General features: G+C 41.3%; 8 protein-coding genes and 1 long non-coding RNA gene across 18 annotated transcripts; 4 read left to right on the top strand and 5 right to left on the bottom strand.

Moving 5' to 3' along the window:
- The first annotated feature begins 6,228 nt into the window (after positions 1–6,228).
- On the top strand, positions 6,229–13,710 carry LOC146683737 (sclerostin domain-containing protein 1-like). Its single transcript, XM_085446632.1, has 2 exons — positions 6,229–6,431; positions 9,563–13,710. Exons 1-2 carry the CDS (start codon positions 6,239–6,241, stop codon positions 9,985–9,987), a joined length of 618 nt encoding a protein of 205 aa, XP_085302758.1. The 5' UTR covers positions 6,229–6,238; the 3' UTR covers positions 9,988–13,710.
- Positions 13,711–22,885: 9,175 nt separating this feature from the next.
- On the top strand, positions 22,886–33,842 carry tspan13b (tetraspanin 13b). Of its 2 annotated transcripts, none has more exons than XM_085446012.1 (7): positions 22,886–22,947; positions 24,186–24,385; positions 26,102–26,269; positions 28,544–28,624; positions 29,556–29,669; positions 30,697–30,807; positions 33,127–33,842. In XM_085446012.1, the coding sequence occupies exons 2-7, from the start codon at positions 24,323–24,325 to the stop codon at positions 33,199–33,201; spliced, it is 612 nt and encodes a 203-aa protein (XP_085302138.1). In that variant the 5' UTR covers positions 22,886–22,947; positions 24,186–24,322; the 3' UTR covers positions 33,202–33,842. The 2 variants fall into 2 exon arrangements, with proteins under 2 accessions (XP_085302138.1, XP_085302139.1); XM_085446013.1 differs by lacking the exon at positions 22,886–22,947 and adding an exon at positions 23,020–23,043.
- A 2,104-nt stretch (positions 33,843–35,946) lies between these two features.
- On the bottom strand, positions 35,947–37,973 carry agr2 (anterior gradient 2). Its single transcript, XM_085446523.1, has 8 exons — positions 37,890–37,973; positions 37,487–37,611; positions 37,335–37,398; positions 37,195–37,247; positions 36,941–37,017; positions 36,722–36,785; positions 36,301–36,384; positions 35,947–36,190 (listed from the first exon to the last, which is right to left on the bottom strand). The coding sequence occupies exons 2-8, from the start codon at positions 37,596–37,598 to the stop codon at positions 36,141–36,143; spliced, it is 504 nt and encodes a 167-aa protein (XP_085302649.1). The 5' UTR covers positions 37,599–37,611; positions 37,890–37,973; the 3' UTR covers positions 35,947–36,140.
- A 4,364-nt stretch (positions 37,974–42,337) lies between these two features.
- ppp1r10 (protein phosphatase 1, regulatory subunit 10) lies at positions 42,338–52,187 on the bottom strand. 2 transcript variants are annotated; one of them, XM_085446773.1, is made up of 18 exons: positions 52,156–52,187; positions 48,478–48,587; positions 48,284–48,370; positions 47,699–47,834; positions 47,569–47,620; positions 47,393–47,482; positions 47,188–47,313; positions 46,737–46,845; positions 46,498–46,601; positions 46,275–46,402; positions 45,820–45,976; positions 45,553–45,696; positions 45,198–45,444; positions 44,764–44,839; positions 44,449–44,655; positions 44,183–44,312; positions 43,704–44,066; positions 42,338–43,514 (listed from the first exon to the last, which is right to left on the bottom strand). In XM_085446773.1, exons 2-18 carry the CDS (start codon positions 48,582–48,584, stop codon positions 43,354–43,356), a joined length of 2,424 nt encoding a protein of 807 aa, XP_085302899.1. In that variant the 5' UTR covers positions 48,585–48,587; positions 52,156–52,187; the 3' UTR covers positions 42,338–43,353. The 2 variants fall into 2 exon arrangements, with proteins under 2 accessions (XP_085302899.1, XP_085302898.1); XM_085446772.1 differs by lacking the exon at positions 52,156–52,187 and adding an exon at positions 51,702–51,911.
- A 79-nt stretch (positions 52,188–52,266) lies between these two features.
- mrps18b (mitochondrial ribosomal protein S18B) lies at positions 52,267–55,457 on the top strand. 2 transcript variants are annotated; one of them, XM_085446776.1, is made up of 7 exons: positions 52,267–52,796; positions 53,275–53,443; positions 53,526–53,623; positions 53,712–53,780; positions 54,307–54,373; positions 54,459–54,518; positions 55,154–55,457. In XM_085446776.1, the coding sequence occupies exons 1-7, from the start codon at positions 52,716–52,718 to the stop codon at positions 55,348–55,350; spliced, it is 741 nt and encodes a 246-aa protein (XP_085302902.1). In that variant the 5' UTR covers positions 52,267–52,715; the 3' UTR covers positions 55,351–55,457. The 2 variants fall into 2 exon arrangements, with proteins under 2 accessions (XP_085302902.1, XP_085302901.1); XM_085446775.1 differs by lacking the exon at positions 52,267–52,796 and adding an exon at positions 52,819–52,970.
- Positions 55,448–74,594, bottom strand: abcf1 (ATP-binding cassette, sub-family F (GCN20), member 1). Of its 2 annotated transcripts, XM_085446770.1 has the most exons (26): positions 74,197–74,594; positions 72,092–72,163; positions 71,705–71,751; positions 71,562–71,627; positions 71,105–71,216; positions 70,991–71,022; positions 70,811–70,900; positions 69,599–69,670; positions 69,273–69,353; positions 69,098–69,193; positions 68,410–68,532; positions 65,021–65,121; positions 62,563–62,648; positions 62,330–62,469; positions 61,766–61,914; positions 61,607–61,690; positions 61,023–61,147; positions 60,787–60,899; positions 60,315–60,489; positions 58,617–58,691; positions 58,189–58,259; positions 58,072–58,104; positions 56,695–56,863; positions 56,539–56,603; positions 56,384–56,456; positions 55,448–55,806 (listed from the first exon to the last, which is right to left on the bottom strand). In XM_085446770.1, exons 1-26 carry the CDS (start codon positions 74,255–74,257, stop codon positions 55,640–55,642), a joined length of 2,478 nt encoding a protein of 825 aa, XP_085302896.1. In that variant the 5' UTR covers positions 74,258–74,594; the 3' UTR covers positions 55,448–55,639. The 2 variants fall into 2 exon arrangements, with proteins under 2 accessions (XP_085302896.1, XP_085302897.1); XM_085446771.1 differs by lacking the exon at positions 72,092–72,163 and having other exon boundaries at positions 74,197–74,525.
- Positions 74,595–84,325: 9,731 nt separating this feature from the next.
- Positions 84,326–94,005, top strand: lg22h6orf136 (linkage group 22 C6orf136 homolog). Of its 2 annotated transcripts, none has more exons than XM_085446955.1 (7): positions 84,326–84,424; positions 85,953–86,169; positions 89,173–89,817; positions 92,478–92,566; positions 92,667–92,867; positions 93,244–93,313; positions 93,709–94,005. In XM_085446955.1, the coding sequence occupies exons 2-7, from the start codon at positions 86,071–86,073 to the stop codon at positions 93,850–93,852; spliced, it is 1,248 nt and encodes a 415-aa protein (XP_085303081.1). In that variant the 5' UTR covers positions 84,326–84,424; positions 85,953–86,070; the 3' UTR covers positions 93,853–94,005. The 2 variants fall into 2 exon arrangements, with proteins under 2 accessions (XP_085303081.1, XP_085303082.1); XM_085446956.1 differs by having other exon boundaries at positions 85,950–86,169.
- Positions 94,006–95,379: 1,374 nt separating this feature from the next.
- On the bottom strand, positions 95,380–115,978 carry bag6l (BCL2 associated athanogene 6, like). 5 transcript variants are annotated; one of them, XM_085446949.1, is made up of 25 exons: positions 115,755–115,977; positions 115,448–115,638; positions 115,228–115,345; positions 114,564–114,787; positions 114,170–114,229; positions 113,945–114,067; positions 112,660–112,838; positions 110,959–111,088; positions 110,551–110,739; positions 109,049–109,265; positions 108,563–108,625; positions 106,712–107,007; positions 106,419–106,497; positions 105,545–105,843; positions 105,190–105,439; positions 104,940–105,109; positions 104,538–104,591; positions 104,340–104,442; positions 103,875–103,999; positions 103,646–103,780; positions 103,295–103,357; positions 101,127–101,312; positions 97,916–98,023; positions 97,573–97,719; positions 96,494–96,871 (listed from the first exon to the last, which is right to left on the bottom strand). In XM_085446949.1, exons 2-25 carry the CDS (start codon positions 115,526–115,528, stop codon positions 96,767–96,769), a joined length of 3,504 nt encoding a protein of 1,167 aa, XP_085303075.1. In that variant the 5' UTR covers positions 115,529–115,638; positions 115,755–115,977; the 3' UTR covers positions 96,494–96,766. The 5 variants fall into 5 exon arrangements, with proteins under 5 accessions (XP_085303076.1, XP_085303075.1, XP_085303078.1 ...); XM_085446950.1 differs by lacking the exon at positions 96,494–96,871 and adding an exon at positions 95,380–96,487 and having other exon boundaries at positions 115,448–115,976; XM_085446952.1 differs by having other exon boundaries at positions 109,049–109,190; positions 115,448–115,977.
- Positions 115,979–117,560: 1,582 nt separating this feature from the next.
- LOC146683729 (uncharacterized) lies at positions 117,561–118,155 on the bottom strand. The gene is made up of 2 exons (XR_014917752.1): positions 118,036–118,155; positions 117,561–117,624 (listed from the first exon to the last, which is right to left on the bottom strand). It is a non-coding gene; the product is annotated as an uncharacterized LOC146683729 (long non-coding RNA).
- Positions 118,156–127,049: the final 8,894 nt, after the last annotated feature.

Here is a 127,049-nt window from a genome sequence, read left to right as displayed (position 1 = left end):
CGTATTAGTCATTTACAGGTATTTTTCTGTATTTCTCAATTACTGCAATGCATTGTGGGAAAAAGAACCTGAAAAGGAGGGAAAAGTAAGCGCAAGAGCAGCCATTAGGCTTCTTTCAGGCTTCATCTGGATTTTGGACTCTGAAGTTGGAGAAACTGCCTTCAAATTTCTGTGGTAAGTATTAAAACTCATGTTTCCTTTTATTAAAATATTTTTTTATTCAGAAAGAATTGTTAATTCTTTCTAAATTGTTAATTAATGCCACGATCGCAATTCTTTTGCGATCGTGGCTCAAGAGTTGGGTGTTCGTCTTGTAATCGGAAGGTTGCTGGTTCGAGCCCCGGCTCGGACAGTCTCGGTCGTTGTGTTCTTGGGCAAGACGCTTCACCTACCGCCTACTGGTGATGGCCAGAGGGGCCGATGGCGCAATATGGCAGCCTCGCTTCTGTCAGTCTGCCCCGGGGCAGCTGTGGCTGCAACTGTAGCTGCCTCCACCAGTGTGTGAACGTGAGAGTGAATGAATAGTGGTATTGTAAAGCGCTTTGAGGGGTCCCGAAAAGCGCTATATAAATGCAATCCATTATTATTATTAATTTATTTGTTAACTGGTTTCGGCTGTCTCCAGACAAGTCAGGAATATTTTGCTGACTCAGTTTTTAAAATAATTGTTATTTAGGTTTAACAAAAGAAGCTTCCCATTTTAGTTAATGTTAAAATAATCTTTACTGTGATACCACCAGTTTTGCCCTTCAGTGGCTGAACCAGTTTTCATAAATATTATAGTTAGCTGTCTGTGTCTCTCTGGGTATTACACAGCTGTGATGTGGATAACTGGATAACTGGGAAAAGTGAGAACTTCATGGTCCTAGAAATTATTCTAGGACTCTAATAAGTACTGTTTCAATACCTGTGTTTTACAGTTGGCTCTACTGTACACTTTAAAGGGTTTCAGGAAAAGTTACACTAACCCTAGTTTAAGCCTCAGACCTTCCTGGCTGACGCTAGCAAATGCTAATGTTAGCCTCTGATTTGGGCTGCTAAAGTAAAGACTTTTAGCTAGCTGACCAGCATAGATTATTTCGGTGGTTAACAGACTGTAGTGGTAATATTATTGAAAGTATCGTTTCACCTCAGCACATTTATGTCTATTTTGTAGCACATAGAAATGTTTAGTTAATATTTACAGACAGACACATTTTCCCTGTAACTGTGTTTCTACTCGAACATTTGTTGAAAATGTATTTTATGAAATGCCGAGCAGCATTTCTAGTATGTGGAATATTTTTGTCACCCCACTGTGCTAATGTGACTAAATACTAATAATGATTACTAAAAAATTTCAATAATAAATCAATAATAACTATTTCTTGATTGAACTATAATGTAAGCGCAGTGCTGGTGTGCAGGGGCTTTATATGCCTTGTCTATATCAAGCTTTTAGCCAAATATAAGTAATTTATTAGACGGCGTGCTGCAAGGAAAAGCCTGTTCTAACGTTTGAGCCTAAGGATTATTTTGAGCACCTGACGACTCTTTTTTGCTTTTCATTCGTAAACTCTCTCGAAACTCTTTCATGTGATTCTTGTGTAGGTGGTTAAAGAGGTTTGTCGTGTTTGAGTGGTGGTGGGGACCAGTTTGTGGCATAATTTGCATAGTACAGTTTTCTGGGGCGTGTCAGACTTTTCATAACCAAACCATGTCCATGCTACAGAGGTAGCCCCTCGTTTAACAATAAGGTCCTCGATTTCTTTTGACTGGTCCTTCTGTTTGGAGCTAGCTGGTTCTGCCTCATCCTTGCTGGCCATGCTGGTATTCTCTGTGCCTTCATCTGCGTGGTGACTGTAAGCGCCATTTATAGTTACTTGATGTTTTTATTTGAGGTCATTTGTTTGATGCATATTCTGAAATTGTATGTTTGAGAATAATGTATATCATTTCAGTTTATTTTGAAAAGTCTCAACAGACACTTGAGCTTTATTGTGAAAGGTTTATATGGAAAATAAACAAGCGGACGGCGGAGCCACACGATGGTTTTATCCTCATTGTTGGTAACGAAAGTACGCGTAAAAACAGTCACTTGTCCGTCCATAGTGTGGTTATTGTAAGTATAAGAGAAAGAGAGAACTGTAAGAAATAATATAGCCACTACAGTGACCATCAAAATCATGACAAAAATATTGCCGTAAACAGTTTATTTTGCAACACCACAAAACAAAGAATAGTGTATAATATGAAACGATAGACATTTTTATATCGTCATCTGATATATATCGTCATATCGCACAGCCCTAATCCTTTTTTTGTTTATGTTGTTTATGTTCTAGGTAAAAAAAAATTATAAAAATACAAACTTTTTAAAAATGTCTTGTTGTTTCTCTTTTTTTCCTCAGAATAAATTGCGACTAGTCTCAGTGGCTGAGATGGAGGAGCAACACAGCGACACGTTAACTCCGACTGCTGCAGTTCCTGTATGAACTGAGCAACTCTGAAAATCCAAGGAAAAGCTGAGTGTAGTTTATTTAAAGCTCAGATGGACCTTGATGTACTAACATGCAGGCTGCATTCAGGACTTTGTCACACTGGTATATGAAGAGCGGTAACAAGACTTTGTAGTAATTTGTCTTACTATTGTCTTATTTGTTGTGATTTAGGGTCTGTGCGCACAAGCAGAGGTTTTTGTTTGTAACCATAACCTCGTTTTCAGAGCCTTGTCTAACATTTAATGGTCATGAAATATGTCAGACTTTTTCCTCTACTTAACCAGCTTAGAGAATTTGAACACCGTGGAGAAAAAGGTGTGCATTAAGGATTTTGAACTATGATGTTTAAGTGTTGTCACTGCTGAGGATTCGTGGACACAGATCCTTATTCACTACGCTGCTGTTTACAGTTTAACTTTTTATCAGAACAAGCACTTCTAATTGTACTTTGCTCCTCACTGACAAAACAAGTCCAGTAAATACACTTTTATCTTTAAGTTTGGGACAGTAATCTGTCTTCATTTATTTTGTGTTTTAGTTATCATATGGGGAAAAGTCCTGTGGTTATCCATCTGTCCTGTTCGAATAAACCCAAAGTTCAGGAACATCTTCTTTAGATCTGTTCAGATTTATTCATGTAGCACCACTTAAACAATCAACAAATTTTGACCCAAGTATGTTATATTGTAAGGTAAAGAGCCCAAAGAGTTAATCTCAGACAAATGTTCACACAAATGTGAATTACATTCACTTCATTAATGAAGTGAATGTAATGTAATGTAATTCAGTAATCAAAGGTGTTTGGCTATAACTGACTACATGTGTATACTGTATCATAAGTGGACAGACATGGATGTAAACCACACCTTAACCATTTGGCTGAGGCAAAACTACCACAAGGCAGTGATTCTAACTAAAAGGTACTCTGGATATTATTAAATGTGAACATGTCGTTAAATATGACATTTTTTGTTTGTCAGGTGTCCTGTTTGAAGAAAACACTTGGTAGCCACTTGAATGAATGTAAATAAACACATTTACATGACGGCAACCTGATTTCAAGGAAATAAAAATGCTCAAATTTGAAAGCTTGTGAGTTATTTTGTTCATGTATCAGCTGTTTAGTAGTTTTATGACAAGATGGATGCTGTCATTATATTTTAGTATAGTTTTAGAGTTGAGGAGAATAAAAGAATATTTAACATTAACTGTACCAATGTTGTTGTGTATAAAGCACAAATTAATTTAAGTTTTAATTTATGAATTTTTGAGCACATGGTGTACTAGGTTGTAATTGCATAGAAATGTACGTTTAAGGATATAAAGAACTATATTTAATGAGTTACAGTGAAAAGAAGTGCTTGGAAATAGTAATATAAACAGAAATTTGAATTTTTCTATTAACGGAAAATATCAGTTAATGATACAGAAAATATACTATGAATAAACGGAATTTTCCGTTTTATAGCTGAAGGAAATGTCCATAAATAGTACAGAGAGTATACTGTAAATCTACAGAATTTTCCGTTTTATCATTTACAGAAAAGTCCGTCAAACTTCCGTAAAAAAACAGAAAATATACTGGCAGAAAATTACCAGGACATTTTCCGTTTTTCTACGGAATATTTTTTTACAGTGTAAGTGTACACACATTACAAATTTTCCATTACGTAAGAATACAGAAATTTGAAATACGCAAAATTTCTCTGTTTTATGCAAGAATAAAATAAAATACAGTTGTTTTAGTTTTAAATTAAAATGAAATCATGTATATTTTATCAGATTTTGTATGTATGTAGTTTACAAAAAAAACAACAAAATGTAGTTCCATGTGAAAAAAAAATATGGACAAACACAAGGCCTACTATGGAAAAAATGATATTGGGCTTTATCATGTGAGTTTATTTGAAAACTCTTGTAATTTTACTCCATAATTAATGTAATAATGTTTTCTCATCCATTCAACAAAAGTCAAAATACTTTTATTAAACTAGTAACTGGGTTTAAAAATACATTTTTTGATACACCAAGTGAATAATCGGTTTTTACATTAAATTAATGGATTAACCCTTTTAAGGATATCCATAAAATGTTATTGTAATTACAATATACTGATAATTGCAGAATTACAGATCAATAGAGAACTTTGCTGTCAGACTGCAGGCTTTCTTGTGTTCAGAGAGAGAGTGAGTGAGTGTTCAGCTTTCAGGACCCTCTTCTATGGAACCAGCTCCCAGCTCGGATTCCGAAGACAGACATGTTTGGTACTTAAGATTAAGATTAGGCCTAAAACCTTCTTCTTTTTTTGCTTAAATATATAGTTATGCTGTAGTAGACTTAGGCTGCATTTCTCCTTTTCTCACTTCTTTCTCTCACCATGTGTTTACAGACCACTCTAGATTTAATCATGAGTTATTAATAATCCCTGGCTGTCTTCCCCAGCATGTCTTTTGTCCTGTCTCCCTCCCTTCACCCCCAACAAATTGCGCCTCCTTGTGCCTGGTTCTGCTGTCGCAACCTACTTTAGAGGTGACTGTTGTTTGTGATTTGGCACTGTTTAAATAAATTTGAAATGATCTTATCAAGTACCTGCTGATGGATATGAATAATTAAAGAGTTGAGCTTAATAAAACACTAGCTTTACTTTATATAATAATTTCATAATGCAGGTGCAAAACAACATTAATACAGCTCACTTTGCTGTATATGTCCTTAATTTTTTTTAAAGTTAACAAAAAAAAAAGTCTAATGCTGCTGTAAGAGCGCTTTCCCACTTTATATAAATGTGCTACTTAAACTACACTGTGGTTGAATGACATAAATGAGGGAATAATACGATTTAGTTTTACACTAACAAGTCTGAAACACTTACTTCCTGTTTCAGTACTGAGTACACAGATCACATTTATAGGTCGGATAGACAGGAAAAAGCAACACGAGCAGCTTCATTCACCCTTGTTTTTGATCTCATGAAGATGTACAACTTTATTTTGGCATTTATTCCAAGTATAACGAACTAAGGAGAAAGCACACCCACCATATAAAGGTGATCACTCACAACAAATATACTGACATTCCGTAACTGCTCATTGAACCCAAACCATGGCAGTAAATTGCCAGTAGCATAACAAAGTGATCTGATCCACTCGTGGTTGAGGTGAGGGTTCGGGTTTTTTGTCACATCTTTGAAAATTTGCATGAAACCTAATTTTAACTCACCACTAGGTGGAGATAAATGTCTTTGTCGCCAGTGGGATGGCTCTGTAGTCCAGATCAAATGAGCTGAGACAGATCTGTGCATTTAGTTTATCATAAAACATGTAGATTAGGCTACATTCAATTTCAAAATAAATTTCACAGAATGAACCACGTGGCATACATAGTCCTTTGGACACATAATTACCAGAACTGCCTCACTCGCTCCAGAATATTTCAACCCATTAACCTGAAAAGCTCTATGCTTGTTTTGGCCATGTTGTGGATTTTTGTTCTGCTGAATAATGAAACGTTGTCCGGTAAGTTCCGATGTCACAGTACACCTCTGCAATCCTGGTGTTTCCAACACCTGTGTGATCATGAATAAATGCGCCAATTCAGTTTGCAAAAATACATGTGGTTTCTGGCTCTCGACCTGCATTTTTCTTTTCTTGCTGTGCAAGTAGGTGTGTCCAGCTCATTCATAAAATGTCGCTGCCAGTGAGGATATATAAAGCACAGCCCTGCAGGTTACTTATCCATCAGGTGCGTCAGGTGCAGTCATGCTTCGTTCTGTCAGCGCGCTCCGGCTCCTTGCGCTCCTGTTGCTGCTGAGCATGAGTTCAGCTGTTGAAAATAACGCCACAGAGTCCGTAAGTCCTCAGCTGGTCCCTGAAACTCAGCACCCGCCGACCGATGAAGACACAAACCAGGCGAGGAATAGAGGGAGACGGCCTTCTGACTCTCTGCGTGATGGTGAGTCCAAATGGCTAAAATTAAATAATGTGATAGAAAACATCATAAAGTATTATGTGACAGTAATACAACTAAAATTGAAAAGAAAAAATCCTAGTTTGGAATAATAATATTTATTTATTTATGTATTTATTTATTTGTATTATGATGATGCAATCAGTTTAAACCTAGGTAAAAAGTAATCTTACAAAACAAAAAACTACAAGATATCCATGTCTGGAATGCAGGATTTATTAAAAAACTGTAATTAAAATACATGCAGTGCCGTGCACGATCCACAGTGAAGCCCAAAGCCCGTTGTCAATACAGACATTTATAGTTGAACCAACAAAGAAATCCTTGCTGCTGGTGTTGAGATTTTTGCAGGTGCATGCTGTAAATGTCTGTCTGTCTGTTGTAGATTATATAACACCTGACAGAACACCTTTGGGATGAATTAGAATGGAGACTGTGAGCCAGGTCTTCTCTCTCAACATGAATCTGATCTGACAAATTAGCTTCTGGAAAAATGGTCAAAAACTTCCATAAGCACATAAACATAAACTGTTATAGCTGCAAAGGGTGAGCCAGCATCGTTTCAAACCCTGTGGATCAAGAGAAGGATATCACTCAAGTTCATATGCATGTGGAGGCAGACAAAGGAATACTTTCAGCAGTATAGTGTAGGCTCGATTGTCACATGCTTATTACTCTCACATTAGAGGGCACTGTGGAATTCTGTCGATATCCCACATCTGACCTGATGATGGGAGGAGACATTTTGTCATTTTCACTGGTGACAGTAAATTTTAATGTTGTTGTTGTGGTTTTTGTATTATAAGACCACACCAATATTAATCATTTAAAAAGTGGACTATTATTAAAAAGCTGAAAGTAATACCTTCGGGTTCAATCGGTTTTTCACTAGGTAGCTAAAGCCATGTGATAGCTAGGTTAAAATGTTTATAAAGTTCGGGTTGGTTCTCGTACATGTAACAACCAACATAGCCATAGTTATCTGTTGGAAAACACTGAACAAAATGACTGTCTTTTAAAAAAATATAAGGAACCTTTGAGCTTTTTTAATGATATCAATGATACATCAGTTCAAAATATAGTCGTGGAATGTAGAATTAATTCTCACTTGTTTTTGTGGCTTTAATAAAGGCTACATTACTAAAGCTGTAAATTCCACAAGTTCACGGCTCATAAATCACAATACAAATGGTTTAGAATCCTGCAGCAAACACTTCTCCTCAGAAGTTTCATAATACTAAAGCTAAGTAGACAGAGTGAGGAAGACAGAGTAAAGTCACTTAGTGCAGCAAATAAATATTTTGAAGTTGGAACTTATAACTGAAAAAAAAAGCCTGTTTTATTTCTCTGTGAAAGAAGTCAGGCTCTATTTATATAGTTTAATGAATTTATAGCACAGTGCTGCTCCCTGCCCTGATATAAGAGAGTTCACCCATCAGTCTCTTCTCACTCTCCCTCTTGTTAATAATCACAACAGAATAACATGACATTTATTTAATTCAACTCTGGATTCCTGTGTTTAAGTGGATGGATAGCATATATAAGGCTTCACAATCTATAACAAAAATAATACTGAGACTGGATATTTTCTTCTATACATGCACATATGCCCACTTACAATAAGTGGAAGAAGAAGTATTATAAACATGACTTTTATAATTCAAGGCAACACAAATTATGGCTAATTTGTGTTTCCTTTTCTCCAAGGACTAAGAGTCATCTTTGAATCTTGTCTTGTACCTCATATAATAGTTAAAGCAGCAGCTGTGTCAAGTATGGCTGTGGCCCAACTGCAGGACTCAGGGACAAACATGACACACAAGATAGGACAGTGGGGAGAAACAGACATGGAAACATGATAACAAAACATAGGCAAGACAGACTGGACATGAACGGGGCACTCCCATTATGAAAATAAGAACTATAAACAGCAGTCTCAGAGGCTCTAGAAGGACAACATATTCATAATTAATTATATTTACAAAGGAATGAATAAGTCCAGAAAAAGACTCAGGACCACGACAACCTCATGGGAAAAGGAGAATGCAATTGCCATTTTACATGTTGGAAAAAACTGTTTTCCTAATTTCGATGTTTGAATCTATTTACTTATTTGTTTGCCATTTAAATTTAGAATTTTTTATAAATCTTTTTTTTTTTAATTGAGAGCTGAGTGTCTTTTTCTGTAAATGCCTTTTTCCATTTAGAAACATTCATTTCAAAGTTCTCTTTTATTAACAGTTAAATTATGAAATAACTATTGATTTATAATTATTAATGTCTAAATAAAGAAAAGAAATTCAGCAGCAGTTTGTAAATACAGAAATGCACAATACATTATTAAATCACAAAATGCTTTTCATGTGCATGACTCTTGGTCCAGATATGAAACTACTGATTTAAAAAAGACAAACTGTGTCATGAAGTGCAGAAATGTGGAAATATCAGACTAACATGAACACGTCATAAACTGGTATCATGGGACAGTTAGTGGTGTGAATTATAAATCATGTTAAATTCTTTTACAACAGAAATATCAGTAGCTGTTTTCCTTTAACTGGGTTTAAACCAATTCTTCACCTTCAGTTTAATGACAAATCATCACCGTTGTAAATATTTCAGTTGTCATTTTACAAATTCATATTCAGCTCTGATGCTATTTTTAGCTTCCTGAAAGTACCAGCAGGACCCCTGACTCTGATTTCACTGATTTCACCATGGACCTCAAATGTGCAGATCGACTCAAACTGACCCAAATTTAATATTGAGGATGTGTGTGTGTGCATATATATGTTCATTTTGAATGCTACATTAACTGTATGTGCAGCGGACACAGCGAGGGTGCAATTATGTGTGTGCAAACTCAGAAATGTAGACAGTCGTAAACTGAGGTAGCCCAAGGAAATCCACTCCTGCCGGGTGTTTAGAAGTCTAATGGCATTGGAGAAGAAAGAGTTCTTTAATCTACACTTCACACTTCTATACCACCACCACCACTACCCACTTAAAACAAAACAAAAAACAATAATATATATATATACACACACACATACTTTGGAATAACAAGAAGACTGATCTAAGCTACACATATATGTAACTCACTTTTCATGTCTTAGGGCCAGACCAGAGCCAGGTGGGCTGCAGGGAGTTGAGGTCCACGAAGTACATCTCTGATGGCCAGTGCACCAGTGTCAACCCTATCAAGGAGCTGGTGTGTGCTGGGGAGTGTCTGCCAGCTCAGCTGCTGCCCAACTGGATTGGTAGAACTCACACTGGGAGGTACTGGAGCCGCCGCGATGCTCAGGAGTGGCGCTGTGTTATCGATCGAACCAGGACCCAGCGGATCCAGCTGCAGTGCCACGATGGGAGCACGAGGACCTACAAGATAACTGTGGTGACCTCCTGCAAATGCAAGCGCTACACCAGACAGCAGAACGATTCACGACACAAGGACACATCTGGAAATACTGGTAAACAGAGGAAGAATCAGGGGAGGCCTGGACTGCTGGAGATGAATGCTGGGAGCGAGTCTGCTAACTGAAACCTGATTTCACAGCTACAAAGAAAAAACCTTCATATTGTCACTATAAATGTTTTTGTATGAACTATAAGTGTGCAGAATAGATATAAACAAAGGTGAATAGTATAGTGTTATCTCCATATTTAGTTTAATACAGTGATTAGTCTGTAGACCAAAATATAGCTCATTTGTTCCCATGAAATATGTTTGTCATCTGCAACAAAGAACTCGGCTGCAACTATTCAGAAAGCAGTCTAACACCTGAGCTACAGCTGGTGACATTTGTCTAATCTTTCTGGAGTGTTGTCTTATTTTTTCCGTACATTTTTTGAACAGCAGTGATTTTGTCACACTGACAGTATTCTCATTATTCGTATAGTGTGAATATGAGTACATGTTATATATTTTAGCTAGATGTAGAGATTTCGATTTGCTGTCCTTCTTTGGTTTTGCCTCATTGTAGCATTTAGTGTTATCTTAGCAGGAGAGCCTCTCCTAGGAAGGGTCGTTCTACAGAAAGTTGTAGAATTTTGACCATACAGCCCAAAACTTGTCCAGTTTATTTCTTAATGTATAAGTTATTTTCTCTATAGATCGTATAGATGTCAGTCCACATATCTTTTGATTTTTCCAGCACATAGCAATACAGCGCTTGGTTTCCAAAACTCCAGTCGTTAACAGAGCTCTATTGTTTGCAGCAGGTACAAAATTATTCGGGTATATATTTAAAATACATACTTTAGGATGAAGTGGAATCAACAGACTCAACAGAGTTATTACCTTTTCCCAAAAGATTTTCACATGTGGACATTCCCATATACAGTGAAATAAAGTGACCCTGTCCACTCCACACTTAATACAGGTCTTGTTAACCATTTATATTGAAGTAGCCGAGATTGTCTGACTCTGGGCCAAGGAGCATGATTTATAGCACTCATCATCAGATATATCCATTTGCAAATCCTTCCTCCAAGCCTCTAAAATAGACTGTGTTGATTCTTTGGAATTTTCCATAAATAATTTATACAATGCAGAAACTTGGCCTCTCCCATTTACATGCTTTATAACTGTGCTCTCTAGAAAGGAGTAGGTGGGGATTTGTAAGCTGTTACCTTGTGTGGTTAAGATAAAATTTCTTAATTGAAGAAATTTAAAAAAATGTTTGACAGGAATAGAAAAAGTACTTCTAAGTTGTTCAAAAGACATAAGAGTATTATTCCTAAATATATCAGACACTTTCTCATACCTTCATCGATTCAAAATTTAAAACCTGCATCCACCCTACCAGGAGGAAAGCTGTCATTTCCAAATATCGGAGTAAACCGAGACAGTTGGATCATTTCTCCCAAGTAGTTATGTATTTCAAACCAGATCATTATAGGGTTTTTTAGAAAGGGGTTCTTAGTTTGCTTATTTAGTGTCTTCCTGTCGGCTGAGTAAAGATATAAGGTAGGAGGAATTTTGATTTCTGTAGACTCCGTAGAAACCAACACTGGAATTTGCGCATTAACAAAATAAAATATTGCCGCTCTGATTTGAGCAGCCCAGAAGTACCACTTTAAATTTGGAAGTTGTAAACCCCTCTTTCATAAGGAAGGTATAATAATGAGATTCTGAGTCTTGGTCTTCTGTTATTCCAAATAAAGTTTCGGAATAGTTTTTGCAAATCTAAGAAGAAAGAGTTTGGTGGAGAGAGAGGTATTGATTGAAAAAGGTAAAGATATTTTGGCAAAATTGACATTTTTAGTATATTAATACGACCAATTAAAGATATAGGTAGTTTCATCCATCTGTTTAGAAGTGTAATAACTGAAGTCGTTAAGGAATTATAATTGGATGCAAGAATATTTTCAATTGAGTGAGTTAATTTCACACCCAGATAAGTAAACCCATGTTCAGATAACAGAAAAGGAGTATTGATTGGAGGAGTTTGTCGTTCATTTTTATTCAAAAATAATATTTATCTGAATTTATTTTATAACCCGAAAATGTACTAAATGTATTAATGAGACTTAATATGGATGGTATTGATTTGTTTAAATTAGTGCAGAACAGGATCATATCATCTGCATATGGGGCGATACGGTGGTCAGCATTACTTTAATTCCTGATATGTTTTTATGATTCTGAATTGTCATTGCAAGAGGCTCAGTTGCCAAGGTGAACAAGAGAGGTGACAAGGGGCACCCTTGTCTAGTTCCACGATATAATCTGAATGGTGCGGAAAAAAGACCATTAGTTAAAATCTCTGCTTGAGGGTTGAAGTACACCAACTGACTCCATTTAAAAAATCTGTTTCCAATACCAAACTTTTTCAAAACTTCAAATAAGAACGGCCATTTGATCCTGTCGAAGGCTTTTTCCTCATCCATTGAGATTAACGCATTGTCTCTTTTTTCTCATAAATGATATTCATGACCCTCCATATAGTGTGAAACCCCTGCCTCCCCTGGATAAAGCCGTTCTGGTCTGAATGAATCATTTTAGGCAAGAGTTTCTCTAATCTCATAGCTAATAGTTTGCAAAGTATCTTGCAATCATAATTCAACAGTGAGATTGGTCTATAAGAACTACAATGTGTTGCTGGCTTATTAGGTTTCAGTAACAAAGTAATTGTTGCAACATTAAGTGAAGGGGGGAGAGACCCCGATTCAAATGATTCCTGATACATATCCAATAAAGGCTGGATTCATTTATCTTTAAATATTTTAAATATTTCTATTGGTATTGCGTCAGGTCCAGGAGTTTTGCCCCCTTTCATGTTCCTTATAGCATTAGTAATTTCTTCTACTGTTATATTAAGCTCTAGTTCATCCATATTGTTTTCTGGTAGTCTAGGAAAATGCAGCTGATCCAAAAAAACTATTTGTTTTGATGAAAATTACTTTAAATGCTCAGTTGTGTATAGCTGTTTATAAAAAGTAGAAAAAGAGTCATTAATATGTTTAGGATCAGCTGTGATCTGTCCTTCATCTGTTCTTTCAGCCTGAGCCTGTTTAATACACCAAGCCAGTATTTTACTTGCTTTTTCACCCTGTTCATAATATGACTGTTTCAGTCTTAGTAAACTTTTAGTAGCTTTATTTAATGACAAAATATTAAATTTAGCTCTGAGTTTATTTAACTCTAGAATTAGAGCATTAGATTTGGATATAAATATCTCTTCCTCAATATCTTTCATCTTTTTCTCCAAATGGACCAGTTCCATCCTGGATGCTTTATGTTTAAAGCTTGTAAAACTGATCATTTGCCCTCTCAGGAAAGCTTTAAAGGCCTCCCATTTTATAGTCAGGTTTACTGCAAACAGGAACTCCCTAACAACAGAGGCATTAGTCAGTGATGAATATCTATTTTAAACAGCAGCCTTTACTTTGCTTTATTGTGTAGGGGATACCTTCCCCTCCAGGCTAGTGGAGGTTCTTACAGCTGTAGCAAACATTTTTATTGGTGTTTTATTGTCTCATCTATCCATTCATTTTCCCCCTATAAGAACTGTAGCCAAAGAAAGACAGTTAAAAGAATCACCTGCACTAGACAACAACAGGATGTTTCATTTGTGTTTTCCCCACAGGGATAAGGATTGATGCCCCTTTGTCTGTTATATCCTGTAGGTAGACTTTTAAACCAGATCACGTCTGGAATGTTGTTCAGCAGCTCGGCGGAAAACAACTTTTTTCAGGTGATCTTTTAACAGAATTAGAATATTTAGTAGCAGAAACTAACTGTTGTGGAGAAAATAAATACATTTACTCAAATACTGTGGCGTTTATACTTTTCTTGTTTTTAATTTGTTTTTTAAATTGTTTCAAATTTGAAATGGAAGCATCTGGATGACCTGTGATTGATAGAACCATAAATTCTGCTCCCTGCTAAATTCGAACCATTAGCCCGTCCACTGCTGCTTAATCGCACTTAGGTTATGTAGTAGGACAATGATCCAAAAAACAGCAGCTACCTCAGAATAGCTCAAAGAAGAAGAAGAAAAAGGTTGTTCATGACTATGACTGATTTAAAATAATTCTGTCTTTCAAAATTGACCCTGAGCGTAATAGCGATTGCCAGTTTCTGCAAACTGATTGGTTGATTGCAGTTCTTTCAAGGTTTAAGGTTATCAGGTTAAGGGGGCAATTACTTTTTTCACAGGCAGCCTGGTGGTTAGCACTGTTGCCTCACAGCAAGAAGGTGCTGAGCTTGACTCCAACATCTGGCCGGTGCCTTTCGGTGTGGACTTTTCATGTCCTCCCCAGTTTGCGTGGGTTCTCTCAAGCTTTGCCAAAGTCCAAAGAAATGCAATTAGCGTGGTTAACTGATGCTTCGAAATTGCCCATAGTTGTGAATGTGAGTGTCTGTCCTTTTGGTTTCACTGGAAGACCTGACTCCCTCTCATTTACGTTTATACAGATGTATAAATAAAAGTCAGTATGTTCTACTGACTTTTATTCCTTTTCCCTCCAAAGCATATCTCCTCCTCTCCAGGGTCTCTTCCATCTGCCTCCAACCCGCACTACAGATCACAATATCATCTGCAAATATGATAGTCCACTCCTGCCTGACTTCATCTGTCAGCTTGTCCATCATCATCTCAAGCAAGAAGGAGCTCAAAGCTAATCTCGTGCAATATTCAAGACGTTGCAGTACCAGAGTCCCTCTCTTTGCATCCTATCATATGCTTTCGCTGGATCCACAAACACAAAGTGCAAGTCCTTCTCCATCTTCCCCAGCATACAGCCTTACTGCTGTTCACAGACTCTCACCTTAACGTAAATTCATCTCAGCATCCTGCAATTGTTACCCCAGCTCTACACATTACCTTGTTTTTGAACACCGCAAACGTCATACTTATCCATTCCTCAGGCGTCTTCTCACTGTTTAACACACAAAAATGTGCATAAACATGCTTATTGATTCCCAATATTGTCGCAGTTACTTATTGTATATATTAGACATGCAAACTTCCTGTCGCTACGTCTGACAATCAGCCAGCTAAACAAAAAACTACCAGTACATAAGCTAACATTAGGCCAGCAAATGCTAGGATAGTGTCCTACAAAGTACACTTTCCCACTGACAAAAGGTTTGATTACATTTTCACATCACATGAGTTCACTGAACAAGTGTTCACATTCAACAATGTTCGATTAAGTCAGTTCATTTTGGTGTTGGCTCTTGATGTGGTATTGTATAACTTCCTGTTCCTGTTACAACACACATTGGTGTTTTGTGTAGCTTATCTACATGTATTATTGTAAGGTCTTGTCAGATGTTTAGCTACTCCTCAGCCTCCTTTAGTAATACCGATGATTGTAAGAAGTGTAGCCTAACTGCAGCTCTGGAGGCCAGGCTCAATGAATTGGAGACCTGTCTCCATAGCCTGGAAAATCCTTCAGTTGGCCAGGTGGTGTAGGCAAAGGTTGCTTAGTCAATATTGGGTCACCCCCAGCAGATTGTCCCGAACAGCTAGGAAACCAGTGGGGCTGGGTGATGGTGAGAAGGACGCGTAGTCCTAAAAGGAAGCCCCAGTACACCACCAAACCAACTACATTTCAAATCGTTTTGATTTCAGGTCGTAGTGATAGATGAGCTATATCAAGTGATAGCAACACCAGGAAGAAGTACTTGCTAAAATTTGGTATATATATCCAAAAACGCTTGAGCAGTGTAGCAGAGCTCGTCATCCGATGTTGTTCAGGGAGTAAGGAAACTGTGGGCAAAGTAGAACAGATGAGTGACACTCTGTACCTGTAAACAAGGCACTTTGCTATGTGACCCAGGTCACTCGAGGCGCTACAAACAAATGTTCCTGTTAGTTCAAACAGTGCAGCGAAACATGCCCTGAAGCTACAATTACATGGCTATTGATCCATGTCTTAACCACAGGATTTTAACACTTTATTTGAACAGATTCCACATCCTGCCAAACCCCTTTACCTAGGTGTCAGGAAGCTGTGTCCAAACAATCTAGAACAAGCAGCAATTAATCAAAAGAAAACATTGTCTCATGATCAGTTTGGTCTTAGCGACACTATTGCTTACTAAGCCCCCACTAACATAAAAGTTAATCTTCTTCTTTCCTATATTATTACATTTCAGAGGCATTTTTATATATTCTATACATCAAAGAGAGGGTGAGAACCACATCAAAGCTGCAGAAATTCATCTTCTGCAAACAAGCAAAGTAAAAAGACCAAAATAGAATCATACAAAGGTCTGTTTCATTGAGCGTCCTGAAGCCTGAAGCTGTGAAAGGTACCTGCTGCTGAAAGTCTGCGTGTTCTGCACTCAATAGCCTCGAATAGTCAAAGAGAGGTTAATCTCTCTACTGCAGACACACCTGTTTTCCATTCAGCCAGAATGTTATCTAAGCATTCCTTCATAGCCACAACACTCAGAAAACCCTGGCCAGACAAAGATGTCTGTGTTTGACATGCCTTCTCTCTCTGGTAGACCCAATAATAATAATACGTATAGACAGACAGACAGACAGAGAGAGAGAGAGAGAGAGAGATAGATAGATAGATAGATAGATAGATAGATAGATAGATAGATAGATAGATAGATAGATAGATAGATAGATAGATAGATAGATAGATAGATAGATAGATATGATTCAAGAATGGACATGATTGCATTCCTATCTCACTTTCACACAGACTGTTTATCTGTTGGCAGCTTTTCACTAAAAATAACAAAATGATTGTGATGTTTCTATATGTTCTGCAAAAAAATTATTCATGTATGTGGGGTTAACGTGTCCTGGAAGTGACTATTTCACAACTTCCATAAGGGCAGTTGTGAGCTCTATCTTACATGTTGCATCACAGATCTTATTAATGACTTGCACAGTGATGCAGTAGTTATCACTGTCGCTTCAGAGCAAGAACTATGTAGGCAACACTGAATTAGATTAGGAGTAGATGGACAGATAAACGATAAGATGGCCTATTATGAATACACATTAAGAATACAGAGTTTCCTATACACAAAGCTGTCTTATTGTAACACACGCACAACCCCTGCAGTCAGAAGAACATAAAAGCTGTGCTGTTGTTCTTTTTCAGGTATTAGGTGACTCCACAGAATGCTCAAGGAGGATTTGATAGCCTTGTTTCTATCTTGATGATCTCACCCCCTCTAAAAACTACTTTAGAATTAACATGCTGCTAAACTACAGCTCAAGACACTGTTACCTGAACGATCTGTTCATCTGAGATAACCACCAGAAAAGCTTCAGAACTTAAAACAGTTTAAGACGCTAGAACTGAGAACATTTGACTTTCCTCCAATGTATACCTGAACTGTCTTGCTTTAATTATTGAGAACTGACTGATATCTTGGGCTGTTTAAACAAAGACATGCTTTGAGTCTGATGAGGTGAATGCAACAATGCATAAAAACAACAGAGAAAAAGTTTTATTTCATCACAGATTAAAGACAAGCGCCAAAGGATCTAAATATGTAACCGAGGATGCGGTTTGTCATTTCATTCAAACTGGCAGTACACAAAATGTACACATAGGAGATGAATCTTAAAACTTTTCTTGATTTTATCACTAATTTAAAACACTTACAGTATGAAGGCAGGTTATACTTTAAAGACTAAACAACATTATAAAAAGAAGAAAGAAAAGAAAGCGCCAGCAGTCCAATATATGACTTGACCCAAGGAGAATTTTACATTGGATACGAGACTTCCATTGAAAAGCATCAGAAAGTTTACTTTTAAAGTGTGACCGGTTACAGTGTGTACCAAGTCAGAAACACAGTAGATGGGAACAAATCACCAAATCATTCTCCCTCTGACACCATCGCATGCAAATCTGTCCCTGCAGCTTTGCCAACATGCATTTTTTAATAGGATAGAAAATGTCATCTCCAGCATTTTAATTACTGTGATTAATAATATGTATTTTCAGTAACTTTAAATTGTTGCATTTAACTAATATAAAATACCCGTACCTGTTCAATAAATAAAAATGTTCAAAATGAGCATTTAATTAATTAATACTCAAAATTGTGGAACAAGAAAAATGAAGTAAAACAAAACAATCTAAATTTGTATACCTGCAAAAGCTGGGACAGAAAAGTGAGACCAAAGCTTTTTCAGGCTAAAAACATGTTTGTTTGTAATGATTGTGTTTGTCATGTTTAATTTACACGTTTTCACTGGGTTTCATGCAGCCAGAGCTGTGTAGGTGAGCTCACCATCATGACACATGTGTATATCCATTATCACCACACAAAGCCTCTCCACCTTCATCCTGATGAAATTTTGCCTTGAAGAATCAAGGTGTCTGCTTACAAGCCTTTCCCAGGGATCTGTGACAGTGCCTTTACTCCAGCTTTTTTTTGTACCTCTTTGATACCACTGAAAAGAAAAATCCACTCCATAACTGTCCTGTTCATGCCATTACTGAAGTAGGTTTTTTTTTCCATCCATTTTGCACTAAAAATGATCTCCAATTACTCCAAAACGTCGTGTTGGTAATATCACATCGTCGGCTAAACAGAAGACCCTGGAGGGCTTAAAGGAAGCCCATTTGCTAAATTTTGCATCTCAGAAACTAGAAATTTGAGATTGATCTTTTATACTTTTCTTCAGCCCAGAGTAAGTGTGAAATCCAAGAGAGGGTAGTGGGGTCCTTGACAGCAGCCATGCTTGCTGCTTGTGTCTATGAGAACTGTGACAGGGGTTAGTGTATTCCCATGGGAGCAGAGGCATGGAAAATGAAGACAATGCAGCAGGGAATACAGAGCTCTAAAGAAACTGAGTAAACTGAACAGGCATGAGAAAGTGGGGTCTCTTCTTAGTCCAAGTAACACTTTGACACAGTGTTTTTTTAAATAGTCTAGAGCATCATTTACATTTAGCTAATGGACTGCAAGTACAGCACCACAGACGTTTGGTAAAACTGTCCTCAGTCATTTTCTATCAAGAACCAAAAACCCATTGAAATCAAGTACAACAGGATTTAACAACAAAATGAACTAAGTGAGACATTAATGAAGCACCTCTCTCATCCTGGGAAAAGGACTTTGGATATTTGTCAACCAGTGAGGACCAGTCTTGATGCTACTGAACAGTCCGCTATTACTTTAGAACAGAGGTGGGCAATTCCGGTGTCCCTGCAGGTTTTAGATGCGTCCTTGAACCAACACAGCTGATTTAAATGGCTAAATTAGCTCCTGCAGTTCTCCAGAGGGCTGGTAACGAACTAATCATGTGATTCAGGTGTGTTGACCCAAGGTGAGATCTAAAACCTGCAGGACACCGGCCCTCGGGGCCTGGAATTGCCCACCCCTTCTTTAGGACATGAAGAAATATGCAGGAAATCCAAATATAAAATCTACAAATAAGTAGTTGTGTACCATAAGTTGGAATGGTGCCATATTTCCGCTGTAGCCAGCAGGCACAAAATAGACACAGAGTTGCTGCTAAAGGGAGATAATCAGCAACGGTAAGAAGAAGACTTTAACGTGAGTTTCAAACTCCTACATTTTTCGCCCCCGTGTCACAAGAGCACTACAGAGTTCTTTATTTCTTTGCTTTGGACTTTGAATACATCATTCTAACACATGAATATGCTTTAATCTAAACAATTCCAGTGTAGTTGTGACTGTATGTTTAGGGTCAGTGTCCTGCTGGAAGGTCAACCTCTAGTGTCTCTTTAGTGTCTTTTCTCACTGCCCCTCTTCCCCTCTGTTTTTCTTGAACTTCTCCTGTCTTACTTTCTTATCCCCCAGTCATGTATGTTGTGTTTGTAATAACTTCAAACTTAATAAAATAAAATAAATAAATAATGATAATAATTTTTTTTTTAAAGAAGGTGAACCTCTACTCCAGCCTCAAGTCACAGTATCTAACACGTTTATTGTAGTTAGCTCCACATGACTTTCTGTGTTGCTTGCTGCGCACACTGCAGTTATAGAAATGTTAAATATAAATGTAGAGCCGTTACACGTCAGATTAGTTCACACAATGTTGATTTAGCCTATCAGCACCAGATAAATCTGTCTGTAGTTCACATAAGGAGATTTTAAATCCTGAGAGTGCTTTTTCACTTTGAGACACTAACATTTGATTAGAACCAGCATCGACATGGTTAGGCAAGATTGTAACATCATAACATTACATTTCAGTACAGAATTTTGATTGTTGCACAAATGGCTTCTAAAATGATATTTAGGAGTGGTGCTCAAGAAAAAAGGAAATCGGACATAGAAAAAATAAGACGGGACAAAGGTATGTAATACTTACTGACTCTTATTCATTTGACAGTTGAATTTCTGACACCAGAGCTTAGTTTGTAAATGTAATATTTACCTTTAATCTAACCTACTGGCTAAACATAATAGATTTAGATGATGACTCTGAAGGCATTTCTCAGAGCATGCTTCATTTTGTCAGCTACCCAAAGAGTGATTGTAAACAGAATTAACAACCAAATAACCTATTTAACTGTATCCTTTTAAATCGTGTGTGTGTGTGTGTGTGTGTGTGTGTGTGTGTGTGTGTGTGTGTGTGTGTGTGTGTGTGTGTGTGTAAGAATCATGCCTTTGTCGTGGGTTCAACTTCCGACCGCGTCATGAACACTGACCTTAACTGAGGCAGATGAGGCCTGCAGTTCTGGATGTTGTTCTGGGGTCTTTGATGAGTCGTCGCTGCACTCTTGGGGTAATTTTGGTCAGCCGGTTACTCCTGGGAATGTTCACCACTGTTCCTTGTTTTCACTATTTGTGGATAATGGCCTTCTAACCTTTTCCAGACTGAGCGATCTCAATTACTTTGTTTCTCATTTGTTCCTGATGTTCCTTGGATCACGATGTGATGTCTGGCTTTAGAGGATATTTTGGTCTATTCCACTTTGTCAGGCAAGACACAAGTTTTCCAGCAATGAGTAGTTTGGATTTGGAGCACATGTGCAATGGCAGAAAACCAATCTCAGTGTGCTAACTAAACGGAAGCTCATACAGAAGCCAGAGGGAAACATTTGCGGTACAATAAATTAGGGTTCTTTAACCCTAGAACTAACTTGCTTCAGCACTGGACAGCTATGCCTAGTGTGAGTAGGTAGAGTGGGCTCCCACTCTTGACATTTTTGGCAAAATGTCTCTTTTTATGTAAGAGACACTATCAAAGGGGATTTTCAGGGTTTTTTGGAAAGATGTCTTATCCTACATCAGGATAACAACATAAACTCTTCTATATTTGTAATTAATTGAATTCTTTTATGGGCCAAATGTCATATTCACAAATGTTCTGAACAGAAAACCGCACTTCCTTACTTTCATGATGGAATTCCATAACTATCACTTATGACATTATCAGACTTTCCTCTAATCATAAAGCAGTTAGAACATTATTGTTATTCTCTCAATAAAATATTCAAAACTGCTTAAAACAAAAGGAAGAAGAAGAAGAAAATAAATTGTGGTTGCTTTTTTAATTTTCTTTCTTGCCTCCCTGACACATCTAGATTTCCTTCTTCTGTTCTCAAGTTCTGAAACGATTTTCTACAGTATATGTTTTATGTCATCTTTGTTCTGCTAAGGTAGCTACCGCTCTTGTACTTTGTTCTTTTGTTAAAGTTTTAAAAAAAGAAGAAGGATGCAGCCCCTGGACACAGCTAATAACACCACTCTGTGTTGTAACAGAAACAGCAAGTGATACCAGAAAAAGCCAACATCAAGTGAGAGCGCCACCCAAAGGAGTGTTTAGGAATGTTATCATGACCTCTGTACATATGACATATTTCAGGACATTTAGTAGCAAGTGAGCATAACTGTCTTTGGTTTTTGGCAATGCACTCCGTCCTGCGTGTATACTGCTTTCCCTCTACACATTGTAACTGCAATCCTTTAAGAGTGGATTTAACAGAGACATTTTCACTTGTCACCACCATTCTGTAAGAATTTATTTAATATCATGCTTCTTAAGGATGATTTTATCTTAAAAACATAAAACAAAGAGGGAAACAAAAGGATTTCTGGGCTTAAAGGCCAACATTTGAAAGGTGGGGGAAAAGAAAAACTAAGAGAAATAGACAGTAGAACAATGTTGCTGGTTCTGCTGCACTATTTGGATGGTTGGGTCAGAATTTGGCATTAAACAATATGAAAGTAGAGGATACATCCTCCCTTTAATCAATGGTTCACGCTTGTGTTGGTGGTGTAATGGTGTGGGTGGCCCTTAGTACAAACTAGGCATTGTTTAAATGCCACAGTATATTTGAGTATTATTGTTGACTGTGTCTGTCCCTTTACACCCACTGTGTACCCACGGGGTGGCTCAGGAGGTAGTGCAGGCATAGTCATCTGCTAATCTGTGGTTTAATCGCTGACTGCCTCAGATACTGAACCCCAAATAGACTTTGGTCAACAGGCTTTACAAAGGGGTTACATATAAAATGTTAAAATTACATCTTTTTCAACTATCTTTACAACTCTGCCTTATTGTACTTACATTACAACCAAATCCATCCTTTTTGTCCACTTAAAACATGTTTACAGAACTATTGTTAGATTTCTTGCAATATTTGCTGTCTTCTTGGCCAGATTACTCTAAAAAACACATTTTTAATGTCATCAAGCTTTTTTAACTGCATAAATAGAGGACATATAAAAGTCACTCCCCAAAACCGACGGCTTCTACGCTGTTACAGGGATGTTGTTTGTGGCTCACGATGACTTTTTCATTCACGAGGGACACATTTGACATATGTTTCACATATTATAGACCAACAAGTTATGTATAGCAGTTTAAATCCGAGCAGACGATCACTTTTTGGCACGACACCGGCGCTATCACGATGTACTTGCCCGGTGAGGTTTTCAGCGAGTCGTTTGAGTTTGACTGGTCCTGCAGCGCCATCTGATGGTCATATAAGTTTATGATCGCTGAGTGGCTGCTCGGGCCACCTGCGCAGAAGAAGTGCGGAACGACTAGAACCACGTATCATGTGTCTGCGAGTGTTACATTCTGAGGTGATGAGATCTGACTTTAGTCTTATAATATCTAATAGGACAGTTTGTCAGCTGCTGCTCGCCGGTCAGCAGATGATCTTGTTACTGGCATTACTCGTATGTATTTTCACTTTCTCCCGTTGTTGTCCTGCCGGAACGCTGTGTGTGTTTGGCGTGCGTGCATTTGACGGCTCAGTGTGACCCAGCAACGCTTGTGCTGTTTTCAAGCGAAGCGTCGTTGGTGAATTATGAAGCTAAATGGCTCCTGACAACAATCTTTCTGGAATATTTTGAGAGGAAATTGCAGGACTTCTCTTTAGCCAATCGGTGGATCGGATATCCTGCCCCCCGTCCCTTACTGAGTCACATGTGGACTAGGAGTCAAGTTTAAAAAAAAAAACCATAAGACTACACGCAAACTGGAATTTTAATCCTTCATAATAAAAGCATGGCATTTCAGCCTGGAATTAACAGACCACGTGCATCCTTATTATACGATTAACACACAACTGATTGTAACTAGAGACGTTGTTACATGATGTTTATACCCCAGATGAAGACACTTCAGGCGTCCATCAAAGGTTTACAGTGTTTTGTAGGTGAGGCTGGACACTGAGAAAAGAGATAAGGATTTGGCTCCCCATTGGTTAGGGAGAGAGCTCGAGTTGTAAAGGATGCAGCAGGTTAAGACAGATTGAACTGTACCAACTGTGAAGTGAAGACTGTGTTGAGAAGATGGAAGGAGTACTTTAAGGACCTGATGAATGTGCACTGAAGAAAATCAGAATCAGAGAATCAAAGAGACTTTATTAATACCAGAGCATGCATACAACAAACGTGTTGAAACAGAGGCATAGATAGATAAATATTAAGATAAATATAGGTATAGATACATATAGAGATACAGGTATAAATATAATACAAAAGGACACAAATATGTGTGCAAATATATGTCATGGTGTAACACTGAAGGCAGGAGGCAAAGAGGAGAACCACAGAGATGATTGGTGGATGTAGTGAAGGAGAAGATGCAGAGGGTTGGTGTGACGGAGGAGGATGCTGGGGACATTTTCAGATGAAGGTAGATGATCCGCTGTGGTGAAGAAGAAGTTAGATTGTAGGCTGCATCCCAATTTCCCTCAAAATACCGACGTCTATCTATCTCACGGTCGGTGTTTATGTGACTTTATTTTGAAGGGTCGATATGTGACTTCCTCTGCACTCAGGTGTTGGTTGTAAGCCTCTTTTTTTCCTCGCAGGTTGGACCGATCATCTATTGCTGCGGACTAGCGGAATAAGTAGCTCAGTGGGTCTTTGTCCGGGTTTTATTTCTTGTGTCGAGATATTTATGTAAACATCAGTTTCAAGGATTTATTGTGTTTATTTGCTGGTGAACATGGGCTGCGCTGGATTTACCTGCTCCAAGCACTCCCTGTGTGCGCTCAACATCCTCTATGTTGTGAGTATCCACATCACAGCTTACCATATGGATAATTAAAGTGCCGTGTTCATCAATACAGATAGCATTTTATCACCCTCAGAGTGTGTAAATGGAGTGTAGGACACGTCCACTTTTACAAAATCCACTGATGAGGTCAGACGCTGCTCTAATCAATTATTCACTGTGGTAGGTAGGATCAGGTGGCCGCTCCATCCATCGGATGAACCGAATAAGAGACGAGGAGTTTAGAAAAGCGCCCGATTTTCTTTTTAAAATGGGAGGATCTACAGTTTCCACCTCTAACTGTGCGCTTGTTTTTTGGGGCGGGGGGTTGTCACTTTAGAGGTCGCCCTTACTGTGGAAGCCTTTCCTGCAGGCTTTGATAGCTCTTATCATGTCTGCTTTGGATTAAGGTGTGTATCTGACGCTTAGCTACACACTGGACCTGGAGCCTTGCAGTCCTTTAAAGAAGGCGCTCCATAGCACCCTTGGTTCTGTAAGGGTGCAGGAGGTACTAATGATTTCACAGTGAGGTAATCTGCCGTATCTGACACTGCAACTTTCGTATTATATCATCGTATCAGTCTGACATGTTGGCCTTTGCTTCTTGTTTAATCTCTCTTTATGTAAGTGTAGTACAAAATTGTTGCTTATCATGTAAAAGTCGAGAGGATAAGATATGCACATGCAGTTCAGCTCACATTTAAAAAAGAAGACGAAAATGCTCTTATTATCACTCTTTTTTTAAAGTAATAAAGAAGCAACATGTATCCATTCCCACAACTAGTGCTTAAAGCCATCCAGCAGCGCAAAATTTGTGAATGTTTTTTGTGACAAAGAAGTATCTGTTCCAATCACTCTATCAGAGAAAAATCAGTTTTATAATTTTATAATAATATGCTGATTCTAGCCCCCTAACTTCTTGTACGATGACAAGTCAAGTCATCCCAGCAAAATGTCCCTAAAACATAACAATGCTACTGGATTTGCTCACACAATCACATCAAGGATTGATATTTTTCCTCATCCACATAAATCGTTCTATGCTACTGACTGAATATTTTTACTTTTTAAAATTAGTTACCATGTGCATGTGATGAAGGAAGACGCACATTTAAACTATTCTGAACTTGATTTATGCTACACTGCTGACACCGTGTGTCACCACTTCAGACAAAGATTCCTTGGCTGCTGGTTCATGAGCCACTCAGATTGTTTGTGGTCAAAGTCAATGCAGACAGCACATGCTGGACAATACAATAAAGTTCTCTTATAACCTAAAGCAGAATTTCAATAATTAACCCACGTGTGATAGTGTGGATACTTATATGGCTGATTTTTGTTTTTTAAGCTGCCTGCTGCAGTTGATTTCACATGTTCAATTTAGCAGATGTGGAAGTAGCTATATTCAATCCACTTATCCAAATAAGACCTATCACAGCTGCCATAGTGCAGGGTGCACCCAGTCTGCAGATTGCCAGTCTGTAGCAGAGCTAACACCATTCAACCTCACATTCACATCTATGGGCAATTTAGAATCAGCAATTAACCAAACCTGTGTAACTGCATGTTTTTGGACTGTGGGAGGAAGCATGTAAAGAAACCATGTAGACATGGGGAGAACATGCAAACTCCTTACAGAACAGCCCTGGCCAGCTGATAGAATAAAAAATGATGTTTAACTTTTTGCACAAAGTGTCATTTCCACACTCAGCCAGTATGTCTGTCCTGCAGATGGTCAGTCTCCTGATGATTGGCATCGCAGCATGGGGAAAGTGGTTTGGTCTGGTCTCCAGTTTCCAGGTGGTGGGAGGCATCATTGGTGTGGGTGTCTTTCTCTTCTTTGTGGCTCTGGCTGGCCTCATTGGGGCAATGAAGCATCACCAAGTCCTGCTCTTCTTTGTATCCTTCACAAACTCATCCTATGACTGTTCTTTCTGTACTTTCATTCACAACTTATATAAAATGTCATTCAGTAATACAAATTCAATCCTTTTTCTACATATATAGTTCCAGTAGTGCCAGTTCACGGCAACAGTCATCTCAAGATGCTTGAAGATAATGTAAGGTAAAGACTAGAGCAGGGCGATATGGCCAAAAATATTTATCACGATATATATTTGAAAATTTGTGATAACGATATAACCGACGATATAATTGATGCGAGACAAAATACAACTCCACAACATTACTAGCGCAAAAAGACAACCTTCCATTTATTTTCACTTAAACAAGAAGCTGGTTTTTATGTACATTAAAGCTTTATAAAAATGTAACAGTGCAAATGCAAATTCCTTGCTGAAAGTTTAACCAAAAGGCATTTCCAGTAAAAATGGGCTGACATATCCTGAGCATAACCATGTATAATATCCACTGAAGTTAAAAAGAGGTGCTTTGCAACATTAAACTGCAGTGTGCAGGACGCATTTTTCGGACCATAAGGTGCACGGGATTATAAGGCACATTAAGCGAAACAAAGCAGTCAGATAAATCAAACTTTATTAAACTCATTCTTCTTGCTTCCTCCACTTCTGTACCATTGATTCATTAATGTTGAATTCTCTGGCAGCGGCTCTATTCCCATGTTGTTGCAGTCTATTAATGACTAACCTCGTATTGTGGATGGATTATCTCAGTTGTTCTCCTGACTGAAGTTTGGTCCGTTTACAGCATCCTGCCATGCGATTGCATTTGTCTCTAACCATGAAGAACCTTCACGTTAACTTTTATAAGTGGAAAAGTGTTAGTGTTCGTCCTCCAGCTTCACTGTTTATGTTATGCTAACATAGCTGTGTCGCTAGCGATCACGTAGCACATCATTATATACCAGCTAGCCCAACTTCAGTAACCCTACAAACGTCACTGCTGTTTAGTTTCCTGTCTTCATTTATGTTGGAAGTGATAGCAGAGCTGTACGTTTGAATTTTTTCAGAAATCTCTCAGTCAGAACATGCTATATCATGCTTAGGTAACTAGCGAAACTAGCGAGCTAACTTCCGCTAGCTTCCTGCTAACGTCTAACTCCGTTAAATGTAATAACTTTTGTTTTCATGGATGCCTGGAAGTTAAACTTCATAGTTACACCTGGTAAAGCAGCAATGCTGATCGTTTTATTAAAGATGAAAGAATTTAGACAGTTTTTAACTCTAAGTGATGCTGCAGTGTTGTTTGACCTGAAGCATACGGAGTTTAGGACCCAGATTACTCCCAGATTTAAGAGCATCTTAGTCCGACAAATACGACAATAACAACGGCCGCTTGCATGTTCTGCAAAAAAAATGTGCTTTGTTGTGTATCTGACGGACAAACACCAAACCAGTTCCACATCACTGAAGTTGCACCATTTTTACAAACCAATTCTGGTTCATCTGTTTCACTCAACAATCGGCCATGTGCGTATGAAAACAAAGGCACTGCGCATGCGCGTTTTACTCCCATTCTATCGCGATATTTCATTTTCCTATCGTTGCCTAACATTATACCGGTATTACTGTGAACGGTATAATATGGCCCAGCCCTTTTAAAGACCTACAATAAAGGGAGGACCCCAACAATCAAACAATCCCGTTTAACCAAGCTCTTGGTGACAGGAGACCTCCAGCAGAACCTGGTCGGGGGCATGTTGGTGGGGTGCATAAAGAAACAACGACAAAATAGAAACTGTGTATAATAATATTGTTGGTTTGTCTTCTGTGGTCGTTGTTTTGTGGTATCATTGAATTTGTGCTAATTTAAAAAATCTAAAAATAATTCTGTAATATTTAGATTCAGATGTTTAATTAGTTGCTAAGTGACCAGAACTTCCCAGAATAAAAGAAAAGAACATTTACAGTTAAAATGTTTAGAGCTGTCTTTGTTGGTGCCGAGCATCTTTGTCCTGTTTCTGACCAGCACACTGTTGTTTATCTCCTACAGTATGCTGTCTTAACATTACTGTTTTGGAAAATTCATTACATATTAATGTATTTATGTGGAAGAAGATACCGAGCTGGACTGTATTTCACAGACAACCTTGCACACAGACTCTATTTTCTTACTATTAGCAGATATGTTTCTATAAATGAGCTCTTCCAACTGCTTATGTAGTGCTTCAGTAACACTGACTATCAGCAGTATTATGCATGTCCAATGTCTGCAATGTGTCCACTGTTGTTGTTCTTTGACAGTGAAGCTCAGTACATGATCATCCTGTTCATGGTATTTATTGTACAGTTTTCTGTTTCCAGCGCTTGTCTGGCTGTCAACAGAGAGCAACAGGTACGAGCTTTGGTTTCTCCACAGAGTGCCGAGCAGCACAAATGATAACTATGCAGCTTGCTCTCTGTTGCACATTAATTTGTTATTACTTGACTTTATATCCAGTACACTTAGACAACTCACATTTTAAAAAGTTTCATCAGAGCTGTTGAGCAAACATCCATACAGGTGGATGCAGGGAAGGTGGAGGCCTTGAACAAGCAGGCAGCAGTGTCAGACAGTACCGTCTCGTTCTTCCACCTGATAGTTTGAGACAAAACTCTCCTTGCAGCTTTGTGAAAACCCCACATATGATATATCGTTTTGTGCAGCTTGTTTGGGAATAGAGTGCTGTGACGTTTGGTAGCAATTTGTTGCACAGTTTTTGCAAAATTCCTAAAAAACCTACAGAATTTTCGCCTATTCGTTTGAATGGGAACGCGTCCAAAAAAGAAAGAAAGTGTGTGTAATAGGAGGAAGAAATCAAATTATATTTTATAAAAGAAATTTAAATAAGTGTAAATTGTGGTCAGTAAACACTAATAATATTACTTCAATGGGAATCATATTTTATAGATATTATCAGTAAATAACACATAAAAAGTGAAAGTAGATTTTACCTAAAACCTGCCTCTCCAAAAGTAGCTAACGCACAGCTTAAATGAAGGTCGTATCTTTTTTCTCTGGAAGTTTTGTTTCAGCATGACATTTTTTGGCCACTACATTTTAATATAAGTGGAGATACTATAAGGATTATTACTGATAAATAAAAAAAATAAAAGCTTAAATATAAAAGTGAACCAGTGTGGCTTCTGTGATTAAAACTCTAAGCTTGTCAGGCTGCACAGACTATGTGCTCATTAAGTCATTTAAGCAGAACCTCTTAATGTGAAAATACTGACAGATGATGACAGATGTAATGCTTCATGTTCCTTCTAACACTGTGCTCAAGGATCACCTGCTGGAGGTGGGCTGGAACAACTCTGAGAGCACCCAGAGAGATGTGGAGAAGAGCCTCAACTGCTGTGGCTTCAAACATGTCGACCCTAACAGCATGTGTGATGCTGTGAGTTTGGATCCAGTCTTTTCCAAGTGTTTCCTGTTCCCCGTTACATGTCACATATCTCAGTATGTGCGAAGAGGCTGATGATGGTTCTGTTTTTTTAATGTACAATAAAATTGAACACACCACAAATTTTCAAGTAAATATATTTCTAAAGTTTAGGTTGAAAGAAATTCTCACCATGTGTTGATAACAACCCACCCACTTCACACATGCAATGAAATCAAACCATAGACACATAAATTGTGTGATTACATTATGTGTGATAATAAAAAACTTTGTTGAAAAAATGAAGAAAGGGAGGTGCAAATAGGGTTCAGGCCCAGCTGATGGTCGATTTAAAGGGGTCTCAAAAAACATGATGGGTAAAACCAGTGAGCTCTCACAAGACCCTTGGAACTTTATTGTTGCAAAAATGTTGCTGGCACTGGCGGCTCAGAGGAATATTACTGAAGATCCCAGTGAGCACCATTGGGACCATAATCCAGAAGTGGAAAGAACATCGTTTTATGATAAACTGACAACGACCACAACCTTGCTCCTTGCAAGGTTTCAGACAGAGGAGTGAAAAGAATTATCAAAGTTGTCCAAGAGCCAAGGAACAGTTGTGGATAATGCGATTGTTTTGCCCCATTAGCTCCAGGTGTTGTACCGTCCACGGGAGCGCGTAGCTGCTTAAAGCTGTAGCGCCCAGATTACTTACAGCTACTTCCGTGCAAGCGGTAACCTGAACACAGCTTCAATCATCTGTTTGTTGAAAAATGGTAACGCGAGCGCACCACATTTTCTTGTTAGTAACGGTAACGGCGTTGTAATGATAGGAATAGTAATTAGTTAGATTACTCATTACTGAAAAAAGTAACGCCGTTAGCAACGCCGTTACTTGTAACGCCGTTATTCCCATCACTGGTTGAGAGTGAGCTCCCTTGGTCTTGTTTGAAAAGTAACAGCAGTAAAGTTAATTTGAAATAATGACTCTACTGTCAGAAGCATTGGTGCGATTTTTAAACATGTGCTGTGTCTCTTGCAGGCTTGTTTCCCCAACAGCTTCTGTTCGCCTTGTGCAGACCAGATTAAGGAACATGCTGGAGATATTCTCCGATTTGTAGGAGGAATTGGCCTCTTTTTCAGCTTCACTGAGGTGAGCCATTACAGCCCAGACATGCCCTGTGTTTCAGTAACATACCGACGATTTGTCACGTCCCAAGATGAAAGGTACCATTCCGCGTCCTTATGAGACGCTTCGGAATCTCAATTGAATCCAATAGAATGCCGGTCGTGGCAATAACACACGCTCAGAGCAGAAGCTCCGGCCGTCCATTCCAACCCTAACCTTAACCATTACCTTAACCCTAACCTTAACCATTACCTTAACCATTACCTTAACCATAACGTTGGCCCTATCAGATGGTGTTTTCCAAAGTGATTCATGATCAGAACATAAAACACATTTATATGTATAGATTCATTCCAAACGGCTCTCATACCTCCCAACGCGTAACATACCGCCGATTTGTCACATGGCGTCGGTATGTTGGTATGAGAGCGTGCTGATATTTCAGACCGGTAACAGTGCCTACAGCAGGCTGCCTACATGTGCCCCATGGTACCACCACCAACTTGTATGGAATACAAACCAGAAACTCAAATTATATTAAAAGTTAGTCTGTTGTAGAAAATGTCATTTGGGCTTCCACTTCTGGACTTTCTCTAGTATATCAATAAGATCCTGTTTTAGTTACATTTTACTAAGTGTTTCAGTCTGTCATTTTCTTTCAGCTTCATATTTCATTTTCTGTGATTGAATCTTTTCCACAATAGTCATATTTTTCTGTATGGTGATTCCTATCTTTAAGGTTGGGCGACTGGACGAATATATCGACTATCGACGTAGGCTGAGCCTTTCACCAATCGTTTTTACAAGAGCGATTTATTCATTTATTTGCCCACGAGTAAGTTTGCTAATAATGTTGACTGAAGCTAAGAGAAGCAGCCAATGGAAAAATAATTGGGCTGTTTTGACGGCACCGTCTTCCAGCTGTGAGCAAATGCACCGACCTCAGAGTGCGCCCAAATGTAGCGATTCATTTATTCAAACTCATAACAGAAAGCAAGGCAGAAGCCCATGTTCAGAAAAAATAAAAACATTTGATTTAAATGGGAAACAAAGAGAAAGTGGCTTCTTTTTCCACTATAACCGTGTTTACAAGCTGTTCCAGTGTTTATCCGTCGCACACACTCACCCAAACAATAAATGCAAGCTCAAACAAAAACTACGTTAAAAATCAAAATGTCTCTTCCAGCGAACATTAAAAAAATCTCCATCGTAAAGTTAAGTGTTCTTTGTAATTTAGCGCATCTCAAATAAATACATTTGAAAAAAATCCAAAAGTAGCTACTGAAACAAACAAGAAAAGAAGGTAAAATATTCCCTCAAACAAAACTTATAAATTCTAAATGTGCAAATCAGTCCGTGCATGATTGCATTGCTCCACCCATCAGAAATTCTGCACCTGCGCAAAGATATCGTCGGTTATTGGACTGATGATTATCGGTTGGAAGATTTTTACGTATCGCCCAACCTCACTGCGTACAACTCGTTAGTGTAAAACTCTCAAACCCAGACCTTAAAGCAGATGACTCGTAAGCTGGAGAGGAAATGGCGTGTCGCTACTTTAGAAGATCATCATTTAGCCTCGAGAAATAGTTTGTTGCTCTATTTTAAAAGAGCTCTCTATAAAGCTTATTTTCTTCAATCAGTGATTAAAGGAAATAAGAACAACCCCAGGTTTCTGTTCACTGTAGCCAGGCTGACAAACAGTCAGCTCTGTTAACTACTAATGAGTCATTAGACAGAAAAGGGAATTCAGAAGGATTTGTTTGTAAAAGAGGAACATGGAGGAGGCTTTTTCGCAGGTGATATCATTACATAGCAAACGTTTAATATGGGCTTCACTGTTTCCCTTGTTTGGACCAACAAAGACAGAGGATTCATTTTCAGCATGGAAGGGAAAACAGCTGTTTGTACATTAGTGACGGGAAGTATTTAAAACATTTGAACAAATAAGAAAATAATTGAAATGACAAAATAATGACTTGGTTAATGTTTTTTCTAAGATGAAGAACGGTGTTGAAGTAGAGTACAAAAAATGTACAGAATATAAAATAATAATAAAATATAATAATAAAGATTAGGCTAACAATACTGTGTAATCAGCATTCACGCTAATAATTAATGAATAAGGTCACATGGATGGAAGCCTGACAGCATTTCGATTGTCAGACCAACTTTGACTCAGACCTCCTTCAGTGAGTTTGTCCAGAAAACATGGCAACATTTCTACATAAATAATTGTGGATTTAAAATAATTCTCATGACGTAGTGTGTTTGAAACAATTCATTACATAGTATTGACTGACATAAGGAAACTTTTAACTTAGTGCTGTGTGTTTGTGTCAGATCTTGGGAGTGTGGCTCACATATTGCTACAGGAACCAGAAGGACCCACGAGCCAACCCTAGTGCTTTCCTGTGAGACAGCCAAAGCTCCACTGACCAACATCCAATCACCTCATCCCCAAACGACCTCTATGGACGTTCTGACTTGTGCATTTTGACTGATCACTGCAGTAAACCTGATGTGTTTCGTTTTCAAGAGCTAAGTTATGTGTGAGGAGCGGCGAACATGCTGCCTTCAGCATGACATTCCTGCAAAATACAGATACAGTTAGTACACTGTGAAATAAAAAGAAGGAATGCTGATCTGCTATATAATCCAGAAGTATTTACACACCCTGGCTGAGAGTTAACTCTGAACACTTTTTTGTCATTTTGTTTCTTTTATAAAAACAGTCGATTCCACTGGAAGCAATAATATCACCCACTTCTCTGCACACTGACATTACAGATTCTGATGTTTTACCATGTGTAGAAATGTGAATGTGTGACGAGCGGCTTTGTTTGTAACCTGCAGATGTTTTGCATATTTGAAAGTAAGTGTGTGCCTATGAGTTTTTCTCTGTTTGCTGTGGATTTGCCCTTTTGCATGACTCTGTCCATTAAAATGTGGGCTACTGTATAAAAAACTGCAACTATCTGTAAGCAGTTCCTCTGAGCCTTTGTACTGGAAACCACACTATGATACTAATCTAATAAAAAGAATCAGTGTCTTCATCACATGCTTTCTGTGTCTGATACATAAAATGTATGAAATGTAGACATTAGAAAAGATATTTTCATTTAACATATTGATTAAACTTGTCTTTTGATTTACTATTAGCAAAAAATGGAAAAGCTCTGTTATAGCACTGAAGACCTTCTCTAAGCTCTTCTCTTACCCTTTCTTGTTGTGATGACAAGAGAAACCCGGGGGGGGGCTTCAATCTCTCTCCACCCACCTTTTCCGCCCACATCAGATGATGAACTGATGAAGCTGCATTTGACAGTATGTGCAGTCCAAACTAGGACAATCACAGGGAATCATGGCTAACTCTAACTTTCATTTTACAGGGACAATTATTTTACATTTATTCATGTTGTAGGCATTATAAACATGATTTTTAAATTGTCATAAATATAGTCTGTTTCAGCACTTACATTCAAACTAATAGATTCTTTTCATATTTGAATACATACCTCACATCTGCCTGCTAGGAGACATATTTATCTCCTTTATAGTCTGTAACTCTACAACAAACTCACCTGGTCAAACAAACGTACAAACATAGCTTCATAGCAATTGTTTTGCTTCTTTCATTCATTCATTGACTGACATATTAATTCTTTGTCCGAGCACCAACCACAACCTGATCAGAATATTAAATGACTCTAATTCCTCCTTTGCCTGTCTGGGTCTAGTTAAATTAGGAGTGGCATGGTTTGCTCCTTCAACTTAACCAAGCCCACGAGTCATTAAATCCCTAAAAAAAGTGGCACCTCCTCAGGGCCTGGGAGTGTTTTTTGTTTGTTTTTTGTTATGGGGGGGTAACCCTCTGAGTCAGCTTCCTCCTATAAGAGGTCAGGAAGGAACAAAATCAGACTTAACAAAAAACATGATAAGCCTGATTGACTCTGTTGAGCCGTACGCAGCGCACACACATACACACACTTACTTTCAAATATGCAAAACATCTGCAGGTTCCTAACATAGCCGGTTCTTTGTAATTGAAAAGACTTGAGACTGGGTTACCCAGCAACACAAAAAAGCTTTCAGTGCTGGCAGTGTGGACCCGCCCACCCAGAATTCAACTTTACTGCATACACAGTCTTCTTGAGTCGATTCCTTACCTGAAACTGTCTGACTGACAGACATCGTGCTGACAGATTGCAGATCAGGCGTCATTATATGATTATTTCTTGTTATCAAACAGAGTAGGCAAATCATGCCAGTCTCTGCATGCTGATTGTCACCAGCACATCACTGAATCAGAGTTGTGACAGAAACATTAACTGACCCCAAATCCACTGATTGAAAGCACCAGCACTTTCCAGTTCACAAGTGCTTAACCTAACACTCACAGACTCCAACTGATGCATTTAGCTTCAGTATCCTGCCAGAGGAAAGTTTGATATGCAGGTTGGAGGAGGCGGGGTTTATACTACCAAGCTTGTGGTTAGCAGACGTGCTCTGCCTCCTTGGCCACGGCTGCCTCTGTGCTGGGTGTTATGGTCAGATATTACCACTTTGGTCTGATTCAACAATCTTATCAGTTGTTCATAAGTGAACTTTGCGTGTTCTTTTCAGAGACACGAGTCTGTCTCCTGACACGTCTCTAGAAGTACATATTTGTATTTTGTGTTTTTCTGATTGCACTGTCATAAACTTGAACACGCTAAACTCTGGTTAGTGTGCAAACTAAATGCTGGGAAAATTGTGGGCAAAAATGTCTGTAACTATTAAACTTTTAATGCCACGCTTTTATTGATCTACTATAATTAAAGGTGAAAGTCTGCACTTCCATCACATTGTAAAAAACCTCCTATAGTGGTGTAAGAGAAAAATGACCGCACAAATAAACACCTTTTGGCCTTTTGAGATAGATACATATAACAAAGTGGTCATTATGGTCAATACAGGCCGAATGCAGTAAAAACTGCTTTTTTCTAGCCCTCCCACACAGCCTTTAAAAGTTAAACATTTAACAGCTGGATGAGTGGAGACCTGATGCAGGCACTGAAGTTAACAGTCATTTCATTATTTTGTTGTTAGTATGATTATTATCATTGATTAAACATAAAGATTTGATTCCACACAGTCTGGCAAATAAGAAGGCAGAGTATCTGTCAGTGAGAACAGCTTCATTTATTTACTCAATATTCCTGTCGTACAGTAATAATAACAAGCATTAGGAAGGAAATCAGGGAGAAAACATTTCAAGTGAAGGTGAAAAGAAGAATTTTTCCAGTGCGTTGTTTCTCATATGTAAACTGTGGAGAAAGCAGCTGTGGATCAGCATCAGTGTGTCTTCCTGGTGCTCACAGCTCAGACTTCAGAAGCTTCTTAGCTTTCTGCATGTTGCCAACCACTGAGGAAGAGACAGGAAATGTTTAATTACACAGTGTAAATGGATGCAAGCAGACAAAAACTGCATCGTGAGGAGTACGCGTCACAGCAAGTATGGGCTGCAGCACTTACAGAGTTTGATGTCACTTGGTTCATAGGCATACATGCGGTTGGCGTAGCGACCAGTGATGTCAGCCCTCACTGTCATTGAGGGGTCTGTGGAGAAATTGGTGCTGGGTAAGTGAAAAAACGCCAGTTGTGTGCATCAAACTATAATTTCATAACATTTCACTATAAAATATCAGATTTTTAACATTTGATTTGTTGTCTCTGAAGTATATTCATTTACACAACAGGTTAGGATGGGCGAGGATTTTCCACAGCACCAATATTTTGGAGACATGGTTGTAACTGAAGATACAATACAGCTAATTATAGTTAATGTCATTTCCTTGAGAAACATTAAAAGGATTCAGTGCAATAAAACACACTGATAGATGTAATAGTAGTTACCAGTCTATATAAAAGATATGTCCTAATCTCAAGCTCTTACCAACAAAAAGGAGCCTGGGAACATACTGGCCATCAGGGGACAGATGTTTGTCTGTGGTTTCATACTGTAGGAGAAGCAAAAGAACAGTTTTTTTACAGGCACCGTAAACCTACGCGCCAGTGCTGAACCACAAAATGTAATAATGTTAAGTGTGCCTTAAAATGTAATAGAGACTGAAAGACTTTAAAATACTTCATTTTGTCAGGTGTTATAACCTACCACCAGATTAAGGACGATGAAGTCCTCATCAAGGACTTTTTGGACCTCGTTATCCTCGGAGATGACTTTCTTCAGCGCTGTGGGAGAAATTTGACTTTAAGTTTTATAACTCGGGTGTGTAGAGAAGAGCACCAGGATGACCAAGGTGACATCACATATGAACAAACACACACTCAGTCTTCAAACAGAACAGACTTCTCGCTCGAACAAACACAGTGAGTAACTTAATAAGTGAAACACGAGCAGCTACTCACCCTGGCTGTGTGGGCAGTCTTCAAGGTGAAAGATGACCAACAGGGGCTTGTTCCTAAAATACCAACCAGCCCATCATAAGCTTCAGCAAATTTTAGAGTTAAGTCAAAGTTTGGACTTTTATTTTGAAACTATGTCTTACTTTGACCTGGACCAGTAAAGACCCTCCTCATAAGTCTGAGCCCATATCAGCTGATCGCCCCATCCTGCACAGACAAAGACACCATTAGAGATAAGTGCGTCCTTTACCTCAGTAATACTGGGCTTGATGCGTGAATGAAATGACTCAAATACCTCTGGACAGAGTCTGTGGGACCCTCTTCCCACTCTTGGGGATATATTTTGCAGCAAAGGTAGAGGAAATGGCTACCAGGACCAAGAGCACAGACAGTGCTGATTTAACCATCTTTAGAGTTTTCCTGAAACAGCAAACACAAACCAGCTAGAAATGCATACCAGTTTTAGACTTGAAGCATCAGCCTGTTTGCTAAAGTAACTGCATTCACACTTCGATCAGCACATGAGCTGTTAAAACTTGCAGTAACAGAAAGGGAAGCAAAACTGAAGAGACACTTTTATAGAGAAGACTATTTTAACAGAAATCCAGATACTTTTGTATGACATGCAATTATTTGACATAGTAGAGTATTCACACACAAAAAGGTACAAAGCTATGGCGACAAGTTCTTTAGCTTACCTGTTCCCGAATAGTCAGGTAGAAAATGTGGGCAGATCGTGGACTTGCACTGTCTCTAGCTTCACCTGTCCTGTATTTAAGTACCTGTTGGCTGAGAGCCCACCTTCTTCCCTCCCCCACTTCTCTGTGCAGGAATGCCAGAGTGACGCAAAAGTTTGTTTGCCAACCAACTGCATAGTGAAAGTGGATAATTTGCATTTTCCGTGTGTATGAACAAAGACATCCTGTTGCAAGATCATGATTTAAACATTTTATGCTGGGACTCAACACACCCTTGTCAACCAGAAGAGAACTTGATGGAGCAGCACCTTTTTAAATAATATTAAATCATAATTTGGAAAGGAATAAGAGATTTACAAATTAAGATTAAAAAAGATATTCATGTAGCCATATTTGTCAGTAAGCAATATCTGAATTTTCTAGACGATATAAGTATTCAGTTATTGTCAAATCACGGTTTGTGTTATCGTTGTGGGGTCTTTACCTTACAATATAAAGGCGTAATTTGGTGCATTTAAATAAAAACTGAATTGAGTGTTTCCTACAGCAATAATTAGTGTGATGCACATTTTGCACAGGTGTGATCAGGATGAGTTGGGCTGTTTGGCTTCGATCCATGGCCAAGTCAGCATTAAACGTAGGAAAGCGATCAGAGACTGAATGATGATTGGTCTGCATGTGATTGGTTCAGAGCACAAAGCAGCAACTTGATATCCTCTTTGCTGCAAAGTACACTGCTGTTATAGTCATGCAGAGCATGAATGATGCTTTGCATGAACAAAATGATGACCTGAGCCTTTAGTTTTTCAAAACTAGGACTTGTTAGCAGACGAGAACTAATTCACGATGCACAGAGGTTTGTATCCTGCCTGGTTTTCATCTCAGCCGTCGCCTGTGCACTGCAGCGGGGGTCTCATGGTCACCTAGCTGCTGTCAATAGCAGCTTTGTTCAGGCTCCAGCCATTCTACCTCTCTGATTGAATCAGCCCTTTCACCACAGATCTGCCTGCAGTTTCTAACAGTCCACACACACTTGCTCTCCTCTGCTCAGTTCCAGGAAGTAGAGTAATACATTCATTTGAGTTGAGCAACATTTTTCTTTATGGGCACTAACATATCATAATATGATATGAGATAATATGAGAACATTTGAATTTGCATTTGTATATTCCAGTAACAGACATATTTGGTTTTTTGTCAAAATACTGAATACTAAAACTTTTCCACTCACAGGAACTTTTTATCCAAGCAGCTTTTGTGTAGCTTAAAACAAATGGTTTCTATCTAAGCTAATGACATTCATAAGTCATTAATAGACACAGTTCACGGGTTTCCAGGTTTGTGAAGATCCTCTTCTACCAGGATGTGCTCTTTATTCAATCAGGACCCCCTGACCCGCTGCACTGACAATTGTAATCATTGCACGATAACATGTACACGTACACACTTAGTTATTTATTTGTTTTGTAATGGGGTAAAACAACAGATGACGCAGGAACTGACCAAACAGATTTTATTAGTAACGTACATCAACTTTTGGTGTGATTAAGAAAAGGAAATTGACGTTTTCCCTGTTTTCCCTGGTGTCTCTTGTTGCTGGTGCACTTTGTGTCAGTCTTTGTTGTGTGTGTTCTTCTGTCTGGGTGTGGTGCTCCTTTTCTGCTCCTTCAGCCAACTCACCTGTACACCTGAGACCCATCAGCTAACCGTGACCTGCAGCATCTGTCTCAGCTTAGCTCTCCAGTTCCATTGTCCAGTTCACCCATTGAACTAACACAATGGCTCATTCTGGCCGCTCTGAGGGTCTTCGTGTTATTCGACCTTTTCCCGTAACTCCTTGTTTCCCTGTGCCTCAGGTCCATGACCTGAACCGGCAACGTGAGAAAGACCAGTGACCAGTTGAACCTCATAATCATCATCATGGCCTTTTTGCCATAGTATCTAAAAACTCCAGATCCTCAGTTTGCCATTTAAACCACCATGAACATATCATCATATCTGTTGTATTGAAATGGATGCTAGTTTAGAGCTTTCCAGTTGCATCAACTCACCAAAGACAGATGTAATGCCAGAAGTGAACAGGGCCTATTTCCACAGAATACATTCCACATATTCAGTTCATAAAATTCAATTCATTTTTATTAATATAGTACTGACATCAAGGGGCTTTTATATTGTAGGTTAAATAACCTACAATGTTAGAATTCCACATCTTAGATCCCAACACAAATACTGAAGACATATAAATTCCTTCCACATATTAAACGCCAGATATTTTAAGGCCTTGGTGGCTACTCAACCCTTTGTTCTGGTTTTATCCATTTGATTTCTCTGTCCACGTCTTCTACAGTTTATTTTATTTTTTTTCCCTTTTGGTCATTTTTAACATTTTCTTGTTTTTTGTTTATTTTGTTTTTGAAAATGACAACAAGAAAAACAAAGAACTGAATTAAAAGGGGATAAAACACATATCAGTGACTGAAAAGGTCCAAACGACTATCCTTTGAACATACAATAACAATCTAACAAGATTGCACTAAAACAAAGACCAAAGAAAATTATTAATTAAGAATAAATATTAAATAGAGAGAAGAACTGAAATATATGAGAAAATACCTCCATTTTGTATTGATTTGCCTCAAAAATTGACAATCATTTTTTAACTTTTACACACATTGTCGTCACTATTCCAGATGTTTCCCTCATTTAGAAGATTCCCTCTTTTTTAAATATCCTTTTCTTTTCTTATGTCTATTGAATTTCAAACAACCTCTGAATACATTTTGGGGAGAGATTATCTTGCGCTTTGTATATTATCATAGCAATGATCAGCTAAATCATACAATTTTAAGGCATGCAGTTAAATGAATAATCCATTGGTTGGTTCATAATAATCTTGCTGTGGCTGCAAAGTAAGTACAACGTAAACTGTTGGAGTTGTATGTAGTGATGGGAAAGTAATATTGCAAAACAGGGATGAAATTACAAAAGGAATGTCAACTTCAGCTATGCTTTGGCTTCACTGATGTGACCTGTGACACCCAATCCAGAAGCAAACAAGCTTATGTTCTCAGCCTCTGGTGGTAGTTCAGATCATCTACTGATCAGAAGGTTGGCGGTTCGATCCCTGGCTGCTCCAGTCTGCATGCCAAATACGGGCATGATACTAACCCCAAGTTGTTCTCTGGTGCATCCATCAGAGTATGAAGGTTAGACAGAAAGCGCAGAAAAGAAAATCTGTAAATGACACATGGTGTAGAAAGTGCTTTGACAAGGCAGATGGCCTGAACTAAGCCACATGGGCTCTGCACAGGGTGGTGAAGAGAACCAGTTGTTGAAAGGGTGAGAAAAGTGAGGATGCTGGAGGCAGAGTAGAATTGGAGCTGGGTGAGGTTGGTGGCAAGTTAAAAACAGGTCAAGGACCTCAGGCACAGGTAAGCAGGGTAAATGGCCTTTACACATCCAGTCATCCACACATTCACACACACATTCACACACTGGTGATGGCAGCTACATTGTAGCCACAGCCACCCTGGTCACATAACACAAAAAGAGGGCTTGATTAAAGTATACATGGAAGTGAGTTTAGTGAAAGAAGGGAAGTAGAGCCCACAGACCACATTTCCAAATATAGACCCAACATACAGATCTGTAGATACTTCAGAAAGTGCAACGTTGCATTAGTGTTTAGAAAATAAACACTAATGCAAATCCAAATTCACCAACTGTCTTTAATTATGATAGCTCCCACATACTCATAAGTTGTACATTCCTGAGAACTGTGACCTCGTTTCCCTCAGTTTTGTCTCAAACATCTTTTCTAGGATTATCAGCTAAAGCTGTCCTCAAAAGCATTGCTCTTATGATTTAGTGTCACTCAGCTTTTGATTCACCTTTACTGCTTTGCAGCTTTGTTTCATGTGACACTCCACTTGCATGAGAGGTCGTCATTCATTTAGTGTTCTTCTTTGCTTTTACCCTGACTGCAATTTCCTGTTGAAATCTTCTGTTCCTCGACACAGCACTAAATAAATGTTTCTGTGTTTCTTGCAACAGGATGTGGAAGCAGCTTAGTGATGAGGTGTCCTTACTTCAGCTCCCTCTAATGCCTTTCACTCCTATGAGTTTCTATCTTTGTGTGGTCTATACACCACGGTCAATATTTGCACTAAAGGGCAGGGTTAAAGGCCACTCCTCGTAACACTTCACTCACCAGATGCACTCAGCCCTGCCCTGATAACACGGATCTGACGTCAGCTGTCTCCACACGCACAGAGGATAGACCTGCCTGAACAGGATGTGTTTTCCTGATTTAAAATGAAACACCTGAACTGACAAATATTCCCAAGGTGTTGTTCATCAGTCTGTGCAGTACAGACGCACATTTCACTCAAACTGCTTGTTGCTCACATCAGTCACACTTCAAGGGAAAACACAGCAACACTTGCTCAGTATTTAAACATTTATTTAATACACTGTGTACAAAAGAATTCAACTGAAAATGAACTGTATGAATTTATTCATACAGTTCATACCTTCACAAAAAAAAAAATGACAACAAAACCAAAAAAAATCCTGAAGCACACTGTCAAATTTATATAAAAAAAAAAATGTAGAGGGTGAAAAGTTAAAAAACAAAAACAAACCAAAAAAAACCTCTTACAGTCCCACAAGAGACACAAATGACTGTTTTCACAGAAAACACATAATATAGGCGACCCACAGAGGGACTCATCGTTCCCATCTTTAACACTGACAACACAAACCCCTCCTGGATTTAGACGAGTACAGAGGTGACAGGCAGCGGCTCTTCTGACAATAGCATAGCATGTTGTGATTGCCCCACCACGCGCTTACATATGACACACTGCTCTCGGAGAAAAGCAAAAGCAAAGCAAAGGATCTACTCAGATCAGCAGAGTTCATAGCAGCAGTTTTCTCAGGGGTAGGCAAACTCAGGCGGTTTAAGTGTTATGTTTCTTTACAGGCCCAGGAAGGGAAAACATTTCCAATTCTTCTGTACAAATCTTACTGATGGTGCAACAAAACTAGAGAGCAACACTATAAGGAGGAAACGAAGTGGTGTGCTGAGTTGGACGTTTTCATTTGGCCAACTCTGTTAATGATTTGGAAAGTGACAAAGCAGACAGGCACCAAGCTGCAGCAATTCAGACGTAGTGGGGACACATGGTAGCCCAATCTCACTGTTAAAAATGAACACGATAAAAACAAAGTCACATCAGTGATCATCTCACAGCCTTCCAGTCATTCATTTACAATCTCTTGTCTTCTCTCTTCTTGTTCTGTCACAGACTCTTCAGTTACCAGCAGCAAGCTTACTGTTCAGGACAGATCATCCTGGTCTTTCCATAATTGTCTAAAGACAGACGTCTGCATTAATTGGATCGCCGTTAACGGCTACTCTAGTGTCTTTCAGTTATTCCCGGGCTGATGGCAACATCAGCTAGTGGCCATGCTGTGGGTGCTGATTATGTTGGTTGTTAGCGGGGTATTTGGGGGGCAGTGGTGGTCCATTAACACCAGGGTGGTAGAAAGCACAGCTGCCCTCATACCTGCAGCTTCCTTTCATCATGAAGTGACGACAAACAGGCCTCTTGGACATGTCTGCCAGGAGAAAACAGCATTATAGATTTAAGGGTGAAGTATGTGAAACAAAGAAGGTGAGAGCAGCAAATTGGTTACTACTATATGACACTTGTATTCAGTACATTTGAGTGAAACATACTCTAAATGCTTCTGCACAGTCTGCAAACTTTGCAAACACATTTAAAATAAGACTTGAAAATAAGGTACCATTCATATTGTTGTGTCCTCCTCCTCTGGGACCTCCTCGCCCTCTGCCTCTAAATCCTGGGTCTCCACCTCCCCGACCACGGCCTCCTCGGTGAAAGTGCCCCCCTCTGTGGGGCCCTCCTCTCATCGAGTCATCTCCCCAGTAGTTGCCGTCTCCTCTCCCCTGACCTGGCGGTGGTCCCATCATGCGTGGGCCTCCACCGCCACTGAAAGGTGGTCCGTGGTTGTGAGGGGGCGGGGGGTGGTTAAACCGAGGACCACCGGGTGAACTGTTGGGCGGGTAGCCACCATTCATGGGCATCTGCATGTGCATGGTGTTCATGCTGTTCATGCCTGGACCATGTCCCAGCAGACCCTGGTTGACTGCAGAGGAAGAAAAAGAAGAAGTAAGAAACAGACGGACACGACCCTACGGTAACATATTTAATATAACAATTTAATTTAACAGTTAAAGATGAAAATGAATTCAGTTAATTCACCTGGTGGAGGTCCACTCTGGTTCTGGTTCTGATTCTGAGTCTGCTGGAGGGAGCCCAGCAGCTGTTTAATTTTATCTGAGAAGTCTGGTTGCTTTATCAACTCTTCAGTAGACTGGTTACCAGAGGGCCCCTGATGATAGACAGTTGTCATTAGTTACACTGGCCAGTAACAACAAAAAGAAAACTTAAACCAAGTGCAGAGATATTTTACAAAAACTTCCATAATTAGAAAAGATGCTACTTTGTGATGATTGTCCTGTATTTACCATTATGGATGTCAGCAGCTCCTGTATATTGACAGAGGGAGGCACAGTGCTGCTGACAATGTTGGAGGCTGGTGGGCTGCGGGAACTGTTGTTCAGGTTACCAATGAGATTGGCCAAGACAGGCGGCAGCTTGGCGCTCTCGCCAGAGCCTGGTTGTGACGTCGTGTCCATAGGTTCTACGTAGCCGTCATCCTGCATTGACGAGTCCTGGATTGGAAATCAGACTGAGAGCTTAGTAGGCTGGTGGTACACATGTAGAATATGTAAATGACAAGAAATAGAATTGTAGAGAGTGTGTGTGTTTAGTGAGCCAACCTCATCGAGTGGGATGAGACGGGGGGGCATGGGTTCATACGGCTCTGGATCTGGTTCGTGTGGACTGTCAGGCACACTGATGATGAGAAAGGAAAGAACACTGTAAACACCAAATTCTGGTTTTAATAACAGGACAATTTAACTTTTTGGTATGAACATGGTAAGACTCGTTTCTTAGAGTGGCCTAAAGTGGCTTTTCCTCATTTTCTCTCAGACCACAACAATGGCGGATGCCCATACAAAGCAAGACCAAAGCTACTAATATGAAGAAATGTATGTAAATGATGCTTGAAATTGTAATCTCAGGCACACAACTGAGGGCGTAGCAGCACACATACTGTTGAAATGTCTTCTTCTACATTTTGGCATCTGTAATGCACAGCTTGATCCTGGAAAAATGCACTTACTAACCACCACGGATACATATGCCCTACCTCTCTTTGCTGAGAAAGATCTCTTGCAGGATGCCCATTTCACGGTCTCTTTGGGTGAGTTTCTCTGTGCTGTTTGCACCTGAAGTAACAAGACTGCCAGCCAGCGTCAGGGGTCTTGGGGGTGTCCAGGGGACTCTTTCTTCCATGGTATCATGGGAAAGCCGACGAGCCATTTCAAATGTCTGCCGGTCCATCATTAGCTCTCGTTTTGCCGCCTCACCGAAGTCCTTAATTTTGTTGACATTGACTGTGAATTAAGTATAACAGCATTAATAGTTGTTGTTTTTTGATGATTTACAGACCAACTGTAAAAAGTCAACTCAAACACTTTGGTATTTGAACCCTCCAGCTTTACCTCTTTCTGTCTCGTCCAGATCAAAGTAAAAATAGTGTTTGAGCTGCTCCTCTTCAGCCCAGTGAACTGTCTTCTTCTTCTTGCCTTTCTTGGTCAAGCTTTCTTCTTCTCCACGTGGCTCTGCCAGTGCATTTGGTTTCTCGCCTGTAAACAAGACCCAACAAGGAAAACATTTTATGCTCGTTTCCAACAAAACAAGAAAACACCCTGGAGGCAACATGTGCTCATTACAAATCATCATCCTCATCATCATCTTCAAGAACTAACCATTGTCAGAGGGCTCTGGGTCCTCAGAGGGAACAGGGGTCCCAGGCTGCTCAGGTTCCTGGTTTTCATCTGCAAGAGTGCTGGAAGCAACACTTTCTGGAGATGCTGGTTTTGTAGAAGATGCAGAATATACAGGTTTGCTGTCGAATGGGCTTGCCTAAAGGAGACAAGGCAACAGTGGTGAGTATCTGGTGAGAAAAACCAACGATTCTGTGCAGTTTCTGTGTCTCACACAACAACAGACTAAAGAATTCTATACAAATTAACAGAAATACAGCAAAACAATGTCTATAATTTTCTGTCAAGCAAAAAGATTAATTCTGGGAATATTTACATAAAACACAACAATAATTTTAAAAATGACAAAATTACTAAATTAATTAAGAACAACAACAACAAGGAAACAAAATCTTAAATAAAATCTGAGGTCAGACTGTCCTGAGATCCATCACTACCTTGTTAGTTGTGGGGGAGACCACCTTGGTACTAGCTGTAGCGTTAGCACTGGGTTTCTTTTTCTTGATCTTGATCCCGGGAACTGGGGCAGAGTTCAGAGCATCTAGGAAGCCAGTGCACTCCATTGCTGCAGGAAGAAAAGAAAACAAGATTACTGATACGTCACCATCATGTCCTTGTATTTAAGAGCAAAAGTTCTTCGGTGGGTATATGTGAACTCACGTTGTGCGGGAATGATTTTGACTTTGATCTCCTTGGCGGAATTGGAGGGTGTATTTAGAGGTTTATACTTTTTCTCCTGAGGTGGAGCATCTCCTGAGCCAGAGCTGTAGATGAAAAAAATGAACACAAGAAGAAAAATGTCAGTACTGCAGTGTTAGTACCACCTGAGGGCACCTGTGAGAAAGCTACAAGACTATGATGCTTTGCTCACAGAACAGGCTGTTGTGGAGGTGCAATACCTGTGTCGTTTGAGGACTGGAGGCTTGATGTTGTACTTGCTACCCAGCTGTGGGGCAGCTGGCGTCTTCTTAGGAGGGGCTGGGTTGGGAGGGTCTCCGATTTCCAGTCCTAAGTAACATAAAACACTGATGCTCACAAAGAACTTAAACAATTCCATTTTATTTATTTACTACAACTTCAGAACAACAGTCCCCTTAAGGTGCTTTATATTGTAAGGAAACCCAGTTTTAGAAAGAACCCCAACAATAACACAGACATTTATGAGCAATCATTTGGCAACAGTGGTAAGAATAAACTCCCTTTTAACAGGAAGTTTCCCTTAGGCGAGCCAGGCTCAAGGAGGGGCAAAGTTGGTGAGGGAAACGACAACAGCAGAGGGAGGCAAAGAAAGACAAAGAGACAGACAAGACACACTATTGGAGAAAGAGCCAAACAGCTCTCCACCTTTACCTATGGAGCGAATCTTAGTGTGGCTGGGTGCATGAGCTTTGGGTTTGTCCTTCTTCTCCTCATCTCCACCTTTTTCCTTCAAGTCACGCACAGGCACCTTAGTCTCCTCTTTCTTCTTTTTCTTATCTATAAAAGACATATAGAAAGTCTTTAAATCTGATGCCTACAGGATACTTTGATGCCAAAAAGAAAAGTAGATCTGTACCTGCAGGAGAGGTGGTACTGGCTGAGACACTTTGGGAGCGGATTGTAGCCATCCAGCCATCCACAAGCACAGCAGCCAATTTCCTCAATTCTACAAACAAAAGACAACACAATAAATTGAAAATACACTGCTGCCTATATTTAAGAGGTTTCATTTCTAATGTAAAACTAACTCACCCTCAGTCTCCGCACTCTTGCTCAGCTGCTTCACCAACTTGGCAGTATTGTTCTGGGACAGATTAAAAGCAGGTTAGATGTTATTGTTTCTCTATAGATTACAACTATAAACACAACAATAAAAAAATACCTGTTTTAGGTGATCGACTTTAAGGGGCAACTTCTGCAGTGTTAGCAGGATAAGTTGAAGTAGAGGAGAGTTGTTGGTGGTTTTGGAGTAGGTGAGCCAGGCATTAAGCAGCTTGTAGCCACCAACTCTGATAAACCTAAGTGAAAGAGCGAACAACAAATTATAGAGAAGGCATGCAAGGATAGACAGAAATTGAATAACCAGCAGGTTTTGCCACAACACTATTTTACTGGGACAAATAATTAAAAACAACAGTTGGGTAAATTACACAAACACACAATTGTTCTATAAACCTCCCACCCCAATTTTAAACCTACACTCCAGAAAGTACTAAAACAACTTCACACAGCTCTAGTCATGCTACAAACAGGGATGTGTATGCTGACACAGTACATATGCAAACATCGACAGCGTGGTGGCGCCTCGGGGCAGGGTGCTTGGATGTGTTTGGATGAAAAATATAAGAAGTCAAAAAAAAAAAGTGTGACTTGAACTGAAAGTTAACAGCTGTCATGCTTTTATCAAGTCCAGTGAATGGGAGTAACAGAATAGAAACGTGACCACAGGATGTGATTTCCAGCATACCTGTTAAGAACATCGTGGGATTTCGTCTGCAGCAGGATGTTCAGGTACATACATCTACTGACCATCTTAGTTGAAGCTTTCATCAGGCTGCATTGGGAAAAGGTGTTTAGAAATCATTGAGTTAAAGTCCTGAACTAAAGGTGTTGTTCACAGTGAGTGCATATTCACATTTCAATTTCATGTCAGTTCTTTACCTAAACACTTTTGGGACTCCTTCCAGACTGCGGAGCTCTCCATCCTTGCCCAGCAGAGCCTCCACACCTTTCAAAATCTCTCTTGGGTCTACTGGTCGCCCTGCCATACCCTAAAACACAATACTATATTAAATACACTCATCTACATCACACAGCTGTATTACATTTGTGTTATATGGAGATGTTTTGTCTGTCGTAATAAGTATCACATCAAGTGTGGGCTATTTGTCTGCCAGATAGAAAAACAGGGCACCGTCCAACAGAATTCCAACCAGACTGTCTTTTAGACTTTTGACTAAGACTACAACCACCCACCCCACACACACACGCGCTTCTCAGGGACACACATTGACAACTGTATTAATCAGATCCCTTAAAATGTGTCAGAACAACAAAGTTACAGCAGAGTCAGCCAACAACCACTAACACATTCAGATTCCACTTTGAAACCGGTCCTACAGCAGCTCAGAGGATGACAGCACCAACCTGTTCAAGGACATTCCACCAAGAACACACGTGCCACCATACGCCAACAAGGCCCTATTATATCCACTGTACTGCACCAAAGGAGGCCTCTATGACCAACTATCTAAGAAATCATTTAAATGTGTGTGTATATGCGTGTGTGTGTGTGTAGAAACACAATCTGAAACACAAATCACCAAGTACAGACAGTCAGTAGCATTTTCTTGCAGCCATATAGCCATAAAGGTTATATGTGCTGTGCTGTCTTGTACTTGAGGTGTTTGGAGTACCAGCTGCAGTAAAGTAGTGACCAGGCCGGGTCACTGCTACTTGCTCTTCAGTACCACAGGGGGTCTGCTCTCTGGGACTTTCACTTGCAGGACAGCACATTGCCATAATGCTTTCATTTTGTGTGCGAGGAAACCCTGTTTATTCCATTTCAAGCTACAATTAAAGAAGCAGGAGCAACGCAGACAACTATGCACATTTATAAAGTTCATGTACAAAGCTTCACACCTGCCATTAATCGTTTTTATTTATTTCAATATTTCACTACTAAAATAAAAAAGAATATTGAAAATCTATTTACCTTGGATTTCATATGCTTATTTCATCATACATTTCCACTTATGTATCACAGCTATATAAAATAGTTCAAAATATCCAAAGAGAATACTTTTAAGTAATGCTGAATATGACTTATCAGTGTTTGTTTTTAATAACATACATCTATCACAGTCATATTCATTTGTGCAAAAAATATAACTTTGTAAGAAAAAGAGAAAACAAACAAATACTTTATACAAACAAAATCTACTGTCATTAATTAATTATGACATCTAATGAAAAGGTGAATGGTACAAAGATTATATGCAATGAAAAAATAAAATATGATTAAAAAGAACTGTATGAAGAATGAAATGCTTGGAAACTGTGACATTAGTTTGTTAATCTTCACCTGTGGTCATGTGATCATAGTGTCAGTTTCTCTGTACTGGATTATTCTGTTTTAATGAGATAACTGACAGTTATCCCAGCCAGAAGGCACAAGTCTAGCCACTTACTGCCACCTATAGGTTAGTTTTTGCACATTGGCACTGCACTCTCTGTAGTAACAACACATTTTAAATGGAAACACCTGTTAAACATCACATGAAGCTGTCACAAATTAAAGTGACTGTAAAGTTTAAAGGTGTTGGGTGTTTACTTACTTTTCATCTTTGAAAAGTGCAATATGAGCCAAACACAAACAGTGAACACTCAAGCACATTTGAATGCTCCAGTGTTTTAGATTATTATTGTGTTAATCTGAATAACCCTCAAATGATTCATAATATAACTGCTCGAACTGACCTTTATAATAAGCATGCACTTTATTTTCTTTCAATGCATTTCGTAATGAAACATTTTGCCAATTTATGGAAATGTCATGATGTGAGGAATCAGTTAGGTCTTACCCGCGTAACTGTTGTAGTAGAAGTTTTATATAGTCTCAGACCTCCACAACACTGCAAATAACTCAAATCCTGTAAATGTCACAATTGTTACACATATACACACAATCAGTGGTTATACATGACCCTGGTTGCTGGTTCAGGAGGAGAAGCAGTTTTGCATAGACATACTGTGGTGTTACTACACATCACCAATACCTTATGTAAAACAAATGTATGGCTTTCTATGCTTGGAACAAATATATCGTCACTGTATCGTTCATGGTTACTCAACAGACGGCAAATTGAATATATTCAATCAAAAAGCCTCAGAAGAAATCGAGCAACAGTGTAAAACGCCCTCTGTTATATAAGGGCAACTGAAGCAGCCTATAAAAGGCTGCTTCTTAACCTGAAATCTGTCACAGCAGAGGGCAGGCCTGCTCCTGCTCTCAGCTGCTTGACGAAGGGGAGGGAGGAGGAGGCTGCCTGCTAATCAGAGCACTCCCTCTGTTAACCACTTCGGCGACAACCCAGCTCCTTCACAAACAATCGCTGTCACAGCGGAGACAGTACTGATGGAATAACACAGCGAGCACCATATGCGTATCAAAGTCAGACAATGCGATGGCGTATGAGTCTATACTTGATCTGCACAGCCGTTTGCCAAATACTCCAAATGTAGTTCCGAGGAAAACACGGCTAGCCCTCGGAGCTGTCCCGAGGACAAAAAGCAAATCGCAACTAGTCCACCATATTTGTCAATCCTGTTTGCTCCCCGGTCATCTTGCAATCTTTATCCTCAGATTGCCGAGTACCTGGTTTAGGCTTTTCGTGAACTCCCTGTGCTATAATTATCGTCATTTAAACACACACGCATACACACACACATACAGTGCTTCACAAAATGTCCACAATCCTCAAACTAACGCAATCTTTATGTATAGATTGCGGTGGGTGTTCGTTCCGTGGATCAGCCCCTACAAAACAAAATCTGGCAGGCAAAAAGTCCGGCTTCATGATCTGGAAAGTTCCCTTCTGTGCCTACGGCAATCTTTATGAACAGATTGCTTATGGTTATTTTACGAATTTTCCAGTTATATCTTTATTTGTATAATTACTCAATTCCGTCTCACACACGAAGAAACGGAGCATTTTGCTTCCGTCCACGTTCCTGTGTGAGCTCATACTACAAGGCTATGCTCAAATTATTTGCTAAGAACCAAGCTAACATACGGTGCCTGCTAGCCAGCTACCGCTAGGTAGCCTATTGTCTACGACTAATTTCATTTGAGGAATTTCAATTCAACTTCAAAATCAACTTACTATTGATAATATAGATCCTCAGCGTCTCGGGAATATTATAGTGTGCTTTTAAGGCACTTATAGATCCTATTTAAATAATTTTATGTCTTCAACCTTCATGGTTTTAATTTCAACTGAAAAACTTCTTGTGGGTGGGGCTGTGATAGCTAAATGCTAGCCTTTCCTTCAGGAACAAACTGGAGGCAAAAATAGTAATCAAATGTCCATTACTTGAAGAAAAAACATGAATTTGAGTTGTTCAAAGTCCTCGACGGCTCAGTCTTCGGGAAAGCAAATTCATACCTGAAAAACACACAGAAAGCGCACATTTAATTTCATTTGTTTACAAAATTCCCATCCATCATCAACATCAACGTCCTTGAATGTTTTGTTTTATACACTCAGCAGTAATTTCGCATTAAGAGCTGAACAATGCGTCGAAAATAAGCCCCTCTGTTTTTCTGACTTGACTTACCTTTGACCAAATCCAGGAATAAGCGCGTGTAGGAGGGATTTACCTTTTATACTACGTGACGTTTTTAACGTCACCGGAAACGTTTTTTTTACGTTTTCGTTGAAACAAAATGGAGGATAACGGTCGTTCTTTGCCAATCAAGGACAATATGGCGCATCTCACATTGTTGGAAATCTAATTTTGAATTATTCCTCGTAATCGCCATTAATGCGTTAAATTTTTGTATAATTCGAATCAGACAAAACTACATCAACATATTTTATCGACAAACCCCAGTTTTACTGATTCTTAGATATTTAAATTTAGTAAACAATATTCCTTCAAAATGGCGACTAGTCTTTTTGTTTGTCACGTGCTATAATGTCACATGTTTGTGCTAACGGGAACGCGTCATTTTTAAAATAATCGTCTTTATTCAACTAATTGAAATGAAAATGGCAGGATTGAGTTTTACATCAACTAAGATTGATTTATTACCGAAATGATTTAGATTTAGATTATATACTTGAGAAGCAACTTAACCTTTCACCTTTTACCTCTAACCCGGGTAGGATCTGAAAATGGCTACCTCCATGAAGTACATCGCGACGTTTTTATGTCGTGTGTCGCCTTTAATTTCGTATTCAGTTCGTCAGTATCAGGTATTATATTTCATTAAAACGATGTGACGTGCTGACTAACACATTACATGTATGGTCGAATATTAAGTGCGGGGAAAACGCTGGATGCTGCCTTGTTGTGTTGTACCGCTTTTGTTAGTGCTGTGGTTTTTCTACCACATAGACATTGGTCCTACGGATATCAGATATCTTTTTGTAAGTGAGGCATAATAATTAAATGAAAACACTAATTGATATGTTTTTCATCACGATAGTGGTTTAGCTGGTCTTTAGTTGGTGTGTGCTCCAGTATAGATCTATATCACGCTGCTCCTGCCTGGGGGTGGAGGGGTTTACAGCTTAGTGACACTTCATTTGATTGAACTGGGGTTGATATACAAGTTATTTAGAATTAGACTCTAAACAGTTTTTCAAAGTTCTCAAATGGCTTTAGGCTACATTTATGAAAAGGACGTTTTGATGTTTTATGGTGTGATGAGGTCATTTCTTGTGCTTTCAGTCCCGTCTACAGAGGCTACCTGCAAGGACATGTCTTTCTTTGTCTCCATTTATACATCCCAGACACTCGTACTGCAAAGCAGCATCGCTTCAGGACGAGGCTGTTGCTCAGGCTACTGAGGCTTTAGCCCGCTACAAGGACAGGCCCTGGGATTACCTGGAGAGTGAAGGTAAGTGTCCGTAGGTACCTCGACAGACGTGTTGCCTTCTGTCCACATTTTGTGATCTCATTGCTTTTCCTTACCCTGACAGAGTATATTGAAAGGTATGGAAGCAGTCCAGTGTGGGCTGACTACAGGAGGAACCACAAAGGAGGCATCCCCCCTCAGAAGACTCGCAAGACTTGCATTGTAATATTTCAGTTGTTTGTTGTTGTTTTTTAACCACAGATCACTTATGTTAAGATTGTCAAAATAACCAGGGCACTTCTGTCTCTAGAGAGGTGACAAGATATGTGGAAACCCCTGCCCAATTTGTCGTGATCCAAACATCATCATTCACCATCAGGTGGGTTACTATGTTGGTCTCACACACACCAACTAAGGACTTGGAGAATATTGAAGTTTTCTGTATTGAGCCGGAGCTTTTGGGCCAGATTAAATTTTTTTAAATAAATAATATTGTTCTTATGATGTGAAGTTTTTATCTTGGCGCGTATCAGCGACAGGCCAGTATCAGCTGTAGTTTTCTTATACATCACGTGGTTGGCAAAAATAAATTGCATGTCTGATTTGTCTGCAGATCAGTACTTTCATTTTTTTGACACTAATGAAAAGAACAAAGCAGAATGAGAACATCTTGTCAGCTACTTCTCTCAGTAATGAATGATCAGAGCGTCTTTATGACAGTTTGGTCATAACCCTGCACAGCAGCAGCCTGCTGGAGGTCATTTTGTAGGGCAGTGGTCCTCCTCATACAAAGGAGTAGATACTGGTCCTGTGGCTGCGCTGTTACTCTGCTATGGTCCTCTCCAGCTCTTCACGTGTAAAAAGTCTATCATTTGTTGGTAAGCTGCAATTTATTTTTCTTGCAGAATGTCAAGTTGTTGCAGCAATTCATTAGTCCCCACACTGGAATGGTGTTGGATTCCACTCGAACTGGCAAGTTGTAATACCACCAATGTTAGGAAGTGTATTAATGCAGCAGGATGTTCCACTCATGTTCTGATGGTTCTGCCGCCTTCAGGTGTGTGTATGAAACAGCAGAAGAAGCTAAATGAGGCAGTTGACACAGCACAAGATCACGGTAGGTGAATCGTGATAGCCTTAGCTGCCACTCATCTCCACCAGAGCACTTTATAACACTTATACTGCACTTTATAGTGCATTTATAGCACCTTTTTAAATAAGCACACCTTCTTGCACTAATCTTTTCTAGTGCAACAACTACCATCTTCTGTGCAACCCATTTAATTTGTCTAACTTCCAGCTTAGCTACATGCTAGGTAACTGGCTCAGTCTTAAAGTATAGTTTCAGGCTACAAGTTAAGAACTATGACCTCAAATGTAGTTTTATTTGCTGTTAGAAATAAAATGAAATGACACGAGTGGTAAGTCGTGTCAAGCGGGCGATTGTGGCTCAAGAGTTGGGAGTTCGTCTTGTAATCGGAAGGTTGCAGGTTCGAGCCCCGGCTCCGACAGTCTCGGTCGTTGTGTCCTTGGGCAAGACACTTCACCCGTTGCCTACTGGTGGTGGTCAGAGGGGCCGGTGGCGCCAGTGTCTGTCAGTGTGCCCCAGGGTGGCTGTGGCTACAATGTAGCTGCCATCACCAGTGTGTGACTGTGTGGATGATTGTGTATAGTGTAGACCATTTACCATTTAAGTTACAGCTACTGATGAGAGAACAAAGACATCATTTTAAAAACACTCTTCTCTTCTAGGCTTGCTTCCTTTTCAGATTCCATATGTGGAATTTTCAGGGGAGGACTACTCCAATTCCCATGATGCTGTGGGCTCCACACCACCACCCTCATCCTTAACTTTAGGTGACAACTGGTATACATGGTATGGGGAAATACTTCCTGATGAGAATGAAGTGGCCAAAGTCAAAAAGACATATAAAGCTTACTTAAAGTGAGCGAGACGCTGATCATGCTGTTGCAAAAATGAGTTTGTTTTTAGCCCCTGTGATGTTTGTTCTGCAGGTGCACAAAGCTGTACAATAAACCACAATGAAAAATTGAATCACTTCCTGTTTTATTTAAGCAGATTATAATTCAAGACATTTTATCACCTACATATTTATAATCCAGTATCTGTGCAACTTCAACCCCATAAAGATGTTACAGTCCAGAGGAAGATCCATATTATGTGTGCTCACACACACTGGAGGGCTCAGCAGGTGTGTGCCCTGGCATCAGCTCTGATCAGGGATTGGCCTTGCTGACCACAGTCTCTCCCAAGGCTTCCAGCACCTCCCGCTTGTAGTCATCAAAGTCTCCATCAATCTGGTTGATGGTACAGTCCTCCACCACCCAGAGCTGGCACTGTGTCTCTGTGATGAGCCGTGCATCGTGACTCACGATAATCACAGCTGGACGAGAAAGTCAAGATGTTAATGCTCCGATACACACTGGAGTCTAAAGATTTATTGATAAAACCAAAGCTCACTCATTCTTTTGAGTACAAATATTATATTTTAGCAGCGCGTCTACATGTACCCCTAGCTGCCTACTCCACGATGCTGCAGAAGTCCCTACTTTTTCATTTACGACTTTGGTGCTGGTGAAGAAACAGTTGCAATTACTTTTCCATGTATATAATTATTCTGAACGTCCACACGGTGACAGTGTGGGCACATAACTGTGAGTGTGATAACTTCAAATTGATATGGGTGCGTCTGCTAGGAGGCGGTCCTAATAAAGGCAGGCACAGCCATATCATTTCGAAAGGTTCTGCCCAAGCCAGGAGTAAACAGAGGGATGGAGTCATTTAAAAGTATTTAAAATAAAAATATTTCCCAAATATGGGATAAATAAAGAATTTCTTAATTGTTCCACAGTAGTGCTTTCCATCTAGCACATTACTTCAAGCATTTGAAATAGATGTGTGAATTATGTAAGCAGTTAGAATAGTCATCCCTACTGAACTGACCAAGCAGCCAGTCTCACCTCCTTTGTATTCATTGATGGCCTCTGATAAAGCATCGATTGACTCAATGTCCAAATTGTTGGTAGGTTCGTCCTGTGAGACGAGAAGCGATTAATCAACAAGACAGTAGAAAGTGTTCATCACGAGGAAGAGCAAAAGACCGAACAATGCTTACCAAGATCAGTACGTCAGGCTGACGACAGGCCAGTTCAGCAAACACTACTCTGGCTTTCTGACCACCTGATGAAGACAAAATCCAGACACTATTAGAAAATATTTCCTTCACAAGATAGTACAATAAACATTCTCGTTCACCAGTTTATGTTTATACCAGAGAGTTTGGAGATCTGAATGGTGTGGGCGTGGCTCTCGAGGCCAAAACGTCCCAGGCACTTCCTGCCATCCTGGTAGGGAAGATTGAAGTTCCTCATCAAGTACTCTGTGGCCGTTTCCTCCATGTTAAGCTGATCTGCATACTGCTGGTTAAAGAAGCCCACTTTCTGCACACAGAAAAAACCTACATGTTAGCTGGTGAAAACAGTATTCCAGATTTCCACATCGGCTGTAGCTTCAGTGTTTCCTAGTAAAACAGAAGGCAAGTTTTGTGGTCTACAAACTGAGAGCAGCAAAGTTAACCTTGGTTTCATCTGTGCGAACAGTTTTTCTCAACTTTCCAGCCTCTTTCATGTTTTCCAGCCTCATTAGTCTGATTGTCTGGTGTCTCATAAATGGCACTGTACCACAAAGCTGATCTGAATTCCAGTGAAAAGCTACTAAAAGCACTATCGTGCAAAAGTCTTCAGCCACACCTCCTTTTTTTGTCTTTTTGAAAAGCTTTTTTTTTTTTATGTTGGCTGCTTTTTCACACTCTGTGCAGAAATGGAGGAAATCTGACAAATGGAGGATAAAACAAGACCCTCATTAGAAAATGTAGCTGTCACAAAGCCATTCGTAAGGATGAGTTCTCAACCACAGAGGAAGACCAAGGTATGACAAATCCCACCAAAACGGAACTGAAAATCAGTGGGAGCTGATCTTATATAGTGATGAATCCAATTTTCGATTCAAATCATCATCGACACAGATGGACGAAGTCAGCAGAGAGGTAAATAGTGAATGTCTAGAGTCATTTGTAAAACGTGGTGGCGGCTCGGTCATAATTTCAGGCTGTGTCAAAACCTACAGAACACATAAGTGGGTTGACCATCGATATGTAAAACCAGAAAGGGTCTAATTGGCCACTGCTTCAGTTTTTAGCACGACAATGATCCCAAATATAATATGTCAGTGCAGTGAAGCAAAGCCAGACAGTGGAACATTATCAGTTAAACCATGTGGGATCACCTTCACAGCGAATAGAACAAAAGACAGCCAACATCCAAAGACACTTGTAGAAGAAAGATCTCAATAAACTGTTTGTACATCGACTTTTAAATATTAGGCTAAAAACCCTACAATATTAGAGAGAAACCCCTCTGTAAGCATCAATAGAAGGAGGGAAAAACTCCAGGACCAGGCTCAGGGAGGGGCAGCCATCTGCTGTGCCTGTGTGCAGGTCAGGAAGACAGCAGAGTAAGACGGCTAACAGCCAGAGTACGGGAGAGATCGTCCAGTTACATCTGAGCTGCTGAAAGTGGGGAACTATGCATCAAAATGGTTGCAACTGTTAAAAGTAAAACCCTTAAAGCATCAGTAGGAAGTTACTCACCAGCCGATGATTCTTCCTCATCTCACCTTTAGTCTGAAAAGTGAAACATCCTGTTAAGTCAGCAGATTGTAAGTTTTTGTAAATTTGAATATTACAGCTTTACGTCTCCAGCCTTACAGGATTTAATTTGCCAGTAAGCAGTAACAGCAGGGTACTCTTTCCAACACCGTTGGGTCCAACTATACAAACTACAGCAGGAAGAGAGGAATAAAATGTGATACATTACAGCATCTGATTCACAACAACACAGTGAGCAGCGCCTCCACATTTAGTTTAGAAGATGCTGGGTACCAGGTGGTGATGTAATCCTTCCTGTATAGAAATGTGTCTCGCAAGCCTACAAGCAATAACATGGAATACAATCTGGATAAAACAGAAAGACGCAAGACAAAATCTCAACGTCTTCGATGTCAAAGTCGTTACCCTGGAAGGAGTTTTTCAAAAGCTTTGTTTTCCGTTACCTAAAATGACATTTACGTGTAGATGAGAGGCTAAAAAGTACCCGATTACTTACTGAAAGTGTTCTTATGAAGCCGAATACTTACTCCTCGATTCCATGTCAATACCAAAGTCCACATTTCTGAACAGCAGCTTCTGACCCTCATAGCCAAAGTCTACACCTGCAGGTGGCACAAATGTTTTCATCAACGAGATGAAATGACTGTTACATTATTAAACAAGCCACAGGAAATCTTCTACATTATGGCTTTTCTGTCCTAAAGATGGCATCATTTAAAGTATTTACTGAACACACACAGACTCCACTTGTTAACTGCTTTATGTTGATATTTATACACTGTTAGGACCCACGGACAGAACCAGGATCACAGGAGGTGACCTGTCACAGGAAAGAGTAACACAGTGTTTCCATCCACTCACTACACTGGAGAAGTAAGTAGATGAAGTGTATTGTTTAGGTTTGAATTAAAAAATGAAAGAAGCACACGCTCAGTAGGGGAGGAGGGGGGGAGATGTGAATATGAATGAAGTGTGCCAGCAGGGCTGGGCAATATATCGAGTTTTTAAATATATCGATATATTTTTATACGAGATATAAGTTGTGACAATATCCTTTATATCGACATAGTCTATGTTACGTTATAATTATACTTGTGGAGCCGCAGGTTTGCCTCTCTTTCGTCCACTTTTGTCTCTACACAGCGTTACTCTGCCTCGCCTTCACTGAACACAACTCCCCCTCCTCCCCCATCGCTTCACCTGCAGGCAGCACAAGATGGGCACGGCAGCTATCAAAGAGGAGCTGGTCATAATTATTATTACTCTTATTTGGAGTGTCAGACGAGCAGCAGAATAACGTATTCTGTAGAGAATGTTGGGAAAGTGTCCCGACTAAAGGTTGGAGCACTACCAGTATTTTCACCCTTTACAACAGCGCCATAAAGTGCAAATGAAGAGTGTGTGAAACTGTGTGCTGAATCCCAGCCTCCTGCCCCGAAACAAACCACCTTACAAAACTCGTATACCGTATTTTCGGACTATATGCTTACACTAAAATCCTTTCATTTTCTCAAAAATCCACAGCGCGCCTTATGTATGAGTTCTGGTTGTGCTTACTGACTGCAAACCAATTTTCTGTGCTACACGGCGCTCAAAAATTTTTTAGTTCGACTAAACTACGAAGCCGCACCGCCTGATGGATTGTTGGAGCATTACGGCTACCGTAGTCCGGAGCCTCGCGGAGTGATACGTACTGTGCTTCAACGTAATATTACCGTATTGTGTGTGTATAAGGGCCATAAATGGCACCTGTTCAGAGACATGGTTACGAAGCAGACTTCAAACTCCAGGCTGTCGGTCACGCAGTAGAAGTTGGGAACAGAGCAGCTGTGAAATCTGTCTTTGTTATTGTGCTCAGCGTCTGTTAGTTTACATTTTGACTGCACAAGTGTGAGCTTTTTGTTATGCACAAAAACAACATTGTTTTTTAATAAATGCTGATAAAAAAATGACTCAAATAAATGATGTCCATCTACGCTGCATGTTAACAAAAGTGCCGGTGTGACATCTGGGACACAGCTTGGACTAAGAACTCTCTTTTTGTTCTTACTTAAAGGCTTTAAAAAGAAAATAGAAAAGAAATTTGGTTTGTGGGTGCCCAGAGCACAGCAAGCTCGGTTTCATATTTGAGATATTCACATGTCGCTTGTCCTGAAACATTTCCTGTACAGCTGGGAATCAGAGAGAGTAGACTGAACGCTCGGAGCAGGTGCACATGTTCTTACTATGCAGTCCCAGTATGGGTGGTGAGAGAGGAGGTGGGTTGGGGAAGGTGAACTTTACGGTGTACTCTTTGGGTCTTTTCAGCAGCTCTGTGGCCTCATTGCTCTCCTCCTCCTGACCTCCCTTCTTCTTGCCTTTTAGCTGCTTTCTGGTCAGGGCGTCCTTAGTCTGTTTCTCCTGAAATGGAACAACGTAAGTGATGTCAGCAGGGACACTAGCCTCACAACAGACGGATAAAAGTGTCACCTGGAAATTAAGAAATATTTTGCCGAGTCTAGACCTTGCAGGCATATTACAGCAGCATTAACTGCAACAGAGTGATCAGCTGATCATAGACGGGTTCCCCTGACAGCCTAAACGGTTGGATTTTGTTTAAATTTTAAATCCTTCTTCTCCTGGTTGAGAAGACAGTATTTTTGTAACTAGTTGATTTGGTGCTCAGGTGTACTTGAGTGAAGAGAAAGCCATACTCACAGCCTGTTTGGTAGACTTGCCACCAGCCTTCAGCTCCTTGAGTTTCTTCTCCTGTTTGTCGTACTGTTTCTGCAGTTCTTTCTGCTTCTGCACGTACATCTTCTTGAAGGTCACTTAAAAAATGAGGAAGAACTGAGGTAAAGCGGTCCTAATGTCTTTAACTAAATCACATAGTTTCGCACAAACTTCTCTCTCTGCAAGTAATTAGTGACTAGCGATGACACGTTGTCACTTACAATAGTTCCCTCTGTAATAGTAAAGTTTCTGGTTGTCCAAGTGGACGATATCTGTGCACACATCGTCAAGGAAACTCTGGTCATGGGAAACTATGAGGAGAGTCTTCTTCCAGCCTTGAAGGTAGCTGCAGGTGGGAAAGAACAGTCAAGAACAACAAATGAGTCACATTACTAAGACTGAAGCTACTTTCATAGCTGATGGAAGCTGTAGACTGTAGGAAAGAAAAATGTGACGTTTTCTTCTGTACAGCAATTTCAATAAATTAACAACAAATCATGGCAATGTTGTGTCATTCATTTTTCACACGAACCAAATTTAAACGAGTTAATAATTAAGATAAGACCTACTTGTCCAAAATTATCATAATAATAATGGTTAAATGTCATTTAATTCGCTGAAATCAGAGACAGAAAAAGTTCTTTCCAGCACCACTGGTTCCAACAATACCAGTTGGAAAGTGTATGGAACTGCACCATAATTAGAGACTTGAGTCTCTTTCACTGTGAGAAGTAGGCTAACATGTTTCATGAGAACCAGTTAGAAATTTAAATGAGCTGTTATTGGTTAGAAAGATGACTCGTACTTGTTAAGCCAGATAACAGCATTCAGATCCAAGTGGTTGGTGGGTTCATCCAACATCAGTAAAGTGGGCTCCATGAACAGGGCTCTGTGGGCACAGACGTTAAGGTTGAGACAGGTTGATGCTATACCAGTTCCACTGAGGATGTTTGCTGCAGCGCACCTGGCCAGGGAAACTCTCATTCTCCACCCTCCAGAAAACCTCTTGGTGGGTCTGTTCTGCATCTCAGGAGTGAATGACAGACCAGCCAATATCCTTCTCGCCTTGGCCTCAGCTGCTGCAGCTCCTATTGCCCTCAACTCTTCATAGACCTGTGGAGAGAAAAGTCAGATAATCAGCATACAGGCCAGCAAAGATCACCAAAGGACTCTTAATGTGGGTCCATTATTAATGGGAAGGCTGTCGACAAGGGAAGCACCGTCTGCCAGAACATTGTGAGGAATTATTTTACTGCTGGATGGTTTTTCAAACGTTACATCTCTACCTAATGCTGAAACGGAGCCTCTGGCTCAGCGATGAAAGTACTGAAATACACTTTACGTGGCATGCCCGAGGGTGTCTCTGCTCACACTGCTGTATAACTTACTGTTAATGCATTTAAAGTTGAAGGTTAACTCATAGCCACCATAAATTAGGAAGCCTTTATTAATTTGTTAAATATGGCAGCAGGACTATGTTCATAAGCTGTATACTGTATCAGGTCTGGTAGTGCACATGGACACCAACCTTATCCAGCCTCTCAGCTACACTATCCTCTCCCTTTTCCAGACGAGCCTGGAGCCGTTTCTCCTCTTCCAGAAGCTTCAGGCGGCGAGTGTCCGCCTTCAGCACCGCCTGAACTGCTGGCGTGTCATCAGCGACCACCTCTAACAAACAAAAGCATTCCACAGAGTCAATGGGTGATAACAAAGGGCACACAGCAGAAAAACGACAGAGCACAAGAGGGACTTATCACCTACCCTGTTCACACAGCAGCACATCAATGTTAGGAGGAATACTGAGAGCTCTATTAGCTATATGCTTCAGTAGAGTGGTCTTTCCTTTTCTGAAAGAAAAAATGAACACGAGAAATCAGATTATTTCTGATTCAAAGTGCCTGGTGTGATTTACATACGTCCTGGTGTTTGAGCCCATGCTGAAGAAACCAAGTAGCGCTATAAACGAAAAACCAAACATTGAAGCACACATGTATATTAAAAACATTCCTCTCTCGCCCCTGCAGGCGGTCTGTCCTCCAAGCTCAGGTCCTCTACCAGAGGCCTGGGAGTTTGAGGGTCCTGTTCAGTATCTTAGCTGTTCCCAGGACTGCGCTCTTCTGGACAGAGATCTCCGATGTTGTTCCCGGGATCTGCTTCTCGTGTTCCTTCTTCCTGATGTTGCTGTCATTCGGTATCACTACGGCCGTCTTCTTCTGTTTGTCAACCACCACTATGTCCGGTTGGTTAGCCACCACCATTTTGTCCGTCTGTATCTGGAAGTCCCACAGGATCTTAGCTCGGTCATTCTCCACCACCCTTGGGGGCATCTCCCATTTTGACTTTGGGACTTCCAGGCCGTATTTGGCACAGATGTTCCTGTACACTATGCCAGCCACTTGGTTATGGTGTTCCATGTATGCCTTGCCTGCTAGCATCTTGCACCCTGCTGTCATGTGCTGGATTGTCTCAGGGGCATCTTTACACAGCCTGCACCTGGGGTCTTGCCTGGTGTGATAGACCCCAGCCTCTATGGATCTTCAGATCAGAGCTTGTTCCTGTGTTACCACGATTAGTGCCTCTGTGCTGTCTTTCAGTCCAGCTTTGTCCAGCCCCTGGTAGGATTTCTGGATGTCAGCCACCCCCTCTGTCTGCTGGTGGTACATACCTTCCATGATGGTTCCTCCTCTTTCTTGGGTTTCTGCTGCCTAAGGTATTCACTGAGCAGGCGGTCGGTTGGGGCCATCTTCCTGATGTATTCGTGGATGTTTGTTGTCTCATCCTGGGTGGTGCTGATGCTCACCAGTCCCCGGCCTCCTTCCTTCTGCTCAGCGTACAGAATCAGGGTGCTGGACTTGGGGTGAAACTTGTCTTGATGTCAGTGGCTTTTATCTCCTCCTTTAGCCAGCTCATTATCCCAGCAGGGTACCTGATCGCGGTGAGTTGGTGTTGATCATTTGTGAAGTGCTCAGCCAACGCCCCTTCATGTGTCGACACTGTGTGGCACTTTGGCCGATTGGGCCCCTCTCGATTTTGTGCCCCTCCATTTTAATGGTTTTCCCACATAGAAGCTCAGAGACATGCAGATATACAGCGGACGACGTTGGAACAGTTTAAAAACTTGAGTGTTTGTGGAACAAACCCACTCAAAGTCTTGGGTTAAAGTTTCCACTTCTTTCTTTCTACATCAGCGCTTATGTGGTGGTATTGTCTGAGTGGCGACACCTATCGTACTGCAGCGGCTTAACGGCGGTTATAAATATAAGTGACTGTAAGACGAGGATGCGGCAGAGAACAAAGTGACCATTGTGACGGTAGCTGCTTTACACCACATCCTCCAAACTTCAATATAGCATTTTTAAAAAGAAATCTACAGTAACTAAATGTATTGGCCACTGTGGTGCAGTCCATTATCATACAATTACATGTTATATATAAAAAAGGGTTTACATGTCAGGACAAGACAAAGTGTGATTAAAACGATGCTTTTTAATCATCCAGAAAACGTCAGCCTCTGTCAAAACCTCATATTAGTCACGCAACAATTTTTAAATTCCAAACAAGCAGCGTGCCAAACGGTTTTTGTTCGTTAGAGCTGCTTCTGCACTAAAAGAGGAAAATGTCAATCATATATATTTAATCTGTTATATTCTGGATATTTATATCAGAGCTATTTCATATATTTTTTAACTTTGTGATATATTTTATTATTTAACTGAGTTAGTCTGTTACTGTTCTTATTGTCTTGGAGCGACTGTAACAACAGTATTCTCATTATGATTGTGAAAATGTCATAGAGCCAAGACGCCACGTTTCCTGTTGACTGTAAGAGTGAGAGAGTCTCCGCATCTGAAAAATGAACAGACCATGTCCCACCACGACAATAGAAAAATCCATACTGTTGGTACACAGTGCAGCTAAAGTAATCAATGTTACCATCATGGTTGGAAACACACCCACAGGGCAGAGCTATGTGAAAAACGTCTGAAAATGAAAAGATTCAAAATGATCTGAAAAAAATAAATAAATAAAGATATTCTGTGCAACAGTGCAACTTGAGGGGCTTCATATATTTTCCTCCATTTTCTTGTCTTCCATCCAAATATTGTACATTAATATAGTCAAATTCCCAAAAGTCAGTTATGAAATGACAGAGCAAGTTTGAAACTGGTACTGAAAAGTGTCTGTGCTGCTAAAGTACTGATGACAAAAAGATATTTACCCATTTGGTCCAACTAAACCATATCTTCTTCCTGCCACAATCAGAAGGTCAGCATTGACGAAGAGCTCCTTGCCATGAGCAGATATGCTGAACCTCTCCAGCTAAAACACACAGAGCAGAAAGTCACTGACAGAGATCGGAAAGAACAGTCTGACAACAATCTGTCATTCAGAAATGTAACAAAAACAAAAACAAAATGAGGAAAACAAAAATAAATGAGCAATTCCTCATTGCTCAAAGAAAAACAAAAAAAACAAAAAAAAAAACACGAACAAAATTATAGCAGAAGTGCTGCCAGAAAGAGGGTACCAATTTGTTTATTTGGTAGTTTAATGAATTCCATTTTTTGTCTTGTTATACAATATTTGAAATTTAAAAAAAAACAAAACACTACATTTTTAAAATATTAAAAAAAAAAAAAAAGAAGAAAAAAAAAAAAGAGCAATTCCTATACCTAGTTAATTTTTACCCTTTTCAGTATTTGGGCATATGAAGTGAAAGGTTTCAAGGAGGCTAATTGCAGAACTGGGAAAGCCTAAGCACATCGTTATCACTTTGTCCGGGATTAAAAGGACCACCTGTACCAACAGGTTCAGTTCTGAAGTTTTGGGTGTTGCTCTGGTGTGTGTGTTGCTCTGGTGTGCGTTTTGGTCTGGTGTGTTTGTTGGTCTGGTGTGTGTGTTGCTCTGGTGTGTGTGTGTTGCTCTGGTGTGTGTGTTGGTCTGGTGTGTGTGTTGGTCTGGTGTGTTTGTTGGTCTGGTGTGTGTTTGTTGGTCTGGTGTGTGTTTGTTGCTCTGGTGTGTGTGTGTTGCTCTGGTGTGTGTGTGTTGCTCTGGTGTGTGTGTTGGTCTGGTGTGTTTGTTGGTCTTGTGTGTGTGTTGCTCTGGTGTGTGTGTTGCTCTGGTGTGTTTGTTGTAGAGATGGACTGATCTGATATTACGTATCGGTATCGGTCCGATACTGACCTAAATTACTGGATCGGATATCGGAGAAAAATAAAAAATGTAATCCGATGTAATCCGTGTATCACGAAAGCACCTCACAAAACTTGCAACACGCCGTAACTCACCTCAGAACGTTAGCACGTCGGAGCAGTATGCATCACGTGATAGAGCGGCTGTGGCATGCGGGACCTGTCGGTGGTCTGGATAGCATGTGGAGCTTCGCTAGCAACCCGGCATTTCATCTCCGACAAAGTTATCCCCGAGAGAAGTAAAGCAAGTGTGTAAGTCCATCTCTGAATGTTTGTAAAGCATTCCTGCGTTAAGCTTAACGAGCGACTGCCTCTCGCTCTCCGGCTGCTACTTCAATCATGAAACTGCTTAATGATCAGCTGATCGGCTTTTCTGTCGCGAGTCCGTGTCTCTTGTTTGCTTTTGGCCCACTTTGCACCAGAAAGAGGAAACCAGCGGCTGAACAACAGCAGCACGTTTAAGCTTGATCAGCTGTTGTTAGAATGTATTTAATATTACTTTCTACTCGAGGATCTTTTTCTACGTAGCTGACGGCTGGTAACTGTGCAGGGGCGCATCTAGCAAAGTTTAGCCAGGGGGGCCGATAGGGCATTAACAGGGAAAAGGGGGCACAAAGACATACTTTTCTTTCTTATTCTCATTTAAGATGTCTCGCTTTTAATTATTTAATATTTATCTGAATCTTACACCCAAATTTTTAATCTGATGTAAAATGTATAGAAGTCCATTACTGCATATAGTAACTGTTAAATCTAATATACCCTAGTAAGCTATAGTACTTTTTCCTTTGGGAAGGTACCATCTGTGCAGTCTGCAATTTTGTTGAAGAAAGATGTTGAATCTATTTAATATTTCTTGAAAAAGAATTGATTTCCGTGCATTTTTTTTTTCACACTGCATCAAATTAAGGTTGATTACGTCGATTAAGCATCATGAGGTGGAGCGTGAGGGGTGGTTCCCTATTTTTTATTTATTTATTTTTGTTGTTGCTGGGAGTTGGAACCCTATTAGTTAGGTTGCTTAATATTTACGCTAAGTACTCTTTAAAATACCAGAATAGGGAGGATGGTGTAGGTCTAAGTTTATTAGATTGATCAGTATTGCTGAACTATGAATTTTTTTTTTTTTGCATACAGGTATAACAGAATAGCTTTAGTGTAGTTGTTGTTTTAAACTTGAGTATGAACTTATACAAAATGCAGCAAGATATTTAAAAAACAGTTTTGTTGATTAAAAAACATTATATCGGATTCATATTGGTATCGGCAGATATCCAAATTTATGATATCGGTATCGGTATCGGACATAAAAAAGTGGTATCGTGCCATCTCTAGTTTGTTGCTCTGGTGTGTTTGTTGGTCTGGTGTGTTTGTTGGTCTGGTGTGTTTGTTGCTCTGGTGTGTGTGTTGCTCTGGTGTGTTTGTGTTGCTCTGGTGTGTTTGTTACTCTGGTGTGTGTTGCTCTGGTGTGTTTGTTGCTCTGGTGTGTGTGTGTTGCTCTGGTGTGTGTGTGTTGCTCTGGTGTGTGTGTGTGTGTGTTGCTCTGGTGTGTGTGTGTGTGTGTGTTGCTCTGGTGTGTGTGTTGCTCTGGTGTGTGTGTTGCTCTGGTGTGTTTTGGTCTGGTGTGTTTGTTGCTCTGGTGTGTGTTTTGCTCTGGTGTGTGTGTGTTGCTCTGGTGTGTGTGTGTTGCTCTGGTGTGTGTGTGTTGCTCTGGTGTGTGTTTTGGTCTGGTGTGTGTGTTGCTCTGGTGTGCTTGTTGCTCTGGTGTGTGTGTTGCTCTGGTGTGTGTGTTGCTCTGGTGTGTTTGTTGCTCTGGTGTGTGTGTTGCTCTGGTGTGTGTGTTGGTCTGGTGTGTTTGTTGGTCTGGTGTGTGTGTTGCTCTGGTGTGTGTGTGTTGCTCTGGTGTGCTTGTTGCTCTGGTGTGTGTGTTGCTCTGGTGTGTTTGTTGCTCTGGTGTGTGTGTTGCTCTGGTGTGTTTGTTGCTCTGGTGTGTTTGTTGGTCTGGTGTGTTTGTTGGTCTGGTGTGTGTGTTGCTCTGGTGTGTGTGTTGCTCTGGTGTGTTTGTTGGTCTGGTGTGTGTGTTGCTCTGGTGTGTTTGTTGGTCTTGTGTGTGTGTTGCTCTGGTGTGTTTGTTGCTCTGGTGTGTTTGTTGGTCTGGTGTGTGTTTTGCTCTGGTGTGCGTGTTGCTCTGGTGTGCTTGTTGCTCTGGTGTGTGTGTTGCTCTGGTGTGTTTGTTGCTCTGGTGTGTGTGTTGCTCTGGTGTGTGTGTTGCTCTGGTGTGCTTGTTGCTTTCAGGGAAGGTGCTTCGACAAGCTATTAAATCATGGGGTGTACTTAGTTTTTCAAAGAACTTTATAGGACAGAATTTCAGGCAGTAGTCGCAGAACACTGCAAGTGTCAAGAAAGCTATAATAACCTTGATATCAGAGGCGTTCTCCAGCATGGCCTGTCTGGAAGACATCTCAGCCTGGGAAATGGAGAAATCTCCTTCCAGTGCATTCTGAGCACGGACACTGGCCACCTGACGCTCATACTCCATCTGAAAGGAACGGCGCACACATGGACGCACAACCACACAAATGAGAACAACAGCAAGGCACAAAATATGCTAATTACATCAGGACCACAGAGATTATACCCGTGATGCCATAGCAGCCTATGGTGCCTACAAAAATGTGTACAATCCTGCAGGGCTGCTCTTATGTTTTCATTTCACACTGACAGCATAAACAGTGACGATGAAGGCTTCTGACTCTGAAAGGCAGTTGCACTATATAGGCCTTCACACGCATATGAACTTAGTGACATCTCATTCTGGGTGTGGTCCTGTTGGCTTCATCAGCTGATGGCCTCCAGCTCGACTTGGAACGGCCCACTTGGGCACTCCACCCTTTCAAGTGGAGGAGTTTAAGTAACTCGGGGTCTTGTTCACGAGTGACGGGAGAAGGGAGCGGGAGGTCGACAGACGGATCGATGACCGAGTATACAGCCATTTACTTTCATGCCAGTTTTAACTGCTTTTCGTTTTTAAATAAGACTCAGCTATTTTCATAGGTTTGGTAGTTCTCTTAACATTCTGACACAACAGCATGGAGAGTAATTACCTGTTTTTTCTTCTTCTTCTTCTCCTTTTTGGTGAGATTAGCATACAGGTCATCTTCTGGCTTCTTGGCCTGCTCTGCGATGACATCCTCTGCACTCTGAGGGTAATAGTCAGAAAAGGTTTATTCACTGAGCAAAGCAGAGAAGACAGGACAACACCTTTGGAGAAAGACTTACCATTGTGGTGTCACCTATGTCACTACCCTCCTCTTCCACATCTTCATCCATGCTACGTGGTCTCTGAGCACTTTTTTCTTTCTACGTGGACAGATTAAAAACCCATCATTAGAGAAAAAGCACACCAACTCCATCATTATCCAACAGGTGGCATTCCTCTTGTGCTGTTGTCCAACTTCTTCGTGTTCCAGTGACTCTAAGACTTTAAAATAGAAATTGACTGGTATTTGTTTGGTTCTAGGTGTTGCACCTCTTAATGTTTGTAATGGTTCACGGTTGCTGCCAAGAAACTCGCATTGACAGGTATGGATGTGAGCAGGACTCACCTTGGACTGAACTTCAGCCTTCTTGGTCTTCTTTGTAGGTTTCTCTTCAACATCCTCCTCATCAGACCCTGACTGACAGTAAAAGAATCAGAAACTGCTGTTTGGTAAAGTGGAAAATGTCTGCAGACCAACATTACAGACGAGACACATTAAGTGTCCAGCAGCAGACCGAAGGAAATCTGATGCAAGCATGCATTTTTTAAAAAGAGAACACTGAGTCAGTCGCTGGAATAAAGAAGTCAGAGATGTTGACCAGCCTTCTCTTAATAGTACAAAGGTTTTACATTCTGTATGTGCGCTGTTATGTTATCAAAAAGAAAAAAATCAGAAACTGAATATCAGCAGCACGGTGGCACGGTGGTGAGCACTGTTGCTGCACAGCAAGAAGGTCCTGAGTTCAATTCCACCATCGGGGTCTTTCTGTGTGGAGTTTGCATGTTCTCCTCGTGTCTGCGTGGGTTCTCTCCGGGTACTCCGGCTTCCTCCCCCCCATCCAAAGACATGCACTTAGTGGGGATAGGTTAACTGATTCATCTACATTGCCCATGGGTGTGAATGCGGGAGTGAAACACAAACTACCAACCCACGACTTCACGCGACTTCACGTAACCAAGCAAACCACACATTTTCTAAAAGCCGAGATCTCACAGATTCCAAAACTGCAAGTTTCGGCACGCTCCAGCCAAGATTCACTGAGACGACCACAAAAGAAGACCACAAACATGTTTCCCCGTTTGATAAACAATAACATGAAATCATGGATATAAACACAGTCTATCTGAAGCAGGAAGAACACAGCTTATGTTGTGATTTTAATGCTTTTTTATGCAGACTGTAGCAGACTGCTGGATGTACCAACAGATGGCTTATGTGTCTCTATTGCATTGTCATTAACTTTTGTCTCTTCCATTGTTTGAGTTTTGTCCTTGTGTTTCCATGCTCTCCTGCACCACCAGCTTCTTTTGTTTGGTTTCTTGCTAGAAAGGAGTTTTTCCTGTGCTTGCTCACAGGTCTGATTGTTAATGCTCCAAGGTTCTTCTCTTATATTCTAAAGCCCCTTGAGGCAAGTGTTGTCTGTCTGCATTGGTAATATATATATTTATAGAATTAAATGCCTGCACTTAGATAAAGCTACCACATTATGGTCACAGCCATACTGGCAGGAATATTAACTGTTAACACTCTTAACCCACATGAAATGGAGTACTCCACCTTTTCTGCAGGTTTTTCATCTTCATCCAAATCACTTTCCTCATCCTCATCACTCTGTCCTTGGCTAAGAGCAGCAAAGATGTTCCCACCCTGAAAGAGACCAGAGATGCTTTACAGAGTCGGCGTGTGAATGTTGCTGATGGCGGAGGTCAAGCAGAGTGTTTGTGAGTGCTGACAAACCTTTTTCTTACTTCCTTTACTGGAGACAGTGACTGTGGAAGCAAAAGATAAGTACATTGAAACAGCGTCATACACTTTATGAGGAAAAAGAATGATATTGTTTTAGAAATATACCTGAATCCTCATCACTTGCTTCCACTGAGAGTTTTGACAGTGTCAACATGACATTTTCATCATCTGCATCGTCACCTTTTCCTTTCCGCCGATCTTTCTTTTTTTTCTGAGGCTTGAAAAAAATTCAAATGTTACAAGTAGTCAGAATCTTAAAGACACTGTTTCTGGTGCTTTATTTAGAATTCAAGACCAGTTTGAGCTTAGTGACACAGGTTCTTTTTCAGCAGGGCTGTTTAACCTACAGGCAGGAAGATGGATTGCTCCATCACATGCTTTTGAATGAGCTGGAATTCAATGTGAAAAAGGGTGGAGGGGGGCAAACAAAAAAAACAGCCTACGCGATACAATTTCCAATTCTGGTAAGATGTTCCTGTCTTTTTGCCCGTGTTAAGTTACAGAAAGTGAATGCTGTTCTTTTCAGTGTTTTAGTTGAACACCTACATGTCATGTTGATTACCTGTTTTCCATGCATGTCTTTCACAGGCACCACGTCCACCTTTTCTGTGGCAAGTTCCTCAAAAAACTGGAGAAAAACACATCCAATGAGACATGCTGTCTAAAGAACAATAATGTTATATGTTATATTAAACATGTACTCACAGACTTTTTCCCCTTTTTATCTTTCTTCCCCTTTTTGACAGTTTTTTCTGTTGAAAGAAAAGCGATTTGAAATTTTACAGAAACACAACTGGGCATCACTGATGTAGGAAATTCTGTGTATAAAGCTAGAATAGTAACTGTCATAACCTAGTAGAATGGAAGAGGGAATTTACCAACAGTGCACGTCAGTGCGACAAAAGCTGTACTACAAAGGTAGAAGCACTACGGGGTTGGCTGGCTTTATGCATGTTTGTTTGTGCTGATTTCAGAAGCACAAACTTTGAAAAGAAACACGTGAAAACAAATGAATCACACAACCACGACTGACTAAGGACTACAGGAAATGGCGACACATTTAGGGCTAACAAAACATGTCTTGTTTTGCACCTTGTGTGCCGCTGAGAGGTGCTGAGCTGGAAAGAGCTGAGCTTTCCGTCTGGTCTTCAGTATTCCTGCCAACTTAAAATAACACAGTGGAAGGAGTTGGAGAATATTTACACCCCAAAAACCCAAACAAAAACACAGTCTAGCTTCTCTGGATGTCTTAAGTTACATTTCTCAATGATCAGAGTGGTTTTCAGCATTTAAGGTTTTTAAATCACATTTCCAGAGTGAGATCACTCCATAACATCTACAGTGAGCACAAAACCTGCACAAGGGTCTGCAGATGGAAATGAGCCCAAGGCTATAACCTGGCATATTTACATTTGTTAAAATGTTCATTAATATGCATTGTCCCTTTTCCTAAGTAAATTCCTGTCTTTATTCAACAGTGCACACATCACAGAGCACACAGATTACTTCTTTTTTAATTTGTAATGTTGGATCTTAAACACTGACTACAACTTCAGTCAGTTTTAAACATCGTTTTTTAACACTGTCCCATGTGTCAGTCAGTGTATTTTCTTTTGCAGGGACAGTTAGTCGCCCACAGGTGGCAGTGACTCTGCTTTGATAAATACTTGCAACCAAACAGCATGTCGTTTAATTTACGCTGCAGTGGTTTCACAGCAGGGCGATTTCACGTTTATACAGTAGAAGAGTTTCTAAAACTCAGCCCTCCTCTAGCTAAATACTCCAAAATCACTTGAGCTGTCCGATTTACCCAGATATAACTCTGCAAAACACCCGTCTCAATCTACAGCCGTCCCTCGTTATCACGGTAGCTACGTTCTAAAAATAACCCGCGATAGGTGAAATCTGTGAAATAGCCAGCTTTATTTTTTACAATTATTGTAGATGTTTTAAGGCTGGAAAACCCCTCACTACACACTTTATACACTTTTCTCTCACCCGCAGGCGCCTTTGATGGTGCGAAATCGACATTGTTGTGTTTGTTGGGGAGAAAACGTACAAACAGTACAGCACTTTAGAGTCACACTGCCATCGAAAAATCATTATTTAAATGATCAGCATCTGTGCTCAGAAATGTACTTTTTTTATAGTCGATTCTACAGAACCATTCACTCCTTTCAGAGCAGTAGGATCCGTAGATGAATGATGGTGGGCTTGTCGTCTGTTTTAACAATAGTTTCTCAACAGTAGGCTGGAAATTACACAGCCAAATCTGCTGGGAAACACACTGGCATTGCTATACCAATCTTACCACTGACAACTTGCAGTTATCTTATATGCACACCTAGAAACCAATTCAGAACAACCTTAACATAAATGACTGTGGGAAGAAACCCTATGCAGGTACAATGAACATGCCATCTCTATTTATATAAAGACCTTCAGGAAGGCTTAGACCACAGGATTTACTATATGCTGTCAAATCAGTTGTATTTAAGTACAAATCCAAACGCAATGCCTTTCAGGCAGTTTACCATACTGAAGGCCTTACACATGTTAAATCTAGATCCTAGGTACTTCGTAATTGCAAATCCTCTAAAATGCTGCAACATGGATCCTTATATATATATATATATATATGTATGTGTGTGTGTGTGTGTGTGTGTGTGTGTGTGTGTTAGCTAGTACAGTTTATTCGGACCACTTGGTAAGGCTCAGCGACATATCTGTCGTTCATTAAATATCAGTTTCTACTTTTTTCTTTTACTATTCTCCCTTTATGTTACACGGGTTATTACTAACAGTGTGGCATTAGCTTAGGAAATGGGTGCGTGGTGTAATAGCTTAAAGCATGTTGTTTGCTGATCCATCGTTTGGCATCAGGTTGTTTCCCTAAACCTGTACTGTACCATCACCAACATGAGCTTGAGTCGACCGGTGCTGAGCCTCTGCGTGACCATATTTAAGCTAAACAGCGATTTGGTAAAAGTTGGGCTTCAACAGATCAGACAATACTCAGGATTCATGACAGTTGCGCTTATTTATGAGATAGCGACTGTTGGCAGCGTGCAGTTTTAAATGAAGACTGTGAGTTTTCGGTATTGTTTCTGTTTATATTCTCTTTATCTGTGCTACTTATCGTTAACTTAGCTGTAATGCTACTTAGCCTACTGGCTAGCTTCTCACGCGTCTCTCACCAGATGCCGGAGTTGCTTCATCGTCCACCCACTCTGCTTCTTCTTTCACCTTTTTGGGCATTTTATTATTTTAACTACAATTTTCTGAAATTACAGCTGCTAAAAATTTGGTTTGTTTCTCTTCTTTTTTTAAGCCAGTAGGCTTTCACAGCCCCACACACATGTGACACAGCGACCTGATGACGTGAAGAAGTCGGATCGCCAACAACGTTAAAATTCTTCTTCTTCGCCAAATGAGTCAGGTGCCACCTCACTTTACCGCCACCATTGTGTTGGATGACCGCGTTCAGAATATTTCTTTAAATACAACCGTGTTTGTTTATCTGACTACGGAATCAGTTTCACTTGTAATTTTACATTAGGCTGTTTTATTTGCAGATAAGCACATCTGAAGAATAAAGAATACAAATATGATATACCCGGGTTTAAGTAATGAAATGAATTGAAAGGAGGGTTTCCTGTTCCAGAAAGAGAATTAACTTTAACTCTGAGTCAGCTGCCGTGGTAACAATCACTGTGATCTGCTCGCTAACAGGTTTTCTTTAACAAACTCTGAATTTCTCACTGACCTTTGCCCTCCTGCTGCCCCTGAACCAGCTGACTGACACACCGATTCCTTTCCTCACTCATAAAGGAGCCAATTAATTTGTACAAGTTTACAGTTTTACAAAAACTGAAATTCAGATTTATGTTAGTTTGCTATTTTGTGTAATTAACTTGAATGTTTTTACAGCCACTCAGTCGTAAATATGTAATTGAGACAGCGTTTACATTTATTTATCAGCTCAGAATAAAATCAATAGTCTCCATCTGGACTCCATCTGGACAGTGATGCTCTGAGACTGTTAGCTTCCATGCACTGCAAACATTTATGGCCTAGTGTATGTTACACATTTATGAATGATAAGTCATCTGTCACCTTGAATCTTGGAGATGATCTGAATATTTGAGTGAAGATGAGGCTGAAATGACTTTAAGATTAAACACTTAACTAAATCTACTCAAAGTAACATGAAATGCAGCTGACAGTCAGTGTTCTGACTACATTAATGTTGAATTGTGTTCATAGGTTGAACTTCAGTCGTTTAATGACAAAACAACATTTTGGTGGTGTCTGAAATTCAGAATCTGAGCCTCGACATATTTTTCATTTTTGGCATATGTGCATATGACCTGAATGATATAACAGTGGGTTGAGTCACAATGTTCATCAGTGTGACAGCAGTGGCGTGTCTAGAAAATTTTTGTTGGGGGGGCCAGGTAGGGGCACAGATTTGGAGAAGGGTGGCAGATGTAATTGGCAGATAATGTTAAAAACAATTCTACCAACCGTTCACCATAATTCAATAATCCTATAAACCTAATAACCGAATGCACTTTTAACTCTTATTAGAATGAGATTTTAACCACTACGGTGCAAAGTTTTTAGATACTGCGTTGATAAAGTACAAGAGATACAATCAGTGCTTTGTCAATGTTTACTCAGCATTCAAGGACAGCAGTATTTGCATAGTATTTTTACTGACATGTAGTGCACATATGTTTTGGGCAAAAACATTTTTGAATATTAAAATACGAACATTTGTAACAAACAATTGACAAATTAGCCAATGCCAATGCAAAACTTTATCTGCCTGTTAAAAAAAGAAGATAATCTTCTCACAAACTGGTGTTTGATTTTGAAACAGGAAAAAAGTGGAGAAACAACTGAAAAGACTAACATTTGAATAAAACCTGAAAGCAAGTAAATACTTTCTGTGCTGCCTTATGGTAAACTTTGGTAATATTGATCAAGAACAACACTGGCTGATGATGAAATACAGTCAGCTGGCATGGTGACACTGCCAGTATTAACCTGCAGGGCTGGACTGGGACAGAAAATCGGGCATTTTCACTACAGACCGGCCCACCAGGTATTAAAGCCATAAAACCTTTGAATGAAAACAAACCCTGTTGTGACAGTGATGTACAGTCTTGTTGGTATATGTATGATTTCTATACATTTTACGTCAGATAAAAACTTTGGTTGTAAGATTTAGATAATTATTTAATAAAAGCTAGATATTTTAAATGAGAATAAGAAAGAAAAGTATTTCTTTGTGCCCCACCTCTCCCTGTTAATGCCCTACCTGGCCCCCTGGCAAAACTTTGCTAGATCCGCCCCTGCACAGTTACCAGCTGTCAGCTACATAAAAAAGGATCCTGGTGTTATTTGTCTCTCAGAAACAGTTCATAACTTCCCTTCAACTCATTCATGTCACCTAAAAGGTAAACCTGTTTCTCCATCACCTGTTCAGCTCTGATGATCCAGTAAGGACATCTCCTGGTTTCATCTTCATGTTTCCCTCTCACCACATATCTAAACAGACATCATGACCAGCAGCTTTACAGCTGTGGCTCCAGCAAACATCAGCTGATACTAGAAATTAATATTAAATACATTCTAACAACAGCTGATCAAGCTTAAACGTGCTGCTGTTGTTTAGCGTGACATCCGCTGGTTTCCTCTTTCTGGCGCAAAGTGAGCGATAAACAAACAAGAGAGAAAAGCCGATCAGCTGATCATTGATCAGTTTCATGATTGAAGTAGCAACAGGAGAGGGAGGGGGAGAGAATGAGAGAAGAAGAGGCAGCTGTGCAGCATAAAGACAGAATAAATCCAGCTTTGTGTCTTTTTCCATTCTAGCTAAAGTCCGGGACAAACTGCGTCTCTTCTCAGCTCAATACAAACGTGTAATATTTTCTCTGAATGAGGGACCATTCCATTTTTTTAAGGAGCCGTTGGCAACTCTACTAACTAACCTTATGAATAAAATAAAGTTCACTATCAGTAACATCATAGCACCACCCAGCTGTATAAAAACTCCATCAAGCTGGCTAGAACGCAGTATGAGTTATTGCAACTGACAGTAAAAAGTCAGCAACATGAAAATAAACTCCACCTAAACTTGGTTCATATCTGACCCAGATAGACTGCAGGTCATAACTTCTTACCTGAAGTTCAGTTCACCTGACACTCGGACTGGTGGCTGCCTCGGGTCTCTCCTCCTGCCTCCCCTTCCCTCATCCACCTGCTGGCCTCTGTGGAAGCCCCGTCATAGCCACCACCAAACAACGGAGTTATTTCTACACATCGACCTGCATCTGGCCAATCCACCACCTCTCATTGTTCATGCCGTTACAAAAAAAATAAAAAATAAGTCACTGGGGATATGCCCGGTATGCCCGATGGCCAGTCCAGCTATGTTAACCTGCAACCAAATCTGCAGCTCCATACAGCAATGTTACGACTTAGATTATATCTTATAACTCATAACTCTTATGTTAGCTGCCCTCAGTAGCATACTGTCTGAAATATTCGACGGCTGCAATAATTCTTTAAGTGTTATTTTTTCCTTGGTATTCTAATTTCACCGAAGTTTAGTAAACTCAACAAACTTAATATTACTTACCGGGACATTTATTCTGTCCTCGTTTTCTTTCACCGAAGAATAGTTTCCTGCAGTTCTTTCGCGCTTGGCTCTCCTACCTTTGCTAACGTGATGCACATAGCGCAGAAGCGATGCTGCATTCACTTACACTCGGATATCTGAGCGTCACCGTGAAAACATAATCGGACATTTGATATTTGATTGAATTTTATTGTTTTGCCTTTGGGGTGGCACCTGGGGTGGCCAGTCTGGTTTGGGGGGTGGCCTGTGCCCCCCCAGGCCACCCCGCTGGACACGCCATTGTGTGACAGCCGGGGGGGAAAGCTGTTTGTGGCGTCTGGTTTTAGTAAAGCGCTCTGTAGAGCCTCCCTGAAGGCTGCAGTTTGAACAGTTTTTATCTGGGATGTGAGGGGTCTGCAGAGATGTTTTCTGCCTGCTTCCTGGACCTTTACAGGTCCCGGATGAAGAAAAGATCAGCATCAATCAGCCTCTCTGCACACCTGATAGTCTGCTGCAGTCTGGCCCTGTCCTGCTTCATGACTGAGCTGAGCCAGACAATGACTGATGTACATAGGACAGACTGGATGATGGCAGTGTAGAAGATGACCAGCAGCTCCTGTGGCAGGTTGAACTTCCTTAGTTGCTGCAGGAGGTACAACCTCTGTCGGGTCTGCTGAGCGGGTTCAGCTCCAGGTGGTTCTGACTGCACCGTCTTATTGTTATATATCAGACCAATGACGGTGGTGTCATCCATGGACTTCAGGATTTTCACAGATGGTTCTCCTGAGGTGCAGTCATTAGTGTAGAGCAGGGGTCCCCAATCCCAGTCCACGAGGGCCGGTGTCCCTGCAGGTTTTAGATGTATGCTTGATCCATCACAGCTGATGTAAATGGCTAAATGACCTCCTCAGCATGTCTTGAAGTTCTCCAGAGGCCTGGTAATGAACTAATCATGTGATTCAGATGTGTTGACCCAGGGTGAGATCTAAAACCTGCAGGGACAGCGGCCCTCGGGGCCTGGGATTGGGGACCCCTGGTGTAGAGGGAGATCCTGCAGACCCTTGTCGATAAATTACTGACTCTTAGACTGAGCTCTTCTCTTTGTAACTGGGTTCTGGACCTACTGACCAACAGGCCGCAGTCTGTGAGGATCCACAATGTCTCCTCATCCTCCATAGTCCTGAGCACTGGCTCCCCTCAGGACTGTGTGCTGAGTCCCCTCCTGTTCATGCTGCTTACATATGACTGCTCGCCTAATCACCCTGGCTGTCATATTGTAAATTTTGCAGACGACACAGCTGTGGTGGGATGCATCACAAACAACGACGAGGCCAGCCACAGGAAGGAGGTGGAACAATCGAAGGACTGGTGCAGGAAAAACAAGCTGGATGAGATAGGTGGATGATGTCTGCGATCATGGTGTTAAAGGCTGAGCTGAAATTCGTGAACAGGGTCCTGGTGTACATCCCAGGTTGTCGAGGTGATGTAGGATGTAGTGCAGTCCTACAATGACTGCATCTTTGGCCAACCCGTTTGCCTGTTTGGTAAACTGCGCAGGGTCTAACGAGGGCTCTGTGATGTCCTTCAGGTGGCTCAACACCAGGCTTTCAAAGGCTTTTATGACCACAGACATCAGGGCAAAGGGCCGGTAGTCATTGAATCCTAGGATGGTGGACTTCTTTGGGACCAGGATGATGGTGGAGGCACTTCATATAGCTCCAAAGATCTGTTAAAGATATGAGTTAAGATTGGGGCCAGTTGGCTGGCACAGACTTTCAGACACACAGTTGGGTCCTGGAGCAGACACACATCCTACTAACAGATTTTTAGTGCAGCTCACGCTCATTTTCAAGTACATTTCACGAAAAAGACACATACACACACTCAACACTCTCAACACTCTCTCTCTATTGCTATCTCTCGTTCACACTCACACCACCACTTTCATATTTTTGTGTTCCAGGTGCTGTATGTTTGCTTTTTTCTTACAGGTGCAGCAGGTGGCGATACATTATGTATTTCTGTTTGTACTCTATCCTATAATTACAGTGGGATGCAAACGTTTAGGCAGCCTTGTTAGTAGTCATTATTTGCCTGTATAAATCGTTGGTTGTTACAATAAAAAATGTCAGTTAAATATATCATATAGGAGACACACACAGTGATATTTGAGAAGTGAAATGAAGTTTATTGGATTTACAGAAAGTGTGCAAGGATTGTTTAAACAAAATCAGGCAGGTGCATAAATTTGGGCAGAGATTTAAGCCGTCTGTTTCCACAGTTAGGAACATATTGAGAAAAAGGCCACAGGCTCAGTTCAAGTTAAGGCTCGAAGTGACAGACCGAGAAAAATCTCGGAGAGACAGAAGCAACGGTGAGAACAGTCAGAGTCGACCCACAGACCAGCACCAAAGACCTGCAACATCATCTTGCAGCAGATGGAGTCGCTGTGCATCGTTCAACCATTCGGCGCACTTTACACAAGGAGATGCTGCATGTGAGAGTGATGCAGAGGAAGCCTTTGCTCCGCCCACAGCACAAACGGAGCCGCTTGAGGTTTGCTGAAGCACATTTGGACAAACCAGCTTCATTCTGGAATAAGGTGCTGTGGACTGATGAAACTAACATTGAGTTATTTGGGCATAACAAGGGGTGTTATGCATGGAGGAAAAAGAACACAGCAAGAACAACACCTGCTGCCTCCAGGAAAATATGGTGGTGGATCCATCATGCTGTGGGGCTGTGTGGCCAGTGCAGGGACTGGGAATCCTGTCAAAGTTGAGGGACACATGGATTCCACTCAGTATCAGCAGATTCTGGAGAATCAGAGACAAAGCTGAAGCTGCGCCGGGGCTGGATCTTTCAACAAGACAACGACCGAGACACTGCTCAAAATCCACTAAAGCTTTCATGCAGAGGAACAAGAACAACGTTCTGGAACGTTCATCTCAGCCCAGACCTGAATATTATTGAACATCTGTTGTGTGAGTTAGAGAGAGCTGACCATGCTCGGAAGCCATCAAACCTGAATGAACGAGAGATGTTTTGTAGAGGAAATGGTCCAAAATACCTTCAGCCACAATCCAGACTCTCATCGGGACCTACAGGAAGCGTTTAGAGGCTGGAGTTTCTGCAGACGGCGGATCTACTAAATATTGATTTCATTTCTTTTTTTGTGGTGCCCAAATTTATGCACCTGCCTGATTTTGTTTAAACAATTAAAACTTCATTTCACTTCTCAAATATCACTGTGTGTGTCTCCTATATGATGTATTTAACTGACATTTTTATTGTCACAACCAACGATTTATACAGGCAAATAATGACTATTAACAAGGCTGCCCAAACGTTTGCATCCCGCTGTATATTTTTCTCTATTTTCTCCTCCCTTCATTTTTTCTTCTGCCTGTCCCGCCTTAGACATTGTCATACTATACTACATATAATGTAATAGCTGAAATAACACAAATAGAAATGAATAAATAAACAGATAAAAGAAAAACATACATGTGGATAAGTCTTCATGCATCCTCTGCCAGAAACTTTGTACAGGCATACAATTTAGGGCCAGAACGGTTGATTTACTCCAGTTAGCATACTGGAGTATACTGGAGTTTGCTAACTGGATGAGAACTTATCTGTGAGTGTGTTCGTCTTCAGAAGAGAGATTTGTGTGTTCCATAGGAAAAGTAATACATCATCAGCATATCGGTTTATCTTATGGTCTATATTTTCAGTTAATTTCCTTTACTATCTACATTTTTGGCAGATTGCTCCTGCTAGTGGTTTGATTTAAAAAAAAAAAAAAAGTGAGGGGGGAAGCAGACAGCCCTGTCTTGTGCCCCTCTGTAGATTGAAGCTTTGGGAAATAAGATCATTAGTCGTAGCCGATGCGTTTAGAGAGCTGTATAGTGTTTTGATCCAATTTATGAAGAATGAACCAAATCCAAAATTAATTAAAATAAGGTACAGCCATGGTGTGGTGTTTTGGTCATGATAAAGCTGCCTGGTGACGTAAAACCATGATGCCAGGTAGGGAGCCTCCTTGGATTAACTTTCGGATCAGGAACAGGACCTTATGTCGCTCCAGGATCTCTTTAGGAAACTCACTGTTCACCTTGAAGTCTGCTCCTCTCGGCTCCCCTCTTCACCGGCTCCTTCTGTTCAAAATGGTCTATTGTTTGCCTGACTCTCTGAGGGCAGTGTTTCTGACAGTGACTGTTAAATGGTAATGGTAAAAGGACTGGTTCTTATTTAGCGCTTTTCTACTCTTCTGAGCACTCAAAGCGCTTTACACAACTTGTGCATTCACCCATTCTCACCCATTCGCACAAGCACATTGATCTAAGTGCTTTCTAAGTAACATTCACACACATTCATACTCCAATGGATGCATCGGAGAGCAATTTGGGGTTAATATCTTGCCCAAGGATATTTGGCATGCAGACTAGGGGAAGACAGGAATCAAACGACCAACCTTCCGATCAGTAGATAACCTGCTCTACCACCTGCTGTTGGCTGGACTCCTCAGACTCACGTGGTGCCTGAAAATCTTTATGCAGGATTTCCAGGAGGGCTAGGTGTGTGCAAAGCTGGACAGTTCTTTCTCTATGGATGTCAGAATGTCCACCATATTGCTGTTTTATAGAGAAGCTGTTTTGAGGAAGGCATTTCTTTGCTACAAGAGTTAGTAGGGATCTTCTTATCTGGTTTCCCCATAACAACATACTTGAAACATTTGTCAATATACTGTCGTAAACTGTCCAGGTCTTCCTTGTGGTTCTTCACAATGGTGAAGATGCTTTGAATCTAAGTATAATCCCTATTTTTGTAACTTTAAAAGCTGTCATGGAATAAACTGGCAGAGAAAATTAGTGGTGTAAATGTTTCAGTGGTGCACCTTGTTCAGTGCTGCTGAGATTCTTGCTGCACTGCATGTTACAACAGCATAGTTCTCCTCACTTACCTGTCAACCTGGTGTTTTTCTCCATGTCAGTTATCTGGTCAGTGAGCTGGTTTTGAGCCTCTGACACGCAGGTTTGTGGTGGGATGTAAACACTGACCAGAATGAATGAGGAGAACTCCCTTGGCGAAGTTTGCAATTTAAAAGAAAAGCCTGTAGGGGAGGGCTACATGACTTTCCTAACACTGTGACATCAATACACCAGCCTTTATTGATGTAGGAGCAGTTTCCACCTTGTCTTACTGAAATATACTGTGACTGACACTGAAGTATCCAAAATCTGTAAAAGTTCAGACATTTGTGATATGTTTGCCTTTTATAATAAAACTGTACACCTATTAGACCTAAAAAGCTCCCCTGACTGTCAGGTAGCCATCATCAGTAAAGGCTGATATTAGATTCAATTATAAACGCTGACAATGGGAACATCAAAGCTGAGGTTTTCTATCTTTAACAGTTTTTATCCATTGATAGCAGAAATAATGGAGTTCTTTATTATTATTATTGGAATTATAAAAAAATTAAATGGGCAAAAACTTTTTAAATTATTATTATTGTTGTTGTTGTTGTTGTTATTATCATCATCATCATAAAAAGGCTTGAGGACAGATCCACGCTGGAGTCTGGAGGTAACTGACATCACAGTGTCTGATCTCTTCCTCCAGATTTTTTCACTTTCTGTCACCTACCTCTGGTCCCTCTCAGATTACAGCTCAATAATTAGATTTAAATTCAAATGTAAAATTAGGATTCATATTAGTGAATCATAGGAATCATACAACATATTAGTGTTGGCAATGGCTTTCTTTCTCTGCTCGGGGATGCTCTTAATTTAGAGGTGACTGAACTAAGTCTGATCAGCTAAAATCAAAACTCCCAAACATCCAGCCAGCTGTTCTGTTATTCTGGTTAGATCTTAGCTGATCTAAGAGTTATTCAGAGTTTATTTTTAAACTCAGAATTTGATGAACATGTTTTCTGGAATAAGGCCTTGTCCTCTACTGTCCTGTGAACCTGTTCAGGGACTCCTGGTATCAAGCGGCCACCAACACACATATATGTAGAACTGAGGTCTTGTTGTTGTTCTTGTTCCTTTTTTTTTTTTTTTTGAAAAAAACAACAACAAAAAAAACAAACTACTTTTCCTGGGTTTATTGGAGAGCAGTAAACCAGCTTAAATGAGCATTACCTCCACCTACTGGACTGGAGTCTTGACAGGAAAAGTCGAGCAAAGCCTTCTGCGACAATGTATTGCTGCCATTTATTAAGAAATGTTTAGTTAAAACACATTTTTTTACGTCATAAATGTCTTTTGAATGTGAGCTTCCACTTAGATGATGGGAGGAATGCTGTGTAGCAAAACTATTATACAAGCCACTGTGTCACATATAATGATAAAGAGATTTTAACAATTTAAAAAATGAAATATAACTATAGTTATATGTTTTACAGTTATAAATATAACTGTAAAAATACTGATATCGATTTTAAGAGCGGGTGTACTCGCGGCCTTCTACCAGTGCTTTCTACAGTCATACATTTTTTTAGATTCAGAAACTAAAACGTCACATGATGTGGAAGCTACTTGTGTTTTAAACACTTTTTTATAAGTAAGAGAGAAAAACAAACCACAAACAAGAGGAATTTTCTTTAGTTAACGCGACTGAAAGTGTAGACGCTACACGTGACATTTTTTATGCCGCATTGTTTGATCGTTTGTGGCGCTTTGAGCCAGTGGCCGTTTTTCCAATAGACCTGAAAGCAGCATCACGACTGGCTGCGTGAGGTGTGTTTGGCCGGGCAAGGACACTTACAGGGTTGGAATGACATTTGTGTAAGTTACCAGCGGAATGTTACTAGTTTGTTAATTGATTCTGCGGCGACTGTTGTACACAATCTAACCGGAGACTTACAACATTTGGACGGACCAGGGACTTCGTCTGGAAAAGATAACATGAGGCTCTTTTCCAAACCGGTGGCTAGCTCATTGCTAGCTGTTGACTAGTTAGCATTGAAAGCTAACTGCTATTATTTGACTGTCACTGCATGTAACCAGCACTAGCTGAAATCTCCGAGTTAATATCAGCGTTGTAGGGATACATATATGGTTTATGTTGCGATAGTTTCGGAGAAAATCCGGATGTGACCATACAGGGATGTCTGACAAGTTAAAACGCAGCTGTGCCCCATTTAACCTCCGGAGAATATAAAAAAATGTAAACATTCATTTTTCCAAGTTATTTAAAACAACAATTTGTACTGCAGTAATTGGATTGTGTGACAGTCTAAAACAAAATAGTCCTGAAATTTTTAGCAATGCTGTTTTTAAACTTTTTTGTTAAATGCTATAACCCAATAATTTCCTTTTACGAGTTATGACCTAAGAAGCGTCCACTCAAAAGCCGCTGTCAGCTGGAAGATATGCAACTGACAACTGAACTTAAAGGAGCGGTTGAGACTGCTCTGTTCATTTTGGCTGTAGTGCATTTGAAGTTGTAAGGAAGAGGCCTGTGTTCACGTGTTTCACTGGATGCCAGCTGTCACCATGGAGTTTCTGATTATAAACGTGAGGTGTGCTTCAGGTCCCGTGCTCCTGGCAGTCCGAGAGAACCTTCAGTTGAATGCCTGAACTGTAGCATTTGTGTTATCTTGCTGCACAAACACCACAAGATTTATTATCACACAAAATCTTCCTAATACATGCAAATGTCGGAGCTTACATAAAATTATTGATTTAACAAAGCATATTTGTTTTTAAGATGAATCATGTGACCAGTAAAACGTTACAGAGTGATTGCCTGATTTGTAAAAGCCAAATGAGGTGCTGCAGCAAAAGCTGAAACGAATCCTCTGCCAGTGTCCTCTGCACTCCCTGCTGTACTGATGCAGCTTTTTGGAATAACTAGTGTGTGGTGCAGTGCTAACTGTCAGAGAAGCTGCAGGACCTAGCCAAGCATTCAGGAGCTGGTGGTGCCAAAAACAGAGCTATAAGACTTGCATCTGTTAGGTGGACAAAATATCATTCAGCCGTTTTTTAGAAAAGAAGGTGCAGCACAGCTTTTGTATTTATTAAGCTCTTATTGCACCAGACTGAACAAAATGTTAGCCAATATGAACTTTTTAGCAAATATATCATATCAGTGTAGTCAGTTGATTAAAAAAATCATTTGGTTATCAGACACTGATAATGTTTCACGTTTCGGGTACGAATTACAGTGAAAACATAGAAAACTGCCTTTGCATTTTTTGCTTGATAATCAACTAATCATTTTGTCAGCAGGTTAATATCTCTGTTGTAATAATGTCATGTAGCCGTGTGAACAGCTAACTCGATCTATTCTCTCTTCTGTGGTCTCAAGTAGATGAGGTAGAGGGCCTCTGGAGTAGTTGGGAATCTTCCAGTCGTAAAGTCTTTGTGCTGTTGTCTGTGCTGTGGGTGATGGTCATCGGGTGACCGGGGTTGCCCTGACCCTGTGGTGAATGTCTGTGAGCAGAGGAGGCGTGGCCTTCTGGGTGGGTTGTATCCGCAGCCACGGGAGAAGGCAGCCCATCCAAAAATGGAGCTGGAGTGTCAGACAGGTAATTTACTGGATTTCTTGTTATGCATCAGTTGACAAATACTCCAGTATTCCAGTTATTTTAGGCTGTTAATAGTTTGTTGTACTTAGACCTGTACTACAAAACAATTGAACATACCTAGAAAAGCATGTGTGAAAATTTCATTCAAGGTCCACAAATACAAATAGGTTCCCTGTGAAACATTTTTTTAATTACTTAAGGTCCAAGAGAAATCTTCTGGAAATAATATTTTACAGGAATTTGATTGTTCAGTAGGCAGTGATTTCATACCTGCTGATCTCAAGTCTCCAGCATAACTATTTCTGGAGCAGGTAAACTCTGCAGCATAAACCGATGGACCTCGGTAAGAAGTAAAACATCTTCATGCTACTAAAACCCAGGATTAACCCTGAAGCTACCTCGATGAGCCCAAGTCCTGTTTCGTAGTACAGTCCTCTGAACTGTGTGTTAATTTAGATGTAAACAGACATAGATGAAAGTGAAAAGGGGCGTGACCCCATGACCCTAAACTGAATAAGTAGTTAAGAAGGTGGAATTTAGTACTCAGTATCCTGAATGCCGATCCCGTCTGTCTGTTTTTTAAAGAGATTTCTTTGCATTAACTGGTTGACAAAGTTCACAGTTGGACCTGTAGCTTTATGGTTGCTGTCAATTTTCACTGTTAAATTCAATTTAGTTTATGTATAGCACTAAATCATAATATGATGCAGACCTGCAGATCATTTTTGCTGCATAGAGTTTTTTTTAATAGGTTTTTAACTAACCTATAGAAACAACGTGAGTTCTAATAAGAGTATATTTTTGGGCAGAGATGCAGCTGTTCTCTGTTCTAGAACAGGTATGTGTTCAGCTTTCATCGTTGTCTGTCCAGGTAAAAAGCAAACTCAATGTTGGACATGGAAAAGGCTGATTGCAGGCTTCACATACTTCTGTCACAAAGAAGTCTTACTTCTTGGACACCCTTCAAGAGTTATACTTGAATTAGTGGGAACCAGCTAGGCTAGCTCCAACACTTAGGTTATTAAGTCTTCACACAACTTTTTATGTCAATGTTTAGCAGCGTAGGAACGTACAAAGTAAACAATCACATCCTCCCCAGGATGAATTGCATTCCGTTTACATTTTATTACTACAAAAGGTTGTATTATGACAGATGAGTCACGGTGAACTCACTAGGGTAAAGTGCAAAAAAAATGGCAACCAGAAAGTAAAACGTCATGATCAGTCACTGCACAAAGGTTGTAAAACTTATTATAAAACAGGTGCTGCTCATCAGTTGCTTGACACTGAGCTGATGGGAAAGTGAGATGTGCTGAATAAAGCTGACAGGCAGATGTGTCCAGTCAGGCACAGCGAGACGCTGCAGTGGAGGAAATAATGGTCTGATCTGAATTTCTCATTTTCTCACTTACAAACAGAGATGGGCGTTACTGTAATCTGATTACTTTTTTCAAGTAACAAGTAAAGTAAGGGATTACTATTGCAAAAACGGTAATTAGATTTCCCGTAGGAACGCTGCGTTACTAAAACCGTGATTTTTTGCGAGAATGTCTCATGACAGTGACGTAAGCGAGTGCGCCGTTGGTGACAACAGCTGTGTGCAGATCAACAATGGATCATATATCGAGTGTGGAGAGAGTATGAGCGTGCAGCGTTTAAAGCGTGGAAGTACTGACCTTACTTTGAGTTTGATTCCATAAAAAGTGACAAAAACATTAGTGTCCGCTGTGCGTGGGAAGAAAACTTCTTTTTACAGCGAAAAAAACCCCTAAACTTCCAACAAGCACCGAGTAGCTACGACGTAATGGGAAACTCACAGAGAAACTCACGGATTCTTCCACTGACCGCGGCACACCTGCACCAGGGTAAACCTCCGCCTACCCCACTCCTGCTTTACAGGTGAAAATAGAGCAACAGGACCGCTGAGTCTTTGCCTTTATTTATTTTCTGCTGTGTTTTACTTGCATCTATTTGAAAGACTGAGTGTAAACACAAAAAATATTTTATTTTATGTGCTGGAATGTGTAGAAAATAGGTTTAAATGTTAAACTAATTTCTTCCAGTCAGAGAATGTTGCATATAATTAAATTTTTGCTTGATGCATAAAGTTAAAAGATTAAAACTGATAAAACAAGTTTAAAAAAGAGACTTTTCCATTTGATTACATTTTGTATGATGGATTATGCAGAAAAAGTAGAATTGGGCTGAAAGAGATATCGCTTTATCACCTCTTCAGGTTGTAAATCGTGTTTTTAAAAAGTAACTAAGTAACTAAGTAATTAATTACTTTTGAAAATAAGTAATCAGTAAAGTAACGGGATTACTTTTTTGGGGAAGTAATCAGTAATTAGTTACTGATTACTTTTTCAAGTAACTTGACCAACACTGCTTACAAAGAAGTGAACAGTCTCTACTTTTTAGAGACAAAACATGGGCCACAAATCCAGGAAAACTACATTAATAAGAGTTAATAAAGGGTATAAACTGATTTACATGTCACAGAGAGAAATAAGTATTCGATTGGCTCTGTGCTCATGTGACACACATTTCAATCAATCAGTTACAGATTCATTCATTATGTGTATAAAGCTATGCTTTATACACATAATGCTAATTTACACCATGGAGCCCTACTCTAAGCAGGTATTATACATAAATCCAATATATGACAGCTTTTTAAAGTTTTTGGAGCTTGTTTAGCTCCATGTTTAGGGTGGCTGTGGCTCACAAGCTAGAGCAGGTCATCTACTTATCAGAAGGTTGGTGGTTGAATTCCTGCTGCTCCAGTCTGCATGTCAAATGTCCTTGGGCAAGATACTAATCCCAATTTGCTCTCCAATCCAGAATAAATGTGTGTAAGTAAAAATGGAAAAACCAAGGATATACTGAGAGATTAAACTGTTTACAATCTAATCTAACTCAAAATCTCAGACCGCTATTAAAATGGAATATCACGTTCTATATGCTTACAATAATAACACCAAGTCCTTGTTGCTTCTTTAGGTGGTGGATTGCCAGACCCGCCCCCTGAGCAGTGCAGCATGGGCCCTGGCCCCACCCAACAGCCTGAGATATCAGAACTTTAGGCAGCCGGTGCTGTCTAACCCAATACATCATGCGAGCCAGCCTCAAATGCTGCGCTATGGCGAGGAGGATTGGGAGGACTCTCTCAGTGTTTGTGTGCTGGTGCGACAGGGCGAGTCACATGGCCTCCACACCCTTCTGGAGATCCCTCTGTTTGGTCACAACAAAATGGGAAGGCCCCTCACGTCTTCAGAGTTCTTGTTTCCACTGACCACAGTGGATGGTAGCAGAGAGGATGACATTAACGTAGTGACCTTCAAACGTAGCGACACTGATGCTGTAAAGAGAGAACACGGCTGCTTCAGAAGCCTGTTTGAAACTGAGGGATGTCCTGCACCATTCATGTCTGGCTCCAAGTTTTACTGCTTTCATTGCCCTGGCACACACTTGGTGCCTAACAGTGTGCTAAAATACAGCCAGGACAGCGGACTTGACAAGAAGGCGGTGGAGCTGCCCTCTGTATCGCTGTGTAGCCATACAGGCAGAGCAGAGGGGGAGCATATTGAGAGCGACAGGGAAGGAGAGGAAAAACTGGCCCTGGTGTATGAAAGGCTGAGGATAGAGGTAAGAACCACTACAGTATGATAGCTGTCATTGGTTATGTTGACAGCTGTATCTGACTCAACGCTTGCCTGGCAATCAGTCTCTTCCTGAAATATAAACAGACACATTTAAATAGTCTCATACTCTTATTGACTATTCAAAGCATTTAGTACTACAGTCTGTACTGACTGTTTAATACACATATATAACTTGGACTGTACACTTGAGGCTTGAGGTATATAAGTTAATCCAACTTGTGCACTGAAATACAGATTATTTTGCATTCTCTTTGTGATAAAGCGTATGGCTTACGAATGATTAATTAATTAATTATTGTCAGTAACTTTAGGTTACTTGCATAACCCCAGCAGCATGAGTGAAATGGTCACTATGATTCGCTTCCCGGTGTAATCCTCAGAAGCACTGATCTCATTCTGCCTGTCAAACTGCACAAAGTGAGGGGTGTGGACCAGCTTCCTGCTGCTGCACAAATGTCCTGGACTGATAACCCCAGGATGCTGCTCCCTCCTGCATCCAACACCACTGTTAAATCTCTAGGGGGTGTCTGGTCTCCCTGGAGACGGGGAGGAGCCTTTCATAAAATGGCACATCAAGGGGTACTGTTTTGTCCCCAGACCCTTTACCCTGTCAGTCAGATCCTGTAAGAATAATAAAATCACACCAACACCAGACACAGAACGTGTCCCTTATTGTTACACCGTTTGTCAACCACCTCCAGTTACATTTACAGTCGAGGCAGCAAGTGGAGGACGCCCCAAGCATTTTCAATAGCGTTAAAGTTACATGTTGCAGGGACGGTAACACTCTGCACAGATGCCCTGAAAAACAAACCTCTTATCTCCTGGGAGTGGGATAGAGATGAAAAATATGCATCCTTCTGGCTAATTGATGTAAACCAGTAGCTCCCCGCCCCCCAAACTGGTAACCAAAAAATATCTGCAGTGATAGCTGCTTTACTCTGTTCACAGAGCACTACATACATAGTTTTTTTCTGACAGCAAGTGAATTTTCTCCTGAAGAATGCAAATCGAGTCTGCATCTCTACAGAGAATGCATTTTTCCAGGAAATTAGGGGGAGTGACAGTAAACTGAAGCCGGGAGCCCTGTTATATTGTTTTTAGCAACTAGTCTGAAGTTGTGAGTGTTGGCCATCTCTATCTGTAGAGAGAGAAAAGTGTCAGTCTCCTGTGTTTAAGACGTCCTGTGAGTCCCCAAAACTTGTGTCGTGGGCCCATCTAGTGGCAGGTTGTGACAGCTGGTTAACAAAGTACATGTGCAGGGCACTAAACACTTTACAGCATCCCAAACAGTAGATTCTGTTCAACTGTATTCAGTGGGAGAAATGTTTCGTCACTCATCCAAGTGACTGAAAAAGCTACGTCCAGATGAACAGATTCAACTTTTTGGGATGATTGGACATGCATGAAGACTTTACAGCATCCTTTGTAGCCTCCTCTCAAGACAGTAATGGCACTCAGCAGTTTACCTGTGTGTGCATTTAATAATTTATCCTTGAACACACTCCACCATAGGTCTAGATGTGACAGTGGGGCACGCTTTATTCAATAGGAACAAAATTGTGTGCTTGTGTGACTTAGAGGAACAACCTGTTGTCTCTTTCCCCTTGTGTGGTCCAAAGGGCATAACAAGCAGTGACAGCGAGTTGTATCTCAAGGCAGTGTAACAATAGTGTAAAATTAATTAATGACAACTACAATACTCGTTTGTACTTTTGTTCACAGATCAGAAATATCATCAAATATCACAAAATAATTTTTCATCTTATAAATGCATCTCATGCAGTATTTAGAAATGTAGCTGTTTGTTCATAATAAAGTCTTATCACTACACCTCAACAGTGACAATACTGCAAACCAAGAAATTCTATTTTAAAACCACTGCAAATGTAGCAGCTATCCACATGATAGGATTTACTCAGCTTCAGGTAAAATGTTTTATTCATTTTTGCACAAAACCACCATAAAAAGTATGATGACTTTACACAATCATTGAAAAGTAAATTTGCTCCAAGGACAGGTTTTTGGGACAGCCTGTTACCATAAAATCCATTACAATGTTGATATTTTACTTTTGTATACAAATGTTTTGATGATGAAAACAAATCAAGTATCTTCATTTTTCCATGATCAGATCGGACATGTTTACCTGAAATTTACAATTTCGGATCACATGGTGAATAATCGGCTTTGCAATTTAACACCACCAGGATCATTTGAACACACTTTTGTGTTTTTGTTTTGTTTTTTAATGTTTGAAGAATTAAGACATTTTATAATAGTTTCCACACTGTATCCACATTGTTTCCATAGCACGAAAGGGCAAATGAATAACAAAAAACAAACACAAGAACGCACATTTTCTGATATCAGATGGAGTACAGGGGACATGGATATGAAAAAACTCTTTTTTTAGGGGGGGGCGCAGCAGCAGCAGCTTTACTTGCCACTGCTGTGAGCATTGAAACAACTCTATACGCTTCACCTTCTTCATTTTCCTCACAAACTGCAGCCTGCTTATTGTAAAACCAAACTCTGTTTTTAGACTTAAACGAATAGAATTGGAGAATATCTTGTTGAAGTGTTTGTCTTTAACATCAGCACCTAAACTTTGAAACTGATCTTCATCTGTTTGTTTTGCAGCTTCCAAGATTCTTTATGACAAACCACGACTACTCCATGTACTCAAACGATGTGGAATTCATCAACGGCCTCATAAATATCAAGACCAGGTGAATGTGCTTGTCTAGCGTGATGGTGATGCGTTATAAGAAACTCTTATCCTTTGACCAAACTCTTGATAAGTGTGTCTGACTGCGTGTGTTGGTGTAGAGGCCGTGTGATGTACCGGCTCACGCTCTCGCTGTGGCGCCTGCTGTGTCTGTGCTACTACGCTGAAGCTCGACTGGATGTACTGAAGCTTACCAAACACATAGAGGACGGGACCATTAAGGCTCGCTGGAGGATCAGAGGGCTTCCTTTCCACTCTCTGCTGCTGCGCTTCTATCGCAAAGACAAATCGCACCTGTACAGGTAACAGCACATCCAGAACTGGGTGCACGGGAGTTACAAGGTTAAGTGGATTTGGCGATTTCTGTCTCAGTGTGTTATTTTAAAGCTCCCAAAAATGTAATGAAGTAATCTTTCCATAAAATAGATTACTGTTCTGATATACTCGCCTTTTGGTGTTACGTATATAATTAACGTTTCCTTGTTTTTGAATTGAGTGTTTTTGGAAAGAGGAAACAGATTTTCAGACAGGTTGCAATGTCCGCTATAAACACTATCATGTTTGTAAGATTAAAAACATTAAGACTCATGAATAACTGATTCTTCCGTTCACACTTGTACATAAAAATGGGTGCATATTTTGTCCAACCTTAATCCAAATGTCATCTCTTACACATAGGTCCTATGATGCGTTCTCTACATTCTACATGGGACATGATGGATTTATTCACTGTCACAAAGTTGAGAAGGTAAGGAAGCTAACAGCTTTTTGCCAGAGCACCCACAGCAAAACGCCTTCAGTGCTATAGAATAACTACTCCCAACGATTGTCTGCCAGATTGAGAAAGATTTCTTGTTGGGTGCAGTTTTCCCAGCACCACTGCTGATAAACTTTCTGACCAGGCAACAAGTACTTCTTTTAACCCGCTTTAACCTTAGTGTGCTTTAAAACACACCAGCGTCTTCAGCCTCTCATCACTGTCAGTATTGGCATAGATCGAGAACATAGACAGGCGGTCAGTTAAAGACGTTCATCAGCATGAATGTTGGATAGAAAGCAGTGAAAGGTCAGATTAACATGATGATAGTGAGACCTGCTGTGATATGTGTGGATATGTTATATTTGTTGTTCTCTTTCCTGCAGGTGATGCCAGCTCAGCCCCCCGTCCTGCCCAGAGTAACTTCCCTCTTGACCGGGGTTCTGGTGGCACTGGGAGTGCAGGAACACCGACCTGCTCTCAATTTGTTACCCCTGCTTCTGTCATCACTGCGACAGAGCAGAAACTGACCCAGAACAAGCATTAGTGGAAAACCAGTGTCTCTATAGCCATGTGACCCTGAAAAGCTAAAGTGGTCTTCACATAGGAACACATGAAAACTGAAAGTTATGCTTGCTGTTCAGAAATATTCTTGTCACTGAATTAAAACAACATCAAGTCTTTCTTCTGCTTCTCCTTTTCTAATGCTAGATCAGGGAATTGTTCAGATATTTATACCACCAAAAAAGTCAATCAGCTTTTTACTCTGAGTATTGAAGTGGTCAACAGTGCAGATGTTTGTTGACAGCAGAGCAGCAGGAATAAGAACATATTTTGTCACTCTGGAGTAACAGAGTCTGAAATACTACTGGCGGCTGCTGTACCACACCTTTCATATGGTGCACTTTTGTGTAAATGTAACCTTTGAGATTTTTATACTATATACGTATGTATTGAAATCTGCTTTTTGGATCATTAATCCAACTAGCTGCCCGTTCAGTTGTGGTAACCGGCTTGTTGGCATATTTGAATGAGTGGCACAACAATCTTAAACAGTTAAGAGAGCTGCCTTTTTGGATCAGCACAAGTTTGACTTCGCTATAAATGATTTGTCTACAAAGGTTTTCGGTCATTAACAGTGGATTGTGTCTGCTTGCCTCTATGCAGCAAGTCTAGGAGATGTAGGAATAAAATGATACACATACACACATATACTGTTATTTCACATGTTAGGAATTGGAGCTAGAAAGCAGAAGAGGGAGAAGACCTTGAGCTCACTACAGAGTGAGCATCAGATTTGGGCTTCTTACTGTTAAACAGGATGTTACAACTCAATTAATGGTGAATTAAAAAATTGCAAAAAGGAACTAGAGATGCTGTTACTGGTGGAGCTCAGATTAGCTACACCACCTCCTTTGGTGACCATGCACCTAGTCAGCACTCTGGATGAATGATAATATTAACAGAGGGTGGAAAAATGATCAAGAATCAATGTCTGATTCTAAATTTAACACAATTTCTATTATTGTTTGCCATCTGGATTGTGCTGTGAGTGCCATACTAAGTCCAATTCAGTTGTATTTTTCACAGCTTCAAATCACAACAACAGTAAAGTAATTTTACAAATTAAAATCCTACAATACAGAGAAAACTAAACGATCAGATGACCCCTTTTATGTCTTTAAAACATTCCTACAATTTTAACTAGTTGGTGTGTGTTACTTCATTGATAGACAAAGCTGGGTGCATAGATGGATGCTACGTCCTCTAATGATACTGCCTGGGGGCAGTCTGGAACAATTAACCTCTGTGTGAAGAGGACCTCCCATTTCCATGAACACATTGAGTCTATTAGATAGATATGATTCAAACCACTGCAGCACAGTGCCTCTACAGCATGCTCTAATCGCTGTGATGAAATATTATGGTCAACAGCATCGAACACGATACTCTGGTCTAGCAGGACAAACACAGATGGGTCCACTGTCAGAGACCACAAGCAGAAAGACATTTGAAGCCAATCATCCAGATGGATAAATACTAAAAATTGACAAACACTGATTTAAAAGTGGATTTATGATCATGATGTTATCAAGCAGGTAGTAACAGTTCAGTTTGACAAAGCTGACAAATATCACCGATGGGGCTGTATCCTGTATTACTCAACAAGAGTCAATTACACGTAATGCTCTAAAATACCCCAAAATTTAAAATGTGCAAGTCTGTGATTCACTGAAATCAATAAGATGTGAAAATAATATAAAGCGGATATCATGGAAACACTAACGACAATCACGACTTTATATGGTAAAGTGCAACTGACAAAGCTCTATGCTACTATGTATTTATAACACAGTACTGCTCAGTATTACAGTGTATCAGGACCGCTGCTGTTTGACAGCAGAGTAGTTTAAGAAGATCATTTTTTAGCATAGATTAGTGCTCACCTATGTTTTTTTCACCATCACTGTTTACTATAACAATAAATACACTTTATCTCATAAAATATTTTTGTCCTTAACAACACTAGAACACTTTTCCTCCTAATATTAAGCACGCTGGCTTATAATTCGGACATTTTTTTACACTGTCAGATTACACGTTCACTCTCATTGTGCATCTGTGTCACAGATTAATGAAACTTTATTCTCTGAACATTCTGACTGTTCTTTCCTAGCAGTGACACCACCACTAACTAATATACAGTAATATACTAATAATATCTCAAACTTTGGTATGACTGCCCACTGATTAGAAACTGCATACCATATCCTGACATTAAGCTAGATCCTGTAGATCTGTTTGCTTCTGCACTGATGTCAGGTCCTTCTGTCAGGTCCTTCTCAGAGGTGTTGGAGGTGGGGTGTTTTAGCAAGAGTCTGCAGACTTTCCCATTCTAACCAAACTACAGCGGCGTGCGTCTCCATGACACAGAAGAGAGGAGGAAGTGAAGTCAGCAGCTGTCTTCCTTGCTTATGCCACATTACATGTATCAGGGTCTCACGCTGCAGGGTAGGTTTCATCGCCCCATCCTGCTCCTCTGTGGCACAAGCTGTTTGACTGGCACTAGGAGTCTTCTACAGAGAAAGCTCGATGTGTGTTGGGGAATCTCTGGCCGGTAAAGTCTGGATCGTCTCTCACTCGTTGTGTGATGTCACACTTTACCTGGCAGGAGGATACAGACAGAAACAGCAGCTCGCACACAAACCTAACTCAGAACAGTGAAGTACAAGATCTGTATTCCAGGGCTGCTGGTACTGCCACGGAGTTCGTATCTCTTTTGGAACTTACCCATTTATAAAAAACAATACTGGTAGATAAAGTTGGGTTCTCTCACTCTTTCCTTTGAATGGGGTAATGGACCTCCTCACTCTTCTGAAGGTCATTTACAGAAAACCACTAAAAGTGGGAGCCTGGGTTTTCTGTTTTTTATTTTGATGTTTTTTATTTGGCTGTTAATAAAGCTAAAGCTAATACATCCTGATGATGACGTTGTTTCCTCATACATCTGCCGGTGACAACTTCATTTTTAGAAACTCTCTGAAGACCCTAAATTAAATGCAAAATACTCTCTGAGAAACATTTCTGTTCACTTCACAATAACAACCTACCATCTTTTCAAGCCAAGATCATTTTGTATGGGAATGTCCTTGAAAAGTCAAACTTTGTATGATCTCTTATTGGCGCAACAAACTTCTAAACATTTAGTATCCAAGTTTTCACTACACTAGTTACAGCAAATTATCTTAGTAAAGCCAGTCCAATGAACTGAGATGAGCTTTGGGAGGAGGGCCTGGCCATTTACCCTATTCATTTCCAAACAGTATAGAACAGCCATTCATCTGCACTGTTATTTGGCGTTGATGAAACCGGATCACTCCTGTCCCATGGAAGACCAGCTCTGACAGAATGGAAATCGGCATCACCTCCCTGTTTTAAAAGGTGGCTTAGTGAGATGCTGCTAAACTTGAATGGATTTTGGTGTAGTAAAGGGAGATGTCCCCACCTTTCAAGAGGCTTGGAAACCTTTCTTGAATTGCTGGATGGGACCTTAACCTTTGTTTAATATTTAACCTTTGTTTAATATTTGCTTGTTTGTACAGGGCTTACTTTAGTGTAGTGTATGATACACTGCAAAACAGGATATGTCAACAATCAATACTCAATTTTGGATGAATAACAATAAACAGGAGTAATTAAGTAATCAAGGGATCTCACATCATACTACATCATTTGCAGCAGCTGATTACCTGTTTGGCGTAAGCGTCCTGTATCTCTGGGCTCTCCAGCTCTACCTGCAGGCTGTTTGGGGAAGAGACAGGCAGGACTCCCACAGCACGAGCAGCTCGACTAACTGCGTCCGACAGGGACAGGTGCGGTCCTTCACACTGGCTCGTCTAAGGGTAGAAACACTAACGTCATCCTTCTCTGCCCAACAGCCTTTTTCATTATCAAAAAACCTGCAGTTCTACCTTCATATGCAGGTGAGAGAATGCAGTCTTTTTGTTAGAGCTAAGGCTGACAACAGTGAGGAAGGGATCTGTGACACAATCAGACTTTTCTGTTCAGTGAGTTTGGAACAGCAGTTCTCACCTTCCTTCTCTTAGCAGGCATCCCATGCAGGTACGCATCAGACAGCGGGGGCTGGGCTTTGATCTTCCTCTGGGACAGCATGTCACGTCTGATGATAGGAACCCATTCCTGACCAATGTATTATTGCACAACTGTAAGTGATGGTCACTTTGCTCATGTATGTAGCTAAAAATCTGTGTAAAAGAAAATCACAGATTTGTAGAGGGCTTTGCCCTCCAACAACGTTTCCCTGGATGTCAGAATACACACAACTGCTTATCTACATTTCCTAACAATAACAAGCTGCCACAGATGCCTTCATGAAGACCATGCTGGAGAAAACAAATGCTAAGGCAAATAAATTCTGTAACTATGGTGACTGTCACTCATTTTTTAAACAGTGTGGTTTCATTAAAATAAATTAGCTTACCATCCATGTTTAAACTTCAGGGGACTGAGAATGGATCGCTTTTTCCTGCTCTGATTCTTACTATTAGACAAAGCTTCAGTGCAACATACAATAGAGAATAGTTCAGGATATTAAACATTAAACAGCACTGGCATTACTGGCAGCTGCCCAACTACACAAGATACCCAGAAAATAAGGTTTTGGGGGGGGGGGGTGTTAATCTGTGGGCTACTCAGAGACAATAGTCATGAGCCTTTCAAAGAAGTCCAGAGAAGGGGACCACAATTTATAAAATTTCTTTTTTTTTTATCCACAAACTGTCTACTTTTTTCTAAATCCATACAGGACATTATATCTTTTACCAACTGCCGCGCGAGGGGGGAGAAGATTCTTTCTATTTGTTCTGGGCCGCACCAAAAACAGCACAGAGCGGATCTAGTTTAATTTGATGCCGCAGGACTTCACACATAGTTTGGAAAACAGAGTTCCAGTGAAGGACAGGACCAGTACACATGAAGTAATGCACCAGGAGCACCCCTACACCTTCTACAGGTCAATATACCAACTTAGCCCTGGACCAGTGTGTGCTTATTGTGCACTTGGCCAAGGACAGAATCCCACAGTTTATGTGTGATATGAAAGTTAAGATTTGTTCCATTTAGATTGGATAGCAGCTACTGAAGAACATTGAACATTTGAAATTCAATTTTACAGAACTGATATTGCGCTCCTAGAGGCTGGTTTGACCATTAAAGAATTGTCTACAGGACTGTCTGGAGGTTTTGGGAGAATTGTGCTGTCATAGTGTCAGACCTGTAAAAACTGAGCAGTGGGAATGCCAAAGCAAATGACAAGCAAATTGTCCATTTACATATAAGTTTGCAAAAGAGTTTAGACCAGGGGTCGGCAACCTTTCTGATGACGAGTGCCATCTAAAATTTCCTCAGAGGTCAGTGTGCCATATTAGCAATAAATTGAATAACGCTCTATATGAACAGTTACACACTATATAGAGCCACTTTATAGGATTATATTTGTTCGTAGATGTTGGCAGCTATCAGCGAATAGTTTTCAGCTATTTTGAAACAAAAAAAGACTTTTTATCCAGAACAGCAAATGAACTGAACAACATACAATACAAATGCTATTTATGGTCTCCTCACAACAATGATAAGAAAAATAAACTGGGCCAATATGGCATGTTTGTTAATACAGAGTCACACATGTTAATGTGATCTCTGGTCTCCCACTCAGAGACACAGGTCTCCCAGTGTCCAGCATTCAGAGGCTACCTGAGAGAAAATCTGCTCACACAGATATGTAGAGCCAAATACTGTCAATAAGGCCTCTGCAATGTTCTGAAGACAGTTAAACTTGTCAGGTAGTGACGTCCAGCAGGTGAAAATGCAGCTCCATGAACACACACAGCTGTGGATTCCAGCTGCGTTCGTAGTTCTGCAAACTTTGACCCCACAGACTCGAGCTTTTCATTTCAATCAGCTGCATTTCGATGTTGCATTAACTGGCATTAACTCAGCCATTTAATGTGAGACAAATCCAGCTGCTCATTAAAGCTTCTGGTTTGATCAGAAAAGAAAACATTGGTCCAAACACCTGAAAGTCCCGAGAACGCACTGTGTCTTGAGTCTACGGATGTATCCGAGTATTTCCGCGGTGCTGATGCTGCGCTGAGCGGACGGATCCTGAAGCTTTTGAAGTGTCGGAATGTGAAAATTTCAACATTGCTTGGAAAAAAAAAACGGCAGCTAGCAGCGTCCCTCTGACCGGGAGGTAAAGTGATTTTTAGCAAATTGCAAGTTGAATCTGGTAGTTGGGGTTGTTAGCTAAGATACCGTCATTAAGAAGAGGCACAACTAATGTGTCTATGCGAGCTGATCTGCGATGTGCACCGCTGGCCCGGCCATTTATTTTTTTATACACCTTCTCAAATTAATTCACTGCGTGTCGTGCCCAGGGCTGGACTGGGACAAAAAAAACAGCCCAGGCATTTTGACTAGAGACCGGCCCCCCAGGTATTAAAGCCATAAAGCCTTTGAATGAAAACAAACACAGAGGTGTCGAGGTGATGTACACTGTCTTAGATTAGATTGGATTAAATGAAATTTTATTAATCCCTCGGGTGGGTTCCTCCGGGAAATTCGGTAAATAAATACATTTAAAAAACTTGTTGGTATATTTATGATTTCTATACATTTTACATCAGAAAAAAACTGGTTGTAAGATTCAGATAATTATTTATTTTAAAAACTAGAAATTTTAAATGAGAATAAGAAAGTACGTCTTTGTGCCCCCTCTCCCTGTTAATGCCCTACCTGCCCCCTGGCAACACTTTGCTAGACCCGCCCCTGCACTGTTACCAGCTGTCAGCTACATAGAAAAGGATCCTGGTGTTATTTGCCAAGATGGTAGTGTCGCCAAGACAGCATACACCTGATATTTGCAGCCCAATAGTAGTATTGGAAATCAGGAAGTGCTAAGCCTCCCACCAGCCTGCGTCTTTGAAGAAGAGCTTTCCTCAATTCTGAATGTTTACCATTCGAAATGAATGAAGTGATTAAGGAATCCAGAGATTTAAAAAAGGATTTGGGAATCATGATGGGAAGGCATTGAAATACATATAGAAATTTTGGAATAGCATCATCTTTACAGAGTTAATCCTGCCCATTAAGGACAAAGATAAGTCTTATAAGTCTTATTAGATAAGACTGTGGTCCCATTTCTGAGGTTTGTTAATGACCTGTGCAGGAATAGCATAAGCATAAACTGTAAAAAAACAAAAACAGAACAAAACCTCATCCTTACAGGTGGAACAGCTGCTGCCCATGGCTCCATTTCAGGAGCCACTTCGTCGTGTCCTGCTCGGGGCCCAGAGGAGCACTGAGATGAACCATCCACAGATAAACCAGGTGCAGGTGCTTCTCCCTCTCCAGTGGAAACCATGGCCTCCTCTGCTGTAGTGGCTGCAGCTGGAGACGAACTGTCCTCCATCTGACCGAGAGGTGAAGTGAGCACTAGGACTGCAACGATTCGTCGACATAATCGATGACGTCAACTACAAAAATGTGTGAACGCGGAATTTTATTTTCGACGCGTCATATACTGATACCTCGTAAATGTGATTTGGTAACTGCAATACACTCCAGGAAGCTATGGGGCAGTATCGCCTATATCGTCTGCCAAGACTGTGCTCAATACTAACGAAGAAGAACTCAGCGCGAACGGCAACATGGAAACTGAGATTTGAAAGCATTAACGAGAAAACAAACAAAGTTAAGTGCAGACTGTGGACAGCTTCCATCCACGACAGCACTACTGCAGCGCATGAGCATTGAAAACGCGGCACCCTGGAGCTGTGACGTCGACTCTGTTTAGAAAGTTCAGTTAGTGCATCGCGCTGACACCGTGTTTAAGTTCATGTTTGCACTGTTTCTGTGAGCTTACCTGTGGGAAACTTCTTAGGATGACGCTTGCTAGGCAAACACCATTTCAGTTTTGTTAGCTAATGAGTGAAAATGCCAATCAAAAAGGAGTAGCTACACGGTCTCCTGTTTTTTGATTATGATTAGTAACAGTCTTTGCCCATGAAAACTCAGGTGTATGGATGAGTTTGTCCTGTTAAGAGGCTCATGCACCTCTGAATGGCTGAAGACAGACAGAGAGCATCTTTAGCGAGGTTACCAGCAGCTGGGAACATCATCTCAAAGATGAGCGCAAGGCTCACTCCAGAGCACGTCCCACTGCAATCATCTGTAAATGTTGGAAACTTGTTATTCTGGACTGAAAAAAAAGGAATATTTTTGACTTCATTTGAAGCTTTATTTGAACTTGTGGACAGAAGCCATTTTAGTTTTGTTTGCACATCATGTTTTTGTTTACATACTACTCTCCCTTTATTTTGTATCACTTATATTTAATTCATTTTTTTTTTTTTATATTTTTTAATTTGGTTTTTATTCTGATGGTCCTGCTGAGTAATGTTAAAAATACATTTGATTATTTTCACATTCACATGTTTCCAGGGTCATTATTATAATTTGTTGCGTGACGAGACAACAGGGTGATATTCACAGGTGAGCAGACTTGAGCAGGTGAGGTATTGAAGCCTAGAATAGGAGGTTTGCCCACAGGAAGCAGCAATAAGAGTTACTGAGTTAAATGCTGACTAATTGGCTAATCGAATAAAAATTGGCAGATTAGTCGACCACCAAAATAATCTGTAGTTGCAGCCGTAGTGAGCACATGAGCCTTTCATGTCATTCCATTGGACTGAAGTACATTTGTAAGATACAAACTGCACTGCATATGGCTAGAGTGCCTAGCCCCAACAGAGAGAAAGCATAACGGCTGATTTAAACACTAATAAAAAATATTATACTAATTCAGATTAAAATACAAGATCATTTTTCAGTTACTTATACAGACTCTAATTTTGACAGTTTCACAAGTACAAAATGTCACGTACTCCACCTGAATCTTTGTTATATTTTATGACTGAACTCATATAATGTCCAGCTAACTGAAATAAAAAGAAGTGTGCCCATCTTGGTGTAGTGGAAGTAATGGCAATTTGACAGTAATGGGAACCCTTTCATTTTCTGTAATTTTTATTACAGAAAAAAACATCTAAAATTATAAATAGGGTGATATTCTACATTTCTATTCTTGTCATGTGCAAAGTCAAACCAAGCCTAAAACTAATGAGCAGTTTGTGTATCAGAGCCTGATTTTTTCTTTCTACTGTCATTAGTTGCTGCTGTTACAGTTACACCATCTTTAGAATGCAAATCAATAACCATACGGTTATCTTAGAGACCTACATCCTCAGGAGAAAGAGATGGGCTTACAGGCTGATGGGTACATACTGACTGAAGTCAGAACGTGCTGAAAGAGCAAGATACATCAAACGGATCCACTAAGAAGCAGTCAGACTCGCTGAAGTTAGAAAAGAACAAAAATAAGTAAAAACTCACCTCCACACTTGCACGCTCTGATGGCTGCTCCACCTCAGTCTCCGTCCTCTGGTTCAACTCCTCCTGAAATAACATTTCAGGAAATGTAACTAAATCTGACTCTAATGACTCAAATGACAGATTTGAACGTAGTTAAGTCTGCTGTTGGAACAGGGTCGTATTGTAGACACAGTCAAATTGGAATACATTCAAATTTATGTTTGATCATGACCCTTACTTTTTCAGCTATGTTGGGACCTGACTGTGTCTGTATTACTTGCGTTGGCAAAACATATCTACATAGATAATGTGGTTTTAGTAGCAGCCTGATTAGGGACAAAAAATCTGTTCTACACTGTTTCTGTTAATTACCTGTAAATGGATAACGTAGTGTTGGATTTGGTCCTCAGTAACTGGGTTATGCTCCAGAATGATGTGCAGCCTCATAGACATCATGTTGGTCAGCCAGTTGACCAGACTGGGATTGACGTCTGCAGACATCCTCCTCTGCACAAACACAGAAATACACAGTAATAGGCAGCTGCCAATCTGTGCCATCAGCAAAGCACATGATGATGCGTTACTGAAGATGTATACAAACAATGTGTTGGTTGATAACAGCAGTCAGAGATCTGTGTTCTCCTCCCAGGCAATACAGGTTTAGAGCCAGACACTCAAACAGGCTGTGAGTACACAGCAACAGCAGGCGGGGGCCAAACATGTGATCTGCGATGTGAAAAAAACAAAAAACCCAAATATAAAACCATCAGTGCAGGATTCTGGCTACACAAAATACTAAGATAAGAAAATACTGTCGTGAACCGATGCCCCTCTTTGGAGGTGATATATTTGAGCAACTAGATCAAACATCAAAGGTTGAAATAAAACTGAAGTTATTCCATAATCCACAACAAATTGACCCCCAGCTTTAAGCCATTAACACACTCAATGCCACATATAGCATGCCTGAAAAGGGTTTTAGCTCAAACCTTCCATGTTCCATGTAAGCAGTTCTTAATGCCCTCTTTTCCCAACCGTTTCCTTCTTGCAATCAAAGTGAACTTACCGTGGCAGCGAAGGATATGTGTGGCCATTTGCGTGAACTGCTGTCTGAAGAAAGACAGGTTGGTCTGAATTATGTCCACTCCCTCGCGCACTGTCACTGTGGCCTAGATGCAATACACAGCGCTCACTTATGTGCACATGTCACAGGAAATTAAGAGTCCATGTTACTATGTTTGTGTGTGACAGACATTGTCCTTACAAAGCTCTCAGCTATGTAATCCTCAAGTCCATTGATGAGGTCCTCAGCTGCTGCCTGGAGGGAGAATAATGTTACATTTTTCCATTCGATTTTAATTTTATGGTATTACCTTTGTTAATGTGGAATTTGTATTAAAACATTTTGAAAACTACTTTCTTGCTTATTACTAGCCACTGCTATTTTTTATAATATATTTTACATAGATTGAGCACAGTGGATCGTTCATGAGTGATAATTAGGGTTGCAACTAAAGATTCTTTCAGTTACACTGATTAAAATACAAGCTGTGTGAAATGCACATGAGATCATGATTTAAGTTTTCCCTGTATAGGAGAGGAACAGCAGCACTGTCCCAATAAGGACGGCACTGATGCCATTACATTAACTCTACATAGTACTCACAGCTATGTTGGCATCAGTGGGTTCTTGCTCCTGGAGATAGTGTTCAGTGAAGAAGTCTGTGAGCTGAGGCCGGATGCGTCTCAGAGGCTGGGCGTTCCCATGAAGCAACAGCACCATATCCACCATAGAGAAACTCTGACACACCAGGGAGAGCAGGTCCCCAAAGAACCCTACCATGAGATAACAACCATGGTGATTAGTGTGAACTGCAAGAACTTGTTAGGCACAATATCTTCATTCAAGGACTCACCCACGGCATCCCCAGAGCCAGGAGCAAACAGGTTATTGGTCTGGGACAGCCTCTGGATGAACTGGGCAATGCTTTCTCCATTGCCCTGCTGTGCCCCAAAAGAGCTCATCATGGTGGACAGCACTCCCTGCATAATGCCAGAGAATAAATCTGGGCTCAGAGAGTCTCCGGCTGGGCTGCTGCCGGTCTGAGAGGGAGCAGGACCAATGGACTGATGAAGAAGTGAGGCCCTGGGGCCAGGGGCAGGTGGCTGTGCGGAAACAACACCTGTTGCTCATTGACTGGTACAAACAGTCTTTATATTAAGGTTCAGAAATGTTTAATTCAGGTTTTCTGTCATTTTATCTGAACTCACTGGTGCCAAGTCTGACATGCTCTGGAAGAAGCCAGGAACCCCTGGTAATGTCACAGTGATGGATGGAGCCAATCCAGAGGCAGGACCACCCAACCCTGCTGCTCCCAGTAGAGATCCCAAGAGCTGAGCCATGTTTCCCTCTGGGCTGGTCTCTGCTGGCTGACCGACTGAGGTAGTACTTGTGGTGCGGGTGGATGTCTGTCCAGATGTATTAGCTGAGGGAAAGGGGGGAGAAGCAGTGCTGGAAACAAACATGGAAGAGGCAGACAGGGAGGACTGAGAGTTCGCTGAAGGATCACCTAGAGAGTTAAAAAACATGAAAAAAGAATATTACATTTTTGAGGCCAATACTGATAAAAGTCAATATTAATATTATGTTTATTGCTCTCCTAACTAGTCTTCATACCATTTGTTGTAGAGACACCGTTTATATGCCCTTTATATGTCCTCCTACTTTTTTTTTTACTGGTTTTTCCAAGGGTGTGAAGCCAGGTCTCCGATTCAGTTATCCTGGCCTCCAGAGGTGTAAACAGGCTACATTTATTACAAGTATTGTTTTTAATAAAGGATGCTCAGGATTAATAAACCATCTGACAAAGTGCAGGAAGGACAGCTGAAGACGCCATGCTGCTAGTCAGTCAGCTATACGCTAAGGTAACCTAGTGAATCTCTAAAGTCACAGTGAATGAATACTGTGGAAATAACTAGCAGGTGAATTGAGTAAGAGTGTGCTTTGGATAAAGCATGTGATGATTACACTTTTAATATAAGACATTATCCATAAGCTTTTAATTTAACTGGCTACACAGATGAGCTACACAAAAACACCACTCTGCATTGTAACAGGAACAGGAAGTGACATAATGACACTGACCTGGCTGCTCCAGCATCAGAAGCTGTCCAACCAGACCACTGATCATCTGGGTGAGAGAGGAGGGACCCAGTGCCGTGCCCTGTTTACAAAAAGGCGAAGTGTGCAGAGCCATACCAGTGAATATACGTTTACTGCACAACAGTTATTCTACATAATTCAGTGCGTTGTAAGATGTATCGGAAGGTTGTAAAATTAGCTGACAGTCGATAATCAAATCATTTGTGTGTCACTTTTTAAGTAGATTATGTTTGTGATGTTCAACCTGTATCTCCTCACACTCTGTGGTGGGTTACCTGTCCTGGCTGCTGGCCACCTGTAGCCCTCAGGTTGATGGTATTTCCCACAGGCTGGGTGATGTGGGTGGACAAGGATGGCCTGGTGATGACTACCCTACCCTGTACAGGGGTGTTGGGGAGCAGCGGTGAAGCAGCTGTCTGTGCACTGGGTGTTGAGTCAGAGCCAGAAATCATGTGCACTGGGTGGGCTGCTGAGGGTGCAGCAGCCATGGCAGTGGGTTGGTGAGAAAACTGGTGCACAATTGCCTGCATGAACTCAGGAGGTAATTCTGTGAAGTGGGCAGGTGTTGTGCCTGAGAACAGGGAGAGGACTAAACTTAATTGAGTGAGTGCACTTGAAGTCCACATGGCCCAAGGTGTTAAAAGGGGGGGGGGGCATCTATACTAGAGATGGCACGATACCACTTTTTTATGTCCGATACCGATATCATAAATTTGGATATCTGCCGATACCGATATGAATCCGATATAGTGTGTTTTTAATCAATAAAAGTGTTTTTTAATATCTTGCTGCTTTTTGTATAAGTTCATACTCAAGTTACAAAAAACCCCACTAAAGCTATTCTGTTATACCTGTATGCAAAACATACACTGCACCCAAAATATTTCATAGTTCAGCGAAACTGATCAATCTAACAAACTTAAACCTGCTCCATCCTCCTTATTCTGGTATTTTAAAGAGTAAGCAGCCTAACTAATAGGGCTCTAAAACTCCCAGCAAAAAAAAAAAAAAAAAAAAAAAAAAAATAGGGAACCACCCCTCACGCTCCACCTCATGATGCTTAATCGACATAATCAACTTTAATTTGATGCAGTGTGAAAAAAAATGCACAGAAATAAATTATTTTTCAAGAAATATTAAATAGATTCAACATCTTTCTTCAACAGAATTGCAGACTGCACAGATGGAAGAAGTACTATAGCTTACTAGGGTATATTAGACTTAACAGTTACTATATACAGTAATGGACTTCTATACATTTTACATCATATTAAAACTTTGGGTGTAAGAGTCAGATAATTATTTATTAAAAGCTCGACATTTTAACTGAGAATAAGAAAGAAAAGTATGTCTTTGTGCCCCCTTTTCCCTGTTCATGCCCTATCGGCCCCCCTGGCTAAACTTTGCTAGATCCGCCCCTGCACAGTTACCAGCGTCAGCTACGTAGAAAAAGATCCTGGAGTAGAAAGTAATAATAAATAAATTCTAACAACAGTTTAAGCTTAAACCAGCTGCTGTTGTTCAGCAGCTGGTTTCATCTTTCTGGTGCGAAGTGGGCCAAAAACAAACAAGAGAGACTCGCGACAGAAAAGCCGATCAGCTGATCATTGATCAGTTTCACGATTGAAGTAGCAGCAAGAGAGGGAGGGAGCGAGAAGAGGCAGTCGCTCCATATATGGTTGTTAAGCTTAACGCAGGAATGCTTCACAAACATTCAGAGATGAACTGACACACTTGCTTTACTTCTCTCTTGGATAACTTTGTCGGAGATGAAATGCCGGTTTGGTAGCGAGGCTCCAAATACTCAACCAGACCGCCAACAGGTCTCGCACGCCACAGCCGCTCTATGACGTGATGCACACTGCTCCGACGTGCTACGGTTATGAGCCGAGTTACGCCATGTCGCAAGTTTTGTGAGGTGCTGTTTTGATATTTAATGGATCGGATTAAATTTTTTTATTTCTCTCCGATATCTGATCCAGTCATTTAGGTCAGTATCGGAGCGATACCGATACGTAATATCGGATCGGTCCATCTCTAATCTATACTGCACTGTTTAAGCAACAACTCACTCAATGAAATCAACATTCATTTGCCAAGAAAATAATTGTTGATGTTTCACTCACCAGGTTGTTGAGAAGCTGCGGCATTTGGTTGTCCTGGTATCTGAGACCCTGCAGCCGATTCACCTATTCAACAACATCACAACTCTTTCAGCTTCACAGCAGGGGAACTGATACACTCATCAAAAATAACCACAGAGTACGCAGTAGCTGTTTCAAATGTAATGTGCACACACTCATTTCAGCTAATGAAAGCAGCCATTAGAAGATCAATAGATCAACCCTGTAGTGAGACATGACAGATTTCTAAATGATCCACAATAATAAAATTGTGACCCATCTGAAAATAACGTTTGCAGATTACTGTAATTGTTTGATTTAATTAGATAAGACCTATTTATCCAAATAAACAAATGAATACAGTAAACAACCACAGAAAGAGTTCAACCTCTGTTTTAGAGCAGTGTCGTGTATAAAATACTGGCATCAGACGAGTCGCAGAACTTCATGTGTACAGTCAGTTCTATGAAGGAACTGGAGCACACGTACCATCAATGTTCATCTGCATCATGACTACAGGCTCCATCGTCTGATGTGTGATCCGGATCACCCTAGGTCCTCCTCGATTGGTCCCATTTGCCTGAAGAGGCAGAGTCTGGCCTGTAGCCTGCTGATCTGATTGGTCAGTGCCCTGAAAGGTTTGTTGCTGTCCATCAGTTGCTTGTCTACCATTAGACGTCATGGTTACTGTTGTCCCTAAATGCATCTGGAGGGAAAATTTATTTCATGGTCTGTGACAAAGGTAGGGTAAGAATTTACAAGTGACACTGCCTGAGGCCCTCTGATATATTCCTTCTCCTTCGTAAACAAATGTTGACATTTGCATTTTCAGGTCCAAACACTGCTTAATCGCGCAAATCTGCACACTATTAGTTTACATTGCAATAATCTAATGCATTAAAGTTACTAATCAATCAATGATTTTGTTGCTTCCTGTGCTGTGCAAGTAATAGGTAATTTTTTATGAGTAATGAAACCAACCACTGAGAGGTACCAGATAACACAGCGCTGACACTAAGGAAATATAAGCAAAGTTGCACCTCCCTCATATTATCCTGAAAAATAATGTAACACTTTCATTATATCATGTCCAAATATTATGTCTACCCTTTAGGTTTAAAAAGGAGTCCCTAGTATTAACACGTAGACGTTACTTAAAATCTATTTTTTAAGGACACTATTTCACTGTTTCTACACTTTATATAAGAACTCAACCTCAAAAATCAGACAGTGCATGGTGACAGTAACCCTCATTCTAAAGTTCTGGATATTATTATATAATAATATATATACACATACATTTCTTGTAGTTGCTCACCAGGATTGCACAAATCTCAGGAGGGGTTTTAGCCCACTCATCTATACAGGAGCTCTCTAAATTGTTTATATTTCTATAGGACGGAGGTCTGGAGACTGGACAGGCACTCCATGATCTTAATATATAACTTTTGTGTTTTTTCTGGATTGGTTGATATTTATACTTACAATGAAACTGCCATAATAATATTTGTATATAATTTTGTAAAGGTCTTTAAAGAACTAAAAATAATAGACCTTTAAACATTAATGCCTGCTTTTTCTTGTGTATGCAGGGATGTGGGGTGAATGTGCCTGAGACTATGTTACACATTTTATTTTGGTTTCTTCGTTTAACTGCTGTAACGTTTTGCTTTTTAAGCTGCCGAGGGACTGCATATGCAAATTAGCTCTAAGCAAACTCTTAGAAAATGCTTATATTGTACATGGTCCCTTTTCAATCCTAATCAATTAAATTAAATGAAATGTGCCTTAATTGTATGCACCTACTGAAAATCTAATTCCACTGTACACCTTTACAATGGCAGATAAAGATATTATACTCGGTACAATTCAAACACCATCCATTGCTTGCATGTTATAATTGTTCCACTTGTAAAGTTACGGTTATTACACTATATCCTAACACAATAGTTCTTCACAGTAGCCAAAATATCAGTGTGGTGTGAACCTACTGGCAGACTAGCCTGAAGCAGAACTGGGTGGTTGTAGTGAGCCAAGGGGCCAACCGCATACAGGTGACGTGGAGGAGAGGTTCCCAGGTTACAGCGTAGGTCACCAAGGACAACCAGTGTGATCCCTAAGAGACGAAGAGCATCTCCAACCAGGTTAAGAATGCGCTGATCTTCCTCTCTTTCCCGGGTCTGTGAAAAGAGTTATAAAATTATGATTAATGCTTAAACTAAAAAGCACTGACATGACAGTATCTACTTATCTGCAGAGAAACTCTTGGTTTCCCTTATTGAAGTCACTTCCATCAGTGCATTTCTTAGCAAGAGCTCCTGTCACAAAGTTTTGAGATGTATTCTTCCTAAGTACACTAGAGTGAATATTTTGCTATGGCCACTACACGTTCATCTTACATTGTTGTTGTAGTCTGCTGAGGTGGCAGCTCCGAGGATTGAGTGGGTTCTCTCTATGAAGGGACGTAATCGCTCCTCCACCCTCCTGACCTCAGAGAGAACCTCCACAAACTCAGCGGGACTAGGGTGGCTGAGGACAAACAATGGGAAAGAAGAGTCAGCACTACAATAAACACTGGCATTTTTGACATGTGTTATAGGTCAGTTTGGATCCATTGAAATCTGTTGTGCTTTTAGAAAGTGATTTGGGGGAAAAACAACATTTGCACAGCATAAAGAAGCTAGGACATACAAAATGATATATAACATGATGATCTTTGAGAGTCTGCACTAAGGCGCACCGGATTATAAGGCGAAACAAAACAGTCAGATAAGTCAAACTTTACTCAACTCATTCTTCTTCCTTCCTCCACTTCCGTACCATCGATTCATTAATGTTGAATTCTCTCGTAGATGCTCTATGTATGTTGTTACAGTATATTAATGACTAACCTCAGTTGTTCTCCTGACTGAAGTTTGGTCCGTTTACAGCACCCTGCCATGCAGTTGCATTTGTCTCTAACCATCAGGAACGCTCACGTTAACTTTTATAAGTGGAAAAGTGTTAGTGTTCGTCCTCCAGCTTCACTGTTTATGTTATGCTAACATTGCTGTGTCGCTAGCAATCACGTAGCACATCATTATATACCAGCTAGCCCAACTTCAGTAACCCTACAAACGTCACTGCTGTTTAGTTTTCTGTCTTCATTTATGTTGGAAGTGATAGCAGAGCTGTACGTTTGAATTTTCTCAGAAATCTCTCAGTCAAACATGCTATATCATGCTTAGGTAACTAGCGAAACTAGCGAGCTAACTTCCTGCTAACTTCTAACTCTGTTAAATCTAATAAATTCTGTTTTCATGGATGCCTGGATGTTAAACATCATAGTTACACCTGGTAAAGCAGCAACGCTGATCATTTTATTAAAGATGAAAGAATTTAGACCGTTTTTAACTCTCAGTGATGCTGCAGTGTTCGTTTGAGTTTAGGACCCAGATTACTCCGCGACGCTCCTGACTACGACAGCCGTAAAGCTCCAACAATCCATCGAGCGGTGCGGCTTCGTAGCTCACCAAAGTCGTACTAAAACATTTTTTGACAGATTTTTGAGCGCTGTGTACCACATAAACTCAGTTAGAGGTCAGTAACCACAGCCACTGTCGATTTTTGAGAAGATTAAAGGATTTTTAGTGTGCCTTATAGTGCGGAAAATACGATAATTTTATGTCACTACTTGGTATATTCAGGATTGACGGTGGCTTGAATGACTGCCTTGGAGTTGACCTCCAGCGTTGAGGTCCTGCCCACTGAGTTCTCAATGAAGAATATTTATGTCTGGCGTATCAATGAGCAGCTGGTGCTTTAGCCCTTCTAATGCCTTTTAGAGATGTGCTCACGTACTGACTTATGCGCCTACTCAGCTGATGATGATGCCTGTGGAGAGCCAGGTAACTAGTTGCTAATTTGAGACTGTTGTATGGCTGTGATAAAGTCCTTATAGTAGTGATCACAGAGGATGAACGATTCTGTGAGAAAACACTGGAGTACTCAATCTGTCTAGGAAGTTACAAGTAGCAGCAGTAGCTAGAAACTGTTTAGCACATGACACAGCAAACTGTATAAACCGTATGATCAGATACCAGTTATTCATTTTGACTCACTTGGGCCCAGTGATAGCTGGTCTCTCAGTTTGGGTTGAAGCTGATGCTGCTGGGGGTGAGCTGGTAAGCACTACTTGTGGTGCTTCAGGCCTTCTTAGAGATGAGGACAATGGTGTTGGGGACAAAGAAGACGGAAGCATCCCTGCTTCTGAATGGGCGCTGCTGGCACTGGGCACTCCCTACAACACAAAACATGTCACTGTTCCCACAAGCATTTCAGTAGTTTTTTGTTTAAAGATGTATTCAGGCAATCCTACGAAAACTTTCAGCATCTAAATTTGCATATTGTCTACTCAACAGAACAAGTTAGTGAAAAGTGACTGCACGCACATCCTGGTACTGAACCTGGGCTATTACTATAGTACTGTCGCTGAAGAGAGAAGTTGTAGTATTTTTGATTCAAAAGAATCCTTGGAGAGTACGGCCAAGTCAATGCCATATTTTGTCAGCTTTCTTTTGTCCATATACAATCTGCCCACTGAATTTCATTAAGTTTATTCTTTGTTTAATCTCGTTTACAGACACAGTTGCCTCATCTCTCAGTTTACAGGTCGACAGGTTTTGAAACATGTTCTGAAGAGTGAAGCCAATGAAGGGCCTTAAACCTGCATTCTATTCAATGGCCAGCAGGGTCCAACTTGTCTGCAAAAAGACTTCCAGTTGTATATGAGTGCATAGGAACAAAACACTGGCTCCCTTGTTTTGTCACATCAGTAAACACATTAATGATGACTTCATATTTTCAGTCACTAGCTTCAGGACAGACAGAATTAAACTTAAAGTTAATTTTGTTACTCTCAGTTTATATTCGATTCAGAAAAGAACTTAAATGGGTTGCTTATTGGCTAATGATTTGTCAGAGGTCAAATACAGTGTTCAGTCATCAGGTCTGGTTTCATACCAGCAAGATAGTGATGGCTGCAATCCTTAAATCAGTGAGTAATAGGTGCTTACTAACATGCTTGGTAAGACCTATGATTACTTTAGTACTGAAAAGTTTTTCCTTCCTCATTTTTGTATTATATTATCCATTTTCAGACTAGAAATAAAAAAAGAACTCTAAACAGAAGCCATAACACACAATTGATTCTCTGACTCCTCTGATAACAGTGTTACAGTATACTTCCTGTTTGCATCACCCAAAGTATGCTGAGAGCTGTTGTGGCAAAAATCTATTCATAAAAAACAAAGGGACAGAACAGTACCAAAACTAATTTATGACACTAAGAAATACTGTGAGAGTGCAAATAAAAACCCACAGTACATATGAAAACAGTCCATGTACCTCCAAACTGTGGATTAGAGAGTGAGCGTCTCTAAGCAGGTTCTCAGCGAGCTGCAGCCTCACCCTGGGTTCACTCTCAACTGACCGGTCCAAGTTGATTTGCACATCCATTGAGCCATTGCTCTAAAGATGCACAAACATATATTAGATTTACAGGACGAGTGAGGTAGAAGGGGTTTCCAAAAAAAAGAATAAAGAAATGATTGGTGAATAATGACACTTTACCCCCGAACCAGTGCTGACCCTGGCTTCACCATCTCCAGTCAGCATCTGCTGAACTGACATCTGCAAAACAAAACAAAAAACCACAAAAAGCTCCTTACATGGATTTTTGTTAAATTTAGGCCGTAGGTACATCATAACCGCAAATCCCTCTGAAACCCTGCAATGTAACCTGTGTCGTAATCTGAAGTGTATTTCTTTAGAAATGTAACTGTACACAATAGTACACGTATTAAAGTATTTAACACATAATGCACCATGCACAAGCACGAATACTGGCAACAGCACCTTGGTAGGGTCTACACATATTTACCACAAGAGTGTAAGTAAGCCTTTACCGTTCCCCTCAGAAGAAAATGAACAGGGTTCTTTGTCTGCACGCAGGCCTTGACCCCACCTGTATCTGCTGTGAGTCCATCATGTTGACAGGTAGGTTGAAGCTCCCCAGCATCACATAGCTGTTGCCATTGCGGTCATGTGGGGCACCCTGGGAGGAGGCATGGCTGCTGCTACTGCTTCCACCCTCTGCCCCATCAGTAGAAACACCTGCACCCCCAAAGGACAATACAGTGGCCTGAGGCGGGGCACGCTCCACCAGATGGATGACCTTACCATCTACATCTAAAGGAAAACAAAGCGATGGACATCATTAGATGCTCCAAAATATTTATGGGTTACTGTTTGGCAATTTTTGTTGAAAAAGATAATAAGTGTATGAGTGGGGGAAAAAACAAACAAACAAACAAACAAAAACCCACACAAATCAGACAACAGTAGCCAAAAAATTTAAATAAGGATTTACTTTTAGATTGAGTGCTTGAGCAAATGCAAAAACTGAGTGAGAGGGGCTGTTATTGTGTGTGTATATGGATCATATCAAACACTGAAATACATTTCTTGCAAGCAGCAGTGAATTTTGTTCGCTCAAAATGCAACACTTGTACTTGCATTGTGCGCTCAGAATAATGGCACAAAAATAACGCCATAATCAGACACGTGTTCAAAGATCATCCTAACTGTGCATGTTTGGATACACAGGTCACATGGTGTCATTTGCTCACTGTATTCAGTCAGCGTTCTGTCATCCTGTAGCACTCTGCCCTGGTAGATAAGTCTCTGCTTGACAACCGGGATCTCCACCGAGGACGCTATGTGCTCCTTGAACTGCTTCACTGTCAACTGGAGAAAATACAAACACACAAGATATAAGCACCCACCAATCAGTTACCAGTAAGGGTGAGGATGTCTAACTAGATCAGCATTTTAAACAGAGACTATTACCTCGCCTCTGACTTTGTAAATCCTGCTCTGTGAGTCCAGAGTCTTCACTGTGACTTCAATCATTCCGCTGGACTCAGTCATACTTAATGTTCTAAATAGAGCGTTGGCCAGTTTATGTGCTCTTCTGTATTTGTAATTCTCGCGACTGTGGGGAATGGAGGACGACTCAAGCTTGAGGAAACACGCTGCATCTACGGCATGAGATTAGTCAAAATAACAGATATGGTGAAAGCAACTTGCAACAGACAACCCATTTCCTGTTGTTGTTAATTTAGTTAGCTAGCTAACGTTAAGTAACCCCTATTACCGAGAAGGTAACAGTGCTAACTAGCTTTTCCCCTGGAAGCGACGTTGCACGAGTTCGGTTGAAAAACGTCAGTCAACTAATCGACACAAAAACGTGGGGCTTGGCTTTGGTTTGTTTTTGGAATGGCTGTCTACAATATTAGCCAATGCAGGCTGAGCCGTTAGCTAAATAAACCCCCAAACGTCGTAATGGAAGCATGGTCACATGACCTCGATGACGTAAGATGTTGACGCGACTGCGTCTGAGCGCTTTTACAGGCAGAGGTACAATATAAACATACTGACTGAGAAGTGGCCGGTGTTCCAGCTTAAGTGGTTAGCTTCGTTTATGATTCCACCCTCCGTATTATATGTGTTGCATCCGCAGATTTGCCATTTTCATGGTCGTCTCTGTCTGTGAGGAGTGCGGTCTGACGAGATAAAGACCTCGGCAAAAAGGTCTCTATCTCCAGCTCGTGAAAGTGCAGACATGTGTCAATGTTATGTTCGGACAACAATGAAATTATTTTAATAAAATCAAATCAAAAAGCTTTGTTTTTTTAAACACTCGGTTTCACTGTCATAACTTCACTGCAGCCTGACAGCCCGACAAACGCACAGACCGGTTGTACCACATACTTCATCTTGCGATAGACCGCTATTGGTAGACTGTCGGGCGAATGCTTAGGGACCCTTTCGCCACTTGGGGACCCCAAAGAGCAATTAACTTTTCAGATATTTTTAATTATTTGTTTTTCTTCTTCTTTTTTGCATGCGTGAATGATGATTTATATATTATCAAAGGTATAAAGGTGTACAGAAACACAGTATTATGTAAACAAAGTACTGTTGTTGTAGTGATTTGTACTATAGGCTCTAAGCTCGTGTCTCCAGCGGTGCAGTCTACAATGTTAAGAAAACCCCTGTCTGAATATCATTTTCATACAACTGTTTTAATGTAGTTTATAATAACAAAGTAGCTTGCTAGTTACTAGATTCTTCTCATTTAACTGGTAGGTCACCTTACAATTCAAGGTCCTTTTTTCTTGTTTGTGTAAAACTGAGCTTTAACTTTGATCCCGGTGGTTCTCACTAGTCTGGGTCACATTTTCAAAAATATGTTTCGGCACTGAAATCAACTTCTGAGAGAAAACGTTTTATACCTGAATTCAAAGGTCATGGCGTTTGATAGAAAATGTGTATGGTTAATATTTATTTGCATGAATTAATTAGTTATACACTTTTCGATGTTGTATTTGATTCTAAACTATGTTGTTGGGGGAGGGGGTGGGTGGGGTTTGTTTTTACTTGTTTCAAGTATTTTTTTTTATTTTTCTTTGTTGATTTTTAAAAAAAATACTGTCTGTCTTTGATGAGTTTTGTTTATTTTCCATATGGAGAACATATTAATTCGGCGCTGTTTATTTAAGTTAAATAATTTTAATTGTAGTTACAGTTTTTGCATTACTTTGTTGTTACACTTCAAAAAGTTTATTTAAAACCAAAAATAATGAAGCAGTTGATGTGTTTACAGTAAAATCATTTTTATCTTGCTTTATTTCATTACTTTTAGTGGGCCTATAACGTTCAGTATCCCATACTGTATCCCATCTACAGTTAGTACTATAACACTTGAATAAAACATTTAAATCAACCCCGGCCACACTTGTAGCGGAATTTACTACCATTTCAGATTACATATCATAACAACAAAAAACAAGCCAGGCTGTCTGTTGAGGAGTACTTGGTGAGGGCTAGTTCTTTTAGGTTCAGCAGCTAACAAGATGGTGTATCGGTCAGGATACAGGAAGGAGGACAACAGGCTTCCACTTTGCTGGATTGTCACCGCCAGCTGTTTTATTGCCACCTAGATGCTCAGTGTTGCCAGCAGTCTGTAGTAACAAACAAGTTGCCATGAGTATATAAATATATACAGCAACAGCTTCACTAAGATAAATATAAAGGATTACATGAAATAAACCAACACATCCATCTGAATATACACATAACAGGACATATATAATTTGAACTATGCCAATCTTACATCTCTTGCTCCAAACACAGAAAGGACACAATTAAACACAGTGAGAATGTCATACATAGCCGAAACATCCACTCTAACTGTAAACAAAGGACTTTGGCGCCATCGTGTGGCCGAATAAAATTACTACATAATGGCGGCGGCCGGCGGCACATGCTTCGAGTCACGAGATGAAAAAATGCGGTGCTACAATGCGGTAGAATGTAACTAAAGCCGCGGCCAACATCAGAATCGGAAAATAAACATATTTAAGGAAACTTACTTCCAGTCATGAACTTAACACTCGGAGCATCACGTGAAGGATGGCAACCAGGAACACAGCTTACGAGGTAACAGAACTAACACAGAAAAATCTCCTCTTCTCGAGTAGCATCGCAACACCCCCAACTTCTGCCTACGTCATTTCCTACGACTCCACCCCACACAATATTGCAGAACATAGACATAAAATCCCAGAGCCTTTTATACAGCCGCCCCCAAATGTGGTTACACATTTGCTCCCCGAAAAAAGGCTCCCTAATCAGTTGAGGGAGGCGACTTGCTATTCTGCTTAGTATCGCTGTCTTCCGATGGTACGGCAGGTAAAACTACCAACCGAGCAACTGGTCTGGTGTAAACACGTCCATTAACGTTCACATCAGCAGATCGGACAAGTCCATCATCACTACGATGAACCTTAATCACATGGCCTATTGGCCACAAGGCTCGAGGCAGCTGTGGATCTGCAACCATAATAACTGCCTTTTCCAGAAGTTCAGGAGGAGTTGACTGCCACTTCTGCCTTGCCTGTAAGCCAGGCAAGTATTCCCTGATGAATCTTGCCCAGAACTGATCAGCAAGAATCTGTGAGTGCCTCCAACGTCGCCGACTGAGGTTCTCTGTCTCAGAGTAGACCACCTGGGGTAGTGATCCATCAGGCCGCCCCATGAGGAGACTATTGGGTGTCACAAGGTCCACATCGGCTACGTCGGTGGAAACGTAGCCTAAGGGCTTTGCGTTAAGGATCAATTCAACCTCCAGCAGAACTGTACGGAGTACCTCCTTGTGAAGAGGTTGGGAACCCACACAGGTGCGCAGAGCTGTCTTCACTGAACGGATTTCCCTCTCCCATACACCTCCGAAATGTGGGGCTGCCGGGGGGTTGAACTGGAATCTGATCTTCTGACGGGCGAGCCTCCCTTGCAATGTCTCTGACATGTTGGCAAAGGCTTCTCTGAGTTCTCGTTCTCCCCCTTTGAAATTGGTCCCACAGTCAGACCATAACTCTGCTGGTGTCCCTCTTCTGGCTATGAATCGCCTCAGGGCCATGAGGAACGCATCCGCGTCTAAGCTACAAGATGTACCGCCCTCGTCGTCATACACTTGAAAATGATTCCCCAGCGTTTCTCATGACGTCTTCCTACCTTCACAAACATAGGCCCGAAACAGTCAACACCGGTTGAGTAAAAGGCTGGTTTGTACAGTCTAAGCCGAGCAGCTGGAAGGTCAGCCATCTTGGGAACAGAGGGTTGTGCCCTCCAACGCTGACACTCAGGACAGGTTCGCTGGTGCTTGCGAATTGCCTCTCATCCAGTAAGACCTCCGCAGCTCCGCGAAGACCCGTTTGGGGCCTGGATGATGCAGATCAACATCATATTTCTGGATGAGCAGGCGTGTGAAAGGGTGTGAAGGATCCAAGACAATCGGATGCAATATAGGTCCGTCAAGACCTTCTAGGCGTCGCAACCGACCCCCTACTCTGATGAGGCCCACTGAGGTATCCAGTTCAGGTGCCAGGGTAAGCAAGCGGCTTCTGGATGAGACAGGTTTCCTTTCTGAAAGCAATCTGCACTCCTCAGGAAATGACTCCTGTTGAGCCTGCCGGAGGATGGCCTGTTCAGCATTCTGATAGTCCTCGGCCCTAGATGGCGCAGTCGAGAGTCCCTGACCACAAAGCTCTTTAACAGTAACATCCAAGAGCTCCTGCCAAGTCTTGCACGCCATTCCATCCTGACAGGTAGGTGTGGAGGTGATAGAGGTTCCACAGAAGACTGTTTTCCGGAGCTCAAGTTCGTCATTACTGGGCTCGGAGCTCGGGTTCTCTGGCCATGTGTCAGGACTGTTGAGCAGAAAGGGGGGTCCATTCGACCACCGATTAGGCACTTTGAGCTCGGCCAGAGCCTTCCCTCTTGTCAAGTCATCCGCTGGATTACTCTCTGAGTCTATGTAGCGCCAGGTACAGTGTTCCGTCAACTCCTGTATCTCAGCTACCCTGGCTCCTACAAAAACCTTGTAGCGGCAGGACTGTGAGCTCAACCAGGTAAGAACAGTGGTCGAATCAGACCACAGGACTGTTCTTTCAATCGCTGAGGTGAGTTCCTTATTCAGGGTACTGGCCAGCTGCGCTGCCAGCAAAGCTCCGCAGAGCTCGAGGCGGGGAATAGAGAGAGCTCGTTTGGGGGCTACCCGGGAGCGAGCTAGGATGAAGGTGAGGTGAACTTGCCCATCCTGTTCTACAGTCCTCATATAAGACACCGCTCCATAAGCTTTCTCAGAAGCATCCCCAAAAATGTGCACCTCACGAATGGCCCCCTTTAAGTTAGCACTGGCAGGAACATAGGCACGTGGGAAGGTAAGGTGAGGTAAAAAGCTCCACCTCCCAGTCAGACCAAGCTTGCAGGAGGGTGGAGGGAATATTCGAGTCGTCCCAACCATGCTTCTTATCCCATAACTGCCTGAGGAGGAGCTTGGCCCGAGTGGTGAAGGGTAACAGATAGCCCAAAGGGTCGTACTGTGAGGCTAGGACTCTATAGATGTTTCTGAGGGTTGGCACCTCATAGGACACGGGCCTGTGCTTATAACCCAAGGAGTCGGAATTCCAGTCCCAGCTGAGCCCGAGCGTGGTCTCTAGCGGGTTGGATTTGTCCTCGGCTAAGATAAGATAAGATAAGATAAGATAAGATAACTCTTTATTGTCATTGCACAGTCATACATAGTACAGTAGTACAATGAAATTGGAAAAACTGTCCTACGTCGGCACTACATATAACACAACACAACACGATATGACACATCACAACGTAACAAACAACACAACACAGTATATTAACTTAGTATAAAAAAGAAGAATAAGTGTATGTGTATTGCACACTGTTATTATTGCACATTAATTATTATTGCACCTTGTTATAAATATAAATATTATTGTTATCGTTTTAAACATTGTTACCTCCCCCTAAAAAGCTAGCCACAGATCCAGACTCTGTGATCTAGCTTCTGGAGGCAAATGGCTCAGGACACTTGGATCATTACAAGCCCACTGACGTAGCTCGAAGCCAGCTGATTTCAGCAACTCTCTTAGCCGATCCACCAGATCTCTCGCTTCTTCCAGTGAGCCAACACTCTGTAGGCAGTTGTCTACGTAGAAACACCTCTCGATGGAGAATCTCAGGCTGTCGTCAGGCTGTGTGTGCTCCATCACGTGATGTTGCAGGGCGAAGGTGGCGCAGCAGGGGCTTGAAGTTGTCCCAAATGGCAGGATCTGCCACTCGAAGATTTTAGGGGGTTCATTCACCTTTAAGTCCCGCCAAAGGAACTTCAACAGGGGCCAGTCTTCAGGGAGGAGCAGTACCTGATGGAACATCCCCTTGATGTCTCCACTCACAGCTATCGGGTGTTCACGAAACCTGACCAGCACCCCCAGCAGGGAAGCTCCAAGAGTAGGGCCAGGCAACAAGAACTGGTTCAGGGACTGTCCAAGGTATTTATGGGAACAGTTAAACACCAGGCGATTCTTCCCGTTATGACTGACAAGATGATGCGGTATGTACCAGTTCTCCTTGGGCGAAGTCTCATGCGTAACTTCCTTCACGGCTCCTGATTGGATCAGCTTCTGCATTTCTGCCCTGTAGGCATCAGCCTGACTGGGATCCTTTAACAGGCGCCTTTCTGTGCTTCGAAGCATGGGCATGACTGATTCCTTTGGTGCATTCAGTGGCGGCATCTGTGGGTGACGGAGTAGAGGTGTAGCATACCTGAAGACTCCATCGACCATCCTGCGAGTTGTTCTTGCCTCGAGCAGGGCCACAGCCTGCTGATCCTGTTTCGACCGAGTGACCTCTTTCTCGGATTGGTAAGGCACCACGTCCACCTGCCAGAGCCGCTCCACATGTTTGAGCAACTCGTCTGATTGGGCGGATGTATACAGGGATAGGACAGGCTGGGTCTGCCGCCCCATGAAAAGACTTGGCCCTTGAAGGGTCCAGCCAAGCCGGGTGTGGACTGCTGCTGGGCCTCCAGGTGGGCCGAGGCGGACTGATTCTATGGGGGTGATCAGGTGTGGCTGGTCTGAACCAATGCGAAGCAGAGGCTTGGCTTCCTTCAGGGCAGGGACCGGGATCCCATGCAGGTATTTGTACTTCCTTCTCAGCTGGTCGATAGGATAGGTATGGTGAGCTAAGTTGAGACGATCAGCTGTAAACGCTCCATCAATCTTGTAGTAGGATCCAGGGTTGGTAGCAGCAGAGACACTGAAGGATACGGTATGTCCATGAAGCATCTGAATATCTTGGTGGACGGTTCGTAATGGCAGGTCCTCCGGGATGCCTGCCAGACCAAGAGTCTTTGCAGCAGCAGGGAGCAGCATGGTCCTCTCTGAACCGTCATCAAGTATAGCATAGGTGTCTAGAGTCCGCTCTCCATGGCTCAAAAGCACAGGTACAATCTTCAGCATGACACGATTGCCGGCCCCATGGCGATCAAGGTAGGGTGAGCCCGAAGCCGAACTGGTTAGGCAGCTTTCCTCCTTTGCAGCCATGCCAGCGTTGTTTCCTTCTGTCCTGGCATTTACCTCGTGAAGAGCCAGCAGATGTTTACCCTGGCAGCGGCTGCAGGGTTTCTTTAGTGTGCACTGAGCAGCTAAATGAGTTCGGGCACAGCGCCAGCATCGTTTGTTGACCTGTATCCAGTCCTTTATTTCCTCTTTGGAGAGCTTGGCTACATCATCACATTGGCTGAAATAGTGTTCTGTGCTCTCACAGTAGGCACAGTAGGATTTGTTCTTAACCTTCTGTCACGGCTGCCGAGGCGAGCCGTGTGGAGTTAGAAGAAGGACCCAAGATGCAGGCAGTGGATGAGATGCCGGTGAGTTTATTTACACAGTGGTGAGAAGGCAAAACAGGCAAGAGGGAAGACAAAACTAAAGACCTGAACTGGGAAAGCTAAATGACAAACCTGAGATGAAACAAAAAGGGAAGAGAGGCAGAGAGACGAGCAGGACACCGAGGAACACAGACTGACGCGGAGTTACACAGACGAACCGGCAACAGGCAGGAGAACACACAGGGCTTAAATACACACACCAGTAATCAGGGGATGAGAGACAGGAGGGCAACACAGCTGGGAGGAATCTGGGCTGACGGGACAGGGGAAACGTAAACTGATCACACTCACATACGACACGGACCTTCACCTATAAAACAGGAAACTCAGACACATGGAACCAGACAAGACATTGAACTAAACAGACAGATTCACAAACAGATGGGGAGACACCATAGACAGAGAGATACAGACGCAGACTCAGAGGCAGATCGAAAATAACACAGAACTTAAACAATCATCATCTAGAAAATGATAACAAACTAAAAGCGCTGGGTCACCGACCCAGGACCATGACAGTACCCCCCCCCCTCAAGGGCTGGCACCAGACAGCCCAGCAGAAACAAAAAAACGGACCAAAACAAAACAGAAAACAACCCGACCAGGGCGGGCGGAGGGGGCCCAGGACGGAGGGACAGAGTCCAAAAAGGCCCAGATGGTCAAGTTCAGGAGGCCGACCATGCGAATGGCAGCGGGGCAGGTCCGGATGCCGGCCACGCAGTAGGCAGTGGCGTGGAAACAGTTCTGGGGGCCGACCGTGCGGACGGCAACAGCGGCGTGGAAACAGTTCTGGGGGCCGACCGTGTGGACGGCAACAGCGGCGTGGAAACAGTTCTGGGGGCCGACCGTGCGGACGGCAACAGCGGCGTGGAAACAAGTCCGGAGGCCGGCCACGCGGAAGGCAGTGGCGGCATTCAGGAGGGCGTCCACGGTGGCGGAGATGCCCAACAAGCGGCCTGGCAGATGACCGACGATGTGGAGGTGGTAGTAGGGGACCTGAAGGCTGCGTGGCCCCTGCAGCCCCAGGCGAAGCGGAGGCTGGACCAGACGAGGCGGAAGCTGAGGCTGGACCAGACGAAGCGGATGAGGACGCTGAAGCAGAAGCTGGACCAGGCGATGCTGATGAGGATGAAGACACGGAGGCCGGACCAGACGAGGATGATGAGGATGCGGAGGCTGGACCAGGCGAGGCTGATGAGGATGCGGAGGCCGGACCAGGCGAGGCTGAAGCAGAAGCGGAGGCCGGACCAGGCGAGGCTGAAGCAGAAGCAGAGGCTGGACCAGGCGAGGCAGCAGCTGATGAAGATGCGGAAGCTGGACCAGGCAAAGCAGCTGATGAGGATGCTGAAGCTGGACCAGGCAAAGCAGCTGATGAGGATGCTGAAGCTGGACCAGGCGAAGCAGCTGATGAGGATGCTGAAGCTGGACCAGGCGAAGCAGCTGAAGCTGAGGAGGAGGCCACTGCAGGTGATGCGGGAGCTGGACCAGACGAGGATGAAGACACGGAGGCTGGACCAGGCGAGGATGAAGCAGTGGCTGGACCAGGTGAAGCGGATGAAGCCGAAGCAGGCGCTGGACCAGGCGACGCTGAGGATGCTGAATCCGGACCAGGCGACGGCGTGGAGGATGCAGACGGAGGCGCTGCAGACGGAGGCGCTGCAGACGGAGGCGCTGCAGCAGGTGGCGGCATGGATGAAACTGCTGCTGCAAGCGTGGATGAGGCTGCTGGTGGAGCAGCTGGTGGCTGGATGGGCTCCTCGGGCCCCCCAGCTGACGAGAAAGGAGGCTGGACGGGCTCCTCAGGCCCCCCAGCTGACGAGGAAGGAGGCTGGACGGGCTCCTCGGGCCCCCCAGCTGATGATGCAAAAGGCTGGACGGGCTACTCGGGCCCTCCAGTGAGAACAGTCTCAGGACCAGTGGGCACAGGGGCCCCTGGAACACACAGGACAGAACCAGCAGGCACACGGGCCTCTGGCAGGCACAGAACAGGACCAGCAGGCACACGGGCCTCTGGCAGGGACAGGACACATAGCAGGCTGCAGGACACATAGCAGGCTGCAAACGCATAGCAGGCTGCAAACACATAGCAGGCTGCAGCTGCATAGAGCGTCGACGCTGCTCAGGCAGCGACAGCCGGGTGCGGCCCTCAGCTGGCTTCTTAACCTCCAGGGGTCCGGAGTCTGCTGGGGGCTGAAACCCAGCCTCTGGGGAGGCCCTGGAGTGCACCTCAGTTTCAGAACTGGCCAGCCTTTGAGGAGTGTTGACATTATTATTAGGTGTGTCCCTCTGCTTGGAATGGACGGGCGAGGAATGGTGTTTTTCGGGTTGAATTGACTTGTATTGTTTTACAGGTGGAGCAATTGATACAGGATGCCGGGCTAGCGGCTGCTGAACAGGAGGCTGGACTAAGGGTGACTGACATAATGGTTGTGATGACAATGGTGGTGGAGGTGGCGACTGAGCTTCTGGCCGGGCGGCTAACTGAGCTTCTGGCCGGGCGGCTAACTGAGCTTCTGGCCGGGCGGCTAACTGAGCTTCTGGTAGATAGTCTTTCTTATTTCCAGATTTCGGTTTGAAAGTCCGGGTTGGCATAACACAGGACTCGGAAGAGGCAGAATGAAAGCAGTCCTCTAGATCCTCAGAGCGAGTGTTAACGGACCTTGGAGTATCAGACAAAGAATTAACCGTTTCCGGATTACTCTTTTCAAATTTGAATAACCCTGAGTTGACTGGTATTGAATTACTAGATTCAGGAATAACTGACAGAGTGTTCATGAATGCACGCTCAGATGGAGCAGAAAAAACACTGCGCTCCTGACTCACGGAATCCGCCGGTAACTAACGGCCGTGCGGACGTCGCTTCCGCCTGGGAGAAGGGGCGAGAGCGGCCGGGGAAGCGGACGGTGATATGAGGCAGCTCTGAAGTGGCTGCTCCTGCTGTGAGGTGGATGGGCTGGGTGGAATGAGGATGATTCCCAGTGCTTTGTAAAAAGCCTGGGCTGGTGTGAGCTGGCCACTGGGGGGGCTGCATGTACATGAAACTGTCACTCTCACTGACCCCGAGAGCTGGTTTGGCAAGCGAAGGACCGCCGTTTTGCCCGGAAGGAGGGGGAAGCCGACTGATCGGGCGGCATTGTGTCCAGCTGAGAGTCCTCTGGTGGACTGGGGAGAGAATCTTCCGGTAAGCCAGGCAGGTCAGCTGTCGCAGTTGGAGGGTGAAGATGAAGCGTGTTGAGGATGAAGTCCTGTAGGAGTGGGTGAAGTGAATCCAGCAGCCAGGGGTGATTGGAAACTAGCCGCTGTATTCGGGCCTCCAGAGCATGATGAAATTCCTCCCCCTCATGCTCTAGCCACAGATTAGTCCACCTGGAAACTGAATCGGTTAATTCCTCCCGAAGCTCCTTGGAAGGTGCGAATGCCGCTGGGTCCATATTTGGCCGGTTCGTACTGTCGCGGCTGCCGAGGCGAGCCGTGTGGAGTTAGAAGAAGGACCCAAGATGCAGGCAGTGGATGAGATGCCGGTGAGTTTATTTACACAGTGGTGAGAAGGCAAAACAGGCAAGAGGGAAGACAAAACTAAAGACCTGAACTGGGAAAGCTAAATGACAAACCTGAGATGAAACAAAAAGGGAAGAGAGGCAGAGAGACGAGCAGGACACCGAGGAACACAGACTGACACAGAGTAACACAGACGAACCGGCAACAGGCAGGAGAACACACAGGGCTTAAATACACACACCAGTAATCAGGGGATGAGAGACAGGAGGGCAACACAGCTGGGAGGAATCTGGGCTGACGGGACAGGGGAAACGTAAACTGATCACACTCACATACGACACGGACCTTCACAATAAAACAGGAAACTCAGACACATGGAACCAGACAAGACATTGAACTAAACAGACAGATTCACAAACAGATGGGGAGACACCATAGACAGAGAGATACAGACGCAGACTCAGAGGCAGATCGAAAATAACACAGAACTTAAACAATCATCATCTAGAAAATGATAACAAACTAAAAGCGCTGGGTCACCGACCCAGGACCATGACACCTTCCCTCTAGCTCGACTCTCCTTCACTGGTGGAAAAGTGTGTTCTGATGGCCCCTTTAGGTTATGTCACGGTTTGTCGG

Source organism: Copadichromis virginalis, linkage group LG22 (assembly GCF_057382275.1).
Source record: "Copadichromis virginalis isolate Kocher_CV1m ecotype Utaka linkage group LG22, C_Virginalis_male_GT1.1, whole genome shotgun sequence".
In the NCBI taxonomy this organism is placed as follows: Eukaryota; Metazoa; Chordata; class Actinopteri; order Cichliformes; family Cichlidae; genus Copadichromis; species Copadichromis virginalis.
The sequence above is the reverse complement of the archived record's forward strand: the minus strand, read 5'-3'. Positions and strand labels throughout refer to the sequence as shown.

What these genes read in the sequence shown, in the direction of transcription:
- ppp1r10 (XM_085446773.1), bottom strand. Translation starts at nt 48,584, where the DNA reads ATGGCAGGGCGACCAGTAGACCCAAGAGAGATTTTGAAAGGTGTGGAG. An exon ending in TCTCCCCCACAACTAACAAG is followed by an intron (nt 45,977 to 46,274) that starts GTAGTGATGGAT and finishes TGTCTCCTTTAG; the next exon opens with GCAAGCCCATTCGACAGCAA. An exon ending in AGCTGCTGACATCCATAATG is followed by an intron (nt 44,313 to 44,448) that starts GTAAATACAGGA and finishes GTCTATCATCAG; the next exon opens with GGGCCCTCTGGTAACCAGTC.
- mrps18b (XM_085446775.1), top strand. Translation starts at nt 52,881, where the DNA reads ATGCTGCCTTGTTGTGTTGTACCGCTTTTGTTAGTGCTGTGGTTTTTC. An exon ending in GGATTACCTGGAGAGTGAAG is followed by an intron (nt 53,444 to 53,525) that starts GTAAGTGTCCGT and finishes TTACCCTGACAG; the next exon opens with AGTATATTGAAAGGTATGGA. An exon ending in AGACTCGCAAGACTTGCATT is followed by an intron (nt 53,624 to 53,711) that starts GTAATATTTCAG and finishes TTCTGTCTCTAG; the next exon opens with AGAGGTGACAAGATATGTGG.
- bag6l (XM_085446949.1), bottom strand. Translation starts at nt 115,528, where the DNA reads ATGACTGAGTCCAGCGGAATGATTGAAGTCACAGTGAAGACTCTGGAC. An exon ending in TTTACAAAGTCAGAGGCGAG is followed by an intron (nt 115,346 to 115,447) that starts GTAATAGTCTCT and finishes TATTTTCTCCAG; the next exon opens with TTGACAGTGAAGCAGTTCAA. An exon ending in TGCCTGCTAAGAGAAGGAAG is followed by an intron (nt 97,720 to 97,915) that starts GTGAGAACTGCT and finishes TTCTACCCTTAG; the next exon opens with ACGAGCCAGTGTGAAGGACC.
- abcf1 (XM_085446770.1), bottom strand. Translation starts at nt 74,257, where the DNA reads ATGCCCAAAAAGGTGAAAGAAGAAGCAGAGTGGGTGGACGATGAAGCA. An exon ending in ACCTCTCAGCGGCACACAAG is followed by an intron (nt 71,752 to 72,091) that starts GTGCAAAACAAG and finishes TTCTTTCAACAG; the next exon opens with AAAAAACTGTCAAAAAGGGG. An exon ending in TTACTGGCAAATTAAATCCT is followed by an intron (nt 58,105 to 58,188) that starts GTAAGGCTGGAG and finishes TTCACTTTTCAG; the next exon opens with ACTAAAGGTGAGATGAGGAA.
- LOC146683737 (XM_085446632.1), top strand. Translation starts at nt 6,239, where the DNA reads ATGCTTCGTTCTGTCAGCGCGCTCCGGCTCCTTGCGCTCCTGTTGCTG. An exon ending in TTCTGACTCTCTGCGTGATG is followed by an intron (nt 6,432 to 9,562) that starts GTGAGTCCAAAT and finishes TTCATGTCTTAG; the next exon opens with GGCCAGACCAGAGCCAGGTG.
- lg22h6orf136 (XM_085446955.1), top strand. Translation starts at nt 86,071, where the DNA reads ATGTCTGTGAGCAGAGGAGGCGTGGCCTTCTGGGTGGGTTGTATCCGC. An exon ending in GACAAATCGCACCTGTACAG is followed by an intron (nt 92,868 to 93,243) that starts GTAACAGCACAT and finishes TCTTACACATAG; the next exon opens with GTCCTATGATGCGTTCTCTA. An exon ending in ACTGTCACAAAGTTGAGAAG is followed by an intron (nt 93,314 to 93,708) that starts GTAAGGAAGCTA and finishes TCTTTCCTGCAG; the next exon opens with GTGATGCCAGCTCAGCCCCC.
- tspan13b (XM_085446012.1), top strand. Translation starts at nt 24,323, where the DNA reads ATGGGCTGCGCTGGATTTACCTGCTCCAAGCACTCCCTGTGTGCGCTC. An exon ending in CGCTCAACATCCTCTATGTT is followed by an intron (nt 24,386 to 26,101) that starts GTGAGTATCCAC and finishes TCTGTCCTGCAG; the next exon opens with ATGGTCAGTCTCCTGATGAT. An exon ending in CTAACAGCATGTGTGATGCT is followed by an intron (nt 29,670 to 30,696) that starts GTGAGTTTGGAT and finishes TGTCTCTTGCAG; the next exon opens with GCTTGTTTCCCCAACAGCTT.
- agr2 (XM_085446523.1), bottom strand. Translation starts at nt 37,598, where the DNA reads ATGGTTAAATCAGCACTGTCTGTGCTCTTGGTCCTGGTAGCCATTTCC. An exon ending in CCCACAGACTCTGTCCAGAG is followed by an intron (nt 37,399 to 37,486) that starts GTATTTGAGTCA and finishes TTGTCTGTGCAG; the next exon opens with GATGGGGCGATCAGCTGATA. An exon ending in TCCCAGGCTCCTTTTTGTTG is followed by an intron (nt 36,385 to 36,721) that starts GTAAGAGCTTGA and finishes ATTTCTCCACAG; the next exon opens with ACCCCTCAATGACAGTGAGG.